Genomic DNA, 144,179 nt, shown 5'->3' on the forward strand with positions numbered 1-144,179 from the left:
ACAGTTCTATTTTTCTTTCATCAGACCAGAGGACATTTCTTCAAAAAGTACGATCTTTGTCCCCATGTGCAGTTGCAAACCTTAGTCTGACTTTTTTATGGCGGTTTTGGAGCAGTGGCTTCTTCCTTGCTGAGCGGCCTTTCAGGTTATGTTGATATAGGATTTGTTTTACTGTGGATATATATACTTTTGTACCGGTTTCCTCTATTATCTTCACAAGGTCCTTTGCTGTTGTTCTGGGATTGATTGGCACTTTTCGCACTAGAGTACGTTCATCTCTAGGAGGCAGAAGGCATCTTCTTCCTGAGCAGTATGAAGGCTGCGTGGTCCCATGGTGTTTATACTTGCATGCTATTGTTTGTACAGATGAACGTGGTACCTTCAGGCAATTTTGGAAATTGCTCCCAAGGATGAACCAGACAAGTGGAGGTATACAATTTGTTTTCTGGGGTCTTGGCTGATTTCTTTTGATCTTTCCATGATGTCAAGCAAAGAGGCACTGAGTTTGAAGGTAGGCCTTGAAATACATCCACAGGTACACCTCCAATTAACTCAAATGATGTCAATTAGCCTATCAGAAGCTTCTAAAGCCATGACATAATTTTCTTGAAGTATCAAGCTGTGTAAAGGCACAGTCAACTTAGTGTATGTAAACTTCTGACCCACTGGAATTGTGATACAGTGAATTAGAAGTGAAATAATCTGTCTGTAAACAATTGTTGGAAAAATGACTTGTGTCATGCACAAAGTAGATATACTAACCGACTTGCCAAAACTAGAACTTCTAAACAAGAAATTTATGGAGTGGTTGATAAACGAGTTTTAATGACTCCATCTTAAGTTTATGTAAACTTCCGACTTGTTTGAAGATCGTATGTGAAAGTCGCAGTTTGAGCTGGTGGTTGAGCTGAGTGGTTGAGCTGGTGGGTGAGCTAGGTGGTTGAGCTGGTGGTTGAGCTGGTGATTGAGCTCGGTGGTTGAGCTGGTGGTTAAGCTGGTGGTTGAGCTGGGTGTTTGAGCTGGTGGTTGAGCTGGGTGGTTGAGCTGGGTGGTTGAGCTGGTGGTTGAGCTGGTGGTTGAGCTGGGTGGTTGAGCTGGGTGTTTGAGCTGGTGGTTGAGCTGGGTGGTTGAGCTGGGTGGTTGAGCTGGTGGTTGAGCTGGGTGGTTGAGCTGGGTGGTTGAGCTGGTGGTTGAACTGCTGGTAGTATGTCTTAGAGAGGATGCTCTGGGCTACACCTTTAACTCACCCTTACCCTGTAGCCCCAGGCCCAGCCATGAGCAGCCCTACTGATGAGCCATGCTCCTTAGAGAAAGAGACAGAGAGAGAGACAGAGAGAGAGACAGAGAAAAATGTCCTCCTGTGTGCTACCTATATGCCCCACTAGAATCCCCATACTTTAATGAAGACAGCATCTCCATCCTGGATGGGGAAATCAATCATTTACAGGCCCAGGGACATGTACTAGTCTGTATACTAGTCATTAACAGCAGTCTCATACATTTCCTCAGTGAAAACAATGTACTGAGCAAATGTCAAATTGGCTTTTTACCAAATTATCGTACGACAGACCACGTATTCACCCTGCACACCCTAATTGACAATCAAACAAACCAAAACAAAGGCAAAGTCTTCTCATGCTTTGTTAATTTCAAAAAAGCCCCACCCTCTCCAACATATGATGCAGTTTATCACAGTGCCATTCGTTTTGTTACTAAAGCACCTTATACGACCCACCACTGCGACCTGTATGCCCTAGTCGGCTGGCCCTCGCTACATGTTCGTCGTCAGACCCACTGGCTCCAGGTCATCTACAAGGCTATGCTAGGTAAAGTGCCGCCTTATCTCAGTTCACTGGTCACGATGGCTACACCCACCCGCAGCACGCGCTCCAGCAGGTGTATCTCACTGATCATCCCTAAAGCCAAAACCTCATTTGGACGCCTTTCCTTCCAGTTCTCTGCTGCCTGCGACTGGAACGAATTGCAAAAATCTCTGAAGTTGGAGACTTTTATCTCCCTCAACAACTTTAAAAATCTGCTATCCGAGCAGCTAACCGATCGCTGCAGCTGTACATAGTCCATCTGTAAACTACCCACCCAATTTACCTACCTCACCCCCCATACTGCTTTTATTTATTTACTTTTCTGCTCTTTTGCACACCAGTATCTCTTCTTGCACATGATCATCTGATGATTTATCACTCCAGTGTTAATCTGCTAAATTGTAATTATTCGATTTATTGCCTACCTCATGCCTTTTGCACACATTGTATATAGATTCTCTTTTTTTTTTCCTACCATGTTATTGACTTGTTTATTGTTTACTCCATGTGTAACTCTGTGTTGTCTGTTCAAACTGCTACGCTTTATCTTGGCCAGGTCGCAGTTGCAAATGAGAACTTGTTCTCAACTAGCCTACCTGGTTAAATAAAGGTGAAATAAAAAAAAATATATATCAACGAATTGGCGAGGGCACTAGAAAAGTCGGCCTCACTCTACTAGAATCTGAAGTCAAATGTCTACTGTTTGCTGATGATCTGGTGCTTCTGTCACCAACCAAGGAGGGCCTACAGCAGCACCTAGATCTTCTGCACAGATTCTGCCAGACCTGGGCCCTGACAATAAATCTCAGTAAAACCAAAATAATGGTGTTCAAAAAAAGGTCCAGTCGCCAGGACCACAAATACAAATTCCATCTAGACACCGTTGCCCTAGAGCACACAATAAACTATACATACCTTGGCCTAAACATCAGCGCCACAGGTAACTTCCACAAAGCTGTGAATGATCTGAGAGACATGGCAAGAAGGGCATTCTATGCCATCAAAAGGAACATAAAATTCAACATGCCAATTAGGATCTGGCTAAAAATACTTGAATCAGTTATAGAACCCATTGCCCTTTATGGTTATGAGGTCTGGGGTCCGCTCACCAACCAAGAATTCACAAAATGGGACAAACACCAAATTGAGACTGCATGCAGAATTCTACAAAAATATCCCCAGTGTACAACGTAGAACACCAAATAATGCATGCAGAGCAGAATTAGGCCGATACCCGTTAATCATCAATATCCAGAAAAGAGCCGTTACATTCTACAACCACCTAAAAGGAAGCGATTCTCAAACCTTCCATAACAAAGCCATCACCTACAGAGACATTAACCTGGAGAAGAGTCCCCTAAGCAAGCTGGTCCTGGGGCTCTGTTCACAAACACATCACACCCCACAGAGCCCCAGGACAGCAACACAATTAGACCCAACCAAATCATGAGAAAACAAAAAGAGAATTACTTGACACATTGGAAAGAATTAACAAAAAAACAGAGCAAACTAGAATGCTATTTGGCCCTAAACAGAGAGTACACAGTGGCAGAATACCTGACCACTGTGACTGACCCAAACTTAAGGAAAGCTTTGACTATGTAGGAGCCTAGCCTTGCTATTGAGAAAGGCCGCCGTAGGCAGACCTGGATTTCAAGAGAAGTCAGGCTATGTGCACACTGCCCACAAAATGAGGTGGAAACTGAGCTGCACTTCCTAACCTTCTGCCCAATGTATGACCATATCAGAGACATATTTCCCTCAGATTACACAGATCCACAAAGAATTTGAAAACAAACCCGATTTTGATAAACTCCCATATTTACTGGGTGAAATCCCACAGTGTGAAATCACAGCTACAAGATTTGTGACCTGTTGCCACAAGAAAAGGTCAACCAGTGAAGAACAAACACCATTGTAAACACAACCCATATATATGATTATTTATTTTCCCTTTTGTACTTTAACCATTTGTACATCGTTACAACACTGTATATATACATAATATGACATTTGTAATGTCTTTATTCTTTTGGAACTTCTGTGAGTGTAATGTTTACTGTTCATTTTATTGTTTATTTCACTTTTGTATATTGTCTACTTCACTTGCTTTGGCAATGTTAACATATATTTCCCATGCCAATAAAGCCCCTTGAATTGAATTGATTTGAGAGAGAAGCGAGCGAGCGCGCGAGAGAGAGAGAGACAGAGAGAGAGAGAAAGGGGAGACAGAGAGAGCGAGAGAAAGAGAGAGAAGAGAGAGAGAGAGTGAGAAAGAGAGATACACTTTCAATTCCTCTTTTTATAAATATATACTATACATTGAGACAGGCAAATCAATCTCTGCGTCTCTCCTGTTTCCCTCGGACACATATACATGGTATCTTTTCCTCTCTCAAATACATTTTTATTTCCACACACATTCTAAACCATATACAGTGTCTCCTCTTTATACCAACCACACATTCTAAACCACATACACTGTCTCCTCTTTATACCAACCACACATTCTAAACCATATACAGTGTCTCCTCTTTATACCAACCACACATTCTAAACCATATACAGTGTCTCCTCTTTATACCAACCACACATTCTAAACCACATACACTGTCTCCTCTTTATACCAACCACACATTCTAAACCATATACAGTGTCTCCTCTTTATACCAACCACACATTCTAAACCATATACAGTGTCTCCTCTTTATACCAGCCACACATTCTAAACCATATACAGTGTCTCCTCTTTATACCAACCACACATTCTAAACCACATACACTGTCTCCTCTTTATACCAGCCACACATTCTAAACCATATACAGTGTCTCCTCTTTATACCAACCACACATTCTAAACCATATACAGTGTCTCCTCTTTATACCAACCACACATTCTAAACCACATACACTGTCTCCTCTTTATACCAACCACACATTCTAAACCATATACAGTGTCTCCTCTTTATACCAACCACACATTCTAAACCATATACAGTGTCTCCTCTTTATACCAGCCACACATTCTAAACCACATACACTGTCTCCTCTTTATACCAACCACACATTCTAAACCATATACACTGTCTCCTCTTTATACCAACCACACATTCTAAACCATATACAGTGTCTCCTCTTTATACCAACCACACAGTCTAAACCATATACAGTGTCTCCTCTTTATACCAGCCACACATTCTAAACCATATACAGTGTCTCCTCTTTATACCAACCACACATTCTAAACCACATACACTGTCTCCTCTTTATACCAACCACACAGTCTAAACCATATACAGTGTCTACTCTTTATACCAACCACACATTCTAAACCATATACAGTGTCTCCTCTTTATACCAACCACACATTCTAAACCATATACAGTGTCTCCTCTTTATACCAACCACACATTCTAAACCACATACAGTGTCTCCTCTTTATACCAACCACACAGTCTAAACCATATACAGTGTCTACTCTTTATACCAACCACACATTCTAAACCATATACAGTGTCTCCTCTTTATACCAACCACACATTCTAAACCACATACAGTGTCTCCTCCTCTTTTTACCAACTTTCACCCTGTGGATTTCACCTTTTTATTTATTTCCCACGCTTGAGCCCCTTTGTTGACATACAAAAGACTTTCTTTCTTCTTTCTCTCTCTCTCTCCGTATCTCATCTCCCTCTATGCGCTCCTATGCGAGGAGTGACTCACACCATCCTTCACTGATCCCAAAACACAGTGACATTCAACCCCATGCAAGGATCATTAGCGCCATCATTATAATGATATTAGGACAGTGGAGCAGTTTGCGCTCCAACAACTACTGTAGCACACTGACCGCGTGGAATCTGCTCTGTCTATGTCTCTAGTCATCAGAGTCCTCAGAGAGGCTGCATTCCTCTCCCGCCTGGCGGAGCGTGATGGATGGATGGCAAAGGGGAGATATGTTTGTTTACCCAAACCTCTGTCTTATAGCCGTGCCAGACCTGTGTAATCTTGGGGATCGCGTGACAGATAACCCTGGCTCCCTCGCCTTAATGACTCCGCAGAAGGAGTGGTTAAATCTGCCTTGAGTGAGGGAGAGGGAATCGAGGGAGGATGGAGGGGGGATGGAGGGGGGGGGGGGGGTGGAGGGGGCAGTGCATGCTCATTCTAACGATGCCCTAGGCCTGGCTATAGTCACCTGAGAATTAAGTCTGCCTCCCTGGTCAGAGGCTCTCATTCGCCTCTCTCCCAACGCAATGTGCTATATTAATCTCAGACAGACACAGACACACAAGCTATCTCGCCTAAGTCTCTCTCCATGTGTGCAGATGTTGTGAGTGAAGACAGTTATGGTTGTTACTAATGGAGAAGAACATAGCTGTACTGCCCAACACTTTGTTATCTCATTCCTGCTCAAGTGACATAAGACCAAGTCAACAGTGTTCAGGGAACTTGGAGCTCTGATTATCAAGTCTATGTGAGGGACAGTGGTCAGGGAACAAGGAGCCCTGATTATCAAGTCTATGTGAGGGACAGTGGTCAGCGAACAAGGAGCCCTGATTATCAAGGTTATGTGAGGGACAGTGGTCAGGGAACAAGGAGCCCTGATTAACAAGGCTATGTGAGGGACAGTGGTCAGGGAACAAGGAGCCCTGATTAACAAGGCTATGTGAGGGACAGTGGTCAGGGAACAAGGAGCCCTGATTATCAAGGCTATGTGAGGGACAGTGGTCAGGGAACAAGGAGCCCTGGTTATCAAGGCTATGTGAGGGACAGTGGTCAGGGAACAAGGAGCCCTGACTATCAAGTCTATGTGAAGGACAGTGGTCAGGGAACAAGGAGCCCTGATTATCAAGGCTATGTGAGGGACAGTGGTCAGGGAACAAGGAGCCCTGACTATCAAGGCTATGTGAGGGACAGTGGTCAGGGAACAAGGAGCCCTGATTATCAAGGCTATGTGAGGGACAGTGGTCAGGGAACAAGGAGCCCTGATTATCAAGGTTATGTGAGGGACAGTGGTCAGGGAACAAGGAGCCCTGATTATCATGTCTATGTGAGGGACAGAGATCAGGGAACATGGAGCCCTGGTTATCAAGTCTATGTGAAGGACAGCACAATACAAATCCTGGAGACAGAAAGAGGGGTGAGGCTCTGGAATGCATACAGACACACAGTGTTCCTCTCACAATATGTTAGCGGCAGCTGGAAAAGGTTGTGGGGAAGCTGGTGTGACAGCACTAGGGCCCTGGCTGGGCACTTGACACAGGAGGTACGGGGCACATTCAGACAGGTTTAGGGAAATAATTGTGAGGTGTGATATTTGGGTATTAACCCAAGCTCAGCAGGTGAGAGGGCTGGTGTGTGTGTGCAGTGGTGTAAAGTACTTAAATAAAAAGTCTTTAAAGTACTACTTAAAACTTCTTCGGGATCGGTGTCCCTTCCACAGGACATTTGAGCTAACTTAGGCTAATGCAATTAGCAAGAGGTTGTAATTAAAAAGAAAATTTCCCAGAACATAGATATATCTGATATTGGCAGAAAGCTTAAATTCTTGTTAATCTAACTACACTGTCCAATTTACAGTAGATATTACAGTGAAAGAATACCATGCTATTGTTTGAGGAGAGTGCACAGTTTTGAACATGAAAAGTTATTAATAAACAAATTAGGCACATTTGGGCAATCTTGATACAAAAATTTGAACAGAAATACAATGGTTCATTGGATCAGTCTAACACGTTGCACATACACTGATGCCATCTAGTGGCCAAAATCTAAATTGCACAGGGGCTGGAATAATACATTATGGCCTTTCTCTTGCATTTCAAAGATGATGGTACAAAAATACTATTTGTACATTACTATTTATATTTTTGACAACTTTTACTTTTACTTCACTATATTCCTTGACGTCATGGGAAAATCAAAAGAAATCAGCCAAGACCTCAGAAAACAAATTGTAGACCTCCAGAAGTCTGGTTCATCCTTGGGAGCAATTTCCAAATGCCTGAAGGTACCACGTTCATCTGTACAAACAATAGTACACCAGTATAAACACCATGGGACCACAAACCCGTCATACCGCTCAGGAAGGATACGCATTTTGTCTCCTAGAGATGAACGTACTTTGGTGCGAAAAGTGCCAATCAATCCCAGAACAACAGCAAAGGACCTTGTGAAGATGCTGGAGGAAACAGGTACAAAATTATCTATATCCACAGTAAAACGAGTCCTATATCGACATAACCTGAAAGGCCGCTCAGCAAGGAAGATGCCACTGCTCCAAAACTGCCATAAAGCCAGACTACGGTTTGCAACCGCACATGGGGACAAAGATCTTACTTTTTGGAGAAATGTCCTCTAGTCTGATGAAACAAAAATAGATATGTTTGGCCATAATGACCATCGTTATGTTTGGAGGAAAAGGGGGAGGCTTGCAAGCCGAAGAACACCAACCCAACCGTGAAGCACGGCAGCATCATTTTGTGGATGTGCTTTGCTGCAGGAGGGACTGGTGCACTTCACAAAATAGATGGCATCAAAATAGACGCCAGGTCAGCGGAGTCAATCACCACCTTCCGGAGACACCTGAAACCCCACCTCTTTAAGGAATACCTAGGATAGGATAAAGTAATCCTTCTAACCCCCCCCCCCCCCCCCCCCCCTTTAAAAGAGTTAGATGCACTATTGTAAAGTAGTTGTTCCACTGGATATCATAAGGTGAATGCACCAATTTGTAAGTCGCTCTGGATAAGAGCGTCTGCTAAATGACTTAAATGTAAATGTAAATGCATCATGAGGTAGGAAAAGTATGTGGATATACTGAAGCAACATCACAAGAAATCTCAAGTGGGTGAGGTTATATCCTGCCTGTTGGCCCTGTCTGGGGGTATCGTCGGATGGTGCCACAGTGTCTCCCGACCCCTCCTGTCTCAGCCTCCATTATTTATGCTGCAGTCGTTTGTGTTGGGGGGGCTAGGGTCAGTCTGTTACATCTGGAGTATTTCTCCTGTCTTATCCGGTGTCCAGTGTGAATTTAAGTATGCTCTCTCTAATTCTCACTTTTTCTTTCTTTCTTTCTTTCTTTCTTTCTTTCTTTCTTTCTTTCTTTCTTTCTTTCTTTCTTTCTTTCTTTCTTTCTTTCTTTCTTTCTCTCTCTCTTTCTCTCTCTCTTTCTCTCTCTCTCTCTCTCGGAGGACCTGAGCCCTAGGACCATGCCTCAGGTCTTCCTGGCCTGATGACTCCTTGCTGTCCCCAGTCCATCTAGCTGTGCTGCTGCTCCAGTTTCAACTGTTCTGCCTATGGAACCCTGACCTGTTCACCGGACGTGCTACCTTGTCCCAGACCTGCTGTTTTCAACTCTCTAGAGACAGCAGAAGCAGTAGAGATACTCTGAATGATCGGCTATAAAAAGCCACCTGACATTTACTCCTGAGGTGCTGACCTGTTGCACCCTCGACAACCACTGTGATTATTATTATTTGACCCTGCTGGTCATCTATGAACATTTGAACATCTTGGCCATGTTCTGTTATAATCTCCACCTGGCACAGCCAGAAGAGGACTGGCCACCCCTCATAGCCTGGTTCCACTCTAGGTTTCTTCCTAAGTTCTGGCCTTTCTATGGAGTTTTTCCTAGCCACCGTGCTTCTACACCTGCATTGCTTGCTGTTTGGAGTTTTAGGCTGGGTTTCTGTACAGCACTTTGTGACGTCAGTTGATGTAAGAAGGGCTTTATAAATACATTTGATTGATTGAAGACATCAGTCAGGAAGTTAAAGCTTGGTCGCAAATGGGTTTTCCAAATGGAAAATGACCCAAAGCATACTTCCAAAGTTGTTGCAAAATGGCTTAAGGACAACAAATCAAGGTATTGGAGTGGCTATCACAAAGCCCTGACCTCAATCCTATAGAAAATGCGTGGGCAGAACTCAAAAAGCGTGTACGAGCAAGGAGGCCTACAAACCTGCTTCAGATACACCAGCTCTGTCAGGAGGAATGGACCAAAATTCACCCAATTTATTGTGGGAAGCTTGTAGAAGGCTACCCAAAATGTTTGACCAAAGTTAAGCAATTTAAAGGCAATGCTACCAAATACTAATTGAGTGTATGTAAACTTCTAACCCCATGGGAATGTGATGAAAGAAATAAAAGCTGAAATAAATCATTCTCTCTACTATTATTCTGATATTTCACATTATTAAAATAAAGTGGTGATCCTAACTGACCTAAGACAGGGAATTTTTACTTGAATTAAATGTCAGGAATTGTGAAAACGGAGTTTAAATGTATTTGGTTATGGTGTATGTAAATTTCCGACTTGAGTTACCCCTCTCCTTTGCCCTCAGAACAACCTCAATTCTTTGGGGCATGGACTTTACAAGGTGTCGAAAGCATTCCACGGAGATGCTGGCCCATGTTGACTCCAATGCTTCCCACAGTTGTATCAAGTTGGCTGGATGTAATTTGGGTGGTGGACCATTCTTGATACACACAGGAAACTGTTTCAGCTTTGCAGTTCTTGACACAAACCGGTGCACCTGACCGGTACTACCATACCCCGTCCAAAGGCACTTAAAAAAAAATTATTGCCCGTTCACCATCTGAATGGCACACATACACAATTCATGTCTCAATTGTCTCAAGGCTTAAAAATATTTTTTTTACCTGTCTCTTCACCTTGAACTACGCTGGCTGAAGTGGATTTAACAAGTGACATCAAGGATCACTTGTTTTCACCTGATTTCCAAAAAAGTAGCATCACATGGAGCTGATTGTCTGGTGTCTTTACAGTATTTTATGTCCAGAAAATATGGGGGGCCAAATAAAACTACCCACGGGCCACCAGTTGGGAAGCCCTGGTGGATTGTATGTAGTATCTGGACATTCCACATGGTGAATGAATGGCCCTGTTAAATTGTTGTTTATTCTGCATCCATATTCAACTAACTATCTCTGACCTCTAACATCTAACATCTAACCTCTGAGGGATGCTGGAAAACAAATAGTAAACAAACATGCAAACATCCAAATAAATAATTAAACACAGCTATAGCCATTATAATCCAAGGTACAACCGTCACCCCTTGTAGCGAAAAAAAAGAATTAAAAAGAAAACGAAACAGGGAAAGATGAGTGAGAATGTACCTGGTCCCTTGACCTATACCCTCTCTGTGACCCCACTGAGGCCTCTTTCTCTCTCTCCCTCTCTTTTTTCTCTCTCTCTCTTTCTGTAGTTGGACTGGGATGTCCACTCTGTGATTTGTGGTGGGCGGTGTGTAATGTCAGCCGTGTCGTCTCGCATTACCGCGTGGCACCGTGAGGAGATGCTGCGTGCCATCGCGCTCTGCTGAAGATGCCCCTGACAGAATCAGTCCCCCTGCTCTCTGGCACTTATCAGTTAGAGTATGCATTCCCGGGGGGAGGGAGATTACTGTCGCGCTGCTTCTGCATTCTGCTGCGCTGTGAAAACAGGGCCCGGGGGCATTTAGCAGCGGGCCTAGCTTAGGGGGATTGTGTTTTTAGGAGCTCAAAGAGAGATACCTTTCTTTTATTAGGGCCAAGGAGGCGAGAATGAAAGCCATTATTCTGTGATCTGGCTCATACATGTACATCTCTACTTTTCTATGATCAACAGATTAATCCTCATCATCACTGCACAAAGCTCACATCCAGGACCTCTATACAAGGCTGTGTCAGAGGAAGGCCCTAAAAATTGTCAAAGACTCCAGCCACCCAAGTTATAGACTGTTCTCTCTGCTACAGCACAGCAAGTGGTACCAATGCACCAAGTCTAGAACTAACAGGACTCTGAATAGCTTCTCTCCCCAAGCCATAAGACTGCTAAATAGTTAGTCCAGGTAGCTATTTGGTGAACTATTTAACTATCTGCATTGACCCTTTTTGAAATAACTCTTATTTTTTTCTTATTTTTTATATATTTTTTTAATCCCATTTTCTCCCCAATTTTCGTGGTATCCAATCGCTAGTAATTACTATCTTGTCTAATCGCTACAACTCCCGTATGGGCTCGGGAGAGACGAAGGTCGAAAGCCATGCGTCCTCCGAAGCACAACCCAACCAAGCCGCACTGTTTCTTAACACAGCGCGCATCCAAACCGGAAGCCAGCCGCACCAATGTGTCGGAGGAAACACCGTGTACCTGGCCCCCTTGGTTAGCGCGCACTGCGCCCGGCCCGCCACAGGGGTCGCTGGAGTCGCGCGATGAGACAAGGATATCCCTACCGGCCAAACCCTCCCTAACCTGAACGACGCTATGCCAATTGTGCGTCGCCCCACGGACCTCCCGGTCGCGGCCGGCTGCCTGGGGCGAACCCAGAGACTCTGGGTTGTTGTATGTGTCGCACTGCTTTGCTTTATCTTGTCCAGGTCGCAGTTGTAAATGACAACTTGTTCTCAACTGAACTACCTGGTTAAATAAAGGTGAAATAAAAAAATACATATAAAAAACAAAAAAGACCTGTCCAAAATGGCCGCCTGCCATTGACCCCCTTCACCTGCCCTTTGGTGCCTTGTCCAACCATGTATCTGTATCTGTCTGCCCTGTGGCCTCAAGTCAATCACTGTCCATCACTCCTGTCATCCATCCATCCATCCACCCACCCATCCGTCTATCCCTCCATCCATCCCTCCATCCATGGGCCCGGTGGCCAGGCGGATGTGTGAGGCACCTAAAAGGATTGCTGTCACTCAGGGTGTGGTGGGGTGTGAAAGGTGCCGTCATGCTCTTTCAGGATCATATGCTGGGTGTCAGACACATGGCAAGGAGACAGACACGCCCCTCTCATGCCCCCTGCTAGCAGCCACATGTCCCCTATATACACACACACACACACACACACACACACACACACACACACACACACACACACACACACACACACACACACACACACACACACACACACACACACACACACACACACACACACACACACACACACACACACACACACACACACACAGGCCATACACTCTCTGGCACATTCACACCACCACAGACACCCAGAGGAACCTTCACACCCCAGCACCCTGAATAATAACTCTCACATTGATACTCCCCCGGTGGAGAAGCTGCTGTACATCCATGTGAGTGATGGAAGAGTGGTAAACTCCATTAGAGAGTGGGAGCGGGTCTGTGAATGATGGATGAGTGGTAAACTCCATTACAGAGAGGGAGCAGGTCTGTGAATGATGGACGAGTGGTAAACTCCATTACAGAGAGGGAGAAGGACTGTTAATGATGGAAGAGTGGTAAACTCCATTACAGAGAGGGAGCGGGTCTGTGAATGATGGAACAGCGGTAAACTCCATTACAGAAAGGGAGCGGGTCTGTGAATGATGGACGAGTGGTAAACTTCATTGCAGAGAGGAAGTGGGTCTGTGAATGATGGAACAATGGTAAACTCCATTGCAGAGAGGGAGCGGGTCTGTGAATGATGGAACAGCGGTAAACTCCATTACAGAGAGGAAGTGGGTCTGTGAATGATGGAACAATGGTAAACTCCATTACAGAAAGGGAGCGGGTATGTGAATGATGGAACAGTGGTAAACTTCATCCCCAACCTCATCCCCTTTCCTCATCAACACACCCCCATATCACCCCCCTCCCCTTCCAAACCAGCCAAACCATACATCCCGTGGTGGCTGTGTTTGTTATGACTGCGTATCGACATCAAAGATATCGGAGGGTGGAGAGGGTTTAGGGTGTGGGTGTACGTGTACTCGCGTGTGTGTGTGTGTTTTCCCATGGTTATGTGTGTGTTTGCCCATGGTTATGTGTGTGTTTGCCCATGGTTATGTGTGTGTTTGCCCATGGTTATGTGTGTGTTTGCCCATGTTTATGTGGGTAAGTAGATTTCTTTGTTAATTGGTTTGTGTAGAGGGGGTAGATTTAGTCCAGGGAGACAAAGAAGATGGAGAGGTCTTCGTCAGACGGCCAGCTATCGTTTCGGGTCAGCCTGGGTGAGAGGCAGACAGAGCTGAGGACAGAGCAGAGGACAGAGCAGAGGACAGAGCGGAGGACAGAGCGGAGGACAGCGCTGAGGATGAATAGGTAAAGAAGCAACATGCTTGGCTCATGTTAAATTTAGAAGGCTCAGCTGTTTGGCCCTGGGTATCGTCGGACAGGGCCACAGTGTCTCCCAACCCCTCCTGTCTCAGCCTCCAGTATTTATGCTGCAATAGTTTGTGTCGGGAGGCTATTGTCAGTCTGTTAAATCTGGAGTTTTTCTCCTGTCTTATCCAGTGTCCTGTGTGAATTCAAGTATGCTCCCTCTAATTCTCTCTCTTTCTCTTTCTCCTTCTCCTTCTCTATCTCTTTTTCTCTTTCATTCTCTCTCTCTACTCTCAGAGGACCTGAGCCCTAGGACCATGCCTCTGGACTACCTGGCCTGATGACTCCTTGCTGTCCCCAGTCGACCTGGTCATGCTGCTGCTCCAGTTTCAACTGTTCTGCCTGCGGCTATGGAACCCTGACCTGTTCACCGGACGTGCTACCTTGTCCCGGACCTGCTGTTTTGGACTCTCTCTCTCTACCGCACCTGCTGTCTCGAACTCTGAATGATCAGCTACGAAAAGCCAACTGACATTTACTCCTGAGGTGCTGACTTGTTCCACCCTCTACAATCACTGTGATTATTATTATCTGACCCTGCTTGTCAGCTATGAACGTTTGAACATCTTGGCCATGTTCTGTTATAATCTCCACCTGGCACAACCAGAAGAGGACTGGCCACCCCTCAGAGCCTGGTTCCTCTCTAGGTTTATTCCTAGGTTCCAGCCTTTCTAGGGAGTTTTCCTAGCCACCGTGCTTCTACACCTGCATTGCTTGCTGTTTGGGGTTTTAGGCTGGGTTTCCGTACAGCACTTTGTGACATCGGCTGATGTATAAAGGGCTTTATAAATACATTTGATTGATTGATGTTAAATGTAGAAGGATCATGTTAAATGTTTTATTAAACCTTTATTTATCTAGGCAAGTCAGCTCAGAACAAATTCTTATTTACAATGACGGCCTACCCCGGCCAAACCCGGATGACGCTGGGCCGATTGTGCGCCGCAATACGGGACTCCCAAATCACGGCCAGATGTGATAGATGTAGCAGGCTCATGTTAAATGTAGCAGGCTCATGTTAAATGTAGCAGGCTCATGTTAAATGTAGCAGGCTCATGTTAAATGTAGCAGGCTCATGTTAAATGTAGCAGGCTCATGTTAAATGTAGAAGGCTCATGTTAAATGTAGCAGGCTCATGTTAAATGTAGTAGGCTCATGTTAAATGTAGAAGGCTCATGTTAAATGTAGCAGGCTCATGTTAAATGTAGCAGGCTCATGTTAAATGTACCAGGCTCATGTTAAAGGTAGCAGGCTCATGTTAAATGTAGAAGGCTCATGTTAAATGTAGCAGGCTCATGTTAAATGTAGCAGGCTCATGTTAAATGTAGCAGGCTCATGTTAAATGTAGCAGGCTATTGTTAAATGTAGCAGGCTCATGTTAAATGTAGAAGGTAACAGATCAGACTACTGACCTGTCTGGTGAGCCTGTCTCTGGGTATTAGAGAGTCCGGAGGCAGTTTGTGGTAGCGGTGGAGGGCGCCCGCTCTAGTGGAGTGTGTGCTAATTGGGAGCTCAGCGGGACAGGAAGCAGTTCTGGCATAATTCAGCATTTAGTGGTCCAGCATCCGCCCTCCGCACTGGGCAAGGACCCCAGAGAGGGCCCTCAAACCTGCCTGTCAGCAGCTGTTATATCACAGCTATGATCGCAGCTATGCACCGCCGCCACACAAGGCCGCACTCACACACACACACACACACACACACACACACACACACACACACACACACACACACACACACACACACACACACACACACACACACACACACACACACACACACACACACACACACACACACACACACACACACACACACACACACACACACACGCAGGTTCATTTAGACACATGGAAAACTCCATCAAATTGGTATAACCCTCTACTGAAATACCTGTACATGTTCACATCCACAGTAAAAGTTGGTACACCCCGTCATAGTCATCCCTCCTTCACAGAAACCCACTCATACACATCACTCCTTCACATAAACCCCCTCATAGACATCCCTCTTTCACAGAAATCCCCCCACAGACATCACTCTTTCACAGAAATCCCCCCACAGACATCACTCCTTCACATAAACCCCCTCATACACATCACTCCATCACATAAACACCCCACAGACATCACTCCTTCACATATACCCTCTCATAGACATCAATTATTCACATAAACCCCCTCATTGACATTAATTATTCACATAAACCTCCTCATTGACGTCATTCCTTCACATAAACCTCCTCGAAGACATGACTCCTTCACATAAACCTCCTCATGGACATCACCTCTTACACATGAACGTCCTCATAGACATCACTCCTTCACAGAAACCACCTCATAGACATCACTCCTTCACATAAACCTCCTCATAGCATCACTCCTTCACATAAACCTCCCCGTAGACATCACTCCTTCACATAAACCTCCCCGTAGACATCACTCCTTCACATAACCCCCCCCCCCCCGTAGACATCACTCCTTCACATAAACCTCCTCGAAGACATGACTCCTTCACATAAACCTCCTCATGGACATCACCTCTTACACATGAACGTCCTCATAGACATCACTCCTTCACAGAAACCACCTCATAGACATCACTCCTTCACATAAACCTCCTCATAGCATCACTCCTTCACATAAACCTCCCCGTAGACATCACTCCTTCACATAAACCTCCCCGTAGACATCACTCCTTCACATAACCCCCCCCCCCCCGTAGACATCACTCCTTCACATAAACCTCCTCGAAGACATGACTCCTTCACATAAACCTCCTCATGGACATCACCTCTTCACATGAACGTCCTCATAGACGTCACTCCTTCACATAACCCCCCCCCCCCCATAGACATCACTCCTTCACATAAACCTCCTCATAGCATCACTCCTTCACATAACCCCCCCCCCCCCATAGACACCACTCCTTCACATAACCCCCCCATAGACATCACTCCTTCACATGAGCCTCCTCATAGCATCACTCCTTCACATACCCCCCCCCCCCCATAGACATCACTCCTTCACATAAACCCCCTCATAGACATCACTCCTTCACATAAACCCCCTCATAGACATCACTCCTTTACATAAACCCCCTCATAGACATCACTCCTTCACAGAAACCCCCCCATAGACATCACTCCTTCACAGAAACCTCCTCATAGACATCACTCCTTCACAGAAACCTCCTCATAGACATCACTCCTTCACATAAACCCCCTCATAGACATCACTCCTTTACATAAACCCCCTCATAGACATCACTCCTTCACAGAACCCCCCCTCATAGACATCACTCCTTCACAGAAACCTCCTCGTAGACATCACTCCTTCACAGAAACCTCCTCATAGACATCACTCCTTCACAGAAACATCCTCATAGACATCACTCCTTCACAGAAACCTCCTCATAGACATCACTCCTTCACAGAAACCTCCTCATAGACATCACTCCTTCACAGAAATCCCCTCATTGACATCACTCCTTCACGTAAATCCCCTTGTAGACATCACTCCTTCAGTCAGATCAACACATTGACTGCACCTTAAACAAAGAAAGAGCATATGTGAACAGTAGTAATTTACAATAATTCACAGTCTTGCCAATTATAGAGAAATTATCATCGTGTTGGAGCAGAATTTATAAGAGGAAGTTTCAGTGTCTCTCATCCTCTGCTATTTCAGTTCTCATCACTGCTGTGGTAATGAGTAGGGAAGGAGGAGCTAACTGCTGTGGTAATGAGTAGGGAAGGAGGAGCTAACTGCTGTGGTAATGAGTAGGGAAGGAGGAGCTAACTGCTATGGGAATGAAAAGGGAAGGAGGAGCTAACTTCTGTGTCAGCAAGTGCTACTGACACAGCGGGTGAAACATGCTCTGCCACCTTGCCTGTTTTCTCCTTGTGCATATTTAAATGACATCATCAATTATGGACAGGGCCCTATCAGTGGCAGTGCAGGCTGAGATCAGAATGAAGACGGTTCATCTCAGAACCCACTCTATGTGGGTCAAACTGTAGTTTGTTAGCCTTGTTTGTCTCAATGGCTAAGGACTCTCTGTGCACCAACCATGGACCCTCAGAGTGTTCACTCACCGCTCTGGATTTAAGGGAGCTGTGACGGATGACAGGATGCCAACCCTTTGCATGTTTTATGCAATCATGAAGAATGCACAAGGAGAACATGTCTGCATTTGTATTTCCGTCTGTATCTATATCGCCATAAATGCAGCACATATTTTATCATATGAACTGAGATTACCTAAGGATTACCATGAGTATAAAAAGGGTGCATATTTTCTTCAGTTTTGCCCAACTACTTTACTACTTTACTACTTTCAGAACTTTAAGAGCAGAATTCAGTTTGACATAGTTTAACATACATTGTGGGGAGGCAGGTAGCATAGAGGTTAGGCCTGAAACCGTAAGGTTGTTGGTTTGAATCCCTGAGCTGTCTAAGTGAAAAATATGCCGATGTGCCTTTGAGCAAAGCACTTAACCCTAATTGCTCCTGTAAGAGCGTCTGCTAAGTTGAAAACTGTCCCACCCCATTCCACCCAAGGGTCAATGGTACTGCTATGAGAGAAAACAGACTCAGTACTAGTAGCTATTCCTTGGAGAACACACTCTGTATCTGTCTTTCCCACCCAATTAAATCTGTCACTCAGGGTGTGGTGGGGGTGTGAAAGGTGCCGTCATGCTCTTTCAGGATCATATGCTGGGTGTCAGACACATGGCAAGGAGACAGACACGCCCCTCTCATGCCCCCTGCTAGCAGCCACATGTCCCCTATATACACACACACACACACACACACACACACACACACACACACACACACACACACACACACACACACACACACACACACACACACACACACACACACACACACACACACACACACACACACACACACACACACACACACACACACACACACACACACACAGGCCATACACTCTCTGGCACATTCACACCACCACAGACACCCAGAGGAACCTTCACACCCCAGCACCCTGAATAATAACTCTCACATTGATACTCCCCCGGTGGAGAAGCTGCTGTACATCCATGTGAGTGATGGAAGAGTGGTAAACTCCATTAGAGAGTGGGAGCGGGTCTGTGAATGATGGATGAGTGGTAAACTCCATTACAGAGAGGGAGCAGGTCTGTGAATGATGGACGAGTGGTAAACTCCATTACAGAGAGGGAGAAGGACTGTTAATGATGGAAGAGTGGTAAACTCCATTACAGAGAGGGAGCGGGTCTGTGAATGATGGAACAGCGGTAAACTCCATTACAGAAAGGGAGCGGGTCTGTGAATGATGGACGAGTGGTAAACTCCATTACAGAGAGGGAGCGGGTCCGTGAATGATGGAACAGCGGTAAACTCCATTACAGAAAGGGAGCGGGTCTGTGAATGATGGACGAGTGGTAAACTCCATTGCAGAGAGGAAGTGGGTCTGTGAATGATGGAACAGCGGTAAACTCCATTACAGAGAGGAAGTGGGTCTGTGAATGATGGAACAATGGTAAACTCCATTACAGAAAGGGAGCGGGTATGTGAATGATGGAACAGTGGTAAACTTCATCCCCAACCTCAAAGCAAAGCACTTAACCCTAATTGCTCCTGTAAGAGCGTCTGCTAAGTTGAAAACTGTCCCACCCCATTCCACCCAAGGGTCAATGGTACTGCTATGAGAGAAAACAGACTCAGTACTAGGAGCTATTCCTTGGAGAACACACTCTGTATCTGTCTTTCCCACCCAATTAGATCTCTACTCCTTTTTCTGTCATTCCCTTTACATCTCCAATGGCCCCCCTGAACTCACCCGGTTCTCCATCCCCCTGCAGACAAACAAATTGGGTGTGTTTTCCTGTCCAGATCAATACACAGTGAATGTCACGGTGAGACAGAGGTGCTCCTGTGCATGCTTAGGGAAAAAGGCTGCCCTTGCTTTGTTAAATGATTTCTTCTGGTTAAACTGTTCTCAGTCTGAGAAGCCCAGATGGGTACATGTCAGAGCAGTTGAGACGCTGAGTTCACGTGGTCACCATGGCATCCTACTCCTGCTCATCACTTCACCTTGCTGTCTTTCCTGTACTGGTCATCTTCTTCCTGTACTGGTCATCTTCTTCCTGTACTGGTCATCTTCTTCCTGTCCTGGTCATCTCCATCCTGTCCTGGTCATCTTCTTCCTGTACTGGTCATCTTCTTCCTGTACTGGTCATCTTCTTCCTGTCCTGGTCATCTCAATCCTGTCCTGGTCATCTTCTTCCTGTACTGGTCATCTCCATCCTGTACTGGTCATCTCCTTCCTGTCCTGGTCATCTCCATCCTGTACTGGTCATCTTCTTACTGTCCTGGTCATCTCCATCCTGTCCTGGTCATCTCCATCCTGTCCTGGTAATTTCCTTCCTGTACTGGTCATCTTCTTACTGTCCTGGTCATCTCCATCCTGTCCTGGTCATCTTCTTCCTGTCCTGGTCATCTCCATCCTGTCCTGGTCATCTTCTTCCTGTACTGGTCATCTCCATCCTGTACTGGTCATCTCCTTCCTGTACTGGTCATCTCCTCCCTGTACTGGTCATCTTCTTCCTGTACTGGTCATCATCTTCCTGTCCTGGTCATCTTCTTACTGTCCTGGTCATCTCCATCCTGTCCTGGTCATCTTCTTCCTGTCCTGGTCATCTCCATCCTGTCCTGGTCATCTCCATCCTGTACTGGTCATCTCCTTCCTGTACAGGTCATCTTCTTCCTGTCCTGGTCATCTCCATCCTGTCCTGGTCATCTCCATCCTGTACTGGTCATCTCCATCCTGTACTGGTCATCTCCATCCTGTCCTGGTCATCTCCTCCCTGTACTGGTCATCTCCATCCTGTACTGGTCATCTCCTGTCAGGACCCGGTGCGAGAAACAGTCACTAATAATTGGCAGAACCCAGAAGATGAGGCAGACACAGCAGTACTAGAGATGGTGGTTTAATAAAAAATAGATATCTTCCAAAATACAAAAGAAAATCCACAAAGTGGTAAAAACAGCAAGGAAAAAACAAACCTCAAAAGACCAATCCAAAAATACACGAGAACAAAACCAGAGAACCTCTGGAAAATCCAACAAGAGAAAAATGTTCACAAAGGCTGGGGCTGGGTGCTAACATACAAACACTGAGCAAGGAACTAAGGAACACACAGGGTTTAAATACTAACAAGGGAATGACTTACAGGTGCAAACAATAATCAGGGCAAGAAAAACAAAAGGTACAAAAAAGGTGCAAGGGGGACATCTAGTGAACAAAACCAAACAGTCCTGGCCAAAACCTGACAGAATCCCCCCCCTAGGAACGGCTCCTGACGTTCCTACCAGCCTTCTCAGGGTGGAGGACCCTGAACTGACGAATGAGGTCAGGGTCCAGTATGTCCTTGGCAGGAACCCAGGAGCGCTCCTCGGGACCGTAGCCTTCCCAGTCCACCAGATACTGCCAGGACCGCTGCACCCGGCGGGAATCCAGTATCCGGTGGACGGTATAAGCCGACTGGCCTCCGATGACACGGGGCGGAGGGGGAGGTCTGCCTGCCGGGATAAGGGGAGAAAAAACAACAGGTTTTAATAAAGAAATGTGAAATGTGGGATTGATTTTAAGGGATCTGGGTAAGTGCAGGCGAAAAGTAACGGGATTGACTCTCCTGGCAATCTTAAAGGGACCGATGAATCTCTGGGACAGCTTGCGAGACTCCACCCTTAGCGGTAAGTCTTTTGTTGAGAGCCATACTCTCTGGCCGGGGTACAGGGTAGGACCGGGACGGCGACGTCTGTTGGCTTGTCGCTGGTACTGCTGTGAGGAACGCAGAAGATTAAGACGGGCCTTCTTCCACGTAAGCCGACAGCGTCTGATGAACCTCGAGGCTGAAGGCACTCTGACTTCTGCCTCCTGGTCCGGGAACAATAGCGGAGCATAGCCAAACTGACACTCATGCGGAGACATACCAGTGGAGGAGGAGCACAAGGTGTTGTGCGCGTACTCGGCCCAAACAATGAAGGATGACCATGTGGACGGGTTGTTGGAAACCATACATCTGAGGGTGGTTTCCAGCTCCTGATTCATCCTCTCAGTTTGGCCGTTGGACTCCGGATGGTACCCTGAAGATAAACTGGCCGTGGCACCTATGAGTTGGCAGAAGGCCTTCCAAAACCTTGAGGCGAACTGGGGACCTCTGTCGGAAACCATATCTTGCGGGATACCAAAGACTCGGAACACATGGTTAATCACCAACTCAGCTGTTTCCTTGGCAGAAGGTAACTTAGTCAAGGGAACGAACCTGGCCGCCTTAGAAAACCTGTCGATGATGACTAGGATAGTGGTATTACCATGGGACGGAGGAAGGCCAGTAATAAAGTCCAATGAGATATGGGACCAGGGTCGGTGGGGAATAGATAGAGGGTGAAGGAGTCCTTGAGGGCGGAGGTGAGAAGATTTGCCCTGGCAGCACACGGAACAGAACTTGACGAAAGTGGCAACGTCTTCTTTTATGGTGGGCCACCAGAACTTACGCTGGATGAACTCCAAGGTGCGACCTACGCCCGGGTGACAGGTGAGGCGAGAGGAGTGCCCCCACAGAAGGACTTGGGACCTTGCTGCCTTGGGAACAAACAACCGATTAGCAGGACCTCCTCCAGGGCCCGGTTCGATGGCTTGGGCTTGTTTCACGGTATCCTCCACTTGCCATGAGATCGGAGCCACGATCTTAGCGGCAGGAAGGACAGTCATGTCAGTATCTTCTCGAATGGCAGGAGAGTAGATTCGTGACAAGGCGTCCGGTTTGAGATTCTTCGACCCGGGTCTATAGGTGAGAATAAACTGGAATCGGCTGAAGAAAAGAGACCATCGAGCTTGTCTGGAGTTCAACCGCTTCGCCTGCTGGATATACTCCAGATTTTTGTGGTCCGTAAGCACTTGAAACGGTTGAGAAGCCCCCTCGAGCCAGTGTCTCCATTCCTTCAATGCCATCTTAACCGCTAGGAGCTCACGATCCCCCACATCGTAATTCCTCTCGGCCGGGGTAAGCCGGTGAGAGAAGAAGGCGCAAGGATGAAGCCTCTTGTCTTCACCCCTCTGAGACAGGACAGCTCCAACACCAACCTCTGATGCGTCTACCTCCACCACAAAAGGTTCATCCGCCGTCGGTAGTGTCAGGATGGGAGCAGAGAGGATGCGCTGCTTGAGTCCTTGGAAGGCCGTCTCAGCTTCTCTTCCCCACAGAAACCTTGTGTTGCCACCCTTGGTTAACGCTGAGAGAGGGGCTGCCACCGAGCTGAAGTTCTTGATGAACTTGCGGTAGAAGTTAGTGAAGCCCAGGAAACGCTGAACTTCCTTAACGGACTTGGGGGTGGGCCAATCTGCTACCGCCCCTACCTTCTTGGGATCCATCTGGACTCGACCGGGTTCCACTACAAATCCCAGGAATTGTACTCGAGAGGAATGGAATTCACACTTTTCAGGCTTAACGTACAAATGGCTGTCTAGAAGGCGTTTGAGCACTTGTCTGACATGCTTAGTGTGTTCTTGAAGGGAGCTCGAAAAGATGAGGATGTCATCCAAGTAAACAAACACGAAAATGTTAAGCATATCCCTAAGCACATCGTTTATGAGCGCTTGGAACACAGCCGGGGCGTTGGTCAGACCGAAGGGCATCACCAAGTATTCGTAGTGACCAGTAGGCGTGTTGAAAGCGGTCTTCCACTCGTCACCGGGTTTGATCCGCACAAGATGGTATGCGTTCCGCAGGTCAAGCTTAGTGAAGACCACTGCTTCCTGGAGCAGCTCAAAGGCTGTGGCCATAAGGGGTAGCGGGTAGCGGTTACGGACGGTTATGGCATTAAGTCCCCGGTAGTCGATGCAAGGATGTAATCCCCCGTCTTTTTTGGCCACAAAGAAAAACCCTGCTCCCGCCGGCGAGGTGGATGGACGCATGAGGCCTGCTGCCAGAGAGTCCTTGATGTAGGTATCCATAGCAGCTCGTTCGGGAGGAGATAGGGAAAAGATCCGACCCCTGGGGGGGCAGGTGCCCGGAAACAGGTCGATGGGGCAATCGTAAGGTCTATGGGGTGGTAGTTTGGTGGCCCTCTGTTTGCTAAATACCGGTTTGAGGTCATGGTAACACTCGGGAACTCGGGACAGGTCGATGGATTCTAGAGACTCGGGAGGGGAACTCGGGGAACTTGGGAAGATACAAGTGGCTTGGCACGTAGGACCCCACTGCTTGATAGTGCCCACAGACCAGTCGATGTGAGGGTTATGGCTGTGAAGCCAGGGGTATCCAAGGACGAGAGGGAACTCGGAACACGAGGTCAGATGAAAGTTCATCACTTCCTGGTGTTGGGAAACTGAAAGTCGCAAGGGGGTAGTGACACGAGTGACAAGTCCAGATCCCAAAGGGCTTCCATCCAACGTAGTAACCCTTATGGGGTCACTTAGAGGTTCAGAAGGAACGCCATTCTCCTTCGCCCAGACACCATCCATGAAGTTACCTGCGGCTCCAGAGTCTACCAAGGCTTGAAGGGGAAGCTCGTGGTTGTCCCAGGCAAGGGTAACTGGAATGAGCAGGCGGGAGTTGGATGGATGGGAGGAGGTTATGTTTCCCGTTACAGTCCTCCCAGGCCTGCACGGGAGAGTGCGTCTTCCCTGGAGCCCGGGACACGTGGAGAGGAAATGGCCCGGTTTGCCGCAATATAGACAGCATCGCTCCCTCATCCGGCGGTCTCTCTCAGCCTGGGAGATGCGTCCAACCTGCATGGGTTCCGGTGGAGTCAGCGAGGATAAAGGTGGAGACTCGGAGCTGGGACCGATAGGAGCTAGGGTGAGAGATCTACGGTTGAGCTCTCTCTCTCTCAGACGCTGGTCTATGCGTGAAGCCAACTTGATCAGGGACTCGAGGTTGTCTGGTGGTTCCCGAGTGGCCAGTTCATCTTGGATGGTGTCGGAAAGACCCTTCAAAAAGCACACTGTGAGCGCCTCGTCGTTCCAGCCACTCGCTGCTGCCACCGTGTGGAACTGGATGGCATAGTCCGTCACGCTGCGCCGACCTTGGCGGAGAGTCAGGAGCTGTTTGGCTGAGTCAGGACCGCTGGTAGGACCTTGAAACACTCGCTTGAATTCTTCAGCAAAGGTAGAGTAGCTGGCACAGCAGGGACTTTGGGCATCCCACACAGCAGTAGCCCAGGCTAGGGCTTTTTCCGACAGCAGGGTGATGATGTATGCTATCTTGGACCGGTCGGTGGGAAACGACGAGGGTTGCAGCTCGAAGGAGAGAGAACATTGGGTGAAAAACCCCTTACAAACACTCGGATCACCTGAGAACCGTTGGGGAGGCGGCAGACGAGGTTCAGCCAGGGGGTTAACTGCCACGGGCACTTGAATCTGATGAACTGGAGCAGAAGCGGTTGCAGGAGAAAGTTGATCAGAAATCTGCTTTATGGAAGTCATCATCTCCGACAGAAGTTGAGAATGTCCAGCCAGTAAGGCCTCTTGCTGAACCAGAGCAGCTTCGTGACGTTGGACAGTCCCCTCGTGGTGGGACAGCATGGGGAAAAAGTCCTGGGTACTGGCTGCCTCTGGATTCATAACATTGGCTCAGTGTTTCTGTCAGGACCCGGTGCGAGAAACAGTCACTAATAATTGGCAGAACCCAGAAGATGAGGCAGACACAGCAGTACTAGAGATGGTGGTTTAATAAAAAATAGATATCTTCCAAAATACAAAAGAAAATCCACAAAGTGGTAAAAACAGCAAGGAAAAAACAAACCTCAAAAGACCAATCCAAAAATACACGAGAACAAAACCAGAGAACCTCTGGAAAATCCAACAAGAGAAAAATGTTCACAAAGGCTGGGGCTGGGTGCTAACATACAAACACTGAGCAAGGAACTAAGGAACACACAGGGTTTAAATACTAACAAGGGAATGACTTACAGGTGCAAACAATAATCAGGGCAAGAAAAACAAAAGGTACAAAAAAGGTGCAAGGGGGACATCTAGTGAACAAAACCAAACAGTCCTGGCCAAAACCTGACAATCTCCATCCTGTCCTGGTCATCTCCTTCCTGTACTGGTCATCTTCTTCCTGTCCTGGTCATCTCCATCCTGTCCCGGTCATCTCCTTCCATCAACACTGTGCTGAAACATAATTAGAACAGGTAACCGTTACACTACTGTACTGGAATTCATGGCAGTACTGCCTTGTGCCATTAGATGGTAATGTCATTATATTATTATTATTAATTTTCTATTTGAATTTCACCTTTATTTAACCAGGTAGGCCAGTTGAGATCAAGTTCTCATTTACAACTGTGACCTGGCCAAGATAAAGCACAGCAGTGCAACACAAACAACAACACAGAGTTACATAAGGAATAAACAAACATTCAATCAATAACGCAATAGGAAAAAATCTATATACAGTTTGTGCAAATGAGGTAAGATATGGGAGGTAAGGCAATAAGAAGTACACCACATCAATCACTGGCTTTATCAATAAGTGCATCGAGGACATCGTCCCCACAGTGACTGTACGTACATACCCCAACCAGAAGTCATGAATTACAGGAAACATTCGCACTGAGCTAAAGGGTAGAGCTGCCGCTTCAAGGTGCGGGACTCTAACCCGGAAGCTTACAAGAAATCCTGCTATGCCCTGCGACGATCCATCAAACAGGCAAAGCTCCAATACAGGGCTAAGATTGAATCATACTACACCGGCTCCGACGCTCGTCTTATGTGGCAGGGCTTGCAAACTATTACAGACTACAAAGGGAAGCACACCCTTGAGCTGCCCAGTGACAGGAGCCTACCAGACGAGCTAAATCACTTCTATGCTCGCTTCGAGGCAAGCAACACTGAGGCATGCATGAGAGCATCAGCTGTTCCGGACAACTGTGTGATCACAGTCGCCGTAGCCGACGTGAGTAAGACCCTTAAACAGGTCAACATACACAAGGCTGCTGGGCCAGACGGATTACGAGGACGTGTGCTCCAGGCATGTGCTGACCAACTGGCAGGTGTCTTGACACTGACATTTTCAACATGTCCCTGATTGAGTCTGTAATACCAACATGTTTCAAGCAGACCACCATAGTCCCTGTGCCCAAGAACACAAAGGCAACATGCTTAGATGACTACAGATCCGAAGCACTCACGTCCGCAGCCATGAAGTGCTTTGAAAGGTTGGTAATCAAATCAAATCAAATGTATTTATATAGCCCTTCTTACATCAGCTGATATCTCAAAGTGCTGTACAGAAACCCAGCCTAAAACCCCAAACAGCAAGCAATGCAGGTGTAGAAGCACGGTGGCTAGGAAAAACTCCCTAGAAAGGCCGAAACCTAGAGAGGAACCAGGCTATGAGGGGTGGCCAGTCCTCTTCTGGCTGTGCCGGGTGGAGATTATAACAGAACATGGCCAAGATGTTCAAATGTTCATAAATGACCAGCATGGTCAAATAATAATAATCACAGTAGTTTCCGCTTTTCATAGCCGAGCATTCAGAGTTCGAAACAGCAGGTGCGGTAGAGAGAGAGTCGAAAACAGCAGGTCCGGGACAAGTTAGCACATCCGGTGAACAGGTCAGGGTTCCATAGCCGCAGGCAGAACAGTTGAAACTGGAGCAGCAGCACGACCAGGTGTACTGGGGACAGCAATGAGTTATCAGGCCAGGTAGTCCTGGGCATGGCCCCAGGGCTCAGGTCTTCCGGGATGGGAGGGAGAGAGAGAATTAGAAGGGAGCATACTTAAATTTACACAGGACACGATCCCGTCACCAATTGTGCTATTGTCTATGTTTTTTTCGTGTGATTTGTACATAATGTTCTTGCCATCGTGTCTTATGACTGAAAAGAGCTTCTAGATATCAGGACAGCGATTACTCAACCCGTACTAGAGGAATACTTTTCGAGTCAGACGGCAAGAATTTACTTCAGATGTCCGACAAGGCACTCATCACCGTCATTCACAGGAGAAGGAGACGGAGGTATCGGGGACGAAGATCTGGGTGCCTTATAAGGATCCGTTGCCGAGTGGGTAAACTACCTTTACCATCGGTCCTATTAGCCAACGTACAATCAATCAATAAAAAAATAGACGAACTATGATCAGGTATATCCTACCAACGGGACATTATAAAATGTAATATATTATGTTTCACCGTGTCGTGGCTGAACAACAAAATGAATAACATACAGCTGGCGGGTTTTAAGCTTTTTCGGTAGGATAGAACAGCGGCCTCTGGTAAGACAAGGGGTGATGGTCTATGTATATTTGTAAACAACAGCTGGTGCACAAAATCTAAAGAAGTCTCAAAGTTTTTCTCACCTAAGGTTGAGGAACTCATGATAAGCTGTAGACTACAGTATTTACCAAGAGAGTTTTCATCTGTAATTTTCATAGCTGTCTATTTACCACCACAAACCGATGCTGGCACTAAGACCGCACAAAATGAGCTGTATATGGCCATAAGAAAACAGGAAAACGCTCATCCAGAGGCGGCGATTGAAGTGGCCGGGGACTTAATGAAAGGAAACTCAAATTTGTTTTAACTCATTTCTACCAGCATGCTAAATGTGAAACCTGAGGGGGAAAAAAACTCTGGACCACCTTCACTCCACACACAAAGACATGTACAAAGATCTACCTTTCCCTCCATTTGGCAAATCTGACCATAATTCTATCCTCCTGATTCCTGCTTACAAGCAACAACAAAAAAGCAGGAAGCACCAGTGACTTGATCAATAAGAAAGCGGTCAGATGAAGCAGATGCTAAGCTACAGGCCTGTTTTGCTAATACAGACTGGAATATGTTCCGGGATTCTTACGATGGCATAGAGGATTACAACACATCAGTCACTGGCTTCATCAATAAGTGCATCAATGACGCCGTCCCTACAGTGACTGTACGTACATACCCCAACCAGAAGCCAAGAATTACAGGCAACATCTGCACTGATCTAAAGGGTAGAGCTGCCGTTTTCAAGGAGCGGGACTCTAACCCGGAAGCTTATAAGAAATCCCGCTATGCCCTCCGACAAACGATCAAAGACGCAAAGCCTCAACACAGAACTAAGATTGAATTGTACGACACCGGCTATGACACTCGTGGGATGTGGCTTGCAAACTATTACAGACTTCAAAGGGATGCACAGCCGCAAGCTGCCAAGTGACACGAGCCTACCAGACGAGCTAAATAACGTCTATGCTCGCTTCGAGGCAAGTAACACTGAAGCATGCATGAGAGCACCAGATTTTCTGGATGACTGTGTAATCACGCTTTCCGTAGCTGATGTGAGTAAGACCTTTAAACAGGTCAACATTCACAAGGCCGCAGGGCCAGACGGATTACCAGGACGTGTACTCCGAGCATGCGCTGACCAACTGGCAAGTGTCTTCACTGACATTTTAAACCTGTCCCTGACTGAGTCTGTAATACCAACATGTTTCAAGCAGACCACCATAGTCCATGTGCCCAAGAACACTAAGGTAATCTGCCTAAATGACTACCGACCCGTAGCACTCACGTCTGTAACCATGAAGTGCTTTGAAAGGTTGGTCAAGGAGTGGTAATGAGCTTCAACATCATTATCCCAGAAACCATAGACCCACTCCAATTTGCATAACTCCACAACAGATCCACAGATGACGCAATCTCTACTGCCCTTTCACACCTGGACAAAAGGAACACCTATGTGAGAATTTTATTCATTGACTACAGTTCAGCGTTCAACACCATAGTGCCATCAAAGCTCATTACTAAGCTAAGGACCCTGGGACTAAACACCTCCCTCTGCAACTGGATCTTGGACTTCCTGACTGGCCGCCCTCAGGTGGTAAGGGTAGGTAACAACACATCCGCCACACTGATCCTCAACACGGGGGCCCCTCAGGGGTGCGTGCTCAGTCCCCTCCTGTACTCCCTGTTTACTCATGACTGCATGGCCAGGCACGACTCCAACACCATAATCAAGTTTGCCGATGACACAACAGTTGTAGGCCTGATCACCAACAACGATGAGACAACCTATAGGGAGGAGTTCAGAGACCTGGCTGTGTGGTGCCATGTGGTGCCACCTCTCCCTCAACGTGAAATCATTCCTTTATTGAAAAGTGTACCTTGTTCACACCACAGGGCCTACCAAAGCAAGGTTTCTCAAACAACTGTGGGCTGTTTGTTTTGATGGTAAGATGCTATTCAGTATATTATATTAGTCCTATTTTCTGTTATAACATATGAAAAGTTATTATTTCTGTGCTTGCGGCATGCAAAGCACACTATTGTTATTGCTCATACTTTTTCTTGTTTATTATTCTTGACACTTTTTGGGACCTATTTCCTACAGTTGTTACAATACATACACAATTCATACATCAAACTCCTGCAGAGCTGAATGCTGATGTGACGTGCTGTGACTTCTTGGGGGGGGGGATGTCTTCTACATCCTGAAATATATTCCTGGGGGGGAGTGGTATTATTATTATTTACTATGATCATTGTTGTTATCATAACTATCAAACTTAACAACCTACTCTTTCTTAACTTACAGTACACTCTGTACATTACAATGGAAGCACAGTGTGATTTCACTGAGGTATGTATAAATTATGAAATTCTCATCACTAGTGGATATAGTGTTTTTTGTGATCCCCATCCGATTGTGTGATTTTATTTTTCAATGGAAAACATGCAGCAAATTAGGCGATGGTGGTGCCTAGTTCTCCTGCAGAACTTTCCCATGCCGTAAGTCTTGAACATTATAAAAACCTTTTGTTTGTATCCTTAAAATCACTTGTTTCACTGTAGCCAGACTGACCTGAATATAATTTCATAATGAAGGTATGTAATGTATGTCCTTCACTCACTAAGGTCTGAAGAAGAGAGGTTGAAAGATCGAAAAAGGCGGCGAAAACAAAACAGACTACAGGTAGGTGTCATATGATGAGTGGAATAGTCTTAAACCAATGTTTAAAGACTTAACCCCCCCTCCAATATATTTCAGGAAGATGTAGAAGACGTCCCCACCCCTCTCTACTGTATAGGCTATTAGCTAAAGTAAGGTGCATTCTTGTTCATACATCCCTAGAGTCTCCCTTACAATACTTAACGACCACAATCTGTTTTCTTTCTAGATGATACTGAAAACAAAATGCACGGCGAACTGGAAGCTGTGAACTGGGTATGTAGTCTAATGTGTGTAATGCTGAAGGCTTGATGCATGGCAAGATATAATAGTTGTGATGACTTGTTGAGTAGTTATAGATATCACTGAAAACCCCTTTAGTAATTGTGGCATTTGTTTGCATGGTGGTATTGTGAAAGTGGGGTGTAGTTTGATTTGATCACCCAATGAGGCACTACTCTCAATATTTATTCCTCCCTTTTCTTCAAGGAAGCAGATGTTCTTCTAAGGGACACCCTGGAGGCAGCAGGGTGGTGTGAACTCCAAACATTTAAAGGCACTGTTTCCCTCCCTAGTGTAATTGGGATGGACGGGAAAGACTGCATTTCAACCCTTAAAGAACTACGGTTGTATGATGGCCTGGATGAAGAGGAAAATATTCTTCTCAAGGAACAATTCATGTTACAGAGAGATTATGAGATGTTCTATGAGGAGGCAGTTGACAACAAGAACATTACTGTCTTTGCCTCTTGAGGAGCAGGAGTGAAGCCATTTTTGAGGAGTGGTCAAACCTTGTTTTTGTCTGCTGTGTTAATTGTTTCAATTGTTAATTGTGTTATGTTGTTTAGTAAAGGTGACGTAGAAGTCACCCGAGTCTCTGATCTCTTTACTGGAGCTGGTATAACTTAATGTACAAAGCACATTCAGCTTGTCAGTATGTCTATATGGTGTAGTCTGTCTCCATTCTCATGAGGAAAGTAAATAGCATTATAAATCAGGATAGGTAGTAACTGTATATATATACTCAATTAAATAATATAATTACAAAGTTATAACATTTATCAACACAATTTTAACATTACATGACATAACAAGTTTGTTCACTGCAACAATATCAGTAGCTTGTCTCAAATATAGCATGAAGCAAAAAGTGTTACAACACATCTGCTGGTACTTCATATAATATTTCTTAAGATCTTAAAAAATGAAATGCGTTTGTATTCAATGTGTGCCTTGCGCAAACGTGTGTGTGTTTGTATTAAGTGTGTGACTGTCAAACCTCAGATGGACAAAAATGGTGGGCAGGGTCAACGTGGGCGGGGTCAAAAGTTTGACACCACCCACATTGAGCCCGGCCCCGAATTGCACACTGTAGTCAGGGACACTTACCGGACAGGGACAACCAGGCCCCACCCACTTTGCCAAAGCGCAGCCCAGCACACCACTAGAGGGATATCTTCAAACCACCAATTTACTACCCTGAGCCAAGGCTGAACTCCTCCACGGCACGAACCCGAGGGGGCGCCAACCCGGACAGGAAGATCACGTCAGTGACTTAACACACTCAAGTGACGCAAGTGAAAACAGTACCGAAGCGATAAAAAAAAAAAAAATTCAACAATATTTCGCCTCAGAGGGTAGGTCACAATGTAACTTGACTGACAAATATAAGTACCAATCTTAGCTCAATTTTGTAGTATACTTTGACCAATGACTAAGGAGTGGAGAGAATGTCACTTCCCTTGAGTTGGACTTCGAGCAGGGATCTTCTGTGCTTTAGCCCATCAATGGAGGAAAGAACGTCATCTATTTCATACATTTAGCTGCAAACATCAGATCAGTTATTCCATGATAACTAGCTAGCAAGTATTTTATTTTTTATCTCTCACCCCATTATTACCATAGCGCTGTCTCTTTTTGGTGCCAAACATGCATTAAAAAAGACCACAGTCAGTGCCGAGAAATGTTGAAAGGGGAATTCGTGTAAGCGCTAGCTATCTCTTGGTTATATAGCTAACGTTAGCTATCTAGCTTTAATTCTGGTCAGATAAGTAGCTAGCTAGTTCAAGAAAACGAGTTAAAACCAAAAATTGATAGACAAGTAAATCAATATTCCCTTGCAACCAGAAGAGAACATTTCTCCGAAAACGTAAGTAGATAACTATTTCAGGGGTATTGGTATTAGCCAAATTGCTATCTAAGACTTAACGTTAACGACTAGCTAGCTAGTCACATTGCAGTCATACTAAATCACGCCTTTCATATGTGCTAGTTATTTGTGTAGTTAGCTAGTTATGGCATAATAGCTAATTAGATTATATAGTTAACTAGCGAAAACGGTAACGTTAAATGGACATTGTTTGAAGTCGACCTTTGCATGTACGGTAGCCTTTCGGTATTTCGCTAACGCTAGTTGTTGTTGACAGTGTAGCACATTTTCCCACACTTGCACAACACTATTTAGCTACTGTAACTCCTCAACACAGAAACCACACTGGCCCAGTCATTTACTTGTTCTTGGCTACAGATGGCTAGCTGGCCAACTAGAAATGCACGCTAATTTGGTCGTTATCCATAATATACGAGCGGCCAAGACCGCTGGCAAGCTAGTTTTAATTGGGTTCGTACTATCTAACGTTATATTAACTTAGTCACATTATATAGTTGAGTGACATTTGGCAGTGTCCAATAACGTCACTGGAAACGACCACATTAGCTTCAAACATTGTTGACCGAATCTGCAAGACTCTTTATACAGAGGTCTATTTTTATTTAGCCTCTGGGAAGTTGTTTAACAGCAGTGATTTGATTGTTCTTCATTAGCTATCCCACGATCAACAGTGCCATGCCAGGTGGATATAACTAGCTAAGCCAGGACTATAACCATATGTAAACTGACATTGTGTGTTCTGTATCCTTGTCTGTCTTGTTCATCTTAGTAGCTTGTGTGACACTCCTGTTGCGATGGGTGTATTTATTTGTCAGATACTGTAGCGAAACGGTTTGCAATGGAACATTTTTACTGAGATCTGTTTGGTTCCTGGTGAATACCTCCCAGTTATGCAATAATTGTGCACTGCACTTATGTCACAGGTGTGGTCCAGTCATTCCAATAGTATGCAACTCAGAGGGAAAGTATTAGTCCTAAAAAAACAATCAGGTCCAGCTAAAGACAAATAGTTCAGGCTTTACTGGTAGTTATATATAGACAGTGTATGGCTATTAGGCTAAGTGCAAGTACTTGCAGGACGAGACATTTTCAGTTGAAAATGAAAATCCTCTCCATGTCTGTTTTGCGTGATCTGAACGATCACACCTGCTTACATTATCTGGGTGCATCGTATGGGTCCCCCCTTCAGGTTTCAGTAGAGATGACAATGACTTGTGGTGTTATTACTGACTACCAACACCTGGGGGAGAGTCAGCTGTGTAGATGAAATTGGATCATCATTAGCCATGTTTCCATCCACAGTTTTAATGCGAATAAAGTCATACTGTATTGAAAAAACATGACATCTGTGATGGAAACAGGACGTTTCGGTACAATTTTATAAATGCTGACAAATACTTTGTTCATTCGACATGGTGGGATCTTTTTGTCTGTAAAATGTATTATGCGAGGCATGGCAGTGGAAATGTCAATATGCACAAATATTGATATAATAACCATTATATCGAAGTAAACTTGGAGACATGCTGTGATATGGTTTGTGGTCCTCCCACTACAACTTGGGAAACATGCAGTTTTTAAGGCTACGTATGAAATACGCTATATATGCAAAAGTATGTGGACACATACTTTTGGTCATGTAGTGTAACTTCTGATGAACTTCACAGGGTGGTGAAAGTGCACGGTGAGCTTGATGCTCCTTTCCAATTAATATTGAGGGTCTTACGCTGGTGACATGATGATCTATGCTTGACTGCTGTTTCACAAAATGTTCTCGCGCTTATCCATAATAATCTCATCATGTAGACTAGCCTACCTCCACAGCCTACCCGCACTGAATCTCTGAGCTGTTGGCTAGAGCGCTATCTGCCAAGACCAGAGTAGGCACATTTTGCCATTTAACACAACTGTTTTTGTGACACAACTATTGGTAGAGTTTAAACTGGGATGGAAAAGCATTGACATTTTGTATTATTATTCTGTACAAAGTTAAGCAAAAAAGTATATTTTGTGTGCATTACGTCAACAGGGACAGCCTTTTTATCAGCATCAAGTCAATTTGATGGAAACATCTCTGGTGGGAAAATGTGCATGTTGTTTTTAATGCAGATTTTACAATATTAATGTGACAATCCAGTCTGTCGCCAATTAGGTGGAAACCTAGCTATTGACATGTTTATATTGACACATTGGTGCAAAATGCTGCCCCTGTCCCAATGTAAATATCACTTCTCTCAGCCTGAGGCGAAAGACACTTGTTGGTCAGAAGCTCTTAACATCCTTGCGCTAGATGTAAACACGTGACCAACCAGTGCCATCCTGCCACTGCCTACACAACAACTAAGTAGAATTCTGTTTGGTCTTCGTATCAACTGAAACATGTGTGATGTAGCCTGCCCCTTTCTAAGACAAAGCTGTGAATTTGGCAGACTTTCAAACAAGTGTTGTGTGTTTTCAGATGGGAGCCATTACATTGAATATTGTCTTATTGAAGCCACTTGCCCTTACATGAGTCAAGAAGTAGGCCTAGTCTAACATCCTTTATACAGAGGTCACTTTCAAGAAAAGAGAGAAAGGAAAATTAGCCCAAGGAGTTGCTGACAGTGTAGAACGTATGCACACACACAGATGCACACAGAGAGGGAGGGATAAGTCAGTGATGCGTTCATGGTCTGGAATGAAGAGAGAGAAGTCTAATGTTCACTATAGTGACATGTTTGGAAATCACATAAGCCTGGAGGTCAACAAAGCCTGAGGCCTCATTCATTCTGCTGTTCTGAATGTGACCTGAGTACCACAGGTCTTAAGCATCCATCATAGTCTAAAACCTGTATGCACAGCAGTGTTCTAGAATATTGGGCTGTTGGCTTTCATACTTTTCATATTCTGAGCACAGCAAGTTCTCCAAGTGTCAACACATTGAAATGAATAGATGTGTACCGGAGCCCTGTTGGTTGGGAATTGTGTGGAGGTGCACGTTTGGCCTGTGCATCCCCTGTGGATGGTGGTCTCAGAGCTGCGTAGTCTGGCGTCCCATTGCGACATAGTTATCGTGTCTGGACTATGATTTACTCCTGTAGCCCCTGAATATACTTTTTTTAAATGTTGGTGTAGATGGGCGACACTTATGATGACTGAGTATCTCTGATAAAGTGATTAGGCCTAGCAGTCCTGGGGCTTCAGACGACCAGGTGAGGTGGTGACGGGTTCAAAACCAACAGTGATGTCTCCTTCCAAGAACGAGCCTCTCGCTTTCTTGGAAGGAAGGTAGCTCTCTGTTTGTTTTGAGCCCGTCTCCTCGACTGCCATAGAGAATCAGTGCTTCTGAGGTCTCAGGGTGTCATGACATCCTGTTATCCTTGGTCTCAGTACCTCATGGGTGGTGGTGGTGGTGTTGATGGTTCGAATAGAGGGTGGGAGTTGAAGAAAAAAAAGTAGTGGTCTGGATTTATTTTTTCCTGGGCTCTACTGAGGACCGTTAAAAACATTTGTTTTATGTTCTTGACTCCTGGTTCTTGTTGGGTAAGTTGTAGTAGGCTTGTTCTGTTAACTGTGTTTGAAAACATGTCATCCTTTTTTTGCGCAGAACTGAACACAACCCAGCTGCTCATTCAGCCTGTTATTCCCACTCAGTTGTAGAGCCGGTGTTTATGCTGGACGGCTCAGACATTTGGTCTCATTATTGGGAGACGGAAAGCCAGCCAGAACGTCTGACATGTTCATTGAATAGTATAGCAGTCCACTCTGCTTCTATGGCTTAGGCCTATGACCAGGGTGGAAAATGTTCAAATAAAACCCACCGGTCCGGTGTATTCAGGATACTTTGAACATTAAATGAACACACAAAATTCGACTGCTTTGAGATTTTGGGGGGATTGCGTGTAAAGTATGCTTATTCTTAAATGTTGTACATATTTTTTTAGGTGGTTTGGTACATTATTCAGACAGTAATGAAATGAGGAGACAGGTAAATGGGAGAAACATTGGGAAGGTTGGAAGCAGGAATTGATCCCTGTTCTCAAGTGGAAAGTTGTATGAGAGACGTGTCAGGGAGTGTTACCACCACTACACCAATGCTCTGCACAGGACATTTTCATATTAATGATTTAATGGCAGTGGTTAACCAAATCATAGATTGCGGTCTCCTTGTCCATAGACTGCTTTAAAGGTAATGAGACAAACATTTAGAATTTTTAAAAACTGTCTCTTAGAATGGGGCTAATTTCACAAAATCAACAAAAACTTAAAGATAAATCAAATAAATATATATTTTCAGGTGGTTTGAGGCCTACTAGTTGAAGACCCTACCATCGTCTTCATCTGAATGCAATGCATACAGAAAGTATTCTGACCCCTTTTCCACATTTTCCCTCATCAATCTATACTCAATACCCCATAATGACAGGTTATTAGACATTTTTGCCAATGTATAACAAATGCTTTGTTTTAAATATCACATTTACAGTAATCAGTAAGCCTACCCTTTACTCAGTACTTTGTTTGATGCACCTTTGGCAGCAATTACAGCCTTGAGTGTTCTTGGGTATGACGCTACAAGCTTGGCACACCTGTATTTGTGGATTTTATCCAATTTTTCTCTGCAGATCCTCTCAAGCTCTGTCAGGTTGGATGGGGAGCGTTGCGGCACAGCTATTTTCAGGTCTCTCCAGAGATGTTCGATCGGGTTCAAGTCCGGGCTTTGGCTGGGCCACTCAAGGACATTCAGAGACTCCACTCCTGTGTTGTGTGTTGGCTGTGTGCTTAGGGTTGTTGTCCTGTTGGAAGGTGAACCTTCGCCCAAGTCTGAGGTCCTGAGCGCTCTGGAGCAGGTTTTCATCAAGGATCTCTCTGTACTTTGCTCCGTTCAACTTTCCCTAGATCCTGACTAGTCTCCTTGTCACTGAAAAACATCCCCAAAGCATGATGCTGCCACCACCATGCTTCACTGTAGGGATGGTGCCAAGTGTCCTCCAGACGTGATCCTTGGCATTCAGGCCAAAGAGTTTAATCTTGGTTTCATCAGACCAGAAAGTCTTGTTTCTCATGGTCTGAGACTGGCAAACTCCAAGCGAGCTGTCGTGTCTTTTACTGAGGAGTGGCTTCTGTCTGGCCACTCTACCATAAAGGCCTGAATGGTGGAATGCTGCAGAGATGGTTGTCCTTCAGGAAGGTTATCCCATCTCCAGAGGTTTTGTGTGTAGATTGATGAGGGGGAAAAAACAATTGAATACATTTTAGAATAAGGTTCTAATGTAACAAAATTTGGATAAAGTCAAGGGTCTGAATACTTTCCGAATGCACTGTTGACAAAATATGATGCGTTTGAATTGAGTCCCCCTACCATCTCTGCCTAGCATGTGCACAATACTAAAATCAAACGTCAAATTATATTTGATTCCTGGAGCATTTAATATCCAATGGGTATTTGTATAACGTACTCAAAACTGTCCATGAATGTCTGCAAAAATGTATAGCCTCATGTTAATAATTTTCAGAAGACACAAGTAGGCATATCAGATTTCCAGTATATGATTACACTGGCAGAATTGGGGAGAAGTGGAATAATACTATTATTGTGGGGAATAACAGTAGTGTTGTTGCTGACAAGCACAGTAATTACCCATTATTTTAGCCCATTAAGAATGAGATTTGTTCCACTGATCAGACTAAATAAATAAAATCTCCAGAAGAAAATATTACATAAATCTGCCCCTACACCCTAACCAAATCATTTTTGTATTATTTTCCCCCCTCTAGAATCGAACTTACACTTTTGGGTTTGCAATAATTTTGACACCCTTTTTTCTCCCCAATTTTTGTGATATCCATATGGTAGTTAGTCTTGTCCCATCGCTGCAACTCCTGTTTGGACTCGGGAGAGGCGACTGTCAAGAGCCATGCTTCCTCTGAAACATGACCCTGCCAAGCCGCACTGCTTCTAGACACACTGCTCGCTCAACCCGGAAGCCAGCCGCACCACTGTGTCGGAGGAAATACTGTACAGCTGGCGACCGAAGTCAGCGTGCATGCGCCCAAACCGCCACAAAAAGTTGCTAGAGCGTCCCAGCCGGCCAAACACTCCCCTAACCCAGACGACGCTGGGCCAATTGTGCGCCACCTCATGGGTCTCCCGGTCGCGGCCGGCTGCAACGCTGCCTGGGATTGAACCCGGATCTATAGTGACGCCTTGTCACGAGAATGTCTATCCCAATGTTCTAACTGAACTATTTTATATCTCTGTCTAATTCCTGAAGGTTGTAAAGCTCCAGTTCAAATAAATAGACAAATTCTCAGCCTGCAATAGATCAATTCTTTATTCAGAGAGCGCTCTGTCTTCAAAATGAGAACACAATCTTTTTATAGCACACACACACAATGAACTCACCTCAGTAGAAACTCCACCTCTCTTTAGGTGGGCTGTATTTTTCCACAGTTCACATACATTGTTTTTCACACTTCTGCAACATGTTTCATCTTCTGCAAGCCGTTTCTAACAGTTTTTCTCCTCCCTAGGGTGGGGAGGCCTCTTTCCAGTTATTAGTTTCACCGTTCTAACAAGTCGACAGTTCAGTTGTCTTTGAATGTCTCAACTATACCCTGCTCATATTGCGAAATAGTAACACAATGGCCTAGTCTTAAAAAGTCTAGTCACACACATTATTGGATTATGACTCTAACACATTTCATACAATTATATGGTTTCAGGGTGGAATACTTTAGAAGAATTTGTATGTTTAAGATAATGACTATCACGCCTTTAGCACTGTGATGCAGTGCCTTAGACTGCTGCGCCACTCGGGAGGCCCCTTTACATATCCAGACCAATCATATACTTCAATGTGGCAAGACAAGACAATGATAGCGGTTCCGCTCCTGATGGTAAATTGAAGGCGCAGATGCTCCCATTTCAAAACGATTTGGAGCCCAGTTGAAAAGTTAACTGACTATACAATGGACTAATTTAGAAAAATACATTCAGTACTTTTCAATGTGTGATATGTGTTGTGGTGTGAGAAGATGGTAAAATGTGTGTCTCGGCCAATGAGTTGGCAGCTCTGGGTGCGGGGTTTATGGATGTGTGCGGGGGGTTATGGATGTGTGCGGGGGGTTATGGATGTGTGCGGGGGGTTATGGATGTGTGTGGGAAAAGAGAAAGTAGGCTGTACTAGCCTAATCAGTGACGTGTGTTTCTGTGTCAATAATGAAGTCATAGTATGTTGAGTTTTATGCCTATGTTCCTGAGTGTCACACAGACAGTCCTGTTGATTTCGGTGTCTGCAAATCCGTTTTTGTTCGTGACCAAAAATATTAGATGTTTATTGGATGGGTTTATTGGGAACCAATTACTGGCTGACGTGACCGTTAATGATGTCACCAACAGAAATGGTGTCAACCGTGAATTGTTCCACTCTGGCTGGCTCTATCCTTTCCTCTGAGTGATAAACCCTGTCTCCCCTGTCCAGATGTCGGCACACTGTTGACTGGAGGGCTCAGAATGACACCAAAATAAGTGTCCAGTGCTGGGTCACTGGTAACGTTGAACAGGGTATCTGTGGGGAAAGGGACTGAAAGGGTCAGGAGAGGCCAGATAACTGAACTCAATCAATATCAAGTGGAAACTGAACACATGCAGTGTGTTAATTTGCTTTGAGGGTTTTTGCACCACCTATGCATATGTATGTTGTATGTGCAATTCGGGTTGGTGTGCAGAGTCACTCTGATATTCACACCCTTTCGCAGTGAAGAAAGACCCAAGCTCTCCCAAAGATAATAATTGTTAGAAGTGTTGGTTTTACTTTTTGCCCTCAGAACAACATTCCATCTAAAATTCAGTTGAAATGGTTCCAGAGAGATGAGAGAAACACGCCTCTGGCCCGGTCATTCCTGGGAACTCTTTTGACTGAACCACTGGGAGTAGTTCAGTCAGTGTGAGATGTTTGACAGTGGATTTGTTTCTGCATGTGTTTATAGGCCTATTTGTGGATGATGACTTTAGGATCCGATCTTCATCTAAGGCCAGATTAGGCTACTCAGTGCCCTGAAGAGGTGTTTGTTTTGTAGGACTGACTCCGGATTTAGAAATGGCTCTCGTCATCTTAGAATGAGGATGATGTGTTTGCTCTGTTGGGGGGAAAAAGGGCTGTGATTCCCATCAATTAGGCGTAAGGCGTCAGCATCCTTCAGTTCAGCCGAAGTCGGCTAGCCGAACGAGTGTGCTCGCATATATTCCTTTAATGCAACCGCTGTGTCAGATTTCAAAAAGCTTTACGGCAAAAGCACAATATTCAATCATCTGAGAACAGCGTTCAGCCACAAAAGGAAGCCATACAGTTACCCGCCAAATTGTGCAGTCAACAAAACTCATAAATCGTATTATAAATCTTCACTTACCTTTGCTGATCTTCGTCGGAATGGACTCCCACTTCCACAAGAAATGTTTGTTTTGTTCGGTAATGTCCATCATTTATGTCCAAATAGCTATTTTTGTTAGCGTGTTTGGTAAACAAATCCAAAGTCAGGAAGCGCGTTCACTAAAAGCAGACGAAATGTCAAAACATTGTATTGAATCAATCTTTAGAATGTTTTTAACATAAATCTTGAATAACGATCCAACCGAAGAATACCATTGACTTCAGATGTGCGATGGAACAGAGCTCCCTCATGTGAACGCGCATCAGAGCATGGTCAGGTCATGGTAGACCTGACTAATTCCTGTCTCCTTCGGCCCCACTTCACAGTAGAGGCATCAGACAAGGTTCTACAGACTGTTGACATCTAGTGGAAGCCGTAGGAAGTGCAAACATATCCATATCCCACTGTGTATTCAATAGGGGCTGGGTTGAAAATCGACCAACCTCAGATTTCCTACTTCCTGTTTGGATTCTCAGGTTTTTGCCTGCCATATGAGTTCTGTTATACTCACAGACATCATTCAAACAGTTCTAGAAACTTCAGAGTGTTTTCTATCCAATACTACTACTAATAATATGCATATGTTAGCATATGGAACTGAGGAGCAGGCAGTTTAGTATGGGCACCTCTGGGCACCTTTCATCCAAGCTACTCAATACTGCCCCTGCAGCCATAATTAAAAGACCTTCGCATGAAAAACTACAAAAAAGTGGCAATAGTACTGTTTGTCCATCTCGAGATCCCGTAGTCAGTATACACTTCCTCAAAATGGTCACAATAAATCTACGATAACTCAAGAAATCTGTCATTAATTTTGACGTTTTTGCAGAGATCTTAGTCGCGCAATTTTATATCGAACTAAGATGTTTGGTGCAGTATTTATCAATGAAAAAAATGTGCATGACAAGTCGTCTCTCGTTGAAAGACAACATACTTTATTGAAGAATCCCTACTGTTGACCAATCACCGATGAAGGGGCATAGACTTTGGCTCCGAACTTAGGTTTGCCTCGGGGAAAAAATGGTGTGCCCGAACAGCTGAAAAGCCGTCACCGAAGTCCAAAACAAACAAACAACCTTACAATGTCGTCATAATATATGCCTTAACAGTACACAACCCCCACAGTGCCATGCAGCCAAATCGGTCTGCCCACCTTTACTTGTCCTTACTTTTTCTGTTCTTAGTGGTATTCCATGGTGGGTCTGACTACACCAGTCCTAACATCCATCTACATCGAATTTTCAGTTAGGCTAGTCTCCCATTGACCTCAATGCATGCCTAGGGAAGAGCAGTGCCATTCATCCATCCCTTTGGGCTGGCCGCTGTTCAATCAGAGGCTAATCTGGCACTGCATGGACCCATTGAGTAGTTTACCAAATATAAACGTACCATGTAAAGTCAATCAATCAAATATATTTATAAAGCCCTTTTTACATCAGCTGATGTCACAAGTGCTATACAGAAACCCAGCCTAAAACCCCTAATAGCAAGCAATGCAGGTGTAGAAGCATGGTGGCCAGGAAAAACTCCCTAGAAAGGAAGCCTCCAACGTCGTTTTAGAGAACTTTAGAGGACTCGCAAACGCACACCACCTGTGACCACGCCAGCCCAGGACCTACACATCCGGCCTCTTCACCTGTGCCATTGACTGAGGGGAAGGGTGATAAGGAGTGTTTCTGTCTTTTAATAAAGCTATTTTTGTGGGTAAAAACTCATTCTGACTGGCTGATCCCTTGCTCCCCATTGGGTGGGCCTATGCTACCTCAGTATAGCTACCTTTTTTAAGACTCTCTGATGTCCCTTTGTCCTGTGTAAAACGGTCTGGAGATTTTGGCTTCTTCTCCCAATTCTAGCGAGGAAGTGGACATTTTAAACACGCTCCTTGTTCTGATAGGTTCCTGGAGAACCAGAACATGATCCCTTGACTCCCGCTGTCAAGGTCACAAGAGGGTGTGTTTGCTGTGTGTTTGTCTGTGTACAGCACACAGTGAATGTCTATTGTTCTCTTGGGACCGATTTGGGAGAGATAGGTGGTGGATGATTTGAATGGGAGAGATGGCTGAGGTGGTGGATGATTTGAATGGGAGAGGTGGTGGTGGATTTGAATGGCTCTGACATGGAGTGCTGGCTGGGTGAGTTGGACAGACGGAGCACGCAAGAAAACAGCACAGACGTGATGTGACTCAGAGGAAATAGAGAGGAACTGAGCTATCCCAAATGCTGTCAATCCATGACTTCAGCAGAATGTCTCTCAGTAGTTCAGCCAGAATCCACACTCAGTGTCAGAGGGGGGTGACTGACCTGCCCGTCACTGACTGCCCTGCCCGTCACTGGCTGAATGCCCTGCCCGTCACTGGCTGACTGCCCTGCCCGTCACTGGCTGACTGCCCTGCCCGTCACTGGCTGACTGCCCTGCCCGTCACTGGCTGACTGCCCTGCCCGTCACTGGCTGACTGCCCTGCCCGTCACTGGCTGACTGCCCTGCCCGTCACTGGCTGACTGCCCTGCCCGTCACTGGCTGACTGCCCTGCCCGTCACTGGCTGACTGCCCTGCCCGTCACTGGCTGACTGCCCTGCCCTCACTGGCTGACTGCCCTGCCCGTCACTGGCTGACTGCCCTGCCCGTCACTGGCTGACTGCCCTGCCCGTCACTGGCTGACTGCCCTGCCCGTCACTGGCTGACTGCCCTGCCCTCACTGGCTGACTGCCCTGCCCTCACTGGCTGACTGCCCTGCCCTCACTGGCTGACTGCCCTGCCCTCACTGGCTGACTGCCCTGCCCTCACTGGCTGACTGCCCTGACCTCACTGGCTGACTGCCCTGCCCTGACCTCACTGGCTGACTGCCCTGCCCTGACCTCACTGGCTGACTGCCCTGAATCAAAATTCATCTTTGGCAATAAATCCCACCAAGCAGGCTATTCTTCATGTTCCTGGGGATATGTCTCTGAGCTTGGCAATTTTAATGTGCTCAGCAGTAATGCAATTAAATCATTAAACAGTTCTGTGATTTAAATGCATGGATATTCAGGTGACTTACTGATGAAAGCTGTGTCGAGAGGTTCACATGTTCTGTTGAGGGAGCATGATTGGGGGAGGTGGGACATGAATCCAAGCTGAGGAGTTTTATTACCTTACTCTTCGTGCTGCTGTTCAAATACCCTGAAACACCAGGATCAGGGGAAATGGGGTGACGACTGAAGAGTGTGTCTGCAGTGTTTATTTCGACAAAACTCCTGTCATTCAAGCGAAGAAACAGTGCATGGTCAGGGGTTTGCTGTTCAGCAGTGCTAGAGCTCCCGGTTGCTATAGGAACCACTTGGCTGCCACTCCAAGCCCAGTAACCATAGAGATGGAACACATGACATCAGCCCCAGAGCTAGAGCAGTCCTGTGGTTACATCACTGCAGTGCCACCGACCTCTGCAAGGGTTTTCTCTGTGTGGGAGAGAGGAAACATCTTCGAGTATGGGAACACAAATCATATCAGAAACTGTATGTTTAGCAAGATGATAATAAATTAAATCTAATTTCATATGTCACATGCGCCGAATACAACCAGTGTAGACCTTACAGTGAAATGCTTACTTACAACCCATTAACCAATGCAGTTTTAAGAAAATACCAACAAAAAAAAGCAAGATAAGAATGACAAATAATAAACAGTAAAATAACAATAGCGGGAATATGTACAGGGGGTACTGGTGTCGAGGTAATATGTACATGCAGGTGGAGTTATTAAAGTGACTATGCATAGATGATAACAGAGTAGCAGCAGTGTAGAAGAGGGGGGGGGAGGGGCAATGCAAATAGTCTGGTTAGCCATTTGATTAGCTGTTCAGGAGTCTTATGGCTTGGGGGGTAGAAACTGTTTAGAAGCCTCTTGGACCTAGACTTGTCACTCCGGTACCACTTGCCATGCGGTAGCAGAGAGAACAGTCCATGACTAGGGTGGCTGGAGTCCTGAACAATTTTTAGGACCTTCCTCTGACACTGCCTGGTATAGAGGTCCTGGATGGCAGGATGCTTGGCCCCAGTGATGTACTGGGCCGTACGCACTACCCTCTGTAGTGCCTTGTGGTCGGAGGCCGAGCAGTTGCTATACCAGGCAGTGATGCAACCCGTCAGGATGCTCTCGACGGTGCAGCTGTAAAACCTTTTGAGGATCTGAGGACCCATGCCAAATCTTTTCGGTCTCCTGAGGGGGAATTGGTTTTGTCGTGCCCTCTTCACGACTGTCTTGGTGTGCTTGGACCATGTTAGTTTGTTGATGATGTGGACGCCAAGGAACTCTCAACCTGGTCCAGTCATGAGTGAACAGGGAGTACAGGAGGGGACTGAGCACACACCCCTGAGGGGCCCCCGTGTTGAGGATCAGCGTGGCGGATGTGTTGTTACCTACCCTTACCACCTGGGGGTGGCCCGTCAGGAAGTTCAGGATCCAGTTGCGGAGGGAGGTGTTTCGTCCCAGGTTCCTTAGCTTAGTGATGAGCTTTGAGGGTGCTATGGTGTTGAGCGCTGAGCTGTAGTCAATGAATAGCATTCTCACACAGGTGTTCCTTTTGTCCAGGTGTGAAAGGGCAGTGTGGAGTGCAATAGAGATAGCATCATCTGTGGATCTGTTGGTGTGGTAATGCAAATTTGAGTGGGTCTTGGGTTTCTGGGATAATGGTGTTATGAGCCTTGACCAGAATTTCAAAGCATTTCATGGCTACGGACGTGAGTGCTACAGGTCGGTAGTCATTTAGGCAGTTTACCTTAATGTTCTTGGGCATAGGAACTATGGTGGTCTGCTTGAAACATGTTGGTATTAGACTCCGACAGGGAGAGGTTGAAAATGTCAGTGAAGACACTTGCCAGTTGGTCAGTGCATGCCCAGGGTACATGTCCTGGTAATCCGTCTGGCCCTGCGGCTTTGTGAATGTTGACCTGTTTAAGGGTCGTACTAGGGTTGCAAAGGGTCGGAAACTTTCCGGTAAATTTCTGGAATTTTTCAGGAAATTTTCCATGGGAAGTTAAGCCCAGGAATTTGGGGAATTTTGCTTAAAATCATCAAGAAAGTTTACTCTTTTTTTTTGTGGGATATTCTAGGTCTTGTGGCATATTTTGGTTAAACTATCCCCAATTCAATGGAATTGCAACCCTCTGCATGCACAGTGCATTCTTCCATCACGTGCAGTACACTCTTCCATCACATGTACAGCCGATTCTCAAGATCTTGACCGCTAATGAGATGCTATTGAGCCTACACTACTACACTGTCTGAGCCACGGACTACATGCTTTCTGGTAAGTTTTGATTACAATACTGGGTGGGGTGAATATATTTTATGTGACATCGGATTTTTTGTTAACTAGTAAATAGTAGCCTACAGCAAAGTGTGTTTTTTAAATCATTTCTAACTTGTTAACAATTTCTTCTAGTTCGTTTTTTCTACCATGTGGGTTTTAGCTTGCTTGAGCCTGCTATAACTGAGTGTTAATTCACCCGTTTCCATACATGTTTCATTTGATAAATTTATCTTACAAAGGAGTTGTTTAATCTAACTGCTGAACTATTTAGAATTGTATTTATTTTTACCAATTAAAAAATAATCTTTACAGGAATATGCCTGATGTTTGGAGACATTTCACTGCAGCTAATGTAGAAGGAAAAGCTGTGTACATTTGCAAATACTGTGCCAAATCATATGTGAAGAATGCAACAAGGATGCAGAATCATCTGGCCAAGTGCATGAAGTTCCCTCAGCGCTCACAACAAGCAACCTCGGACAAAGTCCCTCTACTTTTATTCAAGGTGAAAATGATGAATCAGACACCTTATCGATAGCAACAGCTCATGGTCCTCCTGGAATCAAAGTTGTTTTACTCAATGGAGGGACGTAGTCAGAGAAATCACGATGAATCTTGCTCGAGCTGTGTATCAACTGGTTCCCCTCTGATGCTCACAGGCAATGTGTATTGGAAGAGATTTCTGAACGTTCTTCGCCCAGCATACACCCCTCCAACCAGACATGCTTTATCTACTCATTTGCTGGATGCAGAGTTCAAGTGAAGGTCAAGCAAATCATAGAGAAAGCAGACTGTATTGCAATCATCTCTGATTGTTGATCGAATGTTCGTGGGCAATAAATAATTAACTACATAATCTCCACCGCTCAACAAGCATTCTACAAGAGCACAGACACAAGGAACAACAGAAACACCAGTCTCTCCATTGCAGATGAGCTGAAGGCAGTCATCAATGACCTTGGACCACAGATGGTATTTGCACTGGTGACAGACAATGCTGCTAACATAAAGGCTGCTTGGTCTAAAGTGGAGGAGTCCTACCCTCACATCACACCCATTGGCTTTGCTGCTCATGCATTGAATCTGCTCCTCAAGGACATCATGGCACTGAAAACAATGGATACACTCCATAAGAGAGCCAAGGAAATGGTTAAGTATGTGAAGGGTCATCAAGTTATAGCAGCAATCTACCTCACCAAGCAAAGTGAGAAGAATAAGAGCACCACATTGAAGCTGCCCAGCAACACCCGTTGGGGTGGTGTTGTCATCATGTTTCACAGTCTCCTGGAGGGGTAAGAGTCTCTCCAAGAAATGGCCATGTCACAGTCTGCCGATATGGACAGCCCCATCAAGAGGATCCTCCTGGATTATGTATTTTGGGAGAGAGTGGTACGCAGCCTGAAACTCCTGAAACCTATAGCTGTAGCCATTGCACGGATTGAGGGAGATAATGCTGTCCTGTCTGATGTTCAGACTCTGCTTGCAGATGTAAGAGAAGAAATCCGTACTGCCCTGCCCACTTCACTGCTCCAAGCAGAGGAAACTGCAGTTCTGAAATACATCAAAAAGCGTGAAGACTTCTCCCTGAAGCCCATACACGCCGCAGCGTACATGTTGGACCCCAAGTATGCTGGCAAGAGCATCCTGTCTGATGCAGAGATCAACAAGGCCTATGGTTTCATCACTACTGTGTCTCGCCACCTTGGCCTGGATGCGGGCAAGGTTCTTGGCAGTCTGGCGAAGTACACTTCCAAGCAAGGGCTTTGGGATGAACATGCAATATGGCAGTTGTGCCAACATATCTTATCAGCCACCTGGTGGAAGGGACTTTGTGGATCTGAGGCTCTTTCCTCTGTGGCCTCCATCATCCTCCAAATTCCACTAACTTCAGCCGCCTCAGAGCGCAACTGGTCCTTGTTTGGGAACATGCACACCAGCGCACGCAACAGGCTGACCAATAATAGGGTTGAAAAATCGGTAGCCATATGGGAAAATTTGAGCTTTCTGAGCCTGACAACGAGCCATCCTCAACAAGGTTGGACAGTGAAGATGAGGCCTCAAAGTCTGATGTTCAAGAGGTGGACATTGAGGAGGTCCAGGGAGAAGACAAGGAAGCCTGAGAGGAAGACAACCAAAGCTTTTGTTTCTAGACTATCATTTTACAGATGCATGTTGAAAATGTTTTTGGGAGATGCGATGGATCATTGGGGATCATTCCATTTTCCCTTTTGTTGTTTAGTGAAATCATCCCATGTGATCAAGTCAACTCAAGTTCCATTTGTAACAATTTTATTTATTTTTCTGTTGAAAAAATTTAAATTAGCAATTTTGTCTACTTATAAGGTAAAGGTTTGTTTGTGTCCATATGATATGGAAAATATATCCAATGCAAAAAACATCTACATTTAAATGGTAATATTAATTTGCATATATTTCAGTTAATTCCCACAAAGTTTCCACCTTTGAATATTCCCCAAAATGTGCAACCCTAGGTCTTACTCACATCGGCTGCAGAGACCGTGACTACACAGTCGTCTGGAACAGCTGATGCTCTCATGCATGTTTCAGTGTTACTTGCCTCGAAGCGAACATAGAAGTTATTTATCTCTTCTGGTAGGCTCATGTCACTGGGCAACTCTCGGCAGTGCTTCCCTTTGTAGCCCTGCCACATCCGACGAGCGTTGGAGCCGGTATAGTACTATTCGATCTTAGTTCTGTATTGAAGCTTTGCCTGTTTGATGGTTCATCGGAGGGCATAGCGGGATTTCTTATAAGCTTCCGGGTTAGAGTCCCGCTCTTTGAAAGCGGCAGCTCTACCCTTTAGCTCAGTGCGAATGTTGCCTGTAATCCTTTGCTTCTGGTTGGGGTATGTACGTACAGTCACTGTAGGGACGACGTCCTCGACGCACTTATTGATAAAGCCAGTGACTGATGTGGTGTACTCCTCAATGCCATCGGAAGAATCCCGGAACATATTCCAGTCTGTGATAGCAAAACAGTCCTGTAGTTTAGCATCTGCTTCATCTGACCACTTTGTCATAGACTGAGTCACTGGTGCTTCCTGCTTTAATTTTTGCTTGTAAGCAGGAATCTAGTCTCATTTATTTTATTTTATTTCACCTTTATTTGACCAGGGTGGCCAGTTGAGAACAAGTTCTCATTTTACAACTGCGACCTGGCCAAGATAACGCAAAGCAGTGCGACACAAACAAAAGAGTTACACATGGAATAAACAAACAGTAATTAACACAATGGCGGAAAAAAGTATATATACAGTGTTTGCAAATGAGGTGAGGCAATAAATAGGCCATAGTGGCGAAACAATTACAATTTAGCAATTAAACATTGGAGTGATAGATGTGCAGAAGATGAATGTGCAAGTAGAGATACTGGGGTGCAAAGGAGCAAAAAGAAACAGTATGGGGATGAGATAGTTGGATGGGATATTTACAGATGGGCTATGTACAGGTGCAGTGATCTGTGAGCTGCTCTGACAGCTGGTGCTTAGAGTTAGTGAGGGAGATATGGGTCTCCAGCTTCAGTGATTTTTGCAATTCGTTCCAGTCATTGGCAGCAGAGAACTGGAAGGAAAGGCGGCCAAATGAGGAATTGGCTTTGGGGGTGACCAGTGAAATATATCTGCTGGAGTGCGTGCTACGAGTTGGTGCTGCTATGGTGACCAGTGAGCTGAGATAAGGTGGGGCTTTACCTAGCAAAGACTTATACATGACCTGGAGATAGTGGGTGTGGCTTTGGATTACGTTGGTAGTGCAGTCGTGATGGATCGGCGGGGCTCCGTGTCGGCAATTAAAGGGGTCCAGGCCAATTGGCATTGTAGCCCAAGGAGTGGCTGATGGACCTCTTTAGCTAGCTGGGAGATGGGCCTAGCATAGGTTAGCTACAGGCTAATTGGTGCTTGCTTCGGGACAGAGACGTTAGCCAGGAGAAGCCAATTTGGATAGCAGCTAGCTAGCTGCGATGATCCAGGTGAAGAGTTTCAGAGCTTGTGGTAGGAATCCGGAGATATGGAGGAAAAACTACTTTTCCCATAGTGCCCCATATTCCTAATGAGTAAATTGTTACATGATTAATTTAATCGAGTAACAATTAAACATAGTTGGTTGATGAAATAAATTAGTCATCAGATTAATGATAGTCATGTCACGACAGCACACACACATAAGCAATGAGCAGAGCTGGGGCAGACAGTGTTTTGTCATGCTAATGTCAGCGTGCAATCAAAGTGGGCAGAGGATGATGGAGTCAGGGACCAGGTGTGTGAGGAGGCAGGTGTTATTCTGTAACACAAACCCTGTGATATTTATAGCCTGGTGTGGGTGAGGCGTGATGGGCACAGACAGGCACACTGCTCCCTCTGACGCCATAGGACAGACCACTGACAGGACAGGCTGGAATAGCTCAGCCTAGCCGACCCACTCAACACCATTGTGCTGACCTGAACTGTAAAGTGGGTGTTGCTGCGTAGGTTCAACTAGTGGCCTAGCTTCGACTTGGCATCGGAAAGTCTACACGTCTCCTCTCCTTGCAATGAGAGAATTCGTTCTCTCACTGAACCCTCCCTGACTAGCACCAAAAGCTCAGCCTTCAGGGCTTTCTCAGGGATGATGAATCCATAATGGTCAGCTATAGCTAAAAGGTCTACTTTACGAAACCTCACCAAACAATCAACAGAGGGCGCTTCAAAAAACGTGGCAGCCATCTTGTACACAGCAATCTACTGAACACACAAACTAAACAAGTCATCCAAACTCACAACCTACCATCACTAACCACAGAGAGCTCTGTGCAGCAGGGTCCGGTGGGTTTAATGGAATCCCGGATGAGCCCCCATTGTGTTACGCACGCCTCTGAGAAGAGGGAACGCAACACCCTGCTACAACTCAACTCCCTGTGAAGTGAAAGAGGTATGAACTGTAGGTGTGAGAAAGGACGACAAAAGGCAGAATAGACCATTTACTAGGATTTTATTCCTTTACACGGTAATATGGGGAAAAGGAGCTGGATGGAAGCAAAGAAAGTAAATGTCAAAGCTCCCCCTCTCCTATCTAACCTGCCTACCCACTACTTATCTAACTTAGCACCCCCTGGTGCACTAACCAAAATACAGGGGGTGGTCCGCCCAGGTCTTACCTAGTGTTCCTAGACAGTGAATGTACTACGGGTATATGTATGCCCGCGGGCCTCTTGCCTAAGCACTCCCTAGGTGCCTTCCCCTTCCCCCCTGGGAACAAATGAAACAGAATATCAAACAATCTCTCAAACAAACTAAGAAACAAAGGACATCCAATAAGCTCTCTGAGCAACAATCTCACACAGAACATACCAACTGCTCCCAGCAACAACTAACACAGTACATACCAACTGCTCCCAGCAACAACTAACACAGTACATACCAACTGCTCCCAGCAACAACTAACACAGTACATACCAACTGCTCCCAGCAACAACTAACACAGTACATACCAACTGCTCCCAGCAACAACTAACACAGTACATACCAACTGCTCCCAGCAACAACTAACACAGTACATACCAACTGCTCGCAGCAACAACTAACACAGTACATACCAACTGCTCGCAGCAACAACTAACACAGTACATACCAACTGCTCCCAGCAACAACTAACACAGTACATACCAACTGCTCCCAGCAACAACTAACACAGTACATACCAACTGCTCCCAGCAACAACTAACACAGTACATACCAACTGCTCCCAGCAACAACTAACACAGAACATACCAACTGCTCCCAGCAACAACTAACACAGTACATACCAACTGCTCCCAGCAACAACTAACACAGTACATACCAACTGCTCCCAGCAACAACTAACACAGTACATACCAACTGCTCCCAGCAACAACTAACACAGTACATACCAACTGCTCCCAGCAACAACTAACACAGTACATACCAACTGCTCCCAGCAACAACTAACACAGTACATACCAACTGCTCCCAGCAACAACTAACACAATACATACCAACGACCAACATGCTATAACCCTCAGCCATCAACCTCCTCTCTCAGCAATGATCTATATCACGTTCAATCTCTCCAGCAATGATCTCAGCCTGCAATGATCTAAGCCTGCCTATGATCTCTCTCTGCAATCTCTCTATCACAATCAATCTTTCTGCAATCTTCTCCCAGCAATCATCTCAGCCTGCCTATCATCTCAGCCTGCCTATCATCTCAGCCTGCCTATGATCGCTCTCTTCTGAACAACAGAACACTGGCTTTTATAGCTTCAGAAGGCACTGGTAATTAGAGACAGCTGCGTCTTGACGAGAGGGCGGGGTCAGCTCTCCAATCATCAATTGGGGCCGACCAATCAGCTGAAACACACACACTCAAATACAAACTACAACACAGAAACTGGGGAACGTAACATTCTACATGTCATTGGAATGACAGGTCTTTGCAGCCGATGGCATGTTTTCATTGCCTCAAACATCAAGAATACTGACAGCCGAGAGGTACTTAGTACCTCTGCCCAAGGTGTCGGCAGTACATTTTTTGTTCATCACATGGCACAGATCGGCCTTCAGCCTTGTTAAAATACTCGAGACCAGAAGGTGACAGTACCATTGCCAAGCTATGTTTGGCTTGTGCCTTTGTAGATGGCTAATGTTAGCTAGCTAGAAAGCAAGGTCGAATGTGTAGTAAGCCCTTGTTTATACTAGCCAGATGGCCACAACTAGATAACTAGCATAATTTAAATCACAATGGATACATTTTTTTATGAAGCAGCTGCTTGTCAGCTGTCGAGTAGCTAGCTAGCTATGTTGTGCTAACTGGCAAATGGCAACGCTAACTAGGAAGTTAACTGGCGCTGGACGTATGGGATAATGGAGAGTGAATTCAATTATTTCTTTATCTTGCTAGCTTGCTAAATCATTTAGTGTTGATTACATTGTGCTGCACTTACCACCCCATTCATTTCATATGAAGTGTGTGTGGCTGCTAACTATAGCTAGCTAACTAATGAGCAAGTGTACGTTATCAAACCTAACAAAACATGCTTCTTCAAGCACATTACTCCTTAGCTAGACTTAAAAGATGTAAAGGCTTGCTCCAGAAAAACAATATGTATTATGCAGCTTTGTTTTATGCTGAACAAAAACGCAACATGTAAAGTGTTGGTCCCATGTTTCATTAGCTAAAATATATAATCCCAGAAATTTTCCAAATGCACAAAAAGCATATATTTCTAATAAATGTTGCATTAATTTCTTTACATCCCTGTTAGTGAGAATTTTCTAATTTTCCAAGATAATCCATCCATCTGACAGGTGTTGCATATCAAGAAGCTGATTGAATGAAATTATCATTACACAGGTGCACCTTGTGCTGGGGACAATAAAAGGCCACTCTAAAATGTGCAGTTTTGTCACAACACAATGCTACAGATGAGGGAGTGAGCAATTCACATGCTGACTGCAGGAATGGCCAACAGAGCTGTTACCAGAGAATTTAATGTTCATTTCTCGATCATAAGCTGTCTCCAGTGTCGTTTTACAGAATTTGGCAGTACATCCAACTGGCCTCACATCCACTGACCACATGTAACCAGGCCAGCCCAGGACCTCCACATCCGGCTTTTTCACATACGGGATCGTCTGAGGAGGGGGAGGGAGGGTGCTGAGGAGTATTTCTGTCTAATAAAACCCTTTTGTGGGGAAAAATTCACTGATTGGCTGGACCTGGCTCCCCAGTGGGTGGAACTATGCCTTCCCAGGCCCACCCATTACTGCACCTCTGCCCAGTCATGTGAAATCCATAGATTAGGGCCTAATTAATTCATTTCAATTGACTGATTTCCTTCTATGAACTGTAACTCAGTGAAATCGTTTAAATTGTTGTACTTCTATTTTTCTTCACTATAGTTAGGCCTGCTGAAAAGGGGGTGGATTACACCGGAAAAAGTGTCCTCCCTTTTTTTGTTGTCAATCCTTTCGGCTCCCCTCTCGCGGACGTCCATGCTCTCTGATTAGCTCAGTCAAATTGTCGTTGGGGCAGGCCAATTCTTCATGTTCTAAATGTCCTGTTCGCCGATACTAGGTCGATTACCCAGCAGGCCATCAAGACAGTTTTTGGGTGATGCTTTCCTTTCAGTACCTCTCGGTCGTCAGCTGTATGTTTCCTTGCAGTACCTCTTGGCCGTCTGTTTTCTCGGTGTGTCTGACCTCCTTAAGCGACAAAGTATGCTTGGTGTGTGTGATATGTTCTTACCGGTCAGGTTTGGCCAAAGGAATTAAAGCTGCGCCATTCATAATCTTGGAGTAGGCCAGTGACTGTCTCTGGATATCACTAGCTAACATGGAGAAAGGAGAGCACCATATACTTTTACAACAATGGGTCTCCACACTACACCACCTGCTTCTCCGATACCCACTTGACAAAATATTGGCTGTTCTTCTGATCAGATCATTCCGACAAAGCTAAGATCGAAGGCACTGCTATGGTGCTCAAAATCAGATGTAATGATTTAGATAGTTTGGCCTGTTTCCCCAAATAGCACCTGTAACATTATGGCCACCCAAAAGTATCATACTCAAGAGACAAAGAGCACAGACATATGCAGAAGAAAATGAAACGTAAAGGACTAGCCTAGATAAGTGGAAAATGTTTTGCTTCTTTGTCCTCTCATTCCTGGGAGCTGTCCAGTGAATAAGTTATTCCTCATCTAGCCCTAGTTGGCTAACCGTTGGGGCGGTCATTCCCCATCTAGCCCTAGTTGGCTAACCGTTGGGGCGGTCATTCCCCATCCAGCCCTAGTCGGCTAACCGTTGGGGCGGTTATTCCCCATCTAGCCCTAGTTGGCTAACCGTTGGGGCAGTTATTCCCCATCTAGCGCTGGTCGGGCTAACCGTTGGGGCAGTTATTCCCCATCTAGCGCTGGTCGGGCTAACCGTTGGGGCAGTTATTCCCCATCTAGCGCTTGTCGGGCTAACCGTTGGGGCGGTTATTCCCCATCTAGCCCTGGCTAACCGTTGGGGCGGTTATTCCCCATCCAGCCCTAGTTTGCTAACCGTTGGGGCAGTTATTCCCCATCCAGCCCTAGTTGGCTAACCGTTGGGGCAGTTATTCCCCATCTAGCGCTGGTCGGGCTAACCGTTGGGGCAGTTATTCCCCATCCAGCCCTAGTCGGCTAACCGTTGGGGCAGTTATTCCCCATCTAGCGCTGGTCGGGCTAACCGTTGGGGCGGGTATTCCCGATCTAGCCCTGGCTAACCGTTGGGACAGTTATTCCCCATCTAGCGCTGGTCGGGCTAACCGTTGGGGCAGTTATTCCCCATCTAGCGCTGGTCGGGCTAACCGTTGGGGCAGTTATTCCCCATCTAGCCCTAGTTGGCTAACCGTTGGGGCGGTTATTCCCCATCTAGCCCTGGCTAACCGTTGGGGCGGTTATTCCCCATCTAGCCCTAGTCGGCTAACCGTTGGGGCGGTTATTCCCCATCTAGTCGGCTAACCGTTGGGGCGGTGATTCCCCATCTAGTCGGCTAACCGTTGGGGCGGTTATTCCCCATCTAGTCGGCTAACCGTTGGGGCGGTTATTCCCCATCTAGTCGGCTAACCGTTGGGGCGGTTATTCCCCATCTAGCCCTGGCTAACCGTTGGGGCGGTTATTCCCCATCTAGCCCTGGCTAACCGTTGGGGCGGTTATTCCCCATCTAGCCCTGGCTAACCGTTGGGGCAGTTATTCCCCATCCAGCCCTAGTTGGCCAACCGTTGGGGCGGCCTTTATTTAGCCCAGCTATGTTGTCAAAACACCTCAATGTGAATTTGGCTGGACAAACAGACAGACCACACTATGGTGTGAGTGGCCCTGCCAGTGCTGGGTGACCTGCTTTCACCGCTGGACAACAGTGGTCTGACATGTCCAGAACTTTACTCCCGCTTCTTCTGCTTTCAGGGCAGGGATAAAAGGTGTGAGTGAGGGAGAGACCAGAGTGCATTCAGCATGCCCTCTAACCTCTACAACTGGAACTGGGCTCTAGCCAACAGGAATAGACTATGTACCTACCCACATACGGAACTGCCTGAGCTCTGTGTAGGCCTATACTGTATAGATTGTCAAATAAAGGTCAGATATTTGCGCTTGATTTAGGCTACTTTGCCCGGTACGGTATTTGTAAGGCTGTGACGATACCAGTAATGCAATATTTCTTTCCTTGTAAAAAATGACAACAAGCAGACCAAACTCTTTGGTCCGTTAACCTGCTGTATGTAAAATATTGTGTGCTGTAGCTTGGAAAATAAATACATGTGACTGTGGATGACAACATAATGATGTTTCCAAAATAAGTGAAATCTGCTTTGTGTTTTGTTAACTTGCCACGTTACTAAAGGGTATTGCGATACTGGTATTGTCCCCAGCTGAAGTATTTGAATATGGATATGACACAGAATGGTTTGAGAAATCATCTCAATGGCATAAGCTATATTATAAATAATCTGCAACACATCATTATGCCTGGCCAGCCAGGTGATTGCTGCTGCAATCATGCTGGTTAGGTATTCCATCTAGCCTACTCCGTTAGCTGTTGTGAAACCAGATGGCTGTCTTTGGCCTCTCAAAGCTAGGCTGCTCTGTCCACTCAAGACCAAGGCTTCAGACATCCAGGAGCCTGCCCTGCTCGCAGCCTGCCCACCATTAAAACACTAAAGGATACATTTTCATAGTGCAAAAGCAATGTTAATTTACCATAAACCTCATTGTAATCTGGCAGCACGATTTCACCAGAAATCTATTACCCAGCCAAAAGGATACTAACACTACCCAGCCAACAGGACATCATATAGAATAATAATACTCCATAGGCTAATCAGTTGAGTTGAAAAGGTCTGAAGTTCTTTTTGAAGTCTATTCAATTAGATCTGACACACTGTTCTCCCTCTCCCCTCCCCTGTCTCCGTCACTGTCTGGTGGGTGTTTCTCTTAGAAATGGCGTGAACTCTCAGAGCTAGGAAGCAGATTTTCTACATAAGAGTAGTACATTTCAGACCTCTCCACATTCATTTTTATCTTCAATACTGAATGCAGTCTGGCATCCAAGCCAACTATCTCAATGTGTTTAATATAATTGTGTGGGTTTAAGTTGTTGGTTGCTATAAAACAAGTGTCTGTTCTGAAGATGCACGTTCTTCATAGACACCGAAGCAGATGCAATGTGGGAGGCATCAGGAAGCAAACCGTGTGTTGATCGCTATAATGCTGCTTTAGTCTCACACTTGTTGTTGCCAAAACTTTTATCAACATTACTTGAATAGAGTATGTTGTGTTTTCAGCTGCTCTGTTTGGCTAGACCCATCTCACAAGTGGAATGGATGAGGTGTTTCTAATTTTGCAAGCTCTAACCAGTCTCCTGATCTTCTTCTCTCATTCCCTTCCTCTCTTCTCTTCTCCTCCTCCTCATTCCCTTCCTCCTGTCGCCAGGTGGTGGCCTAAGCCATGGGGGCGTTCCTGGACAAGCCCAAGACTGAGAAGCACAACGCCCACGGCGAGGGCAATGGTCTCCGTTATGGCCTGAGCAGCATGCAGGGCTGGCGGGTGGAGATGGAAGACGCCCACACCGCCACGGTGGGTCTACCCCAGGGCCTGGACAACTGGTCCTTCTTCGCTGTCTACGACGGCCACGCCGGCTCCCGCGTGGCTAACTATGCCTCTAAACACCTGCTGGGGCACATCATAACCCACAGCATGGGTCCCCCGGGCCCTGAGGGTGTCACCCCAGCACCTGCACCCGCCGTGGAGATGGTCAAGATGGGGATCCGCACCGGCTTCCTGAAGATCGATGAGCACATGAGGAACTTCTCTGACCTGCGTAACGGCATGGACCGCAGCGGCTCGACGGCCGTGGCCGTGCTGCTCTCTCCAGAGCACCTGTACTTCATCAACTGTGGTGACTCACGGGCCGTGCTCTACCGCAACGCGCATGTCTGCTTCTCCACGCTGGACCACAAGCCCTGCAACCCACGGGAGAAGGAGAGGATCCAGAACGCAGGCGGATCCGTAATGATCCAGAGGGTGAATGGTTCCCTGGCCGTGTCCCGGGCCCTGGGAGACTACGACTACAAGTGTGTGGATGGGAAGGGTGCCACGGAGCAGCTTGTGTCCCCAGAACCCGAGGTGTTTGAGATCGAGAGGGCCCTAGAGGATGAGTTTGTGGTGCTGGCCTGTGACGGTATCTGGGACGTGATGACCAATGAGGAGCTGTGTAAGTTTGTCAAGTCCCGTCTGGAGGTGTCCCACGACCTGGAGAAGGTCTGCAACCAGGTGCTGGACACCTGCCTGCACAAGGTACAGTGAGGCTAGACTGTGTGTGTGTGTTTTACAAATGTAAAGGATCGAGGTGTTTGGTACACTGTATTCAGACTAGAGGTCGACCGATTATGATTTTTCAACGCTGATAGGATACCGATTTTATTGGAGGACCAAAAAAAACGATACCGATTTAATCGGACAATTATTATTTAAAAAAAAAATTTGTAATAATGACAATTACAACAATACTGAATGAACACTTAATATAATACATCAATAAAATCTATTTAGCCTCAAATAAATAATGAAACATGTTCAATTTGGTTTAAATAATGCAAAAACAAAGTGTTGGAGAAGAAAGTAAAAGTGCAATATGTGCCATGTAAGAAAGCTAACGTTTAAGTTCCTTGCTCAGAACATGAGAACATATGAAAGCTGGTGGTTCCTTTTAACAGGAGTCTTCAATATTCCCAGGTAAGAAGTTTTAGGTTGTAGTTATTATAGGACTATTTCTCTCAATACCATTTGTATTTCACTAACCTTTGACTATTGGATGTTCTTATAGGCACTAGTATTGCCAGTGTAACAGTATAGCTTCCGTCCCTCTCCTCGCTCCTACCTGGGCTCGAACCAGGAACACAACGACAACAGCCACCCTCGAAGCAGCGTTACCCATCGCTCCACAAAAGCCGCGGCCCTTGCAGAGCAAGGGGAACAACCATTCCAAGTCTCAGAGCGAGTGACGTTTGAAACGCTATTAGCTAACTAGCTAGCCATTTCACATCGGTTACACCAGTCTCATCTCGGGAGTTGATAGGCTTGAAGTCATAAACAGCAAGAGCTGCTGGCAAAACGCACGAAAGTGCTGTTTGAATGAATGCTTACGAGCCTGCTGGTGCCTACCATCGCTCAGTCAGACTGCTCTATCAAATCATAGACTTAATAATAACACACAGAAATACGAGCCTTAGGTCATTAATATGGTCAAATCCGGAAACTATCATCTCGAAAACAAGACGTTTATTCTTTCAGTGAAATACGGAACCGTTCCGTATTTTATCTAACTGGTGGCATCCAAGTCTAAATATTCCTATTACATTGCACAACCTTCAATGTTATGTCATAATTACGTAAAATTCTGGCAAATTAGGCGGCCCAAACTGTTGCATATACACTGACTCTGCGTGCAATGAACGCAAGAGAAGTGACACAATTTCACCTGGTTAATATTGCCTGCTAACCTGGAATTCTTTTAGCTAAATATGCAGGTTTAAAAAATATATACTTCTGTATTGATTTTAAGAAAGGCATTGACGTTTATGGTTAGGTACACATTGGAGCAACGATACGCACCGCATCGATTATATGCAACGCAGAGCACGCTAGATAAACTAGTAATATCATCAACCATGTGCAGTTAACTAGTGATTATGATTGATTGATTGTTTTTTATAAGATAAGTTTAATGCTAGCTAGCAACTTACCTTGGCTTACTGCATTCGCGTAACAGGCAGGCTCCTCGTGGAGTGCAATGTAATCAGGTGGTTAGAGCGTTGGACTAGTTAACTGTAAGGTTGCAAGATTGAATCCCAGAGCTGACAAGGTAAAAATCTGTCGTTCTGCCCCTGAACGAGGCAGTTAACCCACCGTTCCTAGGCCGTCATTGAAAATAAGAATGTGTTCTTAACTGACTTGCCTAGATAAATAAAGATGAAATAAAGGTGTTTAAAAAAAATACAATTAAAAAAAAATTATCGGCCAAATCGGTGTCCAAAAATACCGATATCCGATTGTTATGAAAACTTGAAATCGGCCCTAATTATTCGGCCATTCCGATTAATCGGTCAACCTCTACTTCAGACCCCTTGACTTTTTCCACATTTTGTTAGGTTACAGCCTAATTCTTAGTCGTTAATCGTTTTTTTCCCTCATCAATCTACACACAATACCCTATAATGACAAAGCAAAAGCAGGTGTTTAGAAATGTTTTTAGTAATTTATCACATTTACATAAGTATTCAGACCCCTTACTCAGTACTTTGTTGAAGCACCTTTGGCAGCGATCACAGCCTCGAGTCTTCTTGGGTATGACGCTACAAGCTTGACACACCTGTATTTGGGGATCTTCTCTACAGATCTTTTCAAGCTCTGTCAAGTTGGATGGGGAGCTTTGCTGCACAGCTATTTTCAGGTCTCTTCAGAGATGTTTGTTCGGGTTCAAGCCCGGGTTCTGGCTGGGCCACTGAAGGACATTGAGAGAGTTGTCCCGAAGCCACTCCTATGTTGTCTTGGCTGTGTGCTTAGGGTTGTTGTCCTGTTGGAAGGTGAACCTTCGCCACAGTCTGAGGTCCTGAGCGCTCTGGAGAAGGTTTTCATTAAGGATCTCTCTGTACGTTGCTCCGCTCATCTTTGCCTCGATCCTGACTAGTCTCCCAGTCCCTGCTGCTGAAAAACATTCCCACATCATGATGCTGCCTCCACCATGCTTCATCGTAGGGATGGTGCAGGGTTTCCTCCAGGTGTGATGTTTGGCATTCAAACCAAAGAATTCAATCTTGGTTCCTATTGGAAAAATCCAGGTGGGCTGTCATATGCCTTTTACTGAGGGGTGGCTTCTGTCTGGCCACTCTACCATAAAGGCTTGATTGGTGGAGTGCTGCAGAGATGGTTGTCCTTCTGGAAGGTTCTCCCATCTCTACAGAGGAACTCTGGAGCTCTGTCAGTGACCAGCTCTAGGAAGATTCTGGGTGGTTCCAAACTTATTCATTTAAGTTATATGGAGGCCACTGTTCTTTGGTACATTCAATGCTGCATAAATGTTTTGGTACCCTTCCCCAGATCTGTTCCTCGACACAATCCTGTCTCGGAGCTCTACCGACAATTCCTTCCACCTCATGGCTTTGTTTTTGCTCTGACTTGCACTGTCAACTGTAGCACCTTTATATAGGCAGGTGTGTGTGCCTTTCAAAATCATGTCCAATCAATTGGATTTTCCACAGGTGGACTCCAATCAACTTGTAGAAAAATCTCAAGTATGATCAATTGAAACAGGATGCACCTGAGCTTATGGTGTATTGTGTGTAGATTGCTGAGGATTTTCATTTATTCAATCCATTTTAAAATAAGACTGTAACGTAACAAAAAGTTGATGGGTCTGAATACTTTCTGAAGGCACTGTATAAAGGAGGCTGCCTTATTTTATTGTCAGAGTTAACTGTGCCTCCCCACACATGTAATGACTCTCCATCCCTTTCTCCCCCCTCCGCTACAGGGAAGTCGGGATAACATGAGTGTTGTTTTGGTCTGTTTGCCAAACTGCCCTAAAGTGTCAGAGGAGGCGGTGAAGAAAGATACAGAGCTGGATAAGTTTCTGGAGTCTCGCGTGGAAGGTGAGAATGATTGTACACATGACTTTTCCCCTCCATACTGTTGTCTTCATCCAGGCTGCATCCCATTCTCTACTATTACCTTTCTCTCCAAGTGTGCATTTGTTTCCTACCCCTTACATACCACAGGCCCTGTCAAAATGTATTACACTCCCCTCCAATCCCCTTCTCACACACTTTCTAAACAGCTGGGTAAAACTGCCTGGCTGCCGTTTGCTAGAACTCCAGCTGGCCTATCAACTCCCATTGAAGCACATTCATGTCTTGACCCACTTTCTCATTCCACACTCCCCCTCTTCCTCTCCTTCTTCACCCTCTGCTTCTCTTCCAACAGTCTCTCTCTCTCCCTTCTCCTGTCTGTCACATTCCCCCTCTTAACCCTGTTTCAGATTCTCGTTCTCTTGCTCTCACTCTTAAATTAAAAATCAAGCTGCTTCATTGGCATGAAAAACATTGCATCAATATTGCCAAAGCAACAATGTATACAATATACATTGTAATAAAATTATGAATAATAATACAAAAAAGAATACAATTGTGTTATCATTATTAACAGTCAATAGTAGAAGTATAATAAATGTAAAAGGCTAAACATAGAAAATGAAACTGACTGTCATCCTCACATTACATCAGTATTACAACTGCCATCGTCATTACTACTACTACTACCACCATCATTAAATTGCTATCATTACCATCACCCGTACTACTTGTACCACTATTATTTGGAATAATAATCACAACAATAATAACAGTAATAGTAATAACAGTATTAACAATAATAGTAATGGACCTCCTGGGTGTTAAGTCTAAGGTACTGCACTGCAGTGCTAGCTGTGCCACCAGAGACTCTGGGTTCGAGCCCGCAGCCAGCCGCGACCGGAGGCCCATTTGGCCCAGCGTCGTCCGGGTTAGGGAGGGTTTGGCCGGCAGGGATATCCTTGTCTGAACGCGCACTAGCAACTCCTGTGGCGGGCCGGGCGCAGTGCACGCTGACCGGGTCGCTAGGTGTACGGTGTTTCCTCCGACACATTGGTGTGGCTGGCTTCCGGGTTGGATGTGCATTGTGTCAAGTAGCAGTGCGGCTTGGTTGGGTTGTGTTTCGGAGGACGCATGGCTCTCCACCTTTGCCTCTCCCGAGTCCATATGGGAGTTGTCCATATGGGAGTTGCAGCGATGAGACAAGACAGTAGACACTACCAATTGATTACTACGAAAAAGGGGGTAAAAGATCAATTTAAAAAATATTTGAAAAAAATACAATAATAGTAATAACAGTAATACCAATATTAACAATAATAGTAATAACAGTAATAACACTAATAGTAATACCACTAATAACAATAGTAATAACAATAACACTAATAATAAGTAAGTTACTGCAGATGTTATTTTTCAGTGGGCTATATTTGGCTGAAAAAGGAGACATTGCCCATGAGTATTTTTTGTTTTTCCTCTGGGTTTAATAACTACAAATTTGGCATAAATGTCTTAATATCTGTGAATAATGAATCTCTTGGTGAGGAATATTTCTCACAGTAAAGGAGAAAGTGTATCTCTGTCTCTACCTCCCCTGTCGTGCAGTGACCACATACACACTCCTCTTTGGGTAACCATGTCTTTTTATGTTTGCCGGTTTCTATTGCCAATTGGTGGTCACTCAGCATGTACTTGGTAAGGGTCTGTCTCTGCTTCGTATCTCTGACAGAGTACAAATAATCATCCATTTCATATACTCTGTTTAGATTTTGACCCCCCCCCCTTTGTTCAGGGACACATTATTCAATTTCTGTTAGTCACATGTCAGTGGAGCTTGTTCAGTTTATGTCTGTTGTTGAATCTTGTTATGTTCATACAAATATTCACACATGTTAAGTTTGCTGAAAATAAACGCAGCTGACAGTGAGAGGACCTTTTTTTTGCTGAGTTTATTTTATAAGGCTCTAACGCAACAAAATGTGGGAAAAGTCAAGGGGTCTGAATTCTTCCCGAAGGCACTGTATAGACTTGCAAATACTTAAAGTACAAAAGGGAAAATAAATCAACATAAATATGGGTTGTATTTACAATGTGTTTGTTCTTCACTGGTTGCACTTTTCTTGTGGCAACAGGTCACAAATCATGCTGCTGTGATTGCACACTTTGATATTTCACACAATGGGAGTTTGGGAGTTTATCAAAATTGGATTTGTTTTCAAATTCATTGTTGGTCTGTGTAATCTGAGGGAAAAATGTCTCTCTAATATGGACATACATTTGGCAGTAGGTTAGGATGTGTAGCTCAGTTTCCACCTCATTTTGTAGGCAGTGTGCACATAGCCTGTCTTCTCTTGAGGGCAGGTCTGCCTATGGCGACCTTTCTCAATAGCAAAGCTATGCTCACTGAGTCTGTAAATAGTCAAAGCTTTCCTTAAGTTTGGGTCAGTCACAGTGGTCAGGTATTCTGCCACTGTCTTTCTCTTGCTTGCTCTCTCTCGCTCTCAATTCAATTTCAATTTAAGGGCTTTACTTTCTCTCTCACTCACCATCTCTCGCTCTCTCCATTTCTATTGCTCTCTCTCTCACTCAGTCTTGACAAATGACCCAACCATCTCGGTTTTGTCTAATTTCTCTCCTATCCTCCCCTTTTTTCATGTCTCTTTTTGCCATTTGACTTACTCTGTCAAACGGGAGAGAGTTTTGGGGGTTATGTAAACTCTTCCCCCAGAGTTGGCCCGCAGTGTTGGAATAAGGTTGAGGTAATTTTTCGCTAATGTTTAGCTGGGAGAGCGCCAGAGGGAGCTCCCGCAGAGCAAAGAGGAATGTCTGCTCCAGAGAGGAATGCTCTGGCGGGACATCTAACTGGCACCGGACCTAGCCAGTCCAACTGGGCTGCAAGGGTTTCCTCTGGTCGGTCTTCTCTGACTCCTACTCCAATGATACATGCACTCTTACTTTCTGTCTCTGGCTTATGCCTCAGGGCTCTGACCTTCCTTCCTTGGTCTTACACACACACACGGAACATTTTCTCACACTCACTTGTCTCTCCGCAGTTGAGATTTTATGTAGCAACATTTAACCTTGAATGAATCCCTTCAATTCTCATCCCCCTCTTTTCTCTCGCTCACCCTCTCCACCTCTCTCTCTCTCCCTCTGTCTCCCCCTCTCAGAGATCATAGAGAAGGCAGGAGAGGAGGGTATTCCTGACCTGGTGACGGTCATGAGAAACTTGTCCTCAGAGAGCATCCCCAACCTGCCACCAGGGGGAGGCCTCGCCAGCAAGTAAGAGCCTGGCCCCTCCCTCTACTGTCTACTCTATAGTGTTTAGTCTAGTTTCTAGTGTCTAGTCTCTAGTCTATAGACCTTTTCAACTGTCAAAACAATAACACATTCTATATGCACACGCAACCAAGAGGTTCCCCAGTAAACACCCGACGCTGCAAGTTAGTTTGCTTGCACAAAATGACGTGTTTGTATTTCTTGATCCAACTAAAAAACGTAACTTGCTACCATAACCACTAAACAAAGTCAATTCATGTTTATTTCCTTTTTATTTCCCACTTATCTGTTTACTATCCGTTTGCTCTGGTGGTTTTGGCTACATTTGGGTAGCACAGGAAATAACCACACAGCTAGGGTGATGTGAAGGTAGAGTAAGATCAGTTTACCTTGTTAGATAGATTAATTTCTTTCACGACAGCCAATAATATAACTAAACTAAATGTAGCTAGCATACTAGTCCAATGTTTGACGGCCACATTGTTTAAATCAAAAGTTAGCTAGCAGAAGTCATTATCCCACTATCAATCTCTCTCCCCCTATACCAATCTGTTTCTTCTAGCTCTTCGTCTGCTTTATTTTACCTAGGTGTATTGCCTTCATTGTTTTGATTAAGAAACATAGCGTGGTTTTAATGAACCGGTAGCTAGTGCTAGTCATGTATTATTTACCTCACATTACGAGACCTCGCTAGTGGTTTGTTTACGTGTAGTAAAGCTATAATACAAATGCTAGCGCTGACACCTTGTGGTGATAATAATGAATGCATATAATTGCATTAGGATGATGCATAACATGAAGCAAACAAATTGCTACTTTATTTCAAGCAACATATATTTTTTTAATGAAATGAACCTTTAAAATATTCCTTTCTGCACACCCTCATGATAGTAATATGTACTATTAATATCTCTCCTGAGCATGTCATCCTTAAGGCCTACCTTCATTACAAGGGTAGGGCCTTTATTTTAACCATTTATTTAATTTGGCAAGTCAGTGAAGAACAAATTCTTATTTACAATGACGGCCTACCCCGGCCAATCCCAGACGATGCTGGGCCAATTGTGCGCCGCCCTATGGCGGAATCCATTGGTCACTAATCCATTTCATGGCGGCATGTACAGGAGCTGTAGAAGTTTAATCTAGTATCCTTCAACATGGTTAGCATCATTATGAGTCTAATATGGTATCCTTCAATATGGTTAGCATCATTGAGTCTAATCTGGTATCCTTCAACATGGTTAGCATCACTATGAGTCTAATGAAAAAGAAAAACCCACACACTCATTTTGCCAATGTCAGCCTTTTATTTAGCTAATCCTGTTTCAGTATAGAAATGACAAGCCCCATGTACAGTGTATTGGGCACGCCAACAAGGCCAATACTAATCCCTTCATATGTCTGCATTGGGCACGCCAACGAGGCCAATACTAATCCCTTATGTCTGCATTGGGCACGCCAACGAGGCCAATACTAATCCCTTCATATGTCGGCATTGGACACGCCCACGAGGCCAATACTAGTCCCTTATGTCTGCATTGTACATGCCCACGAGGCCAATACTAGTCCCTTATGTCTGCATTGTACACGCCCACGAGGCCAATACTAGTCCCTTATGTCTGTATTGTACACGCCCACGAGGCTAATACTAGTCCCTTCTTATGTCTTCATTGTACACGCCCACGAGGCCAATACTAGTCCCTTATGTCTGCATTGTACATGCCCACGAGGCCAATACTAGTCCCTTATGTCTGCATTGTACACGCCCACGAGGCCAATACTAGTCCCTTATGTCTGTATTGTACACGCCCACGAGGCTAATACTAGTCCCTTCTTATGTCTTCATTGTACACGCCCACGAGGCCAATACTAATCCCTTCATATGTCTGCATTGGGCACGCCCACGAGGCCAATACTAATCCCATCATATGTCTGCATTGGGCACGCCCACGAGGCCAATACTAGTCCCTTATGTCTGTATTGTACACGCCCACGAGGCTAATACTAGTCCCTTCTTATGTCTTCATTGTACACGCCCACGAGGCCAATACTAATCCCTTCATATGTCTGCATTGGGCACGCCCACGAGGCCAATACTAATCCCATCATATGTCTGCATTGGGCACGCCCACGAGGCCAATACTAATCCCATCATATGTCTGCATTGGGCATGCCCACGAGGCCAATACTAATCCCATCATATGTCTGCATTGGACATGCCCACGAGGCCAATACTAATCCCATCATATGTCTGCATTGGACATGCCCACGAGGCCAATACTAATCCCTTCATATGTCTGCATTGGACACGCCCACGAGGCCAATACTAGTCCCTTCTTATGTCTTCATTGTACACGCCCACGAGGCCAATACTAATCCCTTCATATGTCTGCATTGGACACGCCCACGAGGCCAATACTAATCCCATCATATGTCTGCATTGGGCACGCCCACGAGGCCAATACTAATCCCATCATATGTCTGCATTGGACACGCCCACGAGGCCAATACTAATCCCTTCATATGTCTGCATTGTACACGCCCACGAGGCCAATACTAATCCCTTCATATGTCTGCATTGGACACGCCCACGAGGCCAATACTAATCCCTTCATATGTCTGCATTGGACACGCCCACGAGGCCAATACTAATCCCTTCATATGTCTGCATTGGACACGCCCATGAGGCCAATACTAATCCCTTCATATGTCTGCATTGGACACGCCCACGAGGCCAATACTAGTCCCTTATGTCTGCATTGGACACGCCCACGAGGCCAATACTAGTCCCTTATGTCTGCATTGGACACGCCCACGAGGCCAATACTAGTCCCTTATGTCTGCATTGGACACGCCCACGAGGCCAATACTAGTCCCTTATGTCTGCATTGGACACGCCCACGAGGCCAATACTAGTCCCTTATGTCTGCATTGGACACGCCCACGAGGCCAATACTAGTCCCTTATGTCTGCATTGGACACGCCCACGAGGCCAATACTAGTCCCTTATGTCTGCATTGGACACGCCCACGAGGCCAATACTAGTCCCTTATGTCTGCATTGGACACGCCCACGAGGCCAATACTAATCCCATCATATGTCTGCATTGGACATGCATGCTATAAATAATCTCACATCCACTGTAAGCAATGGAACCAAAAGGGTAGAGAATGAATAGTGGAGGCAAGAGAGATCCCCTGGAGAGTGACCACAGTGAAGGGTCACTGTTACATGGGCTGCTAAGTAGCCATGTACAGTATGATTTCCGTCCCTGTATGGCTGACCGGACCGGGATGCAAACCCTAATCCAATGACACTTGAAGCTAGCATGCCAACCACTGGAGGAGGAGGACTGTGAATGTAGCAGAATGAAGCAAATTGGTGCAAAATTGCAAGTATACAAAGCACCTGCTCTTTCCATGACATAGACTAACCAGATGAATGCAGGTGAAAGCTATGATCCCTACTGATGTCACTTGTTAAATCCACTTCAGTCAGTGTAGATGAAGGGGAGGAGACAGGTTAAAGAAAGATTTTTAAGCCTTGAGACAATTGAGACATGGATTGTGTACGTGTGCCATTCAGAGGGTGAATGGGCAAGACAAAATATTTAGGTGCCTTTGAACTGGGTATGGTAGTAGGTGCCAGGCGCACCGGTTTGTGTCAAGAACTGTAATGCTGCTGGGTTTTTCATGCTAAACAGTTTCCTGTGTGTATCAAGAATGGTCCACCACCTAAAGGACATCCAACTAACTTGACACAACTGTGGGAAGCAATGGAGTCAACATGAGCCAGCATCCCTGTGGAGCGCTTTCAACACCTTGTAGAGTCCACACCCGATTAATTGAGGCTGTTCTGAGGGCAAAAGGGGGAGGGGCGTGCAACTCAATATTAGGAAGATGTAATTTAATGTTTGAGAGAGACTGTTGGAAGAGAAGCAGAGGGTGAAGAAGGAGAGGAAGAGAGGGACAGGCATACAAGGCCCTCGCTCGTCCACCATACGGCAAATCAGATCATGACTCCGTACTCTGATTTCTGTTTACAAGCAGAATCTCAAACAGGAATTACTCATGTCTCGCTCCAATGAGAAATGGTAATCAGAATCAGGATTATGCTGCAGGACTGCTTTGCTGGTGCTTATTGGAATATGTTCAGTGACTCCGCTTTTGGCATTGACAAGCCAACCCCAGTCACCGGCTTCATTAGGAAATGCATCGGCGACGTGTGTCCCCACAGTGAGGGTTCACTGCTTCCCCAATCAAAAGCCCTGGATTAATACAGAAGTTGGCACTAAACTAAAGGTCAGCGCTACCACACACATGGCTATCGCAGACAACCCTGATGCTACGACTGAGGTCAGGAGCAAGTACAAGAAATCCTACTATGACCTCTGCAGAGTCATCAAACGAGGAAAAGGACAATATAGGAATAAGGTGGAATCATATTACATAGGCTCCAACGCCCACCGATTGTGGCAGGGGTTACAGTCCTTTACGGATTACAAAGGAAGACCCAGCCGTGATCTGCCCAACGATGCCTCTCTTCCAGACAAACTCAATGCATTTTATGTACACTTATACAATAACCGTGAATATGCCTTGCCTGAGTCTATACTCCAGTCTCTAATCTCTATTTTAGTCCCTAGTCTCATCTCTAGTCTATACTCTGGTTTGTAGTGTCTAGTCTCTATGCTCTCCAGTCTGAACACTATAGTCTCTACTGTAGTGCCTAGTCTCTAATCTAATCTCTATAGTATCTAGACTACTCTATAGACTAGTCGGTATTCTAGCCTCTAGTCTATACTCTAGTCTAGTCTCTAGTCTAGTTGTGCTTCTACTCTGTATTCTGTAGTCTCTCTAGTGTCTAATCTATAGTCTCTACTCTAGACTAGAGACCAGGGATGAGCTACTGGTGTCCCGCGGACCACTAATAATAAAATATGACTAAGGTTTAACCAGGAAGGCAGAGAGACTAGACTCTACTCTATAGTCTCTAGTGTAGTCTACAGTCTCCAGTCTAGTCTCTAGTCTGTACTTTATAGTCTCTAGTCTATCGTCTCTAATCTAGTTTTTTGTCTCTATTTATTTAATTTTATTTCACCTTTATTTAACCAGGTAGGCCAGTTGAGAACAAGTTCTCATTTACAACTGCGACCTGGACAAGATAAAGCAAAACAGTGCGACACAAACAACAACACAGAGTTACACATGGGATAAACAAACGTACAGTCAATTACACAATAGAAAAATCTATACAGTGTGTGCAAATGTAGTAAGATTAGGGAGGTGAGGCAATAAATAGGCCATAGTGGTGAAATAATTACAATTTAGCATTAACACTGGAGTGATAGATGTGCAGATGATGATGTGCAAGTAGAGATACTGGGGTGCAAAGGAGCAAAAATAAATAACAATATGGGGATGCGGTAGTTGGGTGGGCTATTTACAGATGGGCTATGTACAGGTGCAGTGATCGGTAAGCTGCTCTGACAGCTGATGCTTAAAGTTAGTGAGGGAGATATGAGTCTCCAGCTTCAGTGATTTTTGCAGTTCGTTCCAGTCATTGGCAGCAGAGAACTGGAAGGAAAGGCAGCCAAAGGAGGAGTTGGCTTTGGGGATGACCAGTGCAATATACCTGCTGGAGCGTGTGCTACGGGTGGGTGTTGCTATGGTGACCAGTGAGCTGAGATAAGGTGGGGCTTTACCAAGCAAAGACTTATAGATGACCTGGAGCCAGTGGGTTTGGCGACGAATATGAAGCGAGGGCCAGCCAACGAGAGCATACAGGTCGCAGTGGTGGGTAGTATATTGGGCTTTGGTGACAAAATGGAGGGCACTGTGATTGACTACATCCAATTTACCTAGTAGAGTGTTGGAGGCTATTTTGTAAATGACATCGCCGAAGTCACGATGTCTCTAGTGTAGTCTCCACTCTAGTCTCTCTGCCTTCCTGGTTACACATCAGTCATTTTTTTTTTTTTGTCCGCAGGCCACCAGTAGCTCATCCCTGGTCTATAGTCTGGTCTCTAGTCTCTAGTCTAAAGCCTTTGGTATCTTTGCCTTCCCAGTTACACAGCACACAGTCACATGGTGATTAGCTCCTGTGTAAATGTCCTCCTTGGGGTAAATGGTTTAGTGGAAAAAAAAATAATCAGAAAGAATGTATCGGTCATGTAAAGGAGTAAGAGAGGGATTGATTTGACCTGTCACCCGTGTGAATTATCTTAGAGGGTGTGTTGACTTCTCTCACTGTGTGTGCACCCCTCAGACACAGTGTTATGGAAGCAGTGTACAAGCGGCTGAACCCACACAGGGAAGTGGACGGGGTGAGTATCAGGTTGCTCTTTTCTTCTTTCCTCAAATGTATTGAAGAACGTACACTGAGTTTACAAAACATTAGGAACACTTGCTCTTTCCATGACATAGACTGACCAGATGAATGCAGGTCAAAACTAGGATCCCTTATTGATGTCACTTGTTAAATCCACTACAGTCAGTGTAGATGAAGGAGAGGAGACAGGTTAAAGAAGGATTTTTAAGCCTTGAGACAATTGAGACATGAATTGTGTATGTGTGCCATTCAGAGGGTGAATGGGCAAGACAAAATATTTAAGTGCCTTTGAACGTGGTATGGAAGTAGGTGCTAGGCGCACCAGTTTAATTGAGTCAAGAACTGCAATGTTGCTGGGGATTGTCACGCTCAAGTTTCCCGTGTGTATCAAGAATGGCTACCACCCAATGAACATCCAGCCAACTTGACACAACTGTGGGAAGCATTGGAGTCAACAAGAATTTGTTCTTAACTGACTTGCCTAGTTAAATAATGGTCAATAAAAATACAGTTAAAAAAGAGTCTGACGAATTTCGGTACTGAGGGAAGGGCAGGGGTTGCAACTCAACATTCGGAAGGTGTTCCTAATGTTTTGTCCACTGGTGTATACTGTACATGTTTAAACCTCTTTCATACCCCTGTCTTTTCTACAGTATGTTTTGCTCTGTTAAATTTATGATTTTGTCTAGCTTTCCCTAATTGATTTGTATTTCATAGAGCACAAGGCTACACTAAAGTCCCGCCTGTCTGATCAGACTTATCCGTTCTGGAGACCGGGGATGGCATAACCACAGAACTAGAATGATCACTATTTCTATGGGCACAGCCCATCATTCTATGTTATTGAATAATATCATTTTTAAGTGTTGCCCCATTTTTTTAACGCTATAGGCTAACCTTCAGAAAGTATTCAGACCCGTTTTCCACATTTTGTTATGTTACAGCCTTATTCTAAATTTGATTAAATAGTTTTTTTCCCCTCATCAATTTACACATGACAAAGCAAAAACAGATTTTTAGAAATGTTTGCTTATTTATTAAAAACAAGAAACCGATATCACATTTCCTTATGTATTCAGACCCTTTTCTCAGAACCTTGTTGATTCACCTTAGGCAGCAATTACAGCATTGAGTTGTCTTGGGTATGCCGCTACAAGCTTGGCAAACCTGTATTTGGGGAGATTCTCCCATTTTTCTCTGCAGATCCTCTCAAGCTCTGTCAGGTTGGATGGGGAGCATCGCTGCACAGCTATTTTCAGGTCTCTCCAGAGATGTTTGATCGGGTTCAAGTCCGGGCTCTGGCTGGGCCACTCAAGGACATTCAGAGATTTGTCCCGAACCCCCTCCTGCGTTGTCTTGGCTGTGTGCTTAGGGTTGTTGTCCTGTTGGAAGGTAAACCTTCGTCCCAGTCTGAGGTCCTGAGTGCTCTGGGCAGGTTTTCATCAAGGATCTAGGTGACTTTTGGCAAACTCAAAGTGGGCTGTCATGTGCCTTTGACTCTACCATAAAGGCCTGATTTGGTGGAGAGCTGCAGAGATGGTTCTCCTTCTGGAAGGTTCTCCCATCTCCACAGAGGAACTCTAGAGCTCTGTCAGTGACCATCAGGTTCTTGGTCACCTCCCTGACCAAGGCCCTTCTCCCCTGAATGGCTCAGTTTGGCTAAGCAGCCAGCTCTAGCAAGAGTCTTGGTGGTTCCAAACGTCTTCCATTTAAGAATGGTGGAGGCCACTGTGTTTTTGGGGCACTTCAATGCTGCAGACATTTTTTGGTACCCTTCCCCAGATCTGTGTCTCAACACAATCCCGTCTCGGAGTTTTGCGGACAATTCCTTCGACCTCATGGCTTGGTTTTTGCTCTGACATGCACTGTCAACTGTCGGATCTTATATAGACAGGTGTGTGCCTTTCCAAATCATGTCCAATCAATTGCATTTACCACAGGTAAACTCCAATCAAGTTGTAGAAACATCTCAAGGATGATCTAGGGAAACGGGATGCACCTGAGCTCAATTTCGAGTCTCATAGCAAAGGGTCTGAATACTTATGTAAATAAGGTATTTTTGTTTTTTATTTTAAATGAATTTGCACCACAAAAAAAACAGTTTTCGCTTTGTCATTATGAGGTATTGTGTGTAGATTGTGGATAAAAAAAAAAAGGTAATCCATTTTAGAATAAGTCAGCAACGTAACAAGATGTGGAAAAAGTAAAGTGGTCCGAATTTCCCGGCGGCGTCCACCTTGTGTCGCCGTAATGCCCCCTAAAAAATCCATGCCTTTTGCGGCCAGCGTGTCCGTTGTGCCCTTGGGCTGAATATAATAGGCTAATTGTAATTCCCGGCTGCCGTGCTCCGAAGCACCTCACTCAAAAGACTCTCTCAGATACAGCCAATGCGTGTCACGTGACTGGGTCCTTCTCACAGGCATTTCAGCTAAGTAGGCTACAAGTGAATGAACATAGACACATTGGGGACGCAACTGCACTCTTATGGAATTTGGAGGCACATATTGAAGATGTCAGAACTTTCTACATTTACTTCTCGTCAACCAACAAGATGAGTAGGCTTAATGAACAGCAAAAGCACTAGCCTATGTCAATCTACTATCCCCCATAGTACAAAAGTTGACCTATTCTATTGGTCAACTTGTCATTCTGTGTAATAGATGAATATTCCAAACATACTCTGGGACAGTTGTGGGATGTGCTATAGCCCAAATTAATACAATCACCCGCATTAAAACAACGTTTAAAAGCTATTTAAGGTTGATTGTTTAGCTTAAAATGTTGATAAACTAATGTGCAAAAATTACCTATTATAAGCGCAGCAATGCACACACGAGAGTAGGCTATAATCGAGAATGTTCCAAAATGCAATTAATTAGCAGGAAAACACTTTTCTCCAACGTGACCACAAATGCGATTATGCATGTAATGCTTTTATTATAAAGGTGCATTTTTATGGTGAAGATTATCTTACCGAAACTTGAAACACACTCGCAGCTTATGAATGCCAGTTTGGCTCTATACCAGTTGTAAAGCAGATTAATGTGCTTAATTTTAAGAAGTTATTTGGCCACTTTAATTGTGATACAAACCTTATCAAAACATATAGGCCTATGGGCTAGGCTACATGAGGTGTGCGACTATGATTTGAAGAAGTCAGCAAAAAAAAGGCATGTGCTGTTTCTTGCCTTAATGCACAAGCTGGGCATCATTCACAAGTGATAGGCTAATATTGTCACCCATCAGGCTATTCTTGATTTTAATCTTGTCTTTACATATACTAAATAATGTGTGATATTAGTTTAGATTTAGAATGGACCATTATCATGCACCTGTCTCGAAACAGGGACAGCAGAAAAATACATGTCAACTATGCACTTAAATAGAGAATGGAGGACGCTTTTCCCGTGGTTCCTTTTCATGCCATCCAGGTAGGCTTATACACCTGTTGTAAAGAAAAGCAATGTTCCTAATATTAGGAAAGTTGATAAATAAATATAGTAGGATAGCCATCAAAACTCTGTTTTCTCACACAATTGCATAGCCTATAGAAATGTGGCGCAACATGAGCTTGTGCTCAATTTAGATTTCCAATTACATTTGCATTGATGTCAGAGTGATTAGAGGGACGATGGAGTGCTGAGTAGCACAGTCAGCAAGTTTGGTAGGCTACTAATGACCATCAGCAGCATCAGAGCTTGGAGAAGCCTAGTTACCGTGACTAAACGGTCACGTGGAATTTGACTGCCGTCATGGCAGTAATACGGTCACCGTAACAGCCCTATGGATTTACACACATTCAAAACACAAGTGTGTGCATCTCCTCAGATAATCTCGTACTTTACACCCTCTTGATAGACAATACGGTTTGCTGCAAGTGTAAACTTGTAGATCTGTGTTCACTGATTAATGCGGCCTTCCTGTATCATTGGGTAAGTTCACACATAGAAATACATAGCTACAGTACTGATGCTCTCCCTTACCCTTTTAACTATTTGCTCAGTAGTTTCGCCTTTAGGTAAAGTGTTCAAATTGGAACATTCTTGATCTGACTTTGGCTGCCTCCTTGGGGGATGTGGCAGTGATTGTCGAGCACTTCAGGAGAGGTGCTTATCTGAGTTCTAGGGAGTGATCTCACTTGTTTCCCTTGAGTGGAGGGGAGTTGGTTTTGTAGTGCAGGTGGCCATTGTGGATTGGTCTAACAAAAACAAGCCAGGACTGTCTAATGAGGAGTCTGTCGTTAGGTATTATGGATTTAGTAGTCATGACGTTACTCACAATGTCTTCTCTTGCTTTGCCTTTCCTCTCTGCTCACTTTCTCCATCTCTCTCTCTGTCCCACAGAATGGAGTAGACCTTGAGGACCCCTGGTAGCAACCCAGCAGAACTGCCTGTTCCCACACCAGGACTCCTTTATACACAAGACATCTTTCATCACTTTCTTTCCCTTTTATTTTTCCTACGATACCAAGAGATCAATTGGACCATGAATGCAGATTTGAAACTCTCAACACACAACGCAAAGGATTGCAAACCATTTTAGATGTTTTTTAAAGGGGGGAAAAGGACGACTGCAATGGTAGTATAAAACATTTAAACAAAATCTATTCTAGAGAAATTAAGAGCGTTTTTCCCCTTGTTGCTTTTTTGTTGTTTTTGCGGATTGATGAAGAGCCTTAGCCTTAGTTGGGACATGTACACTCTGTGGTGCCTTTTTCCCCCAACGCTGTTAACTGACCTGGCCCCAGCCCTGCTTCTGGACACAAGGGGCCCTACAGGGGACTACCACTGGGTCAGGGAATCACTGGCCTGTGTCTGCCTGGCTGGACATTGCTACTGGGATCGCAGATAGACAAACGCAATGTGCAAACATGTGGACAGGAGTGTCTGATTGCATTACTTATGTGGAAGGGTTTGGAGACGGACTGCTGGTGCGGGAGGGTTTGGAGACGGACTGCTGGTGCGGGAGGGTTTGGAGACGGACTGCTGGTGCGGGAGGGTTTGGAGGCGGACTGCTGGTGCGGGAGGGTTTGGAGACGGACTGCTGGTGCGGGAGGGTTTGGAGGCGGACTGCTGGTGCGGGAGGGTTTGGAGGCGGACTGCTGGTGCGGGAGGGTTTGGAGGCGGACTGCTGGTGCGGGAGGGTTTGGAGGCGGACTGCTGGTGCGGGAGGGTTTGGAGACGGACTGCTGGTGCGGGAGGGTTTGGAGAAGGACTGCTGGTGCGGGAGGGTTTGGAGACGGACTGCTGGTGCGGGAGGGTTTGGAGACGGACTGCTGGTGCGGGAGGGTTTGGAGACGGACTGCTGGTGCGGGAGGGTTTGGAGACGGACTGCTGGTGCGGGAGGGTTTGGAGACGGACTGCTGGTGCGGGAGGGTTTGGAGACGGACTGCTGGTGCGGGAGGGTTTGGAGACGGACTGCTGGTGCGGGAGGGTTTGGAGACGGACTGCTGGTGCGGGAGGGTTTGGAGACGGACTGCTGGTGCGGGAGGGTTTGGAGACGGACTACTTTTTGCACCCTTTTTTCTTTTCTCTCCAACCAACAAAAAACCCACGGAGAGACAGCTAATGTTGAGACACTGCTTCAACCTGCAATCATGTCACTTCTCTGTCCATAACTTTTCTAGCCTGCTGTTGATCAAGAAAAATGGAAAATGTATATAAAATCTTGAATATTTTGATTTACGTAAACAAATGTAATCCATGGTGTCAGATATGGCCTACTGTGTGTAAATATGAGGAAGTTGCTGGTCTGGTGTCTTTGTTTCACTCCTAGAGGTCTTGGTTGACACATGGGGAGATGTCTGATATGATGTGACGTCTACACCTGGCTAAGGGGATTCTAACTGCCCACCAATGCTTCACTACTCATTTCTACTTGCATCTTTCTCCTTATTCATTTCTTATTTTCTGTCTTTCCTCAACCTCTCCTTAAAATACAGAAAGACTTGCAACACCTGGCCTTTTAATTTCTCTCAGACGATATTGTAGTGTTTTATTTTTTATTTTTTTATTTAGCAAATGTACATTTCTAGGCAATGAGTTCACCTTTTTGTATTTTCATTTTCAAATGCTGTGTAATAGTGTAATATGGTTGTTACCTTCTATTCTCAAAATGTCTATAAATTGGTTGTATAAAAAAAGTGTTAAAAGGAGAAGTCTAAGGATGATTTAGCGTGTCAGTGAGATTAGAGGGGTGAGGTGGATCCCTGCCTGGGCTTCTGATTTAACAATGATCTAGTATACAAGCCGTGGCTGCCATATGACCTTTAGGTACTTGCATGTTGTGTGTGGTTGTATTTTTACAATAACATTGGGGGGGGGGGGGTCATTACTCCTGGGAAATGGGTATGTTTAAGCTATAGCAGACACTGGGTTAAGGTGGTGGGGGGCTGCTTTGAATGTAATTCAACTTCACACTACACTGCTGAGCAGAGTAGGGGCTACAGACTCTTTCCTCCCCCTGGTCATTTGATGGCAAAACTTGCCTTGGCATTCAGTTTTCATTGTGTTTCATTGGAATATGTATAGATTGTCCCACATGGGATTATATTAATAAAATGTTTATTCTCCCTCAACTTCCTCCCCCGATCACTACTAACTATAACGATTGAAAAATTAGAATGATTCTGATGTTTTGGGGGCTGGATTTGATTTGAGTAATTTAGTGCCAATGTCATTCATCCTGATTTTCCTTTTATGTTTTTTGTATATCTACAAGTATTGATCTAAAGAAAGATCTAATTTCCACATTTTATTTATTCCAGATTTTAGCCTGTATTTGAGAATGGTATGAGATTATGATGATGTGTGTAGGCGTGGCAGCCCCGCTCCCTCTTCAGGGTCAGCTGAGTGACGAGGGTCGTGACGGGTTCAGGGGTCGATCCTGAGTTTTCACCATACCTCCTTGTACTGATAGTTCCCAGTATAACATTGTGATGTTTCGGACCATATCGTGAGAATAATCTTCAATAAAGGATGGATACATTTAGATGTCATTATTATACTCTCCGTGTTAACTTTCAGTCCTGCTGGGCGCTCGCACATACAGTCGTGGCCAAAAGTTTTGAGAATGACACAAATATTAATTTTCAAAGTCTGCTGCCTCAGTTTGTATATAGGTATAATACGTATAAATTGAAGGTAAAAGCAGAAGTGTTTATTAGTTTACTCCAATTGGGGGATCGGTGGTAGGGTTTACCCCAAAAATATGGGGGATTGGAAATGATGCAGACAATTACATTGGAAGCAACATTCTTTCCGCAATATTAAGCTGATCCACCCCTTAAAAAAATAAAAAGTCCCTCTTTGCCATGCAAATGAACTGAATCCCCAAAGAAGCATTTCCACTGCATTTCAGCCCTGCCACAAAAGGACCAGCTGACATCATGTCAGTGATTCTCTTGTTAACACAGGTGTGAGTGTTGACGAGGACAAGGCTGGAGATCACTCTGTCATGCTGATTGAGTTCGAATAACAGACTGGAAGCTTCAAAAGGAGGGTGGTGCTTGGAATCATTGATCTTCCTCTGTCAACCGTGGTTACCTGCAAGGAGACACGTGCCGTCATGATAGCTTTGAAGGCAAGGATATTGCTGCTAGTAAGATTGCACCTAAATCACTTTCTTAATCACTCTCAATCAGATATAGTAAAAACTGCAGATATTTCTCTCCGCCCCATGGCAAAATGAATTACAGGAAATTACTTCTAAACTTTTTTTCTCTCCGCTGTCAAGAGGGGGACCTAGAGGTCTTCACGGGTCCAGGTGCAACCAATATGCGCGATGCCCGGTCAGGTCTGAAATTCTAACTTGTCCCTCTGGTCTGGGTCAGGTCCTGTTTCATTGTCCACAGGTCTATGTAACTACAGCTGATAGACCCGACTGGAGAAAAGGTTAGTGGCGTTCCAATATGGCATCTGGAGTATGGGCGAGTGGGTGTGTCAATCACTCAATAGGTTCAACTGTTTTGACAACATTATTTTCTAATGTTTCTTACCATGCAACTACCGTACAATGAGCTACTGTACCACAAGAGTTTGTACTATTGTTCTGAACCAGAGGATGATTCAGTCGTATTTCACTGTTAGTTTTACACAAATACTTTGTAAATGTCCAGTTGTAAAACTGACAATTGTTTATTTTTGATTAAAAGTACTGATGTTGGGTGTACTGTTGCTAAATGTGCTTACTGTGACTCACCCCGATACTAGGTAGCTCCTTCCCACGCCGTTGCCGGACAATAGTGATTGTCAAGCGGGTGCGACGGGCACTGTGTCCCGATGTTGCTGTTCATGCCCTCCCCATTGAGTAGACTGTATGATGCATGCACAAGGAGACGTCTAGATGGTTATCAATGTTGGTTATTTCTTGTGTAGGCTGCTATCCTACTTGAAATAAAATCATGGGAGGTGAAAAAATGGCCACCGTAGCTACTGCCGGCGACACGACCATGATGTATGACGGTCAGGTCTCAGGTCGGTAGGCATGTCCATACAACACCGGTGCACTGGTCGCCGACTTATCGACTCGTCATGCAGCCCAATCAGCCACGCAAAAACGGTCTTGAAGTGACAACAAATCTGCCCAATTAGCTGATTCGCTTTCCATACATCACAATATTGGGCTGCAGCTACCCTTTGTTGCCCGAATGTGTCATTGGTCCAATCAGGTCTGGTATGGGTCGGTCTAGGTTGAGTTGTCCTCGGGTCCATTCGTGTTTGGGTCTGACTGACCTCTGGTCCGTTTGGGTCTGACTCCCACTTTGTGGACCTGTGAAGACCTCTAGGGGGGCAGCTAAAATGTTTTGCTTGCAAGGTGGCTAGGGCTGGCTTAGACTGCATATGTGGGTGTGCAGACCCGTGAGCCACTGCAGCCCATCATGTTGAGTTCTGTATTTTTGTGGCCCCCACCCCCATCAGTTGCCCATCCCTGATCTAGAGATATCACTCACCGTTATAATTGTATGATTCTAGGGAAATGTGACTGCACTCTTCATTCTTCAAATGTTAACTCAATGTATTCACACCAACCAATAGAGCAAGAAGAGTCTCTGGCCATGCGTTTACAACTCTCCGAGAGAGAAAGAGGGGTGGGGGTGGAGGGCGGTTGTACTATGGACCCTGTGACTAGTACTACCTTGATACGACAATGAGTCAATTTCTCTCGATAAAGGATTTAGGGATAGACAGACACAGTACCAGTCAAAAGTATATACTACGTTCAAAAGTTTGGGGTCACTTAGAAATTTCCTTATTTTTTAAAGAAAACTATAGCATGGAATAGCCTTAATTTCTCAGAACAAGAATAGACCGATGAGTTTCAGAAGAAAGGTTTGTTTTTGGTCATTATGAGCCTGTAATCGAACCCACAAACGCTGATGCTCCAGATACTCAACTAGACGAAAGAAGACCTGTTTTATTGCTTCTTTAATCAGAACAACAGTTTTCAGCTCTGCTAACATAATTGCAAAAGGGTTTTCTAGTCTTTTTAAAATGATAAACTTGGATTAGCTAACATAACGTAACATTGGAACACAGGAGTGATGGTTGCTGATAATGGGCCTCTGTACGCCTATGTAGATATTCCATAAAGAATCTGCCGTTTCTAGCTACAATAGTCATTTACAACATTAAATGTCTACGCTGTATTTCTGATCAATTTGATGTTATTTTAAATGGACAAAAAAATAGATTTTCTTTCAAATACAGTGACCCCAAACTTTTGAACGGTAGTATATACATATATTTATAAGGAAGAGAAGCTTAGGCCTAACCCCATAGAGAGAGAGATAACGGTGGCATGCTACGGCACCAATTCGTAGATTTTCGATCAGAATATTTTCTATAAAGATAAGCATTATTGGAGTAACTCTGTTTCAGGCCTACTAATCTTCCTCACCTCAAGTTCAACTGTCAGGTGTGTGTGTGTGTGTGTGTGTGTATATATATACTACCGCCGGGCGCACTGCTTTTATATCATTTGCCTGCTAAAGCTTAATAATAGCCGCAACATACCTTCACAAACGTTTCTAAACTTTATTAGCGGAAAAAAACGCACTACGCTCTCCTGTGCCCCCCCCCCCCCAAAAAAAACACACAACCCTCCCCTATTTTGGACACCCCTTCCCCCCCCAGTAAATGTCGATATGTCCCTTATGTTTGAGGTGAAACAGTTTTCATGGGCACATAAATATAAAATAATAAATGCAATTGAAAAATCGAATACTTCTAACTGAAAGAGTCACCTTACCTTGATACTTAACCCAAATTGATACTGTCATTAACGTGCATACTACTTGTTGGATGCGCATTTGTTGTCGAGCTGTGTAGTTATACCATGATATTTTCACACGTCACCATCTGATCCAGGAAGGAATTTTCTGAATGACAGTCAAGTGACGAACAGCTGTTGTGATAGCACATGCAATGCAACAACAACTCAAGTGCTCGAAAAAAGATTTTTGCGAGGAACGGCCAGAATATCTTGTCGTCTCATTCGTTATGCAGGTGAATACAGTTCTGCCTGGATCCACGTTGGATCTAATATCCCTTGCTAATTGAGGTCGATCGTCTGTCTCCTTAGATTTAACAGAGAAAGCAGCAAGGTAATGAGTCATATTTTCGTGCCTCGGATTGGACATCGAGTCTACTGTGCGCAAGTGTGTAGGATAGGCTATTGCGCAAAACCAACGCTCTTCCTATTAATTATTCTGGATATAAGGACAACAAATGACATAGCCCAGTGGGCTTACTCACACTATGATCTGGGGCCTGTTGCACAAAAGTAGAATTAAGACATCCGGGATAAATGACTCAGCTGAGCTCAATGAAGCCAAAACATGTGCGTCCAGGCTTAATTGGTTGCACAAAGACCAAGCCAGGATGAGCAGACACGGATTCATTAAGCCAGGTGAAACCAATCCTGGATAGGTGCGCGCTCACGGCTCACTCAAATAGACCCCGCCACAGATCACAGATTAACTGATTTACCATGGCAACTAGAGCCGCGTACTTTTCCCCGTCGGAAGCACAAATCCTCATGGAGGCATACGAGGAGGTAAAAGATATAATTAAGAAGAAAGGCAACATCGCCACAGTGATAAAGCAAAGAGAAAAAGCGTGGCAAAGTATTGCAGACCGCCTGAATGCGTAAGTAGTGCACAATTACACACTCACCGCTCCGCTGAAACATCACAATTACAATTCAAATATTTAATTCACATCTCCAAAAATGCAGTTGTACTGTAATTATGAAACGGTTAAATTTTTAATTGAAATGCACTGCAGATATGAGTGAAATTGTGTAAAGTAACTCCATCACACTGTATAAAGCTATGATAAATTTTTTGATATTTTTACTGAAAACAAGACAAAAATACCAAGTAATTTTTTGCAGTGTGACTCCATTAAATATGTGTGTGTGTGTGTGTGTGTGTGTGTGTGTGTGTGTGTGTGTGTGTGTAGATTAAACATGAACGGGCCAAAACGGACATGGCAGCAGGTCAAAATCAAATACAAGAACATTCTGCAGAATGGTATGGTCCCTGACTAATATTTAACAAAGCACAAGCATATATTGTACCCAGACGGTGCCTGCTCACACATTGTCTGTACTGTTTTAGCAGTGAAAAAGAATACCCACAGACAAGGCACGGGTGGTGGGTCACCAAAGGCTGACCTTACCCCAGCAGAGGACATGGCCTTGGAGCTAAATAAAGGCAGGCCCGTCTTAGAGGGGATCCCTGGGGGGAAAGAGACGAGCATAGGTTCCTCCCAAGATGCCACCCGCTTCATTCAAGGTATGTCCTTCCATCTCTACATGGGATACAACCACATTCATATTGAATCAATTTGGACTGTCTGACTTTGGTTTACCTATTGCCTTGCAGTGTCTGGCAGCACTGTGTTCCTGTTAGAGCCACCAGCACAAGCACCAGACGATGCTGATCCAGTGAGTACTCCATCAAAGGCATACTGTAGGCCTGGCATGTCTTGTCTACTAGCTTCAATATGAATCCGATTAAATGTGATAGGGTGAAGGCCCCAGTGCAGCAGCAACAGCACATGATGGAGACGATGATGAGGAGGAGACCATCTCTCTGGATTCCAGAAGGCATGAGGTATCATGTTAAGACTGTGAAAGTACTATTTACTCTACAATGGTGAGGAGTCCTCATCAAAATCAAAAAATCTAATTTCTTTTACAGGACCCAGATGCTATACAGTGGGAAAACCAGCCTGGCAACATAGTGCGTATTAATAAAAGGACACCACATCCTGCCAAATTCCAGCTGCGCTAATTGTATTGTGTTCACAGAGCTCACAAGCTATCAGAAAGTTGTATGGCAACCACCTCCGGCGCCAAATAGAACTGGCAGACATAGACATTCAGTACAAGAAGAAAAAGATGGAAAATCTTGCACTGGAGTCCGAAATAAAAAAGAGGACAATTAGGAAACTGGACCTTGAAATAAAAAAACTTGAGAGGGAGGTGAGATATGCCTTCAATGTACACTGTATGCTAACTGTAACACAAATGTATTAATCATTATTTTTCTTTTTCTCACTTGTGCTGAGGAGAGCCTTCAGGCGAGAAAGGGTCTTCAGGGACCGGTTGGACCCACTGGCCTTCCCTGATGACCATCTATATGAAAGATACAGGTTTTCTGCAGATGGCATCAGGTATCTATGCAGACTACTGGGTCCCAGGATTAAGCACCGCACTGCACGGAGCCATGCACTGAGTGTGGAGCAAATGGTTTGTGTGGCCTTGCGCTTTTTTGCTAGTGGAGCCTTCCTGTACTCAGTGGGGGATGCAGAACAGCTGAACAAGGCCACAATTTGCCGCACAATAAGGAGTGTGTGTCTGGCTATCAAAGCATTAGCAGATGTCTTCATCTCCTTCCCTGGCCACAGAAGACTCTGTGACATCAAAGAGGAGTTCTATAGGATTGCAGGTAAGAGGATCTACAAATTACAGGACAACTGTTAACACATAGTAGGATACTCATTACTTTGTGTGACAGGTTTCCCCAATGTCATTGGTGCAGTGGACTGCACACACATAAGGATAAAAGCCCCCTCAGGTGCCCATGAGGCCGATTTTGTGAATAGGAAATCCTTTCACAGCATTAATGTTCAGGTGAACATAACTTTTTGATATTGTCCATTGACGAACACTCTGCATTGCCAGTGATGTGCATTGATTGGTGTAATATTCCTCATCTTATGATTTCAGATGGTCTGCAATGCTGACTGTGTGATCAGCAATGTTGTGGCAAAATGGCCTGGCTCAGTCCATGACTCCAGAATCTTTCGGGCCTCTGAAATCTATCAGTGCCTATCACAAGGTAAGCCACACAACCCCTATTTATAACCATCATGGCTGTGTCAAGAATATCACTGTGTTTATGAGGTAGTAATGATGAGATTTTGTGTTGACAGGTGAATTCTCTGGTGTGTTGCTGGGAGACAGGGGGTATGGCTGCCAGCCTTTTCTCCTGACACCTTTCACAGACCCCCAGGAAGCACAGCAGGCCTACAACCATGCCCATGCCAGGACCAGGGCCAGAGTTGAAATGACCTTTGGCCTCCTGAAGGCACGCTTTCACTGCCTTCACAAATTAAGGGTCAGCCCTGTTAGGGCATGTGATATTACTGTGGCTTGTGCTGTCCTCCACAATGTGGCCTGCCTGAGGAAGGAGAGGGCCCCCAGAGTGCCACCAGCCATGGACTGGGACAATCCGGCAATCTTCCCTGATGACGACAGTGGTCGGCTGCTGAGGGACCAATATGTGTTGAATTATTTTAGTTAGTATGTGTGCTTTCAATTTTGGTTAAATATGTCCTGCGGTGGCAGAGGAATTTGGGTTTTTTTGGGTTCGTTTTTTGACGAATTTGGCCTCTTATGATGTTTGTGCGGTATACTGTGTGTAATACAAGGCTGCAGGGAGGCTACTGCATCCATTCATTTGTCTGTTCAGTTGATGTGTATGGATTTGTCCTGCATTTATTTTAGTGTGCAGACATGCAGGGTGTGTTATATACAGACCTTTGAATGTGTATGTATCATTTTGTATAATATGCTTGGATTCTGTGCTTTCCATCTTGTAGAGTCACTGTGACTTCAGTTTCGAAAGGAGCTGATGGTTTACCTGCTTTGTTTTGTCCTTATTCAATAAAGGAACATAATGTTACACATTGTGTTTTTATATTCATATGGAATGTGTATTTGTTTATATGACAGAGTACTAGGGCCACACTGAAGAAAAAGGATAAAGTCATAAATTTATGAGGCTGGTTCTTTCTGCAGAAAAGCTACATATTGTTTTTACAGTTTTGATACTTATGACAATGTGATACTTAATATTCTGGCACATCAGCATGTCTTTGTTTATGAAACCATACTGAAGTACAATTTCACGAAATGCCCCACATCTGTCATTTTAACAACTGTCCTCCTTTAAAACAACTGGTTACAATATTATGACTTGTGTTTTTTTCCCCTCTGTGGCCCTAATATTCTATCATTTTATATATAGCCTTATAGTCTATGGGAAACTGTAAATTATCTAATGATAGCAACATCATCTAAAAATCATTTTTTATCCAAAATCATTGAAATTAATGATCACAAACGTTTAAATAATAACAGTGGGTCTAGTTATATGTGATAACAATGTATAGTGAGCAGTGAAATAACTATTGGTTTCCATTTGTGGTGACTGCTGACTGACATTAGGGATGAGATTAAATAGATCCTGGAATTTAGCCTGGTCTGGAGCAGGCTAGCTCCACAGAATAAATCTCCATGGTAATTTATACCATAACATATCCTCCTGCCCCCTATCCATCTTTAGTGCAACCGGATTACGGATCAATTGAGCCAGGATCACCAAGATATCCTGGCTTAATCCCTTATCCTAGTTTTGTGCAACAGGCCCCTGGTCAGTCTGTTTCGTGGAAACAGCAGGTGTTCATAATATTTTGTGTACACACAGCATATATGGGTCTTCCTATAAATAAATGGGACCAATGTGTGAAATTTGGATCAACATTTCAAAATGGTTGTACCAAAAACAAAAACAAAAATAATCTAGCACTTCAATTTCTAAACTCCAAATTCAAGCAGGCTACTTCAAGCCCCTTGTATTGTGTAACATGGAAAACAATGTATGTCATGTTATTTCATTACCAGGGGCCTGTTGCACAAAACTAGGATAAGGGATTAAGCCAGGATATCTTGGTGATCCTGGCTCAATTGATCCGTAATCCGGTTGCACTAAAGATGGATAGGGGGCAGGAGGATATGTTATGGTATAAATTACCATGGAGATTTATTCTGTGGAGCTAGCCTGCTCCAGACCAGGCTAAATTCCAGGATCTATTTAATCTCATCCCTAATGTCAGTCAGCAGTCACCACAAATGGGAACCAATAGTTATTTCACTGCTCACTATACATTGTTATCACATATAACTAGACCCACTGTTATTATTTAAACGTTTGTGATCATTAATTTCAATGATTTTGGATAAAAAATGATTTTTAGATGATGTTGCTATCATTAGATAATTTACAGTTTCCCATAGACTATAAGGCTATATATAAAATGATAGAATATTAGGGCCACAGAGGGGAAAAAAACACAAGTCATAATATTGTAACCAGTTGTTTTAAAGGAGGACAGTTGTTAAAATGACAGATGTGGGGCATTTCGTGAAATTGTACTTCAGTATGGTTTCATAAACAAAGACATGCTGATGTGCCAGAATATTAAGTATCACATTGTCATAAGTATCAAAACTGTAAAAACAATATGTAGCTTTTCTGCAGAAAGAACCAGCCTCATAAATTTATGACTTTATCCTTTTTCTTCAGTGTGGCCCTAGTACTCTGTCATATAAACAAATACACATTCCATATGAATATAAAAACACAATGTGTAACATTATGTTCCTTTATTGAATAAGGACAAAACAAAGCAGGTAAACCATCAGCTCCTTTCGAAACTGAAGTCACAGTGACTCTACAAGATGGAAAGCACAGAATCCAAGCATATTATACAAAATGATACATACACATTCAAAGGTCTGTATATAACACACCCTGCATGTCTGCACACTAAAATAAATGCAGGACAAATCCATACACATCAACTGAACAGACAAATGAATGGATGCAGTAGCCTCCCTGCAGCCTTGTATTACACACAGTATACCGCACAAACATCATAAGAGGCCAAATTCGTCAAAAAACGAACCCAAAAAAACCCAAATTCCTCTGCCACCGCAGGACATATTTAACCAAAATTGAAAGCACACATACTAACTAAAATAATTCAACACATATTGGTCCCTCAGCAGCCGACCACTGTCGTCATCAGGGAAGATTGCCGGATTGTCCCAGTCCATGGCTGGTGGCACTCTGGGGGCCCTCTCCTTCCTCAGGCAGGCCACATTGTGGAGGACAGCACAAGCCACAGTAATATCACATGCCCTAACAGGGCTGACCCTTAATTTGTGAAGGCAGTGAAAGCGTGCCTTCAGGAGGCCAAAGGTCATTTCAACTCTGGCCCTGGTCCTGGCATGGGCATGGTTGTAGGCCTGCTGTGCTTCCTGGGGGTCTGTGAAAGGTGTCAGGAGAAAAGGCTGGCAGCCATACCCCCTGTCTCCCAGCAACACACCAGAGAATTCACCTGTCAACACAAAATCTCATCATTACTACCTCATAAACACAGTGATATTCTTGACACAGCCATGATGGTTATAAATAGGGGTTGTGTGGCTTACCTTGTGATAGGCACTGATAGATTTCAGAGGCCCGAAAGATTCTGGAGTCATGGACTGAGCCAGGCCATTTTGCCACAACATTGCTGATCACACAGTCAGCATTGCAGACCATCTGAAATCATAAGATGAGGAATATTACACCAATCAATGCACATCACTGGCAATGCAGAGTGTTCGTCAATGGACAATATCAAAAAGTTATGTTCACCTGAACATTAATGCTGTGAAAGGATTTCCTATTCACAAAATCGGCCTCATGGGCACCTGAGGGGGCTTTTATCCTTATGTGTGTGCAGTCCACTGCACCAATGACATTGGGGAAACCTGTCACACAAAGTAATGAGTATCCTACTATGTGTTAACAGTTGTCCTGTAATTTGTAGATCCTCTTACCTGCAATCCTATAGAACTCCTCTTTGATGTCACAGAGTCTTCTGTGGCCAGGGAAGGAGATGAAGACATCTGCTAATGCTTTGATAGCCAGACACACACTCCTTATTGTGCGGCAAATTGTGGCCTTGTTCAGCTGTTCTGCATCCCCCACTGAGTACAGGAAGGCTCCACTAGCAAAAAAGCGCAAGGCCACACAAACCATTTGCTCCACACTCAGTGCATGGCTCCGTGCAGTGCGGTGCTTAATCCTGGGACCCAGTAGTCTGCATAGATACCTGATGCCATCTGCAGAAAACCTGTATCTTTCATATAGATGGTCATCAGGGAAGGCCAGTGGGTCCAACCGGTCCCTGAAGACCCTTTCTCGCCTGAAGGCTCTCCTCAGCACAAGTGCTTCTTCATCCACCACATCTCGCACGAATGGGCATGCCATTGTCAGAGCAGAAAGGAACACACAATTTTGGGCCTTCATATAGGCTAGTGGCCACACCTGGTGCTGGGGGGGTGGGCAAAAGAGGGCGATGCCTTATAACGATGACTTGGTTGTACTGATTGCTGGGAAAATAAAAAAAACCTTAGAAAGATGCCACCGTCCTGTGTGCTCACAATAAGAGCTCATATGTCATGGCTCACTTGACTTTACGAGAATATACCTAATTTTTATTTTGAGCTGTGTCATCTTCTTGGAGCTGGGGGAGGAAAGAAAAATAATGATTAATACATTTGTGTTACAGTTAGCATACAGTGTACATTGAAGGCATATCTCACCTCCCTCTCAAGTTTTTTTATTTCAAGGTCCAGTTTCCTAATTGTCCTCTTTTTTATTTCGGACTCCAGTGCAAGATTTTCCATCTTTTTCTTCTTGTACTGAATGTCTATGTCTGCCAGTTCTATTTGGCGCCGGAGGTGGTTGCCATACAACTTTCTGATAGCTTGTGAGCTCTGTGAACACAATACAATTAGCGCAGCTGGAATTTGGCAGGATGTGGTGTCCTTTTATTAATACGCACTATGTTGCCAGGCTGGTTTTCCCACTGTATAGCATCTGGGTCCTGTAAAAGAAATTAGATTTTTTGATTTTGATGAGGACTCCTCACCATTGTAGAGTAAATAGTACTTTCACAGTCTTAACATGATACCTCATGCCTTCTGGAATCCAGAGAGATGGTCTCCTCCTCATCATCGTCTCCATCATGTGCTGTTGCTGCTGCACTGGGGCCTTCACCCTATCACATTTAATCGGATTCATATTGAAGCTAGTAGACAAGACATGCCAGGCCTACAGTATGCCTTTGATGGAGTACTCACTGGATCAGCATCGTCTGGTGCTTGTGCTGGTGGCTCTAACAGGAACACAGTGCTGCCAGACACTGCAAGGCAATAGGTAAACCAAAGTCAGACAGTCCAAATTGATTCAATATGAATGTGGTTGTATCCCATGTAGAGATGGAAGGACATACCTTGAATGAAGCGGGTGGCATCTTGGGAGGAACCTATGCTCGTCTCTTTCCCCCCAGGGATCCCCTCTAAGACGGGCCTGCCTTTATTTAGCTCCAAGGCCATGTCCTCTGCTGGGGTAAGGTCAGCCTTTGGTGACCCACCACCCGTGCCTTGTCTGTGGGTATTCTTTTTCACTGCTAAAACAGTACAGACAATGTGTGAGCAGGCACCTTCTGGGTACAATATATGCTTGTGCTTTGTTAAATATTAGTCAGGGACCATACCATTCTGCAGAATGTTCTTGTATTTGATTTTGACCTGCTGCCATGTCCGTTTTGGCCCGTTCATGTTTAATCTACACACACACACACACACACACACACACACACACACACACACACATTTAATGGAGTCACACTGCAAAAAATTACTTGGTATTTTTGTCTTGTTTTCAGTAAAAATATCAAAAAATGTATCATAGCTTTATACAGTGTGATGGAGTTACTTTACACAATTTCACTCATATCTGCAGTGCATTTCAATTAAAAATTTAACCGTTTCATAATTACAGTACAACTGCATTTTTGGAGATGTGAATTAAATATTTGAATTGTAATTGTGATGTTTCAGCGGAGCGGTGAGTGTGTAATTGTGCACTACTTACGCATTCAGGCGGTCTGCAATACTTTGCCACGCTTTTTCTCTTTGCTTTATCACTGTGGCGGTGTTGCCTTTCTTCTTAATTATATCTTTTACCTCCTCGTATGCCTCCATGAGGATTTGTGCTTCCGACGGGGAAAAGTACGCGGCTCTAGTTGCCATGGTAAATCAGTTAATCTGTGATCTGTGGCGGGGTCTATTTGAGTGAGCCGTGAGCGCGCACCTATCCAGGATTGGTTTCACCTGGCTTAATGAATCCGTGTCTGCTCATCCTGGCTTGGTCTTTGTGCAACCAATTAAGCCTGGACGCACATGTTTTGGCTTCATTGAGCTCAGCTGAGTCATTTATCCCGGATGTCTTAATTCTACTTTTGTGCAACAGGCCCCAGGTGAATCCAGGTGAAAGCTATGATCCCTTATCATGACACTTGTTAAATCCACTTCAGTCACAAATTGAGGCTGTTCTGAGGGCACCTTTCAAACTCATCAAAACAATCCAGGTCCTCTCCTAATGGTCATCAAGTAAACAACAGTGGAGTCTCCACAGCCTTCACCAAAGTGATGCAACAGTTGCCGTGGTTATTGATGTTTACTCCTCTGCTTTAGTGGCCAGGTTACTCATTATCGCTAAGTGGTTACCATGGTTAAGCTTTTACAACTGGACACACAGAGTCATAGAGCCCAAAGTGCAGGAGACGGACAGGGACCATGAGCAACCAGTGGATGTGTCTGTGTTTCATCTACTGATGAGTGACTAGTTGTGTAAAAGTACATCTGTGGTCCTTTGTTATGAAACCGAGTGGACATTATACTGGACATGACATGAGTTACAAACAAATACATTCATGTTGAAATAACTTTGTATGAGCTACACTGAGTGGACAAAACATTAGGAACACCCTTCTAGCATTGAGTTGCACCCCCCCCCCCTTCTTTTTGCCCTCAGAACAGCCTCAAGTCGTCGGGGAAAGGACTCTACAAGGTGTCGAAAGCATTCCACAGGGATGCTGGCCCATGTTAATTCCAATGCTTCCCACAGTTGTGTCAAGTTGGTTGGATGTCCTATGGGTGGTGGACCATTCTTGATACACACGGGAAACTGTTGCACGTGGAGAAACCCAGCAGCGTTGCAGTTCTTGACACAAACCGATGCGCCTGGCACCTACTACCATACCCCGTTCAAAGGAACTTAAATATTTTGTCTTGTCCATTCACCCTCTAAATGGCACACATACACAATCCATGTCTCAAGGCTAAAAAATCCTTCTTTAAGCTATAACCTCCCCTTCATCTACACTGATTAATTGAAGTGGATTTAACAAGTGACATCAGTAGGGATCATAGCTTTCACCTGAATTCACCTGGTCAGTCTATCATGGAAAGAGCAGGTGTCCTTAATGTTTTGTATAAAACAAAAAGTTATCCTCCTCCATTCCTTCTACCTCCACCTGTTGTTGGTCTTCTGCTGGTCCAGGTCCAGCTCTGTGTGGAGAAAGGCCAGCTGTCGAGCACTGAGTGGGGAGGGATGGAGACAGGAGTGGGCTGTCAGGCCAGCCTGAGAACACCACTATATACTAATGTTATCCTGTAATCTGAGTCCACAGTGCCATATCAACACTGCCAATCTCTGTTTGCAACTCCTGGGTCGGCAGGTTAGAGGGATTCTTATCACAGTTCTGGTGTTTATGTAGCTATGGCGATTAAGGCTTCTTCATGGTGTAGCATAATAGTAACCTATTCCCTGTGTAGTGTTCTACAATCTACATTGCACTACTGTATATACTAACTAGAGCACTATATAGAGAATAGGGTGCCACTTCAGATTTGCTCAGACTGATTATGGGTCAGAGAGTCACCATGATGGATGTTACATGACTTGATCTGATCTCAGTCAACATGACCACATCAGAGGTTGTTTTTGACAGGGGATTGTGTTCACTGGACGAAGGGTTGGAAGATGCCATCAGCGGGTGCAGTCAGTTAGATAGGAGGTAATCCCGGTTAACCCAGAACTAAAGTCTTGCGTAATTGGTCAGCTGCTCGATTAAGTTATAGGTCCATAAGTGTTAAGCGAAAATATCAAGAGACGCGAGAACAAGGAAGGGAACCAGAACCTCACCCTCTGTCTTTCCAAGTTACGGCCCTTCTGAAATTTGAAAGATGCCAACACCAGCGACATCATGATTTGTCCAAATAACCAGTGACGAAAAACACAAACACCGGAACTACTGTTGCTCGTTATCCCACGCATCCCATTCCTTCCCGACAGATTCTACGGTACCAGTTATGTTTACGTAGATCCTTGGTTGGGGACAGAAGCACCAGATCATCAGCAAACAGTAGACATTTGACTTCAGATTCTAGTAGAGTGAGGCCGGGTGCTGCAGACTATTCTAGTGCCCTCGCCAATTTGTTGATATATATGTGTATATACACTACTGTTCAAAAGTTTGGGGTCACTTAGAATTGTCCTTGTTTTTGAAAGAAAAGCAACATTTTTGTCCATTTAAAATAACATCAAATTGATCAGAAATACAGTGTAGATAGACATTGTTAATGTTGTAAATTACTATTGTAGCTGGAAATGACTGATGTTTAATGGAATATCTACATAGGCATACGGCGGCCCAATATCAGCAACCATCACTCCTGTGTTCCAATGGCACGTTGTGTTGGCTAATCCAAGTTTATCATTTTAAAAGGCTAATTGATCATTAGAAAACCCTTTTGCAATTATGTTAGCTCAGTTGAAAACTGTTCTGATTTAAAGAAGCAATACAACTGGCCTTCTTTAGACTAGTTGAGTATCTGGAGCATCAACATTTGTGGGTTCGATTAGAGGCTCAAAATGGCTGAAACAAAGACCTTTCTTCTGAAACTCGTCAGTCTATTCTTGTTCTGAGAAATGAAAGCTATTCCATGTGAGAAATTGCCAATAAACTGAAGATCTCGTACAACGCTGTGTACTACTCCCTTCACAGAACAGCGCAAACTGGCTCTAACCAGAATAGAGAGAAGAGTGGGAGGCCCCGGTGCACAACTGAGCAAGAGGACAAGTACATTATAGTGTCTAGTTTGAGAAACAGACGCCTCACAAGTCCTCAACTGGCAGCTTCATTAAATACTACCCGCAAAACACCACTCTCAATGTCAACAGTGAAGAGGCGACTCCAGGGTCCTGGCCTTCTAGGCAGAGTTCCTCTGTCCAGTGTTTGTGTTCTTTTGCCAATCTTAATCTTTTATTTTTATTGGCCAGTCTGAGATATGGCTTTTTCTTTGCAATTCTGCATAGAAGGCCAGCATCCCGGAGTCGCCTCTTCACTGAAAGTGTAAGTATTCAGACCCTTTGCTGTGAGACTCGAAATTGAGCTCAGGTGCATCCTGTTCCCATTAATCATCCTTGAGATGTTTTTACAAGTTGATTGGAGTCCACCTATGGTACATTCAATTGATTGGACATGATTTGGAAAGGTAAACACCTATATACGTATAATGTCCCACAGTGGAAAGTGCATGTCAGAGCAAAAACCAACCCATGAGGTCGAAGGAATTGTCCGTAGAGCTCCGAGACATGATTGTGCCAAGGAAGATGTGTTTCCAATGACATCATCAACCAATTAGAAGGCAATGCCTCCTAATTGGTTAAAATCACACAATGCACACCGATGTCATTGGAAACACTTACCTTCCTCTATCTTTTTTTACTACAAAACATAGAAACATGCCACTTTCACATATGTATATGTTGGGGTGGTGCTGGAGATGATAAATATGAAGTTGAACAATAGTGACATTTCCCTTTAAGGAGAGGTAAAGAGTAAGTCCCTCACTGGGACTTGCTGTGATGTAAAGTGATTTCTGCTCCTTACTGGATACACTGTAAACTCTCACACGTCCAGCTATGATCTATTACAGCTGTCTCCTGAGGAACACTGACTCCTCTAGTGAGACCTGAACCTGACCACACTGCTGCTCTTTCAGGAGGAACACAAATCTTAACAAAGGCTGTGAACAAATCCCAATCCAGGGATAATGAGCCTTCATTCGATTCTGCGTCAAGTAGAGGAACTGTTTCATGTCTATCTACTCACCAGATACAGGGTGGCCATTGAGGTGTGTGTAGATTGCTTCCTGAGGTCTTTCCACGTACATGTGTAGCCCGGCTCCAGGCACTCTGTTTTCTACTCTGTAGGCTGTGAGCAGCTTGGCGAGGTAGTGCTGTGGAATACACACACCCGCACAGTTTAAAAGTTGATTGTACATTTTGTGTATTATTTTATGGTACTGTGTTAATGTGTATAGTAAGGTTTATTAGCTCACCTGAGGTGTGATGCTATGACAGCGGCAGTAGGAGGCGATAGTATCCCTTTGATAGAGGTCTGACGAGGTCCCCCCCATTCCCCCCTCTCATCCAGCGTCAGGGGCAGACAAAAGGTTATTGCGTAGTTCCCAGCACATCAAGGAATGGAGCCTGGAGACAGAAGAGATCCCCTAATCAGTGACTTGTGAGGGCCTAATCCTTACTCAAGATAAGTGGCTGTACTGTAACTTGAACGTCCCTGTTAATCATGCATTGATGTCAATGGGGGATTTGCGCAGAAATTCAACTTACACACAGGTTAGGATTCAGGCCTGAGAGAGCAGGGAAAATAGGGGTGGGAATGTTCTGTACTGTACTGCACTGTACTGCACTGGATTACACATGGATATGGCCTTGGATTTGGGGAAAGAGCTGCATGTGTATTTATAAAAATAAAAAAATCACCTTTTTAACCAGGTAGGCCAGTTGAGAACAAGTTCTCATTTACAACTGTGACCTGGCCAAGATAGAGCAAAGCAGTGCGACACAAACAACACAGAGTTACACATGGGATAAACAAGCATATAGTCAATAACACAATAGAAAAGTCTATATACAGTGTGTGCAAATGAGGTAAGGCAATAAATAGGCCATAGTGGCGAAGTGTCAGTCAAATGACTACTTTGTTCAACCAGTGTTAGTTATTTAGTAACCTTACCAAAACAACAAGCACAATTTTAAATCACATCAACTTTTACAACTGTGCCATCATAGGTTTGGACAATGATTTTCTCTATGAACTTGAACTCAGACAAATCAAAATTCATGAATTCAAAACACAGACTGTGCATCTCGCCCACTTGACACATCAAAGTAGCTCAAGAAACGATCCTGAATAAAGCCCACATACCTGACGATAACTGACAACTGCAAGCAGACTGGTGGCACCATAGGTCCCAGAGCGGTGGGGCAATTTTTACCCCCTGGGGCCTGGAGTTTTTCCTTATACGTTAACCAAACTACTCTGGACCCTATACGGTATGACGGTGATTAATCAGTTGTAAAAAGGTTTCAACTCCTGAAAAAACTCCTGGGGGGGATGAAAACCCTTTCAAACTGCAGCTACCTTCTATTTGTTGATATAAATTATATTTAGACTAGATTAGGAGGGGGGATTTCTTCTACCCAGACACATAGACAACAACTGATAGACAATAGAACTCACAGGGCTGCTTGCTTTGTGTGTTTGCATCATGCAAGCCTATGCAACTGTTGACCTTACAAAAAATGTACTCACATCTGTATCCACTATTATGTTGATTCATTAATTCCAGTTAATAATTTTGGATTAAAAACATAGGCAGCCCAATTTTGAATATAAACTAAATTTGATCACATTCACATTTTCTCCTGACACACAAATGACTATAAATACATAACGTTACCAATTAGTTTACCCTGACCAGATGGACAGGGCGCATAGGCTATATGCAGCTGCTCTTAATAGCCTACAGTTGATCAGACTGAAAAATAGTATTGTTTTTGTCCCATACAGCGAGTCAGATTTGTAACGTTTAGCTGTAGCCTAGGCTGCTGCAACATTTATATCAGAAGTTTTTGCTTGTGTCTGTCCGGAGTGATTATGTGTCATCTTTGCTAAATAAGAAAACTGCACACTCGCGCTGGTAGCTAGCTAGCTATTGAAGTTAGCACGGCAAATTTAAATAAATTGCACTAACTGGACACAAATATAAAGTTCTAAAACCAAGAAAACAATTCGTAATATACCTCCTACCTCTCCTGTAATTTCAAAAAAACTAATTTGATTTTAATAATATCCCAAAAATGCTCAACTATCACTTTTCACTCTTAATCTCTATCCAACAATGTCACCAAGCTTCTCAACACATAGAACCCACATAATGCTCCATGGCACAATCCCAAAACAACTCACTAGGTTAATTCTCTGATCCTAATTCTATGATTGGATGGACAGTTCAGATCATACTGCAAAAGCTTTGATTGGTTGGAGGACGTACCGCTTCCGGTACCGCTTGCCATGCGGTAGTAAAGAGAACAGGCTATGACTGGGGTGGCTGGGGTCTTCCTCTGACACCGCCTGGTGTAGAGGTCCTGGATGACAGGCAGCTTAGCCCCAGTGATGTACTGGGCCGTTAACGCACTACCTGCTGTAGTGCTTTGCGGTCAGAGTCCGAGCAATTGCCATACCAGGCAATGATGCAACCAGTCAGGATACATCGCCTTTCTCAGGTGGGTTTGAGATGCTTGTTGTCCTATGAGTATGCCGAGCACCTTGCAGCTTACACACACACACACACACACACACACACACACACACACACACACACACACACACACACACACACACACACACACACACACACACACACACACACACACACACACACACACACACACACACACACACACACACACACACACACACACACACACACACACTGTATGATATTTCTCTCTCATTCTTTCCAATGATAAACTTGGGCCCATCAGAGTGGACGAGGTGCTCAACAGTTTTGACAATACAGGGAATATCTGTGAGTACATCCTCCGTATGCATATTTAAAAGTGTGTGAATGTACCCTATGACTACCTCCCTATGACTACAGCCTGTTATACAATGTTTGCCATTTACCTTAATTGCACTTCAGGTGAGTCACTCAGGCAATGTTTTACCATCATCGCTGAGGGCAGGTTGAGGTTCACCTTTTGTGTTGATTTAACAGTCTCATGCAATACAAATGGTATTTTGTTAAGTCATGGAAGCCCATCAAATGAGGAGAGGTGAGAAGATGGTGCCATGGTAACAGAAACAGTGTGTTCTGTTGTGTTGTCACGGTGACAGCCATTCTGCATCGTCTTATATAAGGCTCAGTAACCAATTGGTCAGTAAATCAGAGAGGTTGGTTGAAGAAGAGGGAACCCCCTCAGGGATGGCCCGCATCTCTCTGTACTCCCACTAGCAGGCAGCGCTGAGCAACAGTATTCACACAACAGAGCCAGAAACACTCTGAGAGCTGATCTGCCGCTTTCTTTGCCTGCCTGACAGCCAGGTCATGTGATCATGTGATCCCCATCAGCCTGGCCTTTAGCAGGCCCACATACCTGCCACCCGGTGGGGTGAGCATTCCACTAATGTGATGATAGGAACAGATTGGCTAAAGCTGCTGTCGCTGTTCTAGCTCCCTGTCAAATAAACCCAAGATGGGGTGTTGTGATATCCTAGCTTTGGACTATGGTGGAACAAGACTGGTGGTCTGGACTTTTCATTCTGTGTTCCTGTTCCGTTTTCGTCTTTTAGAAAATGGGTCAACAGATATCAGAAAAATAACATAAAGTGCCTCAACAGGGCGTTGGGCCACCACGAGCCAGAACAGCTTCAATGAACCTTGGCATAGATTCTACAAGTGTCTGGAACTATCGGAGGGATGCGACACCATTCCATTAGAAATTCCATAAATGAAGCGGGCCATGGCATTATTCGTACATTTTCATACATAATTTTCATGCTCATCAAACCATTCAGTGACCACTTGTGCCCTGCGAATGGGGGCATTGTCATCCTATTGGGGCATAGCCATGGTTGCCAAAATAATGGCCTGCCCAGGACTTTTATACATGTCCCTAAGCATGATGGGATGTCAATTGCTTAATTAACTCAGGAACCACACCTGTATGGAAGCACCTTCTTTTAGTCAAGTGTTTCCATTATTTTGGCAGTTATTGTAATCTAAGAGTACATATGTTAATAATATAATCATGGTATGTAACTATGTAGACATGCATAGATGGATCCTGATTTAATCCATGAGTTAATAAGGACACTTTGTTTGATTGGAGGTCTTAGTACCTCATTGTGTATGTCAAGCCCTCTTTACAGTCACCTGATTAGTTCTAGGTATTCTTGTGGCTTCATAACTATGGGGTCAGAGGGTCATGTCAGTGAGCAAGATGGCTACACAGGGATCAAGTCTAGGGTCATGGTAGAGGTCATAAACTGGGACTCTACCCAGTCCTACCAGTATTCCCCCTTTATAAAGTCACACAGCTCAGCAGACACCATCATCCCAGATTATCCTGATGGAGCTGAAAGCAGAGAGAAATAATAAGCAGTCTATCCCAGTAGTGGGTCCCCTTGCCCTAGGATATCTCAGTTACAAGTAGTCCTAGCTGGTGTGGAGTAGGGGTCATGGGTCATTCTAAAATGCACTCTGACCGTTCAGTATAATAGTGTAATTATTCAGATGTATTGTGACATTCAACCAAGCAAGGATCTTTACTTCCTAAAGATCTTTACATCTAAGTGTTAGAGGGTGTACAGAATTCTGTCTGCACAGAGATTGATGTGACATGAAAAGACAGCTGTAGGCTAGATGTTGTTGTTATTTGTCAAGAGAGCTGATGATCCTACCTGCTTAACCTTGTCTGACCTGCTTTGGTAACTGCAGTTGATCAGGTGCCCAGCTGGATGAGTGAGGGGTTAGAGAGGTGTCCTTGTCACCAGGACCAGGGTCTGGGGTTAAGAGGGTACAAGAGAACCCTTCTCGCTCTGGTAGGAATGTGGGGCTTCCATCTCTGTTCGTTCCCCTCAGTGACCACAGCAGGATGCTCGTCTTCACCACGTCCTGAGTACCATCCCAGCTGGAGGAGCTATTCACTGGTTCAGATAAATATCTGGCTCCTTGACCCACCTCTGGTCTTGATTAGCCTGGGGAGGGAGACAGAGGTAGAGCTGCTGGAGGTAGGGACTCCCAGGCATTGGGTCGTTACCACCAGGCAGGGTCACCTCAGGGGCCTTTCAAACCCTCCTCTCAACCACTCTTAATTGATCTCATGCATTGCTAGGCCCAATCATCTGACCCCAAAAGTCCCTGTCAGAAAGAGTTGGGAGGGAAGCTCAGAAGCTCATTGTCTGAAGAGGGGGTGCCCCTTGCCTCTGTGTTAGCCTCCCCCCATCCCCCTCCACCCCCACTCCACATCACACATCTCTAAATCCTCCCCTGAGGAGAGTACAAGCCACAATCCTTGGGCTCCTTCTCTTCCTGAATGGGAGTCCAAAACGCTGGCGGTGGATTAGTCCTGCAAATGTGTGGACTTAGGTGCTCTACACTGTATTGGCCATAGGAGGAGGGCTTGTAGGGAGCTTGTTTTGGGGTTTAACTGGCCTTGTTTCCTGTGAGGATCAAGGTTTTCAGGCACAATGGCTCCCCTTTAGGGCTGGGTGCGGCTGAAGAGGTTTTAGCTGGGGACATGAGAGACTTGTTGACACAGGGTTTGGACTGGAGGGGAGTGGCTGGTTTTGGGGGTGTTTGCTAGGTCACAGATAGGTCATGCTAGGCCATGCATGTAGGTTTCACTCTGTGCTGTCATAAGGCTCTACAAGGAGGTGTTGTAAGGCATGCTGTGGGATGAGCTGGGTGAATTAGGGCTACAGATCCCATCCATTGAGAACTCTGTTTGGACACAGCAAGTCTCTGGAAATAGGCAGGCTTTATAATGTGGCTCCTTCGACCATCTACTATACCATCAGCTATACCATCTATACCATTGGCAATACCATCTATACCATCATCTATACCATCAGCTATATCATCAACTATACCATCAGCTACACAATCTATACAATCAGCTATACCATCGGCTATACCATCTATACCATCGACAATACCATCTATACCATCAGCTATACCATCTATACCAATAGCATCAGCTCTACCATCGGCTATACCATCAGCTATACCCTCTATACCATCAGCTATACTATTGGCTCTACCATCAGCTATATCATTGGCTATAGCATCGCCTATAACATCTATACCATCGGCTATGCCATCTATACCGTCGCATATAACATTGATACCATCGGCTATACCATCAGCAATACCATTGGCTGTACTATCAGCTATACCATCGGCTATACCATCGGCTATGCCATTTATATCGTCGACTATACCATTGGCTATTCCATCAGCTATATCATCTATACCAATGTCTATATCATAATCTACACCATCGGCTATACCATCGACTATGCCATCAGCTATATCGTCTATACCATTGACTATACCACCTATACCGTTGGCTATGCCATCTATACCGTCCACTATACCATCTATGACATCGGCTATACCATTGTCAATACCATCGGCTATACCATTAGCTATACCATCAGCTATACCATTGGCTATACCATCTATGACATCAGCTATAGCATTGACTATATCATCTGTACCATCAGCTATACCATTGGCTTTTCCATCTGTACCATCAGCTATACCACCAGCTATACAATCTATGCCATTGGCTATACCATCTATACTATTGGCTATACTATTGGCTATACCATCTGTACCATCAGCTACACCATCATCTATACCATCAGCTATACTTTTGGCTATACCATTGGCTAGAACACTGTCTATACCATTAGCTATACCATCAGTTCTACCATCTATACCATCAGCTATACCATCTATACCATCAGCTATACCATCTATATCATCGGCTATACCATCTACACCATTGGTTATACCATCAGCTTTACCATCTATAACATCGGATATACCATCAACTATACTATCAGCTATACCAGTTATACCATCAGCTATACCAGTGACTATACCATCTATACCGTCAGCTATACCACTGGCTTTACCATCTATACCATCAGCTATACCATCTGTACCATCAGCTCTACCACCTATACCATCTGCACCATCATCTATACCGTCAATACCATCAGCTACACAATCTATACCATCAGCTTTACCATCAGCTATACCATCTATACCATTGGCTAAACCATCATCTATACATCAGCTATACCATCTACACCATCGACTATACCATTGTGTGTACCATCTATACCATTGACTATACCTTCTTTACAATCTGCTATACTATCGGCTATACAATCGGCTATGCCATCGGCTATTCCATCCATACCATTGGCTATACCATTGTCTATACCATTGGCTATACCATCTATGCCATCGGCTATACCATCTTAACCATTGGCTATACCATCATGTTTACCATCTATACCATTGACTATACCATCAGCTATTCCATCTATACCATTGACTATACCATCAGCTATTCCATCTATACCATTGGCTATACCATCTACACCATTGGCTATACCGTCAGCTATATCATCTCTACCGTTGGCTATACTATCTATACCATCAGCTATATCCTCTATACCATCAGCTATACCCTCTATACCATCCTCTATACCATCAGCTATACCATCAGCTATACCCTCTATACCATCAGCTATACCATCGTCTATACCATCAGCTATACCTTCAGCAACACCGTCTATCCATCAATACCATCAGCTATTGCATCAGATGTACCATTTATACCATCGACTGTACCATCGGTTATACCATCAGCTATACCATTGGCTTTACCATCGATACCATCAGCTATACCATCTATACCATCATCTGTTCAATTAGCTTTACCATCTGTACCATTGGCTTTTCCAACTATACCATCGGCTATAACATCTATACCTTCTGTACCGTCAGCTATACCATATATACCATCAGCCTTACCATATATATATCAGCTATACCACCATCTATGCCATCTATACCATCAGCTATACCATCTATACCATTGGCAATACCATCTATACCATCATCTATACCATCAGCTATATCATCAACTATACCATCAGCTACACAATCTATACAATCAGCTATACCATCGGCTATACCATCTATACCATCGACAATACCATCTATACCATCAGCTATACCATCTATACCAATAGCATCAGCTCTACCATCGGCTATACCATCAGCTATACCCTCTATACCATCAGCTATACTATTGGCTCTACCATCAGCTATATCATTGGCTATAGCATCGCCTATAACATCTATACCATCGGCTATGCCATCTATACCGTCGCATATAACATTGATACCATCGGCTATACCATCAGCAATACCATTGGCTGTACTATCAGCTATACCATCGGCTATACCATCGGCTATGCCATTTATATCGTCGACTATACCATTGGCTATTCCATCAGCTATATCATCTATACCAATGTCTATATCATAATCTACACCATCGGCTATACCATCGACTATGCCATCAGCTATATCGTCTATACCATTGACTATACCACCTATACCGTTGGCTATGCCATCTATACCGTCCACTATACCATCTATGACATCGGCTATACCATTGTCAATACCATCGGCTATACCATTAGCTATACCATCAGCTATACCATTGGCTATACCATCTATGACATCAGCTATAGCATTGACTATATCATCTGTACCATCAGCTATACCATTGGCTTTTCCATCTGTACCATCAGCTATACCACCAGCTATACAATCTATGCCATTGGCTATACCATCTATACTATTGGCTATACTATTGGCTATACCATCTGTACCATCAGCTACACCATCATCTATACCATCAGCTATACTTTTGGCTATACCATTGGCTAGAACACTGTCTATACCATTAGCTATACCATCAGTTCTACCATCTATACCATCAGCTATACCATCTATACCATCAGCTATACCATCTATATCATCGGCTATACCATCTACACCATTGGTTATACCATCAGCTTTACCATCTATAACATCGGATATACCATCAACTATACTATCAGCTATACCAGTTATACCATCAGCTATACCAGTGACTATACCATCTATACCGTCAGCTATACCACTGGCTTTACCATCTATACCATCAGCTATACCATCTGTACCATCAGCTCTACCACCTATACCATCTGCACCATCATCTATACCGTCAATACCATCAGCTACACAATCTATACCATCAGCTTTACCATCAGCTATACCATCTATACCATTGGCTAAACCATCATCTATACATCAGCTATACCATCTACACCATCGACTATACCATTGTGTGTACCATCTATACCATTGACTATACCTTCTTTACAATCTGCTATACTATCGGCTATACAATCGGCTATGCCATCGGCTATTCCATCCATACCATTGGCTATACCATTGTCTATACCATTGGCTATACCATCTATGCCATCGGCTATACCATCTTAACCATTGGCTATACCATCATGTTTACCATCTATACCATTGACTATACCATCAGCTATTCCATCTATACCATTGACTATACCATCAGCTATTCCATCTATACCATTGGCTATACCATCTACACCATTGGCTATACCGTCAGCTATATCATCTCTACCGTTGGCTATACTATCTATACCATCAGCTATATCCTCTATACCATCAGCTATACCCTCTATACCATCCTCTATACCATCAGCTATACCATCAGCTATACCCTCTATACCATCAGCTATACCATCGTCTATACCATCAGCTATACCTTCAGCAACACCGTCTATCCATCAATACCATCAGCTATTGCATCAGATGTACCATTTATACCATCGACTGTACCATCGGTTATACCATCAGCTATACCATTGGCTTTACCATCGATACCATCAGCTATACCATCTATACCATCATCTGTTCAATTAGCTTTACCATCTGTACCATTGGCTTTTCCAACTATACCATCGGCTATAACATCTATACCTTCTGTACCGTCAGCTATACCATATATACCATCAGCCTTACCATATATATATCAGCTATACCACCATCTATGCCATCTATACCATCAGCTATACCATCTATACCATCAGCTATACTGTCAGCTTTACCATCTATACCATCAGCTATACTTTATATACGATCTATACCATCATCTATACCTTTAGCTACTCCATCGGCTATACCATCATCTATACCATCAGCTATACCATATATACCATCTATACCATAATTTATACCATCAGATATACCATCTATACCATTGGCTACACCATCAGCACCATCATTTATACCATCTATTTCATCATCTATAGCATCTGTACCATCATCTATGCCATTTATACCATCAGCTATGCCATCAGCTATACCGTCAGCTATACCATCTGTACCATCATCTATACCAGCTATACCATCTATACCATAAGCTTTACCATGTATACCATCGGCTATACGATCTATACAATCACCTATACCATCTACACCATGTATACCACCGTCTATACCATAGAATTTATGTGTAAGTGTGTGTGCTCATGTATAAGTGTGTGTGTTTGTGTAAGTGTGTTTATGTATAATTGTGTGTGTTTATGTATAAGTGTGTGTTTATGTGTAATTGTGTGTGTTTAATACTGTGCTTTAAGGGGGCCCATTTTGTCCTCTCTTGTGCCAACCCTTTAGCAGCCACTGTTTGTATAACTATGCTAATTCGCTCTGCCAGAATGCTATCTAATTGTATCCCGTTTGACAATTGCGGAGGGCTAGGGCCCGGGGGCCTGCATATGTTTCTGGGGGCTGTAACTCTGACACTGCAACTCTTAACTCTTGCATTGGTGACAGTTATTTGGTGCTCCACTGTGTGTGTTAACAGGCCAGGCTCTGTGACAAGCCTCTGTAGCCCTCAGTGTAACACTCTACTGATGGAGCTACCAACACTGCTACACACAACCACTGTTCCAGTTAGAGAACATGGTGCTACCAACACTGCTACACACAACCACTGTTCCAGTTAGAGAACATGATGCTACCAACACTGCTACACACAACCACTGTTCCAGTTAGAGAACATGGTGCTACCAACACTGCTACACACAACCACTGTTCCAGTTAGAGAACATGATGCTACCAACACTGCTACACACAACCACTGTTCCAGTTAGAGAACATGATGCTACCAACACTGCTACACACAACCACTGTTCCAGTTAGAGAACATGGTCCTACCAACACTGCTACACACAACCACTGTTCCAGTTAGAGAACATGGTGCTACCAACACTGCTACACACAACCACTGTTCCAGTTAGAGAACATGGTGCTACCAACACTGCTACACACAACCACTGTTCCAGTTAGAGAACATGATTGTCACGTTCCTGACCTATTTATGTTAGTTTTTGTGTGTTAGTTGGTCAGGACGTGAGGTTGGGTGGGCATTCTATGTTTTCTGTTTCTGTGTTGGTTTTGGGTTGCCTGGTATGGCTCTTAATTAGAGGCAGGTGTTTGGCGTTCCTCTAATTAAGAGTCATATTTAGGTAGGCGTTGTCACAGTGTTCGTTGTGGGTGATTGTCTCCTATGTCTGTATGTATGTTCGTACCACATGGGACTGTAGCGTTTGTTTGTTTCGTTTCGATGTCGTCCGTTTCCTGTACGTAAGTTTATGTTTAGTTATGTAAGTTTATGTTCAGGTTGCGTCTACGTCGTTTTCTTATTTTGTAGTTTGGAAAGTGTTTTGTTTCGTTTCGTGTGCCATCGTAATTTATAATAAAGATGGCTTATTTCCCTGAGCCTGCGTTTTGGTCTGAAGATCCTTCTCTCCTCACCTCTTCCGAGGATGAGGAGAGCGACACCCGTTACAGAATCACCCACCAATCCAGAGCCAAGCAGCGGTGTAAACGGAGTAAGGGACAGCGAAAGAAGGAGGAATGGACTTGGGACGATGTATTGGACGGTAAAGGTTGCTACACATGGGAGGAGATCCTGGCTGGAAGGGATCGCCTCCCATGGGAACAGGTGGAGGCACTGAGGAGAACAGAGGCAACCGGAGAAGGGAACCGGCGTTATGAGGGGACGCGTCTTGCACGGAAGCCCGAAAAGCCCGTGAGTAACTCCCAAAAATTTCTTGGGGGGGGGCTAAGGGGTTGTGGGCCAAGGGCAGGTAGGAGACCTGCGCCCACTTCCCAGGCTAACCGTGGAGAGCGGGAGTACGGGCAGACACCGTGTTACGCAGTAGAGCGCACGGTGTCTCCTGTACGTGTGCATAGCCCGGTGCGGGTTATTCCACCTCCCCGCACTGGTAGGGCTAGATTGGGCATTGAGCCAGGTGTCATGAGGCCGGCTCAACGCGTCTGGTCTCCAGTGCGTCTCCTCGGGCCGGCATACATGGCACCTGCCTTACGCATGGTTTCCCCGGTTCGCCTACACAGCCCGGTGCGGGTTATTCCACCTCCCCGCACTGGTCGGGCGACCGGGAGCATTCAACCAGGTAAGGTTGGGCAGGCTCAATGCTCAAGAGAGCCAGTACGCCTGCACGGTCCGGTATTTCCGGCGCCACCTCCCCGCCCCAGCCTAGTACCTACAGTGCCTACACTACGCACTAGGCTACCAGTGCATTTCCAGAGCCCTGTTCCTCCTCCACGCACTCTCCCTATAGTGCGTGTATCCAGTTCGGTGCCTCCAGTTCCGGCACCACGCACTAAGCCTCCTGTGCGTCTCCAGAGCCCTGTACACACTGTTTCTTCTCCCCCTACTAATCCTGATGTGCTTGCCCTCAGCCCGGTGTCACCAGTGCCGGTACCACGCACCAGGTATAGAGTGGGCTTTGAGAGTCCAGTGTGCCCTGTCCCTGCTCCCCGCACTAGTATGAAGGTGCGTGTCCTTAGCCCGGTGCCTCCAGTTCCGGCACCACGCACCAGGTCTACAGTGCGCCTTATCCGGCCAGAGCCATCCGTCTCCCCAGCGCCATCTGAGCCATTCGTCTCCCGAGCGCCATCTGAGCCATCCGTCTCCCGAGCGCCGTCTGAGCCATCCGTCTCCCCAGCGCCATCTGAGCCATCCGTCTCCCCAGCGCCATCTGAGCCATCCGTCTCCCCAGCGCCGTCTGAGCCATCCGTCTGCAATGAGCCTGCAAAGCCGCCCGTCTGCCATGAGCCTGCAAAGCCGCCCGTCTGCCATGAGCCTACAGAGCCGTCCGCCAGACAGGAGCCGCTAGAGCCGTCCGCCAGACAGGAGCCGCTAGAGCCGCCCGTCAGACAGGATCTGCCAGAGCCGCCAACCAGACAGGATCTGCCAGAGCCGCCAACCAGACAGGATCTGCCAGAGCCGCCAATCAGACAGGATCTGCCAGAGCCGCCAATCAGACAGGATCTGCCAGATCCGTCAGCGAGCCATGAGCAGCCAGAGCCGTCAGAGAGCCATGAGCAGCCAGAGCCGTCAGAGAGCCATGAGCAGCCAGAGCCGTCAGAGAGCCATGAGCAGCCAGAGCCGTCAGAGAGCCATGAGCAGCCAGAGCCGTCAGAGAGCCATGAGCAGCCAGAGCCGTCAGCCTGCCATGAGCGTCCAGAGCCGTCAGCCTGCCATGAGCGTCCAGAGCCGTCAGCCTGCCATGAGCGTCCAGAGCCGTCAGCCTGCCATGAGCGTCCAGAGCCGTCAGCATGCCATGAGCGTCCAGAGCCGTCAGCCTGCCATGAGCGTCCAGAGCCGTCAGCCTGCCATGAGCGTCGAGAGCCGTCAGCCTGCCATGAGCGTCGAGAGCCGTCAGCCAGCCATGAGCATCGAGATTCGTCAGTCAGCCATGAGCTGCCCTTCAGCCTGAAAAGGCTGGATACCCAGAACTGCCCATCAGTCCAGAGCTGTCTCTCTGTCCGGAGCTGCCTTTCAGTCCGGAGTTGCCCCTCTATCCTAATCTCCCTCTCTATCTTCATCTATCTCTATATTCTTATCTATCCCTCTTTCTTGATTTATCTCTCTGTCCCGGGGTTGTCCCTATTAGATATGTTGTTAAGGGAATTTTGTGGGGGTCAAAAGAGGGTGGACATTCTTGGAGGGAGGAAGTTAGGATGGATTATGGTGGGGTGGGAACCGCGCCCCGAGCCTGAACCACCACCGTGGTTAGATGCCCACCCAGACCCTCCCCTAGATTTTGTGCTGGTGCGTCCGGAGTTCGCACCTTGTGGGGGGGGTACTGTCACGTTCCTGACCTATTTATGTTAGTTTTTGTGTGTTAGTTGGTCAGGACGTGAGGTTGGGTGGGCATTCTATGTTTTCTGTTTCTGTGTTGGTTTTGGGTTGCCTGGTATGGCTCTTAATTAGAGGCAGGTGTTTGGCGTTCCTCTAATTAAGAGTCATATTTAGGTAGGCGTTGTCACAGTGTTCGTTGTGGGTGATTGTCTCCTATGTCTGTATGTATGTTCGTACCACATGGGACTGTAGCGTTTGTTTGTTTCGTTTCGATGTCGTCCGTTTCCTGTACGTAAGTTTATGTTTAGTTATGTAAGTTTATGTTCAGGTTGCGTCTACGTCGTTTTCTTATTTTGTAGTTTGGAAAGTGTTTTGTTTCGTTTCGTGTGCCATCGTAATTTATAATAAAGATGGCTTATTTCCCTGAGCCTGCGTTTTGGTCTGAAGATCCTTCTCTCCTCACCTCTTCCGAGGATGAGGAGAGCGACACCCGTTACAATGATGCTACCAACACTGCTGCACACAACCACTGTTCCAGTTAGAGAACATGGTGCTACCAACACTGCTACACACAACCACTGTTCCAGTTAGAGAACATGGTGCTACCAACACTGCTACACACAACCACTGTTCCAGTTAGAGAACATGGTGCTACCAACACTGCTACACACAACCACTGTTCCAGTTAGAGAACATGGTGCTACCAACACTGCTACACACAACCACTGTTCCAGTTAGAGAACATGATGCTACCAACACTGCTACACACAACCACTGTTCCAGTTAGAGAACATGATGCTACCAACACTGCTACACACAACCACTGTTCCAGTTAGAGAACATGGTGCTACCAACACTGCTACACACAACCACTGTTCCAGTTAGAGAACATGATGCTACCAACACTGCTACACACAACCACTGTTCCAGTTAGAGAACATGGTGCTACCAACACTGCTACACACAACCACTGTTCCAGTTAGAGAACATGATGCTACCAACACTGCTACACACAACCACTGTTCCAGTTAGAGAACATGGTGCTACCAACACTGCTACACACAACCACTGTTCCAGTTAGAGAACATGGTGCTACCAACACTGCTACACACAACCACTGTTCCAGTTAGAGAACATGATGCTACCAACACTGCTGCACACAACCACTGTTCCAGTTAGAGAACATGGAGCTACCAACACTGCTACACACAACCACTGTTCCAGTTAGAGAACATGGTGCTACCAACACTGCTACAAACAAACACTGTTCCAGTTAGAGAACATGGTGCTACCAACACTGCTACACACAACCACTGTTCCAGTTAGAGAACATGATGCTACCAACACTGCTGCACACAACCACTGTTCCAGTTAGAGAACATGGTGCTACCAACACTGCTACACACAACCACTGTTCCAGTTAGAGAACATGGTGCTACCAACACTGCTACACACAACCACTGTTCCAGTTAGAGAACATGGTGCTACCAACACTGCTACACACAACCACTGTTCCAGTTAGAGAACATGATGCTACCAACACTGCTACACACAACCACTGTTCCAGTTAGAGAACATGGTGCTACCAACACTGCTACACACAACCACTGTTCCAGTTAGAGAACATGATGCTACCAACACTGCTACACACAACCACTGTTCCAGTTAGATAACATGGTGCTACCAACACTGCTACACACAACCACTGTTCCAGTTAGATAACATGGTGCTACCAACACTGCTACACACAACCACTGTTCCAGTTAGAGAACATGGTGCTACCAACACTGCTACACACAACCACTGTTCCAGTTAGAGAACATGGTGCTACCAACACTGCTACACACAACCACTGTTCCAGTTAGAGAACATGGTGCTACCAACACTGCTACACACAACCACTGTTCCAGTTAGAGAACATGGTGCTACCAACACTGCTACACACAACCACTGTTCCAGTTAGAGAACATGGTGCTACCAACACTGCTACACACAACCACTGTTCCAGTTAGAGAACATGATGCTACCAACACTGCTACACACAACCACTGTTCCAGTTAGAGAACATGGTACTACCAACACTGCTACACACAACCACTGTTCCAGTTAGAGAACATGGTGCTACCAACACTGCTACACACAACCACTGTTCCAGTTAGAGAACATGGTGCTACCAACACTGCTACACACAACCACTGTTCCAGTTAGAGAACATGGTGCTACCAACACTGCTGCACACAACCACTGTTCCAGTTAGAGAACATGGTGCTACCAACACTGCTGCACACAACCACTGTTCCAGTTAGAGAACATGATGCTACCAACACTGCTACACACAACCACTGTTCCAGTTAGAGAACATGATGCTACCAACACTGCTACACACAACCACTGTTCCAGTTAGATAACATGGTGCTACCAACACTGCTACACACAACCACTGTTCCAGTTAGAGAACATGGTGCTACCAACACTGCTACACACAACCACTGTTCCAGTTAGAGAACATGGTGCTACCAACACTGCTACACACAACCACTGTTCCAGTTAGATAACATGGTGCTACCAACACTGCTACACACAACCACTGTTCCAGTTAGAGAACATGGTGCTACCAACACTGCTACACACAACCACTGTTCCAGTTAGAGAACATGATGCTACCAACACTGGTACACACAACCACTGTTCCAGTTAGATAACATGGTGCTACCAACACTGCTACACACAACCACTGTTCCAGTTAGAGAACATGGTGCTACCAACACTGCTACACACAACCACTGTTCCAGTTAGAGAACATGGTGCTACCAACACTGCTACACACAACCACTGTTCCAGTTAGAGAACATGGTGCTACCAACACTGCTACACACAACCACTGTTCCAGTTAGAGAACATGGTGCTACCAACACTGCTACACACAACCACTGTTCCAGTTAGAGAACATGATGCTACCAACACTGCTACACACAACCACTGTTCCAGTTAGAGAACATGATGCTACCAACACTGCTACACACAACCACTGTTCCAGTTAGATAACATGGTGCTACCAACACTGCTACACACAACCACTGTTCCAGTTAGAGAACATGGTGCTACCAACACTGCTACACACAACCACTGTTCCAGTTAGAGAACATGATGCTACCAACACTGCTACACACAACCACTGTTCCAGTTAGAGAACATGGTGCTACCAACACTGCTACACACAACCACTGTTCCAGTTAGAGAACATGGTGCTACCAACACTGCTACACACAACCACTGTTCCAGTTAGAGAACATGGTGCTACCAACACTGCTACACACAACCACTGTTCCAGTTAGAGAACATGGTGCTACCAACACTGCTACACACAACCACTGTTCCAGTTAGAGAACATGGTGCTACCAACACTGCTACACACAACCACTGTTCCAGTTAGAGAACATGGTGCTACCAACACTGCTACACACAACCACTGTTCCAGTTAGAGAACATGATGCTACCAACACTGCTACACACAACCACTGTTCCAGTTAGAGAACATGGTGCTACCAACACTGCTACACACAACCACTGTTCCAGTTAGAGAACATGATGCTACCAACACTGCTACACACAACCACTGTTCCAGTTAGAGAACATGGTGCTACCAACACTGCTACACACAACCACTGTTCCAGTTAGATAACATGGTGCTACCAACACTGCTGCACACAACCACTGTTCCAGTTAGAGAACATGGTGCTACCAACACTGCTGCACACAACCACTGTTCCAGTTAGAGAACATGGTGCTACCAACACTGCTACACACAACCACTGTTCCAGTTAGAGAACATGGTGCTACCAACACTGCTACACACAACCACTGTTCCAGTTAGAGAACATGGTGCTACCAACACTGCTGCACACAACCACTGTTCCAGTTAGAGAACATGGTGCTACCAACACTGCTACACACAACCACTGTTCCAGTTAGAGAACATGGTGCTACCAACACTGCTGCACACAACCACTGTTCCAGTTAGAGAACATGGTGCTACCAACACTGCTACACACAACCACTGTTCCAGTTAGAGAACATGATGCTACCAACACTGCTGCACACAACCACTGTTCCAGTTAGAGAACATGGTGCTACCAACACTGCTACACACAACCACTGTTCCAGTTAGAGAACATGGTGCTACCAACACTGCTGCACACAACCACTGTTCCAGTTAGAGAACATGGTGCTACCAACACTGCTACACACAACCACTGTTCCAGTTAGAGAACATGGTGCTACCAACACTGCTACACACAACCACTGTTCCAGTTAGAGAACATGGTGCTACCAACACTGCTACACACAACCACTGTTCCAGTTAGAGAACATGGTGCTACCAACACTGCTACACACAACCACTGTTCCAGTTAGAGAACATGGTGCTACCAACACTGCTACACACAACCACTGTTCCAGTTAGAGAACATGATGCTACCAACACTGCTACACACAACCACTGTTCCAGTTAGAGAACATGGTGCTACCAACACTGCTACACACAACCACTGTTCCAGTTAGAGAACATGGTGCTACCAACACTGCTACACACAACCACGGTTCCAGTTAGAGAACATGGTGCTACCAACACTGCTACACACAACCACTGTTCCAGTTAGAGAACATGATGCTACCAACACTGCTACACACAACCACTGTTCCAGTTAGAGAACATGGTGCTACCAACACTGCTACACACAACCACTGTTCCAGTTAGAGAACATGATGCTACCAACACTGCTACACACAACCACTGTTCCAGTTAGAGAACATGGTGCTACCAACACTGCTACACACAACCACTGTTCCAGTTAGAGAACATGGTGCTACCAACACTGCTACACACAACCACTGTTCCAGTTAGAGAACATGGTGCTACCAACACTGCTGCACACAACCACTGTTCCAGTTAGAGAACATGGTGCTACCAACACTGCTGCACACAACCACTGTTCCAGTTAGAGAACATGGTGCTACCAACACTGCTACACACAACCACTGTTCCAGTTAGAGAACATGGTGCTACCAACACTGCTACACACAACCACTGTTCCAGTTAGAGAACATGATGCTACCAACACTGCTACACACAACCACTGTTCCAGTTAGAGAACATGGTGCAACCAACACTGCTACACACAACCACTGTTCCAGTTAGAGAACATGGTGCTACCAACACTGCTACACACAACCACTGTTCCAGTTAGAGAACATGATGCTACCAACACTGCTACACACAACCACTGTTCCAGTTAGAGAACATGGTGCTACCAACACTGCTACACACAACCACTGTTCCAGTTAGAGAACATGGTGCTACCAACACTGCTACACACAACCACTGTTCCAGTTAGAGAACATGGTGCTACCAACACTGCTACACACAACCACTGTTCCAGTTAGAGAACATGATGCTACCAACACTGCTACACACAACCACTGTTCCAGTTAGAGAACATGATGCTACCAACACTGCTACACACAACCACTGTTCCAGTTAGAGAACATGGTGCTACCAACACTGCTACACACAACCACTGTTCCAGTTAGATAACATGGTGCTACCAACACTGCTACACACAACCACTGTTCCAGTTAGAGAACATGGTGCTACCAACACTGCTACACACAACCACTGTTCCAGTTAGAGAACATGATGCTACCAACACTGGTACACACAACCACTGTTCCAGTTAGATAACATGGTGCTACCAACACTGCTACACACAACCACTGTTCCAGTTAGAGAACATGGTGCTACCAACACTGCTACACACAACCACTGTTCCAGTTAGAGAACATGGTGCTACCAACACTGCTACACACAACCACTGTTCCAGTTAGAGAACATGGTGCTACCAACACTGCTACACACAACCACTGTTCCAGTTAGAGAACATGGTGCTACCAACACTGCTACACACAACCACTGTTCCAGTTAGAGAACATGATGCTACCAACACTGCTACACACAACCACTGTTCCAGTTAGAGAACATGATGCTACCAACACTGCTACACACAACCACTGTTCCAGTTAGATAACATGGTGCTACCAACACTGCTACACACAACCACTGTTCCAGTTAGAGAACATGGTGCTACCAACACTGCTACACACAACCACTGTTCCAGTTAGAGAACATGATGCTACCAACACTGCTACACACAACCACTGTTCCAGTTAGAGAACATGGTGCTACCAACACTGCTACACACAACCACTGTTCCAGTTAGAGAACATGGTGCTACCAACACTGCTACACACAACCACTGTTCCAGTTAGAGAACATGGTGCTACCAACACTGCTACACACAACCACTGTTCCAGTTAGAGAACATGGTGCTACCAACACTGCTACACACAACCACTGTTCCAGTTAGAGAACATGGTGCTACCAACACTGCTACACACAACCACTGTTCCAGTTAGAGAACATGGTGCTACCAACACTGCTACACACAACCACTGTTCCAGTTAGAGAACATGATGCTACCAACACTGCTACACACAACCACTGTTCCAGTTAGAGAACATGGTGCTACCAACACTGCTACACACAACCACTGTTCCAGTTAGAGAACATGATGCTACCAACACTGCTACACACAACCACTGTTCCAGTTAGAGAACATGGTGCTACCAACACTGCTACACACAACCACTGTTCCAGTTAGAGAACATGGTGCTACCAACACTGCTACACACAACCACTGTTCCAGTTAGAGAACATGGTGCTACCAACACTGCTACACACAACCACTGTTCCAGTTAGAGAACATGATGCTACCAACACTGCTACACACAACCACTGTTCCAGTTAGAGAACATGGTGCTACCAACACTGCTACACACAACCACTGTTCCAGTTAGAGAACATGATGCTACCAACACTGCTACACACAACCACTGTTCCAGTTAGAGAACATGGTGCTACCAACACTGCTACACACAACCACTGTTCCAGTTAGAGAACATGGTGCTACCAACACTGCTACACACAACCACTGTTCCAGTTAGAGAACATGGTGCTACCAACACTGCTGCACACAACCACTGTTCCAGTTAGAGAACATGGTGCTACCAACACTGCTGCACACAACCACTGTTCCAGTTAGAGAACATGGTGCTACCAACACTGCTACACACAACCACTGTTCCAGTTAGAGAACATGGTGCTACCAACACTGCTACACACAACCACTGTTCCAGTTAGAGAACATGATGCTACCAACACTGCTACACACAACCACTGTTCCAGTTAGAGAACATGGTGCTACCAACACTGCTACACACAACCACTGTTCCAGTTAGAGAACATGATGCTACCAACACTGCTACACACAACCACTGTTCCAGTTAGAGAACATGGTGCTACCAACACTGCTACACACAACCACTGTTCCAGTTAGAGAACATGGTGCTACCAACACTGCTACACACAACCACTGTTCCAGTTAGAGAACATGGTGCTACCAACACTGCTACACACAACCACTGTTCCAGTTAGAGAACATGGTGCTACCAACACTGCTACACACAACCACTGTTCCAGTTAGAGAACATGATGCTACCAACACTGCTACACACAACCACTGTTCCAGTTAGAGAACATGATGCTACCAACACTGCTACACACAACCACTGTTCCAGTTAGAGAACATGGTGCTACCAACACTGCTACACACAACCACTGTTCCAGTTAGAGAACATGGTGCTACCAACACTGCTACACACAACCACTGTTCCAGTTAGAGAACATGATGCTACCAACACTGCTACACACAACCACTGTTCCAGTTAGAGAACATGGTGCTACCAACACTGCTACACACAACCACTGTTCCAGTTAGATAACATGGTGCTACCAACACTGCTGCACACAACCACTGTTCCAGTTAGAGAACATGGTGCTACCAACACTGCTGCACACAACCACTGTTCCAGTTAGAGAACATGGTGCTACCAACACTGCTACACACAACCACTGTTCCAGTTAGAGAACATGGTGCTACCAACACTGCTACACACAACCACTGTTCCAGTTAGAGAACATGGTGCTACCAACACTGCTGCACACAACCACTGTTCCAGTTAGAGAACATGGTGCTACCAACACTGCTACACACAACCACTGTTCCAGTTAGAGAACATGGTGCTACCAACACTGCTGCACACAACCACTGTTCCAGTTAGAGAACATGGTGCTACCAACACTGCTACACACAACCACTGTTCCAGTTAGAGAACATGATGCTACCAACACTGCTGCACACAACCACTGTTCCAGTTAGAGAACATGGTGCTACCAACACTGCTACACACAACCACTGTTCCAGTTAGAGAACATGGTGCTACCAACACTGCTGCACACAACCACTGTTCCAGTTAGAGAACATGGTGCTACCAACACTGCTACACACAACCACTGTTCCAGTTAGAGAACATGGTGCTACCAACACTGCTACACACAACCACTGTTCCAGTTAGAGAACATGGTGCTACCAACACTGCTACACACAACCACTGTTCCAGTTAGAGAACATGGTGCTACCAACACTGCTACACACAACCACTGTTCCAGTTAGAGAACATGGTGCTACCAACACTGCTACACACAACCACTGTTCCAGTTAGAGAACATGATGCTACCAACACTGCTACACACAACCACTGTTCCAGTTAGAGAACATGGTGCTACCAACACTGCTACACACAACCACTGTTCCAGTTAGAGAACATGGTGCTACCAACACTGCTACACACAACCACTGTTCCAGTTAGAGAACATGGTGCTACCAACACTGCTACACACAACCACTGTTCCAGTTAGAGAACATGATGCTACCAACACTGCTACACACAACCACTGTTCCAGTTAGAGAACATGGTGCTACCAACACTGCTACACACAACCACTGTTCCAGTTAGAGAACATGATGCTACCAACACTGCTACACACAACCACTGTTCCAGTTAGAGAACATGGTGCTACCAACACTGCTACACACAACCACTGTTCCAGTTAGAGAACATGGTGCTACCAACACTGCTACACACAACCACTGTTCCAGTTAGAGAACATGGTGCTACCAACACTGCTGCACACAACCACTGTTCCAGTTAGAGAACATGGTGCTACCAACACTGCTGCACACAACCACTGTTCCAGTTAGAGAACATGGTGCTACCAACACTGCTACACACAACCACTGTTCCAGTTAGAGAACATGGTGCTACCAACACTGCTACACACAACCACTGTTCCAGTTAGAGAACATGATGCTACCAACACTGCTACACACAACCACTGTTCCAGTTAGAGAACATGGTGCAACCAACACTGCTACACACAACCACTGTTCCAGTTAGAGAACATGGTGCTACCAACACTGCTACACACAACCACTGTTCCAGTTAGAGAACATGATGCTACCAACACTGCTACACACAACCACTGTTCCAGTTAGAGAACATGGTGCTACCAACACTGCTACACACAACCACTGTTCCAGTTAGAGAACATGGTGCTACCAACACTGCTACACACAACCACTGTTCCAGTTAGAGAACATGGTGCTACCAACACTGCTACACACAACCACTGTTCCAGTTAGAGAACATGATGCTACCAACACTGCTACACACAACCACTGTTCCAGTTAGAGAACATGATGCTACCAACACTGCTACACACAACCACTGTTCCAGTTAGAGAACATGGTGCTACCAACACTGCTACACACAACCACTGTTCCAGTTAGAGAACATGGTGCTACCAACACTGCTACACACAACCACTGTTCCAGTTAGAGAACATGATGCTACCAACACTGCTACACACAACCACTGTTCCAGTTAGAGAACATGGTGCTACCAACACTGCTGCACACAACCACTGTTCCAGTTAGATAACATGGTGCTACCAACACTGCTGCACACAACCACTGTTCCAGTTAGAGAACATGGTGCTACCAACACTGCTGCACACAACCACTGTTCCAGTTAGAGAACATGGTGCTACCAACACTGCTACACACAACCACTGTTCCAGTTAGAGAACATGGTGCTACCAACACTGCTACACACAACCACTGTTCCAGTTAGAGAACATGGTGCTACCAACACTGCTGCACACAACCACTGTTCCAGTTAGAGAACATGGTGCTACCAACACTGCTACACACAACCACTGTTCCAGTTAGAGAACATGGTGCTACCAACACTGCTGCACACAACCACTGTTCCAGTTAGAGAACATGGTGCTACCAACACTGCTACACACAACCACTGTTCCAGTTAGAGAACATGATGCTACCAACACTGCTGCACACAACCACTGTTCCAGTTAGAGAACATGGTGCTACCAACACTGCTACACACAACCACTGTTCCAGTTAGAGAACATGGTGCTACCAACACTGCTGCACACAACCACTGTTCCAGTTAGAGAACATGGTGCTACCAACACTGCTACACACAACCACTGTTCCAGTTAGAGAACATGGTGCTACCAACACTGCTGCACACAACCACTGTTCCAGTTAGAGAACATGGTGCTACCAACACTGCTACACACAACCACTGTTCCAGTTAGAGAACATGATGCTACCAACACTGCTACACACAACCACTGTTCCAGTTAGAGAACATGGTGCTACCAACACTGCTACACACAACCACTGTTCCAGTTAGAGAACATGATGCTACCAACACTGCTACACACAACCACTGTTCCAGTTAGAGAACATGGTGCTACCAACACTGCTACACACAACCACTGTTCCAGTTAGAGAACATGGTGCTACCAACACTGCTACACACAACCACTGTTCCAGTTAGAGAACATGGTGCTACCAACACTGCTGCACACAACCACTGTTCCAGTTAGAGAACATGGTGCTACCAACACTGCTGCACACAACCACTGTTCCAGTTAGAGAACATGGTGCTACCAACACTGCTACACACAACCACTGTTCCAGTTAGAGAACATGGTGCTACCAACACTGCTACACACAACCACTGTTCCAGTTAGAGAACATGATGCTACCAACACTGCTACACACAACCACTGTTCCAGTTAGAGAACATGGTGCAACCAACACTGCTACACACAACCACTGTTCCAGTTAGAGAACATGGTGCTACCAACACTGCTACACACAACCACTGTTCCAGTTAGAGAACATGATGCTACCAACACTGCTACACACAACCACTGTTCCAGTTAGAGAACATGGTGCTACCAACACTGCTACACACAACCACTGTTCCAGTTAGAGAACATGGTGCTACCAACACTGCTACACACAACCACTGTTCCAGTTAGAGAACATGGTGCTACCAACACTGCTACACACAACCACTGTTCCAGTTAGAGAACATGATGCTACCAACACTGCTACACACAACCACTGTTCCAGTTAGAGAACATGATGCTACCAACACTGCTACACACAACCACTGTTCCAGTTAGAGAACATGGTGCTACCAACACTGCTACACACAACCACTGTTCCAGTTAGAGAACATGGTGCTACCAACAGTGCTACACACAACCACTGTTCCAGTTAGAGAACATGATGCTACCAACACTGCTACACACAACCACTGTTCCAGTTAGAGAACATGGTGCTACCAACACTGCTGCACACAACCACTGTTCCAGTTAGATAACATGGTGCTACCAACACTGCTGCACACAACCACTGTTCCAGTTAGAGAACATGGTGCTACCAACACTGCTGCACACAACCACTGTTCCAGTTAGAGAACATGGTGCTACCAACACTGCTACACACAACCACTGTTCCAGTTAGAGAACATGGTGCTACCAACACTGCTACACACAACCACTGTTCCAGTTAGAGAACATGGTGCTACCAACACTGCTGCACACAACCACTGTTCCAGTTAGAGAACATGGTGCTACCAACACTGCTACACACAACCACTGTTCCAGTTAGAGAACATGGTGCTACCAACACTGCTGCACACAACCACTGTTCCAGTTAGAGAACATGGTGCTACCAACACTGCTACACACAACCACTGTTCCAGTTAGAGAACATGATGCTACCAACACTGCTGCACACAACCACTGTTCCAGTTAGAGAACATGGTGCTACCAACACTGCTACACACAACCACTGTTCCAGTTAGAGAACATGGTGCTACCAACACTGCTGCACACAACCACTGTTCCAGTTAGAGAACATGGTGCTACCAACACTGCTACACACAACCACTGTTCCAGTTAGAGAACATGGTGCTACCAACACTGCTACACACAACCACTGTTCCAGTTAGAGAACATGGTGCTACCAACACTGCTACACACAACCACTGTTCCAGTTAGAGAACATGGTGCTACCAACACTGCTACACACAACCACTGTTCCAGTTAGAGAACATGGTGCTACCAACACTGCTACACACAACCACTGTTCCAGTTAGAGAACATGATGCTACCAACACTGCTACACACAACCACTGTTCCAGTTAGAGAACATGGTGCTACCAACACTGCTACACACAACCACTGTTCCAGTTAGAGAACATGGTGCTACCAACACTGCTACACACAACCACTGTTCCAGTTAGAGAACATGGTGCTACCAACACTGCTACACACAACCACTGTTCCAGTTAGAGAACATGATGCTACCAACACTGCTACACACAACCACTGTTCCAGTTAGAGAACATGGTGCTACCAACACTGCTACACACAACCACTGTTCCAGTTAGAGAACATGATGCTACCAACACTGCTACACACAACCACTGTTCCAGTTAGAGAACATGATGCTACCAACACTGCTACACACAACCACTGTTCCAGTTAGAGAACATGGTGCTACCAACACTGCTACACACAACCACTGTTCCAGTTAGAGAACATGGTGCTACCAACACTGCTACACACAACCACTGTTCCAGTTAGAGAACATGGTGCTACCAACACTGCTGCACACAACCACTGTTCCAGTTAGAGAACATGGTGCTACCAACACTGCTGCACACAACCACTGTTCCAGTTAGAGAACATGGTGCTACCAACACTGCTACACACAACCACTGTTCCAGTTAGAGAACATGGTGCTACCAACACTGCTACACACAACCACTGTTCCAGTTAGAGAACATGATGCTACCAACACTGCTACACACAACCACTGTTCCAGTTAGAGAACATGGTGCAACCAACACTGCTACACACAACCACTGTTCCAGTTAGAGAACATGGTGCTACCAACACTGCTACACACAACCACTGTTCCAGTTAGAGAACATGATGCTACCAACACTGCTACACACAACCACTGTTCCAGTTAGAGAACATGGTGCTACCAACACTGCTACACACAACCACTGTTCCAGTTAGAGAACATGGTGCTACCAACACTGCTACACACAACCACTGTTCCAGTTAGAGAACATGGTGCTACCAACACTGCTACACACAACCACTGTTCCAGTTAGAGAACATGATGCTACCAACACTGCTACACACAACCACTGTTCCAGTTAGAGAACATGATGCTACCAACACTGCTACACACAACCACTGTTCCAGTTAGAGAACATGGTGCTACCAACACTGCTACACACAACCACTGTTCCAGTTAGAGAACATGGTAGTACCAACACTGCTACACACAACCACTGTTCCAGTTAGAGAACATGGTGCTACCAACACTGCTACACACAACCACTGTTCCAGTTAGAGAACATGGTGCTACCAACACTGCTACACACAACCACTGTTCCAGTTAGAGAACATGGTGCTACCAACACTGCTACACACAACCACTGTTCCAGTTAGAGAACATGGTGCTACCAACACTGCTACACACAACCACTGTTCCAGTTAGAGAACATGGTGCTACCAACACTGCTACACACAACCACTGTTCCAGTTAGAGAACATGGTGCTACCAACACTGCTACACACAACCACTGTTCCAGTTAGAGAACATGATGCTACCAACACTGCTACACACAAACACTGTTCCAGTTAGAGAACATGGTGCTACCAACACTGCTACACACAACCACTGTTCCAGTTAGAGAACATGGTGCTACCAACACTGCTACACACAACCACTGTTCCAGTTAGAGAACATGGTGCTACCAACACTGCTGCACACAACCACTGTTCCAGTTAGAGAACATGGTGCTACCAACACTGCTACACACAACCACTGTTCCAGTTAGAGAACATGGTGCTACCAACACTGCTACACACAACCACTGTTCCAGTTAGATAACATGGTGCTACCAACACTGCTACACACAACCACTGTTCCAGTTAGAGAACATGGTGCTACCAACACTGCTGCACACAACCACTGTTCCAGTTAGAGAACATGGTGCTACCAACACTGCTACACACAACCACTGTTCCAGTTAGAGAACATGATGCTACCAACACTGCTACACACAACCACTGTTCCAGTTAGAGAACATGGTGCTACCAACACTGCTACACACAACCACTGTTCCAGTTAGATAACATGGTGCTACCAACACTGCTGCACACAACCACTGTTCCAGTTAGAGAACATGGTGCTACCAACACTGCTGCACACAACCACTGTTCCAGTTAGAGAACATGGTGCTACCAACACTGCTACACACAACCACTGTTCCAGTTAGAGAACATGGTGCTACCAACACTGCTACACACAACCACTGTTCCAGTTAGAGAACATGGTGCTACCAACACTGCTGCACACAACCACTGTTCCAGTTAGAGAACATGGTGCTACCAACACTGCTACACACAACCACTGTTCCAGTTAGAGAACATGGTGCTACCAACACTGCTGCACACAACCACTGTTCCAGTTAGAGAACATGGTGCTACCAACACTGCTACACACAACCACTGTTCCAGTTAGAGAACATGATGCTACCAACACTGCTGCACACAACCACTGTTCCAGTTAGAGAACATGGTGCTACCAACACTGCTACACACAACCACTGTTCCAGTTAGAGAACATGGTGCTACCAACACTGCTGCACACAACCACTGTTCCAGTTAGAGAACATGGTGCTACCAACACTGCTACACACAACCACTGTTCCAGTTAGAGAACATGGTGCTACCAACACTGCTACACACAACCACTGTTCCAGTTAGAGAACATGATGCTACCAACACTGCTACACACAACCACTGTTCCAGTTAGAGAACATGGTGCTACCAACACTGCTACACACAACCACTGTTCCAGTTAGAGAACATGATGCTACCAACACTGCTACACACAAACACTGTTCCAGTTAGAGAACATGGTGCTACCAACACTGCTACACACAACCACTGTTCCAGTTAGAGAACATGGTGCTACCAACACTGCTACACACAACCACTGTTCCAGTTAGAGAACATGATGCTACCAACACTGCTACACACAACCACTGTTCCAGTTAGAGAACATGGTGCTACCAACACTGCTACACACAACCACTGTTCCAGTTAGAGAACATGATGCTACCAACACTGCTACACACAACCACTGTTCCAGTTAGAGAACATGGTGCTACCAACACTGCTACACACAACCACTGTTCCAGTTAGAGAACATGATGCTACCAACACTGCTACACACAACCACTGTTCCAGTTAGAGAACATGGTGCTACCAACACTGCTACACACAAACACTGTTCCAGTTAGAGAACATGGTGCTACCAACACTGCTACACACAACCACTGTTCCAGTTAGAGAACATGGTGCTACCAACACTGCTACACACAACCACTGTTCCAGTTAGAGAACATGGTGCTACCAACACTGCTACACACAACCACTGTTCCAGTTAGAGAACATGGTAGTACCAACACTGCTACACACAACCACTGTTCCAGTTAGAGAACATGATGCTACCAACACTGCTACACACAACCACTGTTCCAGTTAGAGAACATGGTGCTACCAACACTGCTACACACAACCACTGTTCCAGTTAGAGAACATGATGCTACCAACACTGCTACACACAACCACTGTTCCAGTTAGAGAACATGGTGCTACCAACACTGCTACACACAACCACTGTTCCAGTTAGAGAACATGATGCTACCAACACTGCTACACACAACCACTGTTCCAGTTAGAGAACATGGGGCTACCAACACTGCTACACACAACCACTGTTCCAGTTAGATAACATGGTGCTACCAACACTGCTACACACAACCACTGTTCCAGTTAGAGAACATGGTGCTACCAACACTGCTACACACAACCACTGTTCCAGTTAGAGAACATGGTGCTACCAACACTGCTACACACAACCACTGTTCCAGTTAGAGAACATGATGCTACCAACACTGCTACACACAACCACTGTTCCAGTTAGAGAACATGGTGCTACCAACACTGCTACACACAACCACTGTTCCAGTTAGAGAACATGATGCTACCAACACTGCTACACACAACCACTGTTCCAGTTAGAGAACATGGGGCTACCAACACTGCTACACACAACCACTGTTCCAGTTAGATAACATGGTGCTACCAACACTGCTACACACAACCACTGTTCCAGTTAGAGAACATGGTGCTACCAACACTGCTACACACAACCACTGTTCCAGTTAGAGAACATGGTGCTACCAACACTGCTACACACAACCACTGTTCCAGTTAGAGAACATGGTGCTACCAACACCACTAGGGTTCCGGTTTATATTCCTGCTTGGGCCACAGTAAGACTGCTGAGGATTTGTCACGGTGAATGGGAAGTTGCTTTTTTTGATTGTGTCTAGTACTACATGAGTACATGACAACTGCATTGATTTACCCAATTATATTTATAGTCTCGAGTTAATCTAGTAAATTGTAGTAAAAGCAAAGTAAATGGTTTGTGAGTGTAGTGTGATGTGAGTACCCCTGGGCTTGTCTGTTTGCTGGGGGAGGTGTTGGCTGTGATGATTAGCTGAGGGGCTCCTTGTAGCTCAGGAGGAGAAGTGGGGAAGAGTTGCCAGTTGACTTAATTGAAGTTAATTGGTTTGGTCCCATTCCTTGAGGAAATGGCTTTGCCTTCTACAAATGTTAGGCTGTTAAGAGCTCAGGGGTTGTGTCCATGCAACTGTCCTAACCCTGTTTAGAAAATATATATATTCTCAGAGACACACACACACACTATAGAAGTACCCCTGTGGTAAATAGCCAATGAATAGAATGGCTAGTGAAGTAAAGCCCCTGGTGTATTCTATGGTTGGTGGGGTATTGGTCAGTATAGGTGGTATGAGATGGGGGTGGTGAAACCTGAGTGTTGCCAATGAGCAGGAGGATTAGAGCGGAAATGATGGTGGCCCAGTCAGAGCTGCCCAGAGCCCTGCATTGTTAGACCAGTAATACTGTGGTAATTACAAAGACTACATACTTTAGCAGCCCCCCCCCCAGTCCTCCTTTCTTCTGTTGCAAAGGTATTAGAGGGAAAATGAAAGAGTAATACCACCCCTCCTAAAAGCACACACCCCTGACTGGCACAATTACTGGATTTTTCACGACTTTAGTCACCCTCCCTAGAAGCCAACTCTCCCTCCTTTCCTTCTCATCAGGTTTTTAATTCCAACCTGGTCTGGTGTGTTAACCCATACCTAAAATACTCTGTGAACTCTACGCTACCGATTATATTGCGAGCCATAGTCAGTAGTCACTATATGACCAACATGAATGGAATGAGATGCAGAGTTGTTCTCCATATTATACGTGATGCCTGGAAATGTCTACCTGCACATTGTGTGTGTGTAATGTGTATTTTCACATTGTGTGTGTGTAATGTGTATATTCACAATGTGTGTGTGTGTGTGTGTGTGTGATGTGTATATTCACAATGTGTGTGTGTGTAATGTGTATATTCACAATGTGTGTGTGTAATGTGTATATTCACAATGTGTGTGTGTGTGTGTGATGTGTATATTCACAATGTGTGTGTGTGTAATGTGTATATTCACAATGTGTCTGTGTAATGTGAATATTCACATTGTGTGTGTGTGTGTAATGTGTATATTCACATTGTGTGTGTGTAATGTGTATATTCACAATGTGTGTGTGTAATGTATATATTCACAATGTGTGTGTGTGTGTGTGTAATGTGTATATTCACAATGTGTGTGTGTGTAATGTGTATATTCACAATGTGTGTGTGTAATGTGAATATTCACATTGTGTGTGTGTGTGTAATGTGTATATTCACAATGTGAGTGTGTAATGTGTATATTCACATTGTGTGTGTAATGTGTATATTCACATTGTGTGTATATGGGCGTGTGTGTGTGCAATGTGTATATTCACATCGTGTCTGTGTGCGTGTGTGTGTGTGTGTGTGTGTGTAATATGTATATTCACATTGTGTGTGAGTGTGTAATGTGTACATTTACATTGTGTGTGAATGTGTATATTCACATTGTGTGTGTGTAATGTGTCTATTCACATTGTGTGTGTGTGTGTCCTCCCATTAGAGAGATAAGTGATTAGTGCATGGTGGTTAATTAGTGTCTCTTTGCTCTACGTCCTGGAGTGCCATGCCGCATCATCCTATTGGTCCCTTTTCACCTCAAAATACTCAACAACGCTGTTTGCCTAGCAACGAGCACAGTGCTGGTGAGGAGTCCTCTGGCCCTAATGTAGGCTGCTTGATGATGTTTTAGAACAAATAGATGATTATCTGATTAGTGTCTTGGTTGGGAGTGCAGCTGATAAATGGCCACCCTGTGTAACACGCTTTGGGCACCCCTCCAAAACCAGCATCAGCAGAAAAGAACCACTAATCATGTGTTTGTGAAAATACTGTTTGTTTACTTGTTTCATGTGTTCTTTCTGTCTTAGTTTTTGTGTTTAGATTAATTTTTACACTGGACTTGGTGTGTTCTTTCAACTGTGTGTTATGATTTTTTAACTTATGTCTGTTTTATGTGCTGTAATTCAGGAGAAATGTATGTCACACAGAGGAATCCATGACATCATGTCACACAGAGGAATCCATGACATTATGTCACACAGAGGAATCCATGACATCATGTCACACAGAGGAATCCATGACATCATGTCACACAGAGGAATCCATGACATCATGTCACACAGAGGAATCCATGACATCATGTCACACAGAGGATTCCATGACATCATGTCACACAGAGGAATCCATGACATCATGTCACACAGAGAAATCCATGACATTATGTCACACAGAGGAATCCATGACATCATGTCACACAGAGGATTCCATGACATCATGTCACACAGAGGAATCCATGACATTATGTCACACAGAGAAATCCATGACATTATGTCACACAGAGGAATCCATGACATCATGTCACACAGAGGAATCCATGACATCATGTCACACAGAGGAATCCATGACATCATGTCACACAGAGGATTCCATGACATCATGTCACACAGAGGAATCCATGACATTATGTCACACAGAGAAATCCATGACATTATGTCACACAGAGAAATCCATGACATCATGTCACACAGAGGAATCCATGACATCATGTCACACAGAGGAATCCATGACATCATGTCACACAGAGGAATCCATGACGACATGTCACACAGAGGAATCCATGACGACATGTCACACAGAGGAATCCATGACGACATGTCACACAGAGGAATCCATGACGACATGTCACACAGAGGAAACAATGACGACATGTCACACAGAGGAAACAATGACGACATGTCACACAGAGGAATCCATGACGACATGTCACACAGAGGAATCCATGACGACATGTCACACAGAGGAATCCATGACGACATGTCACACAGAGGAATCCATGACGACATGTCACACAGAGGAATCCATGACGACATGTCACACAGAGGAATCCATGACGACATGTCACACAGAGGAAACAATGACGACATGTCACACAGAGGAATCCATGACGACATGTCACACAGAGGAATCCATGACGACATGTCACACAGAGGAATCCATGACGACATGTCACACAGAGGAATCCATGACGACATGTCACACAGAGGAAACAATGACGACATGTCACACAGAGGAATCCATGACGACATGTCACACAGAGGAATCCATGACGACATGTCACACAGAGGAAACAATGACGACATGTCACACAGAGGAATCCATGACGACATGTCACACAGAGGAATCCATGACGACATGTCACACAGAGGAATCCATGACGACATGTCACACAGAGGAATCCATGACGACATGTCACACAGAGGAAACAATGATGACATGTCACACAGAGGAATCCATGACGACATGTCACACAGAGGAAACAATGACAACATGTCACACAGAGGAAACAATGACGACATGTCACACAGAGGAAACAATGACGACATGTCACACAGAGGAATCCATGACGACATGTCACACAGAGGAATCCATGACGACATGTCACACAGAGGAATCCATGACGACATGTCACACAGAGGAAACAATGACGACATGTCACACAGAGGAATCCATGACGACATGTCACACAGAGGAATCCATGACGACATGTCACACAGAGGAATCCATGACGACATGTCACACAGAGGAATTCATGACGACATGTCACACAGAGGAATCCATGACGACATGTCACACAGAGGAATCCATGACGACATGTCACACAGAGGAAACAATGACGACATGTCACACAGAGGAATCCATGACGACATGTCACACAGAGGAATCCATGACGACATGTCACACAGAGGAATCCATGACGACATGTCACACAGAGGAAACAATGACGACATGTCACACAGAGGAATCCATGACGACATGTCACACAGAGGAATCCATGACGACATGTCACACAGAGGAATCCATGACGACATGTCACACAGAGGAATCCATGACATTATGTCACACAGAGGAATCCATGACATCATGTCACACAGAGGAATCCATGACATCATGTCACACAGAGGAATCCATGACATCATGTCACACAGAGGAATCCATGACATCATGTCACACAGAGGATTCCATGACATCATGTCACACAGAGGAATCCATGACATCATGTCACACAGAGAAATCCATGACATTATGTCACACAGAGGAATCCATGACATCATGTCACACAGAGGATTCCATGACATCATGTCACACAGAGGAATCCATGACATTATGTCACACAGAGAAATCCATGACATTATGTCACACAGAGGAATCCATGACATCATGTCACACAGAGGAATCCATGACATCATGTCACACAGAGGAATCCATGACATCATGTCACACAGAGGATTCCATGACATCATGTCACACAGAGGAATCCATGACATTATGTCACACAGAGAAATCCATGACATTATGTCACACAGAGAAATCCATGACATCATGTCACACAGAGGAATCCATGACATCATGTCACACAGAGGAATCCATGACATCATGTCACACAGAGGAATCCATGACGACATGTCACACAGAGGAATCCATGACGACATGTCACACAGAGGAATCCATGACGACATGTCACACAGAGGAATCCATGACGACATGTCACACAGAGGAAACAATGACGACATGTCACACAGAGGAAACAATGACGACATGTCACACAGAGGAATCCATGACGACATGTCACACAGAGGAATCCATGACGACATGTCACACAGAGGAATCCATGACGACATGTCACACAGAGGAATCCATGACGACATGTCACACAGAGGAATCCATGACGACATGTCACACAGAGGAATCCATGACGACATGTCACACAGAGGAAACAATGACGACATGTCACACAGAGGAATCCATGACGACATGTCACACAGAGGAATCCATGACGACATGTCACACAGAGGAATCCATGACGACATGTCACACAGAGGAATCCATGACGACATGTCACACAGAGGAAACAATGACGACATGTCACACAGAGGAATCCATGACGACATGTCACACAGAGGAATCCATGACGACATGTCACACAGAGGAAACAATGACGACATGTCACACAGAGGAATCCATGACGACATGTCACACAGAGGAATCCATGACGACATGTCACACAGAGGAATCCATGACGACATGTCACACAGAGGAATCCATGACGACATGTCACACAGAGGAAACAATGATGACATGTCACACAGAGGAATCCATGACGACATGTCACACAGAGGAAACAATGACGACATGTCACACAGAGGAAACAATGACGACATGTCACACAGAGGAAACAATGACGACATGTCACACAGAGGAATCCATGACGACATGTCACACAGAGGAATCCATGACGACATGTCACACAGAGGAATCCATGACGACATGTCACACAGAGGAAACAATGACGACATGTCACACAGAGGAATCCATGACGACATGTCACACAGAGGAATCCATGACGACATGTCACACAGAGGAATCCATGACGACATGTCACACAGAGGAATTCATGACGACATGTCACACAGAGGAATCCATGACGACATGTCACACAGAGGAATCCATGACGACATGTCACACAGAGGAATCCATGACGACATGTCACACAGAGGAAACAATGACGACATGTCACACAGAGGAATCCATGACGACATGTCACACAGAGGAATCCATGACGACATGTCACACAGAGGAATCCATGACGACATGTCACACAGAGGAAACAATGACGACATGTCACACAGAGGAATCCATGACGACATGTCACACAGAGGAATCCATGACGACATGTCACACAGAGGAATCCATGACGACATGTCACACAGAGGAATCCATGACGACATGTCACACAGAGGAAACAATGACGACATGTCACACAGAGGAATCCATGACGACATGTCACACAGAGGAATCCATGACGACATGTCACACAGAGGAATCCATGACGACATGTCACACAGAGGAATCCATGACGACATGTCACACAGAGGAATCCATGACGACATGTCACACAGAGGAATCCATGACGACATGTCACACAGAGGAATCCATGACGACATGTCACACAGAGGAAACAATGACGACATGTCACACAGAGGAAACAATGACGACATGTCACACAGAGGAATCCATGACGACATGTCACACAGAGGAATCCATGACGACATGTCACACAGAGGAATCCATGACGACATGTCACACAGAGGAATCCATGACGACATGTCACACAGAGGAATCCATGACGACATGTCACACAGAGGATTCCATGACGACATGTCACACAGAGGAATCCATGACGACATGTCACACAGAGGAATCCATGACGACATGTCACACAGAGGAAACAATGACGACATGTCACACAGAGGATTCCATGACGACATGTCACACAGAGGAATCCATGACGACATGTCACACAGAGGAATCCATGACGACATGTCACACAGAGGAAACAATGACGACATGTCACACAGAGGAATCCATGACGACATGTCACACAGAGGAATCCATGACGACATGTCACACAGAGGAATCCATGACGACATGTCACACAGAGGAATCCATGACGACATGTCACACAGAGGAATCCATGACGACATGTCACACAGAGGAATCCATGACGACATGTCACACAGAGGAAACCATGACGACATGTCACACAGAGGAAACCATGACGACATGTCACACAGAGGAATCCATGACGACATGTCACACAGAGGAATCCATGACGACATGTCACACAGAGGAATCCATGACGACATGTCACACAGAGGAATCCATGACGACATGTCACACAGAGGAATCCATGACGACATGTCACACAGAGGAAACCATGACGACATGTCACACAGAGGAAACCATGACGACATGTCACACAGAGGAATCCATGACGACATGTCACACAGAGGAATCCATGACGACATGTCACACAGAGGAATCCATGACGACATGTCACACAGAGGAAACAATGACGACATGTCACACAGAGGAATCCATGACGACATGTCACACAGAGGAATCCATGACGACATGTCACACAGAGGAATCCATGACGACATGTCACACAGAGGAATCCATGACGACATGTCACACAGAGGAATCCATGACGACATGTCACACAGAGGAATCCATGACGACATGTCACACAGAGGAAACCATGACGACATGTCACACAGAGGAAACCATGACGACATGTCACACAGAGGAATCCATGACGACATGTCACACAGAGGAATCCATGACGACATGTCACACAGAGGAATCCATGACGACATGTCACACAGAGGAATCCATGACGACATGTCACACAGAGGAAACCATGACGACATGTCACACAGAGGAAACCATGACGACATGTCACACAGAGGAATCCATGACGACATGTCACACAAATGAATCCATGACGACATGTCACACAGAGGAAACAATGACGACATGTCACACAGAGGAAACAATGACGACATGTCACACAGAGGAAACAATGACGACATGTCACACAGAGGAAACAATGACGACATGTCACACAGAGGAAACCATGACGACATGTCACACAGAGGAATCCATCAGCGTGCTTTTATTTTTAGTGTATCTCCACTCTACATTTGAGTGAGGAGAAAAATAAATGTAATTTTGACATCAGTTTATAACCTTGTTTTTGTGTTTGTCAGTGAGGTACATACCCATTAGCTAGCATCAGCTAGAATCAAACCCCATTCCATTTCTTAAGTGTGGTTATGCTCACACTGGCATTCTCCTGAAGCCCCAAACCCCAGAGTGGCCTGTCAGTTAGTGTTGTGGTGCTAATGGAGGTGCTAACATTAATGTAGCTAGCGCAGCCTCTGATGTAGCCTACAGCTGCACATGTCTTTAACTAGCCCTCAACGGGAGCCGTGCTGATGGAGGAGCCATTTTGGGGGCTCTGGGCCCGCTGGGACCATTTTCCTGTGAATTTAGTGGCAGCCAAGTGAGCCAGTCACTCTGTCAACCCCAGGAGAACATACTCACAGCCTGCCAAGTGACAGAAAGCACAGTGGCGCTGTTTGTTTAGTGACTGACTGACTGACTGACTGACTGACTTGTTGTATGTGGATGGTAAGTGTGCTCTTTAGGACTGTTTGTTTTTGTCAGGGAAACTTGGAAATGTGCTACTGGCTGACAACAACTAACATATTATTTTTGTTGGTCTCCATCTTTTTCTTTACTTACTCTCTCTGTATGTCTCTGTTTGTGTGTCCCCCCTCTGTCTTTCTCTCTCTCTAATTGTGGTCCAGGCAGAGCGCAGGCTATTGGCCATTGCAGCAGTGTTTTAAGGTCAAAGTCCACTCTCTCAATAGTGCTGACTGGGCCAGTGTCTCACTGACAGCTGATCCAGCAGCCCTAGCAGGCTGGAGCCGGTCCATTCCTCCTCCTCCTCTTCCCTTTCTCCTCCACCTCCTCCTTTTTCTCTCTCCCTCTCTCAACAGCGGGTGATGGCTGGGCCAGCCTTTGTGTTTGGCCAGTCAGGCCTAAACCCTGGCCCCGGGGGCTGCTCGCCGGGAGAGCCCAGGCCCCAGAAAGGGAGAGAAGAAAAGGAGAGTAGTAATTATGTTCAGTCATTGAGTTCTGAAGATCCCTGTGTTAATTATGGTTCCGCTCGCTACAAAACACCGCCAATTCAAGTGAAAAAGCAGGAATGTTTGCAAGAGCAAATTGGAACATGACACCTAGGCTCCAACCCCGCCATGACATGCAAGATTAAGTTGGCCGAGCCCGCTGCCCCCCCCCCTCCTACCCTGTCCTCCCTCCTCCCCTGGCCTCCCTCCCTCCTCCCCTGTCCTCCCTCCCTCCATCCTTCCTCCTCTGTCCTCCATCCTTCCTCCTCTGTCCTCCATCCCTCCTCCTCTGTCCTCCCTCCCTCCTCCCCTGTCCTCCATCCTTCCTCCTCTGTCCTCCATCCTTCCTCCTCTGTCCTGCATCCTTCCTCCTCTGTCCTCCATCCTTCCTCCTCTGTCTTCCATCCCTCCTCCTCTGTCCTCCATCCCTCCTCCTCTGTCCTCCATCCCTCCTCCTCTGTCCTCCATCCCTCCTCCCCTGTCCTCCATCCCTCCTCCCCTGTCCTCCATCCCTCCTCTCCGGGTCCTCCCTCTTTCTTTTGCTCTTTTCTTTTGTGACAAAGAGATTACGCACACGGGGTCCGGTTACAGAGCCGGGTCCATTGTCCTGCTCTCACTGTTTCATATGTGCTGAAGTGTCTCCACAGCCCGCTCTGGCTTTCTCCCTCTCTCTCTCTTTCTTTCTTCCTCATTGTCTCTTTCTCTCTCCTTTGCTCTCTAACTCATTCCCCTCCTTATTCATCTCTCTCTACCTCTGTCGCTTGCTCTTTCTCTGTGACCATTCACTCGTATTTCCCCTCCCTTCATCCCTCTCATACAACATTTTCTATGTCTGTCTTAGCCCCTCTCTTCCTCCATCTTTTCACCCATCAGATTTCCTCCACAGGTATCTCCAGTAGAGGTCGACCGATTATGATTTTTCAACGCCGATACCGATTATTGGAGGACCAAAAAAGCCGATACCGATTAATCGGTTGTAATAATGACAATTACAACAATACTGAATGAACACTTATTTTAACTTAATATAATACATCAATAAAATCAATTTAGCCTCAAATAAATAATGAAACATGTTCAATTTGGTTTAAATAATGCAAAAACAAAGTGTTGGAGAAGAAAGTAAAAGTGCAATATGTGCCATGTAAGAAAGCTAACGTTTAAGTTCCTTGCTCAGAACATGAGAACATATGAAAGCTGGTGGTTCCTTTTAACAGGAGTCTTCAATATTCCCAGGTAAGAAGTTTTAGGTTGTAGTTATTATAGGAATTATAGGACTATTTCTCTCTCTACCATTTGTATTTCATACACCTTTGACTATTGGATGTTCTTATAGGCACTTTAGTATTGCCAGTGTAACAGTATAGCTTCCGTCCCTCTCCTCGCCCCTACCTGGGCTCGAACCAGGAACACATCGACAACAGCCACCCTCGAAGCAGCGTTACCCATGCAGAGCAAGGGGAATAACTACGTTTGAAACGCTATTAGCGCGCACCCCGCTAACTAGCTAGCCATTTCACATCGGTAACACCAGCCTAATCTCGGGAGTTGATGGGCTTGAAGTCATAAACAGCGCAATCCTTGAAGCACAGCAAAGAGCTGCTGGCAAAACGCACAAAAGTGCTGTTTGAATGAATGCTTACGAGCCTGCTGGTGCCTACCATCGCTCAGTCAGACTGCTCTATCAAATCATAGACTTAATTATAACATAATAACACCCAGAAATATGAGCCTTAGGTCATTAATATGGTCGAATCCGGAAACTATCATCTCGAAAACCAGACGTTTATTATTTCGGTGAAATACGGAACCGTTCCGTGTTTTATCTAACGGGTGGCATCCATAAGTCTAAATATTCCTGTTACATTGCACAACCTTCAATGTTATGTCATAATTACGTAAAATTCTGGCAAATTAGGCAGCCCAAACTGTTGCATATACCCTGACTCTGCGTGCAATGAACGCAAGAGAAGTGACACAATTTCACCTGGTTAATATTGCCTGCTAACCTGGATTTCTTTTAGCTAAATATGCAGGTTTAAAAATATATACTTCTGTGTATTGATTTTAATAAAGGCATTGATGTTTATGGTTAGGTACACATTGGAGCAAGGACAGTCCTTTTTCGCGAATGCGCACTGCATCAATTGTATGCAACGCAGGACACGCTAGATAAACTAGTAATATCATCAACCATGTGTAGTTAACTAGTGATTATGATTGATTGTTTTTTATAAGATAAGTTTAATGCTAGCTAGCAACTTACCTTGGCTTACTGCATACGCGTAACAGGCAGGCTCCTCGTGTAGTGCAATGAGAGGCCGGTGGTTAGCGCGTTGGACTAGTTTTACTGTAAGGTTGCAAGATTGAATCCCTGAGCTGACAAGGTAAAAATGTGTTGTTCTACCACTGAACAAGGCAGTTAACCCACCGTTCCTAGGCCGTCATTGAAAATAAGAATGTGTTCTTAACTGACTTGCCTAGTTAAATAAAGATTAAATAAAGGTGTAAAAAAAAAACGAATTCCGATTGTTATGAAAACTTGAAATCGGCCCTAATTATTCGGCCATTCCGATTAATTGGTCGACCTCTAATCTCCGGTTGATCCACTTTGCAGATGTTGCTTTATCTGGTATATAGTATAGTTAGTGACTTAGTTCTATGGGGTAGCAACCTGTTTGTGGTCTGGTCTGGGGTGTTAAAGTCTGGTCTGGTGTGGTTTGGTCTGGTGTTTCCAGCCCCACCTGTTCCCTGGCTCTGTGGTCAAAGGGGTGTACAGGGTAGGAGGACAGAGGAGGAGACATTGTGGCAGGTAGATTCTCCTTGCTTCCTCTCTCCCTCTCTTCTCTCTCTCCCAATGTCCTGCCAGGCCTGTTCCTGCTTCACTGTGGCAGTAATGGTGTGGAGGGAAGTCATCTTGGCCGTTAAAAAGTAGAAGTCATTTAAGTAGAAGTCATTTATCAGTGTCGAGACAGGAGTTGATGCTTCATCAAGGACTGTTCAGGCTTTGTGTGGACATTTCTCAGGCATGGAGCAGGGTCAGCCATGTAAGTGGGGGATATATTAGTAGTAACCTTTCTACGAACAGGCATTCAGATCACATAAGTGCCTCCTTACCTCTGTGGCCTGCAGTAGGAGACCTGCAGGCATAGAGAATGGGCTTTCTCTCTCTCTCCTATCTCTTTCTCTTTCTCTCAAAATTCAATTCCAATGGCTTTATTGGCATGGGGAAATATTTGTCCATTGACAATGCAGGTGAATGATATTAAGCAATCTCTCTTTCTCGCGCGTACATTCTCTCTCTGCCCCTCTCTATGGCCATAAAACCCCCACCGGCCCTAGGGCCAGACTCCTCCCCCCGTCCTTCACCTCCACAGGGGGAAAAAGGACAAGGTCGCTCAGATATAAAAATGATTCCGATTCAGTTCAAGTGAACCATCTCATTTAGACATTAGCCCCAGGCAGCCATAGAGAATACTTCCAATCCCAGTGGTAATGCACATTGCCCAATTTTGTATGTGCATTATTTAGGTTCCGTTAGTGAGCTGCTTTGACAGTATTACAGAGGATAATCAAGAGCTGTCTCTCTCTGGCCAGGAGATATGGCCACTGACAGACAGACCAACTCAGAGACGCAGCTAGTGTCATATAGTGAGAGCCTTACTTACTTACACACAAACGGTACCTGGCTGCGTGAGTGTGTGTGGCATCCTCATCAAAGATGGTGGGCTATTTCTGTTAGGCTCTTTGTAAGGATGTAAGAGATCAAACCTCCATTCTTAATGAACCATGGACTTAAGAAACCGACCAGGAGGTCATTTCCATGAAAGTCAGCAAACAGGACTTTGAGTCCTGAGAGTTTTATAGTTAGACTCAGCACAACGTGTATATACGATACGCGTACATTTGGAACACGGGGAGCACAGTTGGACCACGGGGAGCACAGTTGGAACACGGGGAGCACAGTTGGACCACGGGGAGCACAGTTGGACCACGGGGAGCACAGTTGGACCACGGGGAGCACAGCTGGAACACGGGGAGCACAGTTGGACCACGGGGAGGACGGTTGGACCACGGGGAGCACGGTTGGACCACGGGGAGCACAGTTGGAACACGGGGAGCACAGTTGGACCACGGGGAACACAGTTGGAACACGGGGAGCACAGTTGGACCACGGGGAGCACAGTTGGACCACGGGGAGCACAGTTGGACCACGGGGAGCACAGCTGGAACACGGGGAGCACAGTTGGACCACGGGGAGCACGGTTGGACCACGGGGAGCACAGTTGGACCACGGGGAGCACAGTTGGAACACGGGGAGCACAGTTGGACCACGGGGAGCACAGTTGGAACACGGGGAGCACAGTTGGACCACGGGGAGCACAGTTGGACCACGGGGAGCACAGTTGGACCACGGGGAGCACAGCTGGAACACGGGGAGCACAGTTGGACCACGGGGAGCACGGTTGGACCACGGGGAGCACAGTTGGACCACGGGGAGCACAGTTGGAACACGGGGAGCACAGTTGGACCACGGGGAGCACAGTTGGACCACGGGGAGCACAGTTGGAACACGGGGAGCACAGTTGGAACACGGGGAGCACGGTTGGACCACGGGGAGCACGGTTGGACCACGGGGAGCACGGTTGGACCACGGGGAGCACAGTTGGACCACGGGGAGCACAGTTGGAACACGGGGAGCACAGTTGGACCACGGGGAGCACAGTTGGACCACGGGGAGCACAGTTGGAACACGGGGAGCACAGTTGGAACACGGGGAGCACAGTTGGACCACGGGGAGCACAGTTGGACCACGGGGAGCACAGTTGGACCACGGGGAGCACAGTTGGACCACGGGGAGCACAGTTGGACCACGGGGAGCACAGTTGGACCACGGGGAGCACAGTTGGACCACGGGGAGCACAGTTGGACCACGGGGAGCACAGTTGGAACACGGGGAGCACAGTTGGACCACGGGGAGCACAGTTGGACCACGGGGAGCACAGTTGGACCACGGGGAGCACAGTTGGACCACGGGGAGCACAGTTGGACCACGGGGAGCACAGTTGGACCACGGGGAGCACAGTTGGAACACGGGGAGCACAGTTGGACCACGGGGAGCACAGTTGGACCACGGGGAGCACAGTTGGACCACGGGGAGCACAGTTGGACCACGGGGAGCACAGTTGGAACACGGGGAGCACAGTTGGACCACGGGGAGCACGGTTGGAACACGGGGAGCACGGTTGAAACACGGGGAGCACGGTTGAAACACGGGGAGCACGGTTGGAACACGGGGAGCACGGTTGGAACACGGGGAGCACGGTTGGAACACGCGGAGCACGGTTGGAACACGGGGAGTACAGTTGGAACGCAGGGACTACAGTTGTGATATAACAGCCTACGTAGAGGGTTAGAGGAGAAGGAAGGGTGATGCTTGGTAATGTTTCATGTTTAGGCTACCAGTTTAGTGCAATGCATGGTCTGCAAGAGGACAGGGGAGATGGTCACATCCTGACATAAAGAGAGAAATACAGAGGGATGTCTCTGCTGCTGTAGCTCCAGTTGAGAACTAATGGAGGGTGAGGGTGTAGTACTCTGTCCAGTCAGAGTGTTAAGTGCTGTCCTGTTGTCTGACAGATCAATGACAGCCAGCCCGCCACTGAGATCCCGCTTCAACGAACAGCCTGGGGTCAGAGGTCACACACACACACAGAGGCAGTCCCAGGCAGGTCAGTGGAGTGGGAGGGTCTGCCCTAAGGGGGGCATCACATCGATACCCAGGCAGAGCCATGGAGCACTAATGCTTAATGTTCCGCTGATGGAGCACGGCCCAGGGACCATCTCACACACACTGGGAGAGGGTCTGGAGACACACACACGTGGGGTGTAACGGTTCACCAAACTCACGGTTCGGTACATAAAGCAGTTTTGGAGTCACTTTTCGGTTTCGGTACAGTGGGAACATTTGATGCCATTTACAATATTCAGAATTCACAATGTTCCTGGCGTTGTCTGTTGTGAAAGCCTTCACAATGTTCCTGGCGTTGTCTGTTGTGACAGCATTCACAATGTCCCTGGCGTTGTCTGTTGTGACATCATTCACAATGTTCCTGGCGTTGTCTGTTGTGACAGCATTCACAATGTTCCTGGCGTTGTCTGTTGTGACAGCATTCACAATGTCCCTGGCGTTGTCTGTTGTGAAAGCATTCACAATGTCCCTGGCGTTGTCTGTTGTGAAAGCATTCACAATGTCCCTGGCGTTGTCTGTTGTGACAGCATTCACAATGTCCCTGTCGTTGTCTGTTGTGACAGCATTCACAATGTCCCTGGCGTTGTTTGTTGTGACATCATTCACAATGTCCCTGGCGTTGTCTGTTGTGACAGCATTCACAATGTCCCTGGCGTTGTTTGTTGTGACATCATTCACAATGTTCCTGTCGTTGTCTGTTGTGAAAGCATTCACAATGTCCCTGGCGTTGTCTGTTGTGACAGCATTCACAATGTTCCTGGCGTTGTCTGTTGTGACAGCATTCACAATGTCCCTGGCGTTGTCTGTTGTGACAGCATTCACAATGTTCCTGGCGTTGTCTGTTGTGACAGCATTCACAATGTCCCTGGCGTTGTCTGTTGTGAAAGCATTCACAATGTTCGTGGCGTTGTCTGTTGTGAAAGCATTCACAACGTCCCTGGCGTTGTCTGTTGTGAAAGCATTCACAATGTTCCTGGCGTTGTCTGTTGTGACAGCATTCACAATGTCCCTGGCGTTGCCTGTTGTGAAAGCATTCACAATGTCCCTGGCGTTGTCTGTTGTGACAGCATTCACAATGTTCCTGGCGTTGTCTGTTGTGACAGCATTCACAATGTCCCTGGCCTTGTCTGTTGTGAAAGCATTCACAATGTTCCTGGCGTTGTCTGTTGTGACAGCATTCACAATGTCCCTGGCGTTGTCTGTTGTGAAAGCATTCACAATGTCCCTGGCGTTGTCTGTTGTGAAAGCATTCACAATGTCCCTGGCGTTGTCTGTTGTGACAGCATTCACAATGTCCCTGGCGTTGTCTGTTGTGACAGCATTCACAATGTCCCTGGCGTTGTCTGTTGTGACAGCATTCACAATGTCCCTGGCGTTGTCTGTTCTGAAAGCATTCACAATGTCCCTGGCGTTGTCTGTTGTGAAAGCATTCACAATGTTCGTGGCGTTGTCTGTTGTGAAAGCATTCACAACGTCCCTGGCGTTGTCTGTTGTGAAAGCATTCACAATGTTCCTGGCGTTGTCTGTTGTGACAGCATTCACAATGTCCCTGGCGTTGCCTGTTGTGAAAGCATTCACAATGTCCCTGGCGTTGTCTGTTGTGACAGCATTCACAATGTTCCTGGCGTTGTCTGTTGTGACAGCATTCACAATGTCCCTGGCCTTGTCTGTTGTGAAAGCATTCACAATGTTCCTGGCGTTGTCTGTTGTGACAGCATTCACAATGTCCCTGGCGTTGTCTGTTGTGAAAGCATTCACAATGTCCCTGGCGTTGTCTGTTGTGAAAGCATTCACAATGTCCCTGGCGTTGTCTGTTGTGACAGCATTCACAATGTCCCTGGCGTTGTCTGTTGTGACAGCATTCACAATGTCCCTGGCGTTGTCTGTTGTGACAGCATTCACAATGTCCCTGGCGTTGTCTGTTGTGAAAGCATTCACAATGTCCCTGGCGTTGTCTGTTGTGACAGCATTCACAATGTCCCTGGCGTTGTCTGTTGTGACAGCATTCACAATGTCCCTGGCGTTGTTTGTTGTGACATCATTCACAATGTCCCTGGCGTTGTCTGTTGTGAAAGCATTCACAATGTTCCTGGCGTTGTCTGTGGTGACAGCATTCACAATGTCCCTGGCGTTGTCTGTTGTGAAAGCATTCACAATGTCCCTGGCGTTGTCTGTTGTGAAAGCATTCACAATGTCCCTGGCGTTGTCTGTTGTGACAGCATTCACAATGTCCCTGTCGTTGTCTGTTGTGACAGCATTCACAATGTCCCTGGCGTTGTTTGTTGTGACATCATTCACAATGTCCCTGGCGTTGTCTGTTGTGACAGCATTCACAATGTCCCTGGCGTTGTTTGTTGTGACATCATTCACAATGTTCCTGTCGTTGTCTGTTGTGAAAGCATTCACAATGTCCCTGGCGTTGTCTGTTGTGACAGCATTCACAATGTTCCTGGCGTTGTCTGTTGTGACAGCATTCACAATGTCCCTGGCGTTGTCTGTTGTGACAGCATTCACAATGTTCCTGACGTTGTCTGTTGTGACAGCATTCACAATGTCCCTGGCGTTGTCTGTTGTGAAAGCATTCACAATGTTCGTGGCGTTGTCTGTTGTGAAAGCATTCACAACGTCCCTGGCGTTGTCTGTTGTGAAAGCATTCACAATGTTCCTGGCGTTGTCTGTTGTGACAGCATTCACAATGTCCCTGGCGTTGCCTGTTGTGAAAGCATTCACAATGTCCCTGGCGTTGTCTGTTGTGACAGCATTCACAATGTTCCTGGCGTTGTCTGTTGTGACAGCATTCACAATGTCCCTGGCCTTGTCTGTTGTGAAAGCATTCACAATGTTCCTGGCGTTGTCTGTTGTGACAGCATTCACAATGTCCCTGGCGTTGTCTGTTGTGAAAGCATTCACAATGTCCCTGGCGTTGTCTGTTGTGAAAGCATTCACAATGTCCCTGGCGTTGTCTGTTGTGACAGCATTCACAATGTCCCTGGCGTTGTCTGTTGTGACAGCATTCACAATGTCCCTGGCGTTGTCTGTTGTGACAGCATTCACAATGTCCCTGGCGTTGTCTGTTGTGAAAGCATTCACAATGTCCCTGGCGTTGTCTGTTGTGACAGCATTCACAATGTCCCTGGCGTTGTCTGTTGTGACAGCATTCACAATGTCCCTGGCGTTGTTTGTTGTGACATCATTCACAATGTCCCTGGCGTTGTCTGTTGTGAAAGCATTCACAATGTTCCTGGCGTTGTCTGTGGTGACAGCATTCACAATGTCCCTGGCGTTGTCTGTTGTGAAAGCCTTCACAATGTTCCTGGCGTTGTCTGTTGTGACAGCATTCACAATGTTCCTGGCGTTGTCTGTTATGAAAGCCTTCACAATGTTCCTGGCGTTGTCTGTTGTG

General features: G+C 45.4%; 4 protein-coding genes and 1 long non-coding RNA gene across 17 annotated transcripts; 2 read left to right on the plus strand and 3 right to left on the minus strand.

The window, feature by feature from the left end:
* The first annotated feature begins 32,365 nt into the window (after positions 1-32,365).
* LOC139571441 (protein phosphatase 1B-like) lies at positions 32,366-79,037 on the plus strand. 4 transcript variants are annotated; one of them, XM_071394318.1, is made up of 7 exons: positions 32,544-33,048; positions 46,570-46,766; positions 58,239-59,102; positions 62,338-62,455; positions 65,602-65,713; positions 71,978-72,035; positions 76,384-79,037. In XM_071394318.1, exons 3-7 carry the CDS (start codon positions 58,254-58,256, stop codon positions 76,411-76,413), a joined length of 1,167 nt encoding a protein of 388 aa, XP_071250419.1. In that variant the 5' UTR covers positions 32,544-33,048; positions 46,570-46,766; positions 58,239-58,253; the 3' UTR covers positions 76,414-79,037. The 4 variants fall into 4 exon arrangements, with proteins under 4 accessions (XP_071250420.1, XP_071250421.1, XP_071250419.1 ...); XM_071394319.1 differs by lacking the exons at positions 32,544-33,048; positions 46,570-46,766 and adding an exon at positions 32,366-32,536; XM_071394317.1 differs by lacking the exon at positions 46,570-46,766.
* LOC139569858 (uncharacterized) lies at positions 76,940-77,923 on the minus strand. The gene is made up of 2 exons (XM_071391183.1): positions 77,918-77,923; positions 76,940-77,518 (listed from the first exon to the last, which is right to left on the minus strand). The coding sequence occupies exons 1-2, from the start codon at positions 77,921-77,923 to the stop codon at positions 76,940-76,942; spliced, it is 585 nt and encodes a 194-aa protein (XP_071247284.1).
* A 139-nt stretch (positions 79,038-79,176) lies between the features above and the next one.
* LOC139571444 (uncharacterized) lies at positions 79,177-82,803 on the minus strand. The gene is made up of 2 exons (XR_011674297.1): positions 82,289-82,803; positions 79,177-79,584 (listed from the first exon to the last, which is right to left on the minus strand). It is a non-coding gene; the product is annotated as an uncharacterized lncRNA (long non-coding RNA).
* Positions 82,804-83,464: 661 nt separating this feature from the next.
* Positions 83,465-86,255, plus strand: LOC139571442 (uncharacterized). Of its 2 annotated transcripts, XM_071394321.1 has the most exons (8): positions 83,465-83,573; positions 83,661-83,837; positions 83,928-83,989; positions 84,072-84,158; positions 84,246-84,287; positions 84,356-84,995; positions 85,277-85,388; positions 85,483-86,255. In XM_071394321.1, exons 1-6 carry the CDS (start codon positions 83,510-83,512, stop codon positions 84,581-84,583), a joined length of 660 nt encoding a protein of 219 aa, XP_071250422.1. In that variant the 5' UTR covers positions 83,465-83,509; the 3' UTR covers positions 84,584-84,995; positions 85,277-85,388; positions 85,483-86,255. The 2 variants fall into 2 exon arrangements, with proteins under 2 accessions (XP_071250422.1, XP_071250423.1); XM_071394322.1 differs by having other exon boundaries at positions 84,246-84,995.
* A 1,706-nt stretch (positions 86,256-87,961) lies between these two features.
* On the minus strand, positions 87,962-91,709 carry LOC139571445 (putative nuclease HARBI1). Of its 9 annotated transcripts, none has more exons than XM_071394331.1 (10): positions 90,946-91,709; positions 90,682-90,858; positions 90,530-90,591; positions 90,361-90,447; positions 90,232-90,273; positions 89,990-90,163; positions 89,875-89,910; positions 89,222-89,776; positions 88,829-88,940; positions 87,962-88,734 (listed from the first exon to the last, which is right to left on the minus strand). In XM_071394331.1, exons 1-7 carry the CDS (start codon positions 91,007-91,009, stop codon positions 89,875-89,877), a joined length of 642 nt encoding a protein of 213 aa, XP_071250432.1. In that variant the 5' UTR covers positions 91,010-91,709; the 3' UTR covers positions 87,962-88,734; positions 88,829-88,940; positions 89,222-89,776. The 9 variants fall into 9 exon arrangements, with proteins under 9 accessions (XP_071250432.1, XP_071250425.1, XP_071250431.1 ...); XM_071394324.1 differs by adding an exon at positions 89,037-89,152 and having other exon boundaries at positions 89,990-90,273; XM_071394330.1 differs by having other exon boundaries at positions 89,875-90,163.
* Between the last annotated feature and the right edge of the window lie 52,470 nt (positions 91,710-144,179).

Source organism: Salvelinus alpinus, chromosome 3, assembly GCF_045679555.1.
Source record: "Salvelinus alpinus chromosome 3, SLU_Salpinus.1, whole genome shotgun sequence".
Classification (NCBI taxonomy): domain Eukaryota; kingdom Metazoa; phylum Chordata; class Actinopteri; order Salmoniformes; family Salmonidae; genus Salvelinus; species Salvelinus alpinus.

Bases quoted from the DNA above. Each gene is read 5' to 3' on its own strand.
- LOC139571442 (XM_071394321.1), top strand. From the start codon at position 83,510: ATGAACGGGCCAAAACGGACATGGCAGCAGGTCAAAATCAAATACAAG. The intron at 84,159-84,245 runs GTATCATGTTAA...TTTCTTTTACAG, and splicing joins TGGATTCCAGAAGGCATGAG to GACCCAGATGCTATACAGTG. The intron at 84,288-84,355 runs GTGCGTATTAAT...TTGTGTTCACAG, and splicing joins AAAACCAGCCTGGCAACATA to AGCTCACAAGCTATCAGAAA.
- LOC139571445 (XM_071394328.1), bottom strand. From the start codon at position 89,693: ATGAAGGCCCAAAATTGTGTGTTCCTTTCTGCTCTGACAATGGCATGC. The intron at 89,153-89,221 runs GTAAGAGGATCT...TTTGTGTGACAG, and splicing joins GGAGTTCTATAGGATTGCAG to GTTTCCCCAATGTCATTGGT. The intron at 88,941-89,036 runs GTGAACATAACT...TTATGATTTCAG, and splicing joins TTCACAGCATTAATGTTCAG to ATGGTCTGCAATGCTGACTG.
- LOC139571441 (XM_071394319.1), top strand. From the start codon at position 58,254: ATGGGGGCGTTCCTGGACAAGCCCAAGACTGAGAAGCACAACGCCCAC. The intron at 59,103-62,337 runs GTACAGTGAGGC...CCTCCGCTACAG, and splicing joins TGGACACCTGCCTGCACAAG to GGAAGTCGGGATAACATGAG. The intron at 62,456-65,601 runs GTGAGAATGATT...TCCCCCTCTCAG, and splicing joins TCTGGAGTCTCGCGTGGAAG to AGATCATAGAGAAGGCAGGA.